This window comes from Ipomoea triloba, chromosome 1 (assembly GCF_003576645.1).
Source record: "Ipomoea triloba cultivar NCNSP0323 chromosome 1, ASM357664v1".
Lineage (NCBI taxonomy): Eukaryota > Viridiplantae > Streptophyta > Magnoliopsida > Solanales > Convolvulaceae > Ipomoea > Ipomoea triloba.
In genome coordinates, this window is record NC_044916.1 from 12,000,117 (window position 1) to 12,121,875 (window position 121,759).

Sequence of the window (121,759 nt, forward strand, 5' to 3'; positions counted from 1 at the left end):
TTTAACCATGTTTGGTTCATGGGTTTATGCGTTAGGAGTTGGAATCAAAATCATAGTTAGTGACAACTTTTAAAAACATAACAAAGGATAAGGATTTTGACTACCCCTTTAATTAAAAACTTCATTCCTTAATTAAAAACGGTATCATTTCAATTTATTGGTAATCTAATTTTTAAGTTTGGATTAATACTTTTAGATTTTTGTTTTATTTATTTTTTGGTTCATATTGGTGCTTTGGATGTCATTATATTATGATCAATTGCCTTGATTTTTTATTTTGGTATTTTTAAAGACTTTATTCCCGCCAAGGACCTTGTGGTCCAGTGGCATCAAACACTTCCCTTTATGGGAGGTGGTGGGTTCGAGCAATACTGATTCTTGTGTTTCAATAGGTTGAGAAAGTAGTTATGAACAGATACTGCATTGTAATAGAGTTAGTAGTATTCAAAAAAAACCATATTGGTAATCATTCTAATTCTATCTTACTACCAAACACATACAGAATACTTTCCCAAAAACTCATTACCATTACTAAGTATTTGATTTTCACTCCGATTTTAATTCCCATGTATGAATCAAACACACCCTAAATCAGGCTCATTCCTAAGGTGTAAGAATGTGTTAAGCATTTAGTCAAAGAGTTTTGATCTCATGACTTAATTAAATAATTATGTATTGTCATTTGTACCAATTAAGTTACTTCATCTTTAATTAAAATATAGACATATTACTTGTTGGAAAATAGCATAAAAATGGCAATTTAAGTGATTATTTTGTGGTACAAATATATGTGGGATCTACTTTCGATTTGGGTCGGGTCAAAGTGGATTCGGGTTCTTCGTTGTTAGATGAAGAGATTGATATATTATACGCACAAAACGGATAATGGGTGAATGAGAAATTGGTTCTCAAAGTTGACCCATTTGAGTTAAAAAAATGGTGGGAAAAGCTTTAGAATGAGGCTTTGTCCCACATTGGTTTGGGAAGTGAGTTTGCATCACTATTTATACAAGAGCCTTTTTTAGGCTTAGTGAATTGTATAGCATGAAGACTCTCTTTCGCGCGCATGGGGATGCAAATCAAATCTCAAAATGAGCCTGAAAAGGCTTGACTCGTGTGCGCGGGCACGAATGTTGTTCGGAAAATTGGCTGGCCTTGCGGGCTCAGTTATGCCAAATTTCCAAGTCTTTTTTCCAACACGAAGCCACTACTCGGTCTCCTAGTCTTCGGCCAAGTTCTGGTCCGGACGACTCGCGTAATGGTTCGGTCTTCCGTAGCCCGAATCCTAGTCCATTCGTGTAATTTGATCACCTCGGTGTAACTCCTCGTCTCGGGTAGTGACCTTTCAAGTCTTGATTCATCCGTTACGGAATTAATTCCGGGTTAATTCCAATTTTTATTATTTGAATCAATTCTCAGGTAGTGGTCTACGTTACATGAGTTACAAGCATGGTTTTATGATCAGATTAAGTGCCTTGGTTAAATGCTATTTAATCCATCAATTCCTATATAAGTTGATGGTAGAAGCAGTAATTTACACACAACGAAATTTACATTTCTCTCTCGAAAATCTGCTTCTACTCCCTTCTTTGCACACTGTGTTCAGTCTTTTGTTCTTGTTCGCTGGGTTTCAAAGTTTGAGTGCTCAAACTAGAAATCGAAGTTTGTTTTATCCTAGGAAACCTAGGCTACAAAGCTCCTAGCATCTTGGGAGGTAGCAAATAAGGTTTTAAGGACAGTGTAGTGAGTACACGACTCAAGCTTACCCTTGTCCAGAAATTCCTTTCGTTTCTTTTGTGCTTGTTATTTTCTAGAAATATTATTTTCGTAATATTATTTCCTAACATTACTTTATCATACAAATATTTTATATATATATATATATATATATATATATATATATATATATATATATATATATATGACATATTACTTAATCATACCAATATATTAGAGTTAATACTCAATATAGTCCTCGACTATAGTGGTTTTACTCAATTTAGTCCTAAGTGACTTTTTGTACTCTATTTAGTCCTCGACTTTAATGGTTTTACCCACTTTAGTCCCCTGTTAAGAATTCTGTTTGTTGAGTGTTAATAACAAGGTTAACATGGTAATTTCATTTCTATTTTATTTTTTATCAAATTAATTATTAATTATATGTCATAATTTCTCTCCCTCTTCCCCCTCTTCTGTCTCCGATACAATTCCTCCCTCCCTCTCACTCTTCTCAGTCTTCTGCCAATACAATTCTCTCTCCCTTGAGTTCCTTGAGTAAAATCACTATAGTCGATGACTATATTGGGTATTAACTCTAATATATTATATATGTATATATGTAAAAAGGAAGGGTTTACCGCTTCTAAAAAGGGCTTATAGTACGATAACTACATGTCATGCCAACTAAACTATTTCATCTTTGCTAAAGACCTTGTGGTCTAGTGGCACCCGGTGTCTCGGAAAACACTCTCACATGGATGATGGGAGTGGATTTGAGCCTCAGTGAAGGCAACTGACTCTTTGTGCTTCAGTAGGTTGAGAAGGTAGTTATGAACAGATACTACAGTGTAACAGAGTCAGTAGTACTCCACAAAAAAAAAAAATCATCTTTCATTAAAATTTATATATATTGATGAACACTTATACTTAAATATATAATCTATATATAAAAGAGGGTGGGTTGGGCCCCCTCCAAGTGTATTGCAAACTCGGATTAAAAACAGCTAAACAAGCAGGCCGGTATTTTATAGGTTGTCATCCTTATTTTTAAATCAAGATGCACAACCAGTTTATGCGTATGCTATTACACTGAAATGGAATTTATCAAGTGCATACCCTCAAATAGTGACTATGAGTTTTCCATGTCACCTAACAATTAAAAAAAAAGATATTAATTTTTTATGATTCATATTGATCATTTTTGTTATTTATTGCCATGATTTCATCTTTTTTTTTTCTTTGTTATGAGAAAAATCTATAGCCACTAAACAAAAGATCACAAGGAGGTAAATCAGTATAAATTGTCCATAATTGATCGGTTCAAACTAATAATGTCAATAGGCTACTCCCATTGGGAGTCAAACTCAGAACTTGTAACCTTCTGTTATCAATTCAAATCTGACCAACTTGGTTGGGGTTGCGCTGTCGTGATTTCATCTTCATTATCATTGAAGATGTATTTTAATTAGTATCTATTGTAATTACACAAATACAAATAAATTACACAAAATTAAGGCTGTATAATTGAAAACAACTTCATAGAGAATAAAAATACGAATAAAGCAATTATTGTAATTTGTGGAGGAAAAAGAACCTCATGAAAGAGAAAGTTAAATTAAAGGTGCTAGGAAAAATGAAAAATACCTTTTGTGAAGCATAAAATAATGGAGAATAAACTAAATATATTATAGCAAAAGACATACCTAAAACCATAATGACGATGAGAGCTATTGTATTATATTCAAAGTACTCAAATCGTAACTGTACAGACTACATAGGTATATATACTAAATGAAACATAGATATATTGGGACAGAGACTTGTATTATGACTCAACTACATAGAGTCCTAATACTCCTCCCCAAGCAAAGGGTATATTAATAACCTATAGCTTGTCTCTCAAAAAAGAAAACATGGGCCCTGCAAGAGGTTTTGTAAAGATATCAACAAGATGGTCCTTTGTAGAAATAAAATGCACCTGGATGTCACCCTTAGCAACTCTGTCCCTCACAAAATGGTAGTCTTTCTCAACATGCTTTGTGCGAGCATGAAACACCGGATTGGCACACATGTAGGTAACACCAAGGTTGTCACGCTAAAGCTTGGGAACTAGAATATTGGGAGCACCTATTTCACGCAGCAATAAGAGAATCCAAACCACCTCGGCACACACATCAGCTAGAGCCTTGTACTCGCCCTCAGTAGAAGACTTAGCAACCGTTTTCTACTTCTTGCACACTCATGACACGAGATTTGTTCCAAGGAACACAACATAACCACTAATGGATTTTCTGTCTTCAGGACAACCAGCCCAGTCAGAATCAGAAAACGCATGCAGCTTAGTAGAAGCAGACTTCCGCAGCCGTAAGCCCATAGACAAAGTGCCCTTGACGTACCGTAACACATGTTTCAATTGTTCCAGTGCGTGATAGTGCGAGCATTCATGTGCTAACAAAGAAGATTAACTGCAAAAGACAAGTCAGGCCTCGTGACAGTCAAGTACTGTAACGCACTAGCCAGGCTCCTGTATCGAATAACATCATCATACAAGTCTGAGCTGACAGAGGAAGGGCTCAAAATAGACAGAGGAGTAGCAAGAGGTTTACAATCAGCTATACCAGCACGTTTAAGAATATCATTCATATATCTACGTTGTGAAAGCATAAGACCATCAGCACACTTGATAGTCTCAATCCCAAGAAAAAAACCAAGCTCACCAAGGTCACGGATTTTGAAAGCAATGGACAACTTGGAGAGCAGATCATCTAACACAGTCTGATTGTTACCCATAACAAGGATATCATCCATATAAACCAGTAAGTAAACAATAGTAGAGTGGTGAGCAGAGGAAAGTAGACCCCGTAGGGTAGATGAAATCGTAGACCCCGTAGCTGCATCTGAAATGGTATGTTCTAAAGAATTAATAGAGTCATTGGGATCAGCCATGGGATCAGAAGAAAACCCTAGCGATGATACCAGATGAGAGCTATTGTATTATATTCAAAGTATTCAAACCGTAACTGTACAGACTACATAGGTATATATACTAAAGGAATCACAGATATACTGGACAGAGACTTGTACTATGACTTAATTACATAGAGTCCTAATAATGACCAAACATTTTTAAATTTCATATACATGTACTTGGTCTGGGAGATCATGATCACAACTTATATTTTAATGATATTACAAATCTTACCGATCATAGAATTAGGAATTAAACTACCATACCAGAGTACCCAATTGCTATACAGTACGTGGACCATGGTCGACATAGTACTGTGTGGATCATGGTTGTCGAATGAAACTGTAGCACAATTAAAACGATACTTTAGTGTTGCTATAACGAAACTAGTGTGTTTAAAAAATGGAAAAAAAAAAAAAAAACAGAGCTCATTCAACAATGTATATTGTTAAATAAAATTGTATTATAATTAAAATGATATTGTAGTGTTGTTATAATGAAACTAGTGTGTGTAGAAAATGAAACTAAAATGCGGACTCATACAATAAAATATATTCTCAAATGAATCCGAAGTGTAATTAAAATAATACTTTAGCATTACTATAATTAAACTAGTATGCGTGAAAAACGAAACTACAAAATAGAGCTCATACAATAATGTATATTGTCAAATGAAACTGTAATAAAATTAAAATGATTTTGGTATTGCTATAATAAAGCTAGTGTGTGTGAAAAAATTAAACTGAAAATAGAACAATATTGTCAAATGAAACTAAAGTGTAATTAAAATTATACTTACTTTATGGACCACACTGCTAGATGGACCATGGTCTATAGTAAATTTGCCCTTTCCAGGTTAGATCACACCCTAGCCTGCTACATAGTGGGCTGTGAGCTAAAAAGGCCAATCGGCAAATCCATTTATTGCTCGGAGCCCTAGGCTGAAAAAATACGTACAAAGTTTGAGATATTGACCCAAATAATAAATAAATAATACAAGGTATAGCCCCAAATAGTTGACTAAGAATAACATAGCAGCTACGAGAGACGAACCAAGGTGAATGGGTTACTAAACCAGGAGGCTTGTCCTGCTCAGACCATGATATCCCTAGGAGGCAAAACACCCCCCCTCCCCCTCACCCTCTTATATTGTTCATCAACCTCAGGATTCCATTCACGTGTATAGTAACTAGACAGTCTCCCCTCCACCAACCACGTGTACTCGTGTCTGCCTGACTGCCACGATCCCACACTTTCTACACCAACCCATCCAAACTACCACCCCTAGCCAGTAGGGGGCGAGGCGCCGTCGCTGCGCCAAGGGGCGTCCCACCCTCGCAAGCCACGCCATGGCAGGAGGAAGTTTCGGCGAGCGGTCCCACCATGACTAGAGTAGGAAGGCGGGCGACCATGTCATGACCAGAGGAGGAAGACGGGTGGCCACACCATGGCCGGAAGAGGTTGCGGAGTGACCATGCCATGGACAGAGGAGGTCGGCGGGTAGCCACGCCATGGCCAGAGGAAATCGACGGGCGGCCATGCCATGCTTGGAGGAGGTGGGTGGGTGGCCACACCATTCGTGAAGGATGTGACTTGGCCACCCTTCATCTAGGCCACCCTGGTACCCTACCTTCCACCTTGCTAGCCCATCATGAATTTTTTATATTTAACACTAATATAATTCATTATTTCAAAAAAAAAAACACCAATATAATTTATGTGCAATATTTTTATTTTGTAATTATAATATTATTAAAATATAAATTTTATAAAATATATAATTTATAAGTTTATATATCTTATGTAATTAAATTTATTATATTAAATTATTAATTATATAATCATATTAATATTAATATTATAGAGTAATATTTATATAAAGTTACAATTAGTTGTATTAATTAATACTTGTAATACACACTAATATATATATATATATATATATATATATATATATATATATATATATATATATATATATAATAAACTTAATAAGTCTCAATCAAGGTTATATCCTTGATTTATGTCCCTCTTTCTATGTGCTAATAGATTTGTACATTTTACTTTAAATGTTGTACACTTCAATGTTATTAGACAAAATTATCCCTACTACATTGTTGTTATACAAAACTACCCTTACACCGTTATAACACCGTTAGTTTTTAACTCCATCATTATTATCATACACCTATATCTATCATATATTTTCCTATTCCTTAATTATCATTTTAGTAAAATCATTATATAATTAAATAATTTAATGGTTGATTATGTTTTAATTAAATTTCTATACATGGTAAATCATATATGTGTGTGTATAAAATACATATACTATATTTGTATATATAATTAGAATTAAAATATTTATTAATGTTTTAATATTGGGCATAAACTTTCGCGCATCGCGCGTAGAAATACTAGTACACACACACAGACACACATTCATGTGTTATATAAATATATAATATTTATAAATGCTTTAAATAAATATATATAATTATACAAAAAGTTTAAAAAAGTGCTTTTAATATAATTGATCTCATTAAAATTAGATTAATTAAAATGTCAAGAGTTTAATTCTTCTTATAAATGATTTTTTTAAATACTAATACAAACTCCGTTTAAAAGTGTGTTTGGAAAGCAGGAAAATGACTTCTAGAAAATGTTTTCTGAAAAATGAGTCATTTTCTAGAAAACATTTTCTTTTTCGGTGTTTGGCTGCACAACAGAAAAGCTCATTTGTGTGTTTGTTTCATTTTCCAGAAAATGAATAGGAAAATGAGCAAAACTATATACTTTATCATTTTAATTATTATAGTGCTAAAAGAGAACTTGTCTAAGACAATATAATCTTCAAATCTTTAACATAAATATAATTTCAGATATAAACCTAAACAATAAATTTATTTATATATAAAAAAAAAAAGGTTTCCCAAGTCGGAAACCAGACCAGAGCACTGGTTTGGTTTCCGGCAAGGAAACCAATCGCCGGAAACTAGATTGGTTTCCTTGCCGAAAGCCAATCTGGTTTCCGGCTTTGGAACCAGAATCTGGTTTTCCAAGTCGGAGATTTCCGACTTGGAAACCCACAGATCTATGGGTTTCCAAGTCGGAAACCAATAGGTTTCCGATTGGTTTCCGGCGGTGGGTTTTGTACCCACGGCCGGAAACAAATTTCGGTGGTGGTGAATTGGTGTTGGACCATGTTGCGAAGAAGGGAAGAAGAAGCTATGCGAAGAAGCGGCGGAAAATGACTTCCCCTCAAAAACAAGGGAAGTCATTTTCCATAAAAATGACACTATTTTCTATTGACCGGATTCCATTTTCCATTGACTTTGGTATTTTCTTCCTTCCAAAACACTGGAAACTCGAAAAATGGTTTCCAGAAATCGTTTTCCGAGTTTCCAAACACACCCTAAATTGAAAATATATTCAGATAAATTTGAGGGTGGGGTGATGGGTTAACGGGTCAACTCGTAGGTACTTCACATGCTAATTAAACGGATCGGGCTATTTTGTAAAAAACAAATTTCCAATCCGACATGTCTAAAAATGGGGATAAAAGGGCCCAAGTTGATAAATTGGGTCCGTTTTGAGTTTTGACAACTCTAACATTAAATCCCTAAGTATTATAGATAAAAATTCTGTTTGGTAAAATAGTTAGTCTATCAGTCAATTTTGATTTATTTGACCATTATTAACTATTTGACTTGGTTAAAAATATAATATAAGTGTTTGGTTAGTCAATTTTTTGTAACTTTAAAATGCTAAATTCAAAAAGTTGCTCTGAGCAATTTTTTCAATTAGTTTTTTGAAAAAAAAAAAAAAGAAAAGAAATTATACCGCTAACAGCTAATTTACCAAATATTTTTCTACAACCAATTAATTTATCAACTATTTATACCCTTTAACCCAATCAACTAACATCCATTTACCAAACATGGCCAAAATCATTTTAAGTGAGTTTAACATTATTTGGCAACTCACTACATGTCTACATATACTTATTTCACATACAAAACCAACGTTAGATTAAGATCCAATAAAAGGCTGGTAAATCATAAGAAATAAATTAAACCTAACCTGTCTAAGAAAGAACTTATCTGCAAGTGAGAATTTGCACAAAAAAGCAAAGAAACAAAAACAAAAAGCCGAAAAGCCCACCCAAAAAAAAAAAAAAAAAAAAAAAAAAAGAGAAAAGGGAAGAAGAAGCTTGCCAACCTTTACAATTGTCGGACAAAACAGCAAGTTAACTACTTTAGCTTCCCCGACTAACGGTTAACAATGTACTTTGACAATTTTCCAGAAAAGATAAAAAAGAATACGCTAATGAACTTTCGCTCCGCAGGCTTTGATGTAACAGTAATATTCTCAATGTAACAGTTCAAATCTAAATTTAATTATGAAAATTTTAGATAAAAGAATAAAAAGAATTATCAAATACTCTTTGTAGTTGCCAAGAATATACTGACGGATCCAGATCTGATAGAAATATAATCTAATATTCGTTAGGTGGATCACTCTTATTAAATTACTAGTTTTATACGCGCATTATGTGAATGGGTTAATGCTAATGTTTATATTTAAATAAATATTTGAAAGTATATCAATGCAATTTTATATAGGAGAAGTTTATATATGGTAATTGAATGTCGAATTTTTTTATTTAAATATCTAAGTCAAAGTATATGAATCCAAGATAATATAGAAAATTCATTATAATTATTACTAAAATAAATGTTTGCAACCTTGTAAAATCGATAGTCTAAATATTTGGTCTAAAAATGATAGCCTAAATAAATGCTACTTTTAATTTGAATTTTTCTAAGTGTTCTTAATTCTCTTTTGAGTAACAATGTCATTGTCTTCATCATCTTTACTATTTGTTCTCTTCCTTTTTGTTGGTAGTGTGTTATTTGCAATTCGGTTATTGTTGGTAGCATAGATGACAACGTCATGCAATGAGATTATGATATAGGAGCTATGGACTTGCTTGGGGTTCATTTGGTTCAACCATTATTGTTGGATGAGTTATTGTGGATAAAGAAATCCCTAGTTTAAGAAAAAAGATTAAATAAATTAATAAAAATTTGAAAATTTAAAATATTATATATTCCAAAGATATTAAAAGGTAGTTTCTTGCTTCAATTTGCTGGGTAATAGTTTATTTGAGTACTTTCATTGTCAACAAATCCCCCAAGTAGTTAATATATATGATTGGTTTCAAACTATTCTTTTTTAATGGTATTAAAGAAATACATATGTATCATTTTTTTTGTGTAACTACTAATTTATTTAATTCAATAAGAGTAAAATAGAGTGATTCCACTTCAATTTGTTGGGTTAGTATTTGAGTACTCTCTTTGTCAACCAATCCCAAAGTAGTTAATATAATTAGCTTCAAATTATTTTAAATTTTTTTTTCATAGTATTAATAAAATACTTGGTAAATAAATATATAACATTATTTTGTACTATAACTTTGATATTTAATTACAAGATATTGTAAAAATAAGATAATGGACAATGTAATGAATATCAATTGATAAATTCGAATGTAAAGAATCTTTGCATGAGAGAAAATAAAGACAATATAATTAATAAAATTATTTTCTCTTATTTAATTTAATTTTTTGATAATGAATAATTTTTTCAAATAAAGGTATTGTAGACACATAATTCTAAATTAAAGAAATACATATGTATCATTTTTTGTTGTAGCTACTAATTTATTTAATTTAAAATAGAATGAGAAACTTAATTATGTCAAATTTGATTGAGATGAGGTTCGAACCTAAGACCTTTCTTATAGAAATTAATGGGTAAGTTAAAAGTTAACGGAATATTAACGGAAAAGAGAATATTTAACGGAAAACTTAACGAATAATCATAAAAGTAAGGTTAAATTAGGTAGTCTCTATTAATAATATTAATCTAAATTATCTTAACCATCTATTTGATTAAATAATTCATCTGAACCATCCATTTGATTAAATAATTTGACCGCCATTTTTTATACCCATTTTAGGTCTAACTCTCTTTGGCTCTTATTAGTATAGTAATAATATAAGTATTAATTGGTTAAACGATAAGAGATTCACGCCATCTTATCCACACTTTATGGATCCCAATTTCCATTATATACATATATATGTATGTTATGATTTCTATATACCAAATATAGCACTAGTTGTTTTTGTAATTTTTGTTTCCACATAAAATTTTAATAAGAAAAGATAAAATACTCTTTATCATTCAATATCGTAACAATACAACAATTTGAAAAAAAAAAAAAAAGTTATCATAAAATTTACAAATTGTTGGTTAAAAAAAACATTTTTTCAACATAACACCATATCATATCTTATAACAAGGCGTGTTTCATTCAAAATACACATTTGAATAATCGCTGCAGACATTCTGGTAAATCAAAGTATATACTGCATATCCAATTGGTTGGTGTTGCAACTAAATTGAAGTTGGTGTCTAGTTGAGTAAGCTATTTATTGGGCTATCAAAATGTGGCTTGAGTTGCAAACTGTTCAACAATGTTTCACAATTTAGGCTCATTTCATCCGTAAAATGTATGAAATCCGTCCGTCTAACGGTCTAGGTACACCCACGTTCGCTCGGGTTCACCCGAAATTCTTTCCCACAAAGAGAGCTCATTTGCCACTTGAGCTACCCATTGAGTTGTAAAATGCAGTGTATTGTAATTTGAATTTGTGTGATTATTCACGCCATATTTTCTTCTTATTGTTATTGGTCAATAGTAATTGCAAGATTTCAATTGTTGCAATGCTTTCAAATATTATTCATTGCAGTTATACACACGATATAGAATCCTAATCATATGAGAACCATTCCTCAGGTAAGAACGTGGGGGCAAATCCAAACCATTGATCTGCAAGATCTGATGCATAGGAATTCAACTAAAAAATGAGCAGGGTCATTTTCATAAATATTATAAATTTTTAAAATGAGCGAGGTATTTTTTATAAATATTATTTATTTTGAACGGTTAGATCTACTAGATCAATGGTTTGAATTTGTCTACACGTTCTCACTTGATTATGGACCTAATATATATATATATATATATATATATATATATATATATATATGTATGTATGTATGTATGTATGTATGTATGTATGTATATATATCAAGGTTGCAAAAATAATTACGCGTTAGGTGCCCCTTTTTTAAAAAAAAATTTAAAAAAAAATTATTTAAGACTTGATAATTATAAACTATTTAATACTTTAATAGTTAGTACTAAAATATTAAATATCAACCTAAAAAACATCTATAATTGTAATTGTATAAATATTTAAAGAATAAAAAAACAACATAAAGTCACAACACACAAAGTATCAATATTAGAGTACTTGGTTTTGAACTTTTTATTACATTTTTGGGTTTGCTACCCATTTGAACAATTTATGATTATTTCACTAAACACGACGTCGGTTTGAGCGAAATAATCCATTAAAAACATTGAAAAAATAACTAATTGGCAGCCTAGGTTGCTTAGTCCGCCGTGACCTAGTCTGTTGGTTGCCTAGAACGGCGATTCCGCCGAAATTCTAGGCGACCGACCACCGCCTAGCACATAGGCATAAGTTTTGCAACATTGGTGTGTGTGTGTGTGTGTATATATATATATATATATATATATATATATATATTTATTTATTTATTTATTTATTTATATTTATATAAAACTTTTGGCCTTTTGTGCCTCTTTTTTTTTAAAGGAAGGGGGGACACCCAAATAAGAGCGTTCTAATTATTTTGCAAGATACACCGTTGCCTATAGGCACCTGAAAGGTCATTACTGACTCTATTTCTACATCCAGGAGGAGGCTGATCAAATTCCATCCATTCAGAATCACCCGTAAGTGCGAGCTTTGCAAGACCATCTGCCACAGAATTCTGCTCGCGATAGATATACGATATCCTGCTTCTTTCAACTTCTGTGATCATCCTCATAAGGCTCTCAAAAGAGTTGTGTTGATTTCTTCTCGTGTAGTTTCCTTGCATGACTTTGGCGATCTCCTCACAATTGGTCTGGATTTCATAGTCTGAATACCCTGTGCTTCCTGGTCCATTGAACCCCATAACCAGTTTCATCTCAGCTTCAATGGGGTTTGCAGCACGATACCTTCGGGCACATCCCGCGATCCAATTTCCATATTTATCCTTGAGGACTCCACCATCTCCTGCAAGATTGTCACTCTCCCTGTAGCATCCATCCACGTTAAGGATGATTGGCACATTGGTTTTGGGTTGCCATTTTAGTAATTTAGAAACAAACACTCCTTGGATTCCCCCTGGGTCAACTGCTCTAGCAAAAGCTCTTCTGGTGTCCTCTTGCTGCCTTTGAATCCACTCCATCTTATCCTGGATGCTCCAAGTTCTGCCACTAAAGATGACTTCGTTCCTCCACTTCCATAACCACCATATTTATTTGTGCCTTTCTTTTAAGAGTTCTACTTTATGTATTTGGTTGGTATAACAAGACTTTAGTCAAGTCATTTTAATCATTTGAAATATTTAGTTTAGTATTATTATATAAAAGTTATATATTTAAAATTACATTAAAATTACTATTAGTTACAACAACAACAAAAAAAAATTATAGAAAAATATCAAAGAAAATAAGCGAAAAATAAAGAGTTAGTTTAACTAATGATATATTACTGTATTAAAGTTTGATTAAAGTTTGATGATATATTATTGTGTTTATGAATTTTAAAGCGTTAACAGGTAAATTAAAAAAATCTGAATTTTAATTAAAATAATAATTTTTTTTATATAAAATATATAATTAGCGACGGAAATATCCGTCGCTATTCCCTTTCAAATTCGTCACCGGATCTTTAAATTAAAAAATTAGCGACGGATATTTTCTTGATTTAGCGACGGACTTTCCGTCGTTAGATTTAGCGACAAAAGTTATCGTGTTAATCCCTCGCAAATTTCACCATAATTTTGTCGCCGGAAAAAATTTAGCGACGGAAAAAATTTTGTCGCTAAATTCTAGCGAGAAGGGTTTTTGTGACGGACAGATTCCGTCGCTTAGCGACGGATTTTATCCTTTTAGTGAACGGATTTTGTCCGTCGCTAAAAACGCATTTTTTTTTTTGTAGTGATATGGAGTAATAAATTTAATTATTATTATTATTAGTATTATTATTTTATATTTTGAGAGTGAGATAACGTTATAGGGATGTAGAGAAAATAGTAGTGGATTACAAATATGGTAATATGATAGTATGAATGTATGATCTGCTTTGGAAAGTAAGAGAGAATTACAAAAACAAAATAGTCTATTGTATTTTTTTTGATTAGATCACATATTTTTCTTCATTGGGGATAGTCGGGGCACACTAGGATCTCACACACGAAAACTAATTATGGTTATATGCCCGCGCGCAAATTATACTGTGGACCATGGTCATGGCTGATACTGCAGTTATGTTGAAAGGGAACTGCAGTTGTGCAGAACAAAGGCCGTTCATCCGTTCAACATAATTGCAGTATCAATTCAACAAAACTGCAATTCCAGACGGATGAAACAGCCTCTATTTTGCGCAACTGCAGTTCCCTTTCAACACAACCGCAATATCAGTTCAACACAACTGCAGTATCAGCCATGACCCATGATTCATAATGCATTGTGCACCATGGTCCATGATATAATCACTGTTATATGCCAGATACGATCTCAAATGATAGATAGTCGCCTAATGTTTTTGTTCCAACATCATTATTGTACATGACCGAATGCTAGCTGAGTTTAGGCTCAAAATCATAATGAGAATAAGATAAGGAAGGGCCATTTGATATTTTGATAGTAGTGGGTACCTTTTTTATGGGAAAGAATATGAAAGTAATCGTTGAGATGAGAATCTTGTAAAGTGCATGATAGTGGAAGAATATACTCTAAAAAAATATTCAGGATGATAGAACTCACAATATAATTAGTTCAGAAAATTAAAACTAGATCACTTAAATATTTGTACTAAAAAAAAAAAGATCACTTAAATATTTTTTTAAAAAAAATTGTGTGGTATGTGATAAGGAGTGGCGGTCCAAGTTTGAATGCTACCGATGAACTTTGCAAAGGCCAAATTGAGGGGAATTGGTAATCAACATTATTAAGAATGACAAATATTTTTTTTTGAAAAAATATTTTAATATTATCAAAGATTATTTATGCTTTTTTTTTAACAAGATTATTTTATGGCTTATTAACTCTTTTCAAATGAAACAAGTACGTAAAAATCAACGAGTTTAACCTAAAACATATCTTTAAATAGTAATTGTGAATTTTTCTGTAAATCAAAGCGTTTAAAAGTCATTTTAAAATTTATAGGTTAAGTCAAGATCAACTACGTACTCGAAATCTATGTATTTAGTCGGGCCTCAACTTGTGGCCAAGATGACACGAAAATCAGCAAGATAGGGGATTATTATAAGGAAAATATCAAGATCAACAATTTTTATCGTTCTTCTTGTATTTCAATCATTGGTTATTTCGATTTGAAAATTTAAATATATATATTGGTAATATAAATCCAAATTATTGGCAATGTGAAATTATGATGATGTAATATTAACGTTTTATTTATAGTTTTAAGGTTTGTTTTTAAAAAAAAATAATAATTTTGATTAATAATATTCTGATTAATTGACCAATTAAAAAATCAATTAATTAACGATTAATACATTTTGAAAAATCAATTAATTCAATTCAATTATTATGTTTGCAGTTAATTCAGTTAAATTATTAATCAAAATAACTGAATAGACACCCCTATTGATTATAGTATGGGAATTGTATTAAGGATTCCAGATGCATTAATGCCAATAAATATATTATACAATATTATTTTGACATTAATATGTAATACTTAATACAACTCCCTTTTAACTAGCTTAATATAAATATTAAATAATATTTCTGAATTATGTTCGTATTTTTGAGCACGTGATATTTTACTTTAATCTTTTGATGTAAAAAAATTGTTACACCGTTAAATATTATATTAGTTCAGTGTTAAATACTAAATGAGTTTACCTATTTGCGCTTCAGTCGTTATACTGGGGACCATGGGTCATGATTGATATTGCAGTTGTGTTGAATTGATATTGTAGTTGTGTTGAAAGGATACTGCAGTTGTGTTGAAAGGTAACTGCAGTTGTGCGGAACAGAGGCCGTGTCATCCATCTGAAACTGTAGTTGTGTTAAACGAATACTGCAGTTGTGTTGAACGGATGAATGTCCTCTGTTCTGTGCAACTGCAGTTTTCTTTCAATACAAATGCAGTATCTGTTCAACACAACTGCAATATCAGCTATGATCATGGTCCACAATATAATTTGCGTCTGCGCTTAGCTTAATACATTACTTATCAAAATAATATACTTAATTAAATACTATATATATATATATATATATACACACACACACATACATATTTATCTAGACAAATTATCTTTATTATAAATACATATAGATAAAATATATATGTAATAAAATATAATAATTAAATCATCTTAATATAAATTTAAAATTAAGTTAATAATTAAATTTTAATATAATAAAGATTATGTGATTTGTGTTATTTATTTATTATTTTAATATAATCATAAGTTTAATATTAAGTATTAATGTTGAGCACTGCGAAAGACCAATGGTCTAGTGACACCCGTTGTCCCGATTTACACTCCCACATATTGTGCTTCAGTAGGTTCAGAAAGTAGCTATGAACATATACTACATTGTAACAGAGTCAGTAGTACTCAAAAAAAATGTTAAGCACTTATTTTTATGCATATAAATACTAGTAATTATATACGTACAAAAAAGTAAGTATAAATTAAAAGTTTTTTTTTTTTTTTTGGAAAACATAAATTACAAATAATTAGTTTGTACTTTATTGGAATATTTTAGAATATTTTGTATATTAGCTATTTTTGAACTTACAATATTTGTATTTTATGTGTATTTTATGTTTCCTTACTCCGAATCCGAACGTGGACGCCACCACGCCAAAACTATTTCCGTTTTATTCTCATTAAAATTCCCATTCTACCCCTCATCTAGACCCGCTAATACTCGCTCCTAACTACCTAGAGTCCACGACGGCCATAAAGACATATTAGTTTTACAAATTTGACACTGTTAAGGATTAAACTCAACCTTTATTCATTACATTTAAAACAAATGTACATTACACCTGAACGGACTGCTCATCAAATCCGGTCCGCGATATATATATATACACGGAGTATTATTTTTATTAGAGAGAAATTGGTATATATATATATATTTTCAAAAAAAAAAATATACCAATTTCTCTCTCTAAAAATATGAAAAATAGAATGAAACACGGAACACGAAGCATCGCAAACTCTGTCTCTTTCTCTCTCTAGGGTTTGACAAAAATCCGTCCGGCTTCTGTGGTGCCTGTTGACAGAAATTCTTCAACCTTTGTCCTCTCTCACTCTTTCCTCAAATTTCCAGTTTCCGGAGAGATAGTTTCTCTCCCGGGAACTTTTCTCCTGCAGTTTCTCAGTTTCCAGGTACGCTTCTCTCGGTATATGTAATGTATTCTACGAAAATCTGTGTACATGTGTATGGTATATATATGTTCGCATTATCTTTTCGGGGTTGATTGGACGGGAATTTATGGTTTTGTATTGATGTTTTGCAGGGGTTTTATTGCGTATGTTATGATTGAGGATTGAGGATTGAGGATAGAGGATAATACGTAGATTTGTTTGAGTATTATTTAAGTACAGGATTTTAATGGGTTAAATAATTACCTTATATGTTTTATTTTTTTATTTTTAATTTATTTTTAATTTTTTAAAAAATCTTTCTGGGGCATTGATTGTGGATTTGGGGTTTGAGGGTTTGATTGGCTGCGTATCAGTGTATGGATTCTGAGAATATGTCCCCGTCGACTAGCCTGGCAAAATGCTGCGACTGTGAGTGCAGCTGTTCCTTGATGAACGGGCAGTTTTCAGGGGAATGGCTTCGTTCTGTGAAGCGAAAGTATGATGAGGTCGATGACGCCACACTTAAGGTTATCTTACCTCAGAATGCCCGGATTGAGGTACAAGATGAATGTTCTGCACTTCGCGAAATGGTCAGCAGTCAGCAGCAGGCCATTCAGGATTTAAGTGTTGAGTTGGATGAGGAGAGGAATGCAGCCTCTTCGGCGGCCAATGAGGCTATGTCAATGATCTTGAGGCTGCAAAGAGAGAAGGCGGAGGCTCAGATGGAATTTAGACAATTCAAGAGATTTACGGAGGAGAAAGTGGCGCATGACCAGCAGGAGCTAGCTTCTTTGGAGAACTTATTGTATACGAGGGACCAAGTAATTCAGTCATTGGAATGTGAGGTGAGAATGTATAAACACAGAATAATGAGTTATGGGTTCACCGAGGCTGAGGCTGAGGCTGAAGCAAGGGGTGGTCATTTGAGTTGGAATGATGGTGCAGCTGAGGGTTCCGATGATTACCCCCTAATAAAATGCTTCGATCAGAATCTAGTGAACTATGGCCTCAATAATGGGGGTAATGAGGCTATGGATGTTGAGGAACGTGTGTTTGGGGAGACCCCTCGGTCACAACATCAATTTCAAGATCTGGAGTGTAGGATCGTCCAGTTGGAGAAGAGTCCCCGGATCAGTCATCCTGATGCGGAGTTTAACGATAACAATGTGCTTGATAAGGTCGCAATTGGTCAATCTCCAAGGAGGCCTAGGCATTTGAGGGAAATCTCAACTGATAGTTCTGCTACTTTCATTGCAACAAATAAAGATATGGATGATGAATTTGTGGCTCAATCTCCAATGTTCGGTGGAAATTCAAGGAAGATAGGTGTTTCAGAGGCACACGAGTGTTCAAACTTGAGGAAGGTGAATACTTCAACTAAAGTTGAAGATGACGATGACACGGGTGACAGAGTTTACACAATTGATTCCATTCATCAAGGGGCAGGATATAATGGTGTAACTAATCCCAAAACCCCTGTCAAAATAGCTGATGATTATACCACAACTCCAAGGTATTCATTGAACTATACAGATATGGAAGATTCTGATATGAAGAAGCTGTATGCGAGGATTCAAGCACTTGAGGCTGATAAGGAGTCAATGAGGCAGACAATTATGTCAATGCGGACTGAGAAAGCACAGCTGGAATTGCTGAAGGAGATCGCCCAACAGTTGTACAAAGACATGTCACCTGCAGCAAGGAGGGCACCTGTGAGGAAGACCTCTATCAATGGGAGCTTTTCATTCTTCTCATTATTCAAGGTATTATAATAACAAAGTTAATGATACAGAACAAATATACCACCCAGTATTTGCATTAAATTTGTGTCACATAAATTACATAATTACCTTCCAATATAAATATGTGCCTTATCTTCTTGCTTTCTAATTCAGTAATTCTAACTAGCCCCAGTTCCTTTTTGTAACAGCCAGAAATGATAGAGAATAGAGGAAAAGCATAACCATTTCCAATTTCAAGATCTTTCTACATTGTTATGCAAAATAGTGAAATACTTGGTTTTGAAATTCACTTATTCCGATCCATTTCAAGTTTTCAACATTACCTTTTAACAATTGAGAGTTGAAACTGCCAAAAAAATTGTCTTTATCCCCCAAAGTAACTGCCTAAATTAGTGTGCTATTTAATTATCTGTTACTATAGAGCATTACCTATTTAACTACTCTTTAATAGAATTTATCTTTCGAGTTTATGGAAATTTTAATCATAAAGCAGTCCCCAGTTGAATTCCTCTACTTTATCCAGCTGGCCTTTAATTGTATGATTTAATGTCCAAAATGGATCTCAAGCCCATCCTAGAATGTACAGAGCAAGTGGTATGATTTCTCAGAGACATGGAATTTACACTTGTGTGCATACTATTGCATGAAATGTGATTTTTGTCAAGCATAAAATTTCTCTTACTAATGGGAAATAACGGAGTTTTTGGGCTTAAGTTTAGGAGGACGATTGCATATATTGCTTTATTATTTCATAGGGTTTTATGACAAGAACATACAGTACAAGGCTTTTGCAGGCTTATGTGTGAATTTGGGCTTCATTTATCTTTTATTATTATTATCATATGTATTAGTTAATGGCTCATGGTATGATCTAATCTTCCATTTTAGCTCATATTTTAATTTGTTTTGTCCAGTGGATCATACCCTTTGCCTTCTGGAGGAAGAGAACGCGTCGATGCAAGTGAGTAGATCCTTCTCAACTTCATTTCATAATTTTTGAGTTTGTTTCTTTACTCTGCACTTACCAAACTCCATTATTCTTGTTATTTATAGTACCTCTGTCAACATATGAACCATTACCCCTGTATCTGTTTTAATTCATACCTTGCAATATGCTCATAGGGATCCTTGTTTGGGTTTAGATGGGTCATAAACTTGATACCTTGGGTGAAGTTACTATTGGTTTTGGCGTTTCATTCTAATATTGATTTAGTCTCTCCTAAAAATTATTCTCTCCATCTGACATGTCCCAAATCTGTGGCCCGAACTTACATACTTGGCATTGTCTTTAGGTATCCGTTTGGAATATCAGGCAACAATCCAGGCTTGCTATTGCTTTTAGACAAGGGACCTCGTGTAGGGCAATGGAGATGCCTTACGAGCACACAGGTCTGACGCCAGATTGTATATCAATGTCTGAGACTTGTTATCATGAGTGTGTGTGTATGTAGAGTGGATTTTAGTGAAGGCATGGTGGTTGTAGGTATTACATTCTTTTATCCGGGATTCCACGCTCTGGAAATTAGGGTCGGTTTTTGGCTTGCTTTTAGCCTGCAGGTTTGAGTTCTGATAGTTTCATATACTGTACATGGCAAGATTTGTTAGTGATTCAAGTGTGATATAAGTGGCATTGTTAGCAGTATTCTACAATGTACATAACAATGTGTTTTAATTGGTGATGTGATGAGCTTATGATATGATTATGTCGTGAATTAAGTTGAACTTTAAATATAATGCAGTTTAAACCAAAGATAATGCGTATTCAAAAAAAAAACCAAAGATAATGCTGCTCATTGTAGGGCAGCATGTCTCATAGAGGTTGATTATCAACTTGTAAAGTTCATTATACGCGGTGCCCCTTCATTTTAATAAACAGGTTGATTAGTTCATTTTTGTTTGAAAAGTGTTTGGTAACACCGTTGATTGGTCCTAATATGTTAAAAATGAAAAGGTAAAATTTTGGGGTTTTGCAAGAGGAGTGGAATTTTTCTCGTTTATGTTTACAAATGCAAAACTATTGTGGTTTTTATTAAAACAGATTAAAAGTCTAGCAACTGTTGTAGGTACACGTCAAACTATCAAATATATTTTTAGTTTGGTTCGTGATTTGAATTCGAATATTTTAATTCGAATTTGAATTATTTGAATCCGAATCCGAATTCAAATACATATTCGATTTGAATTTTATTCGAATCGAATACGAATCATAATGTATTTGTTTCAATTATATTCAAATATGTTCGAAATATATATATATATATATATATATATGTATATATATGTATATATATAATTTTTTTTTAAAAATAATATATTAAAAGAATATTAGTATAATAGTATATTAATAGAAAATTTTATCTTAATTTATTGGAGAACTTGTAAAAAAAAAGTTAGGCATTTTAAATTCGAATATTTGAGTCGAATCAAATATATTCGAATAATGTAGTCAAATCGAATACGAAATTTTTTTTAGATTCGAATATTTATCGAATACGAATTCAAATAGTTCTCAAAATAGTCGAATTCGAATCGAATAGTAAGATATTTGACTCGATTCGATTCGTAAATAAACTTTATTTTATTTTAATTTTTACTTTTTTTTGTCTGAATGTTTTTCTATTATTCCTCTTCTCTTCCTTCTCTTTCCTATTTGTTATTGTAAAAAGAGTTAATTCTAGGATAGTCCTTCAACTATTAACTTTTACCAATTTTTGTCCTCGACTTTTAATTTGACCAAAATTGGTCCCTTAACTATTGATTTTGTTCCAATTTTAGTCCTTCCATTCTGTTAAATCTTTGTTAAATAGGTGTTAAAATTTAGGGAAAAAATGTAAAACTAAATATTTTGCGGTAAAATTAGTGCATTCTTCTTGCAGATTGAAGTTGATGTTTCTGCTGCTTTATATTTCGTTTGTAGGTTCGAAGAAATTAGTTGTACTGCATATGTTCTGTTAGTCTGTGTTGCATATGTTCGAACAAATTAGCGTATTGTATGTTGGCTTGTGGGCAATTTATAATTTGATGATAGCAATACTACAAAATATATGGGTATGGGAAAGTGGTTTGGGCAGCAATAATTTGATGATAGCAATCATCAAATGGAGAAGAAAAGTTAAAATATTTTATTTTACATTTTTGTCATCAATTTTAACACATATTACGTATTTAACAAATAATTAACAGAAGGACTAAAATTGGAACAAAATCAATAGTTAAAGGACGAACTTTGGTCAAATTAAAAGTTAATGACAAAAATTGATAAAAGCGAATAGTGAAAGGACCATTTCTGAAATTAACTCTCGTAAAAACTATAAAAAAAAAAACTTGCATTGTTGAGGTAATGAAGTTGCTCTTAGAGTAAATTTTTTTTTTTTATATCAATTGATTGTATTTTATTTTTTTTAAAGTTTAATTTACACTTCATTTTTTTTAATTATAACATTACTAATAAAAGCAATAAATAATAATAATAATCATTCTTACTGTCTAGAATTTAAAAAATTAAGAATGAACAAGAGAGAGAAATAATTTATTTTATTTTATTTAAGTTTATGTGTATTGACAAGGGAGAGAGAATTGACTAAATTAGCAATAGGAGAGAGAATGTGCTAATATGACATGATGCACCTTCTGTATACTTTTTTATTTTGATTATTTCTTTTAATATCATTTTATTATTATGTTTATAATATAATAGGAATGTGAGACCCATTGTAGGGATGTAAAATAAAAAAGGATAATTTATACATTTGATGATGTGGAAGTGAGACCCATTTTAGAAAATGAGAGAGATTTGCAGGGATAAGGATAACCTAATAGATTTGTTATAAATAATAGAATTAAGTGGATATTATTGTTGTATTTTATAACTGTTGGAACGGTCGCATTATTACCATTAAGTATAGTAGTTACACTTGTACATTATATATATATGATGTAACCCTTTGTATTGGTTGATGTTGATGAAATGGAATCTTGACTATCCTTCCTTACTTATCTCTTGCCTATTATTCTACATTTGTTTTTACAATTATATTGTTAATTCAAATTAGGAGCTAAAAGCCAACGAGCATAACCTATTATAATAAGATTCAGCTAATGACCATTTACACTCCCACATGGACGGGAGTGAGTTCGAGCCTTAGTGGAGCCAACTGTTGACTCTTTGTGCTTCATTAGGTTGAAAAAGTTCCTACATTGTAATAGAGTCAGTAGTACTAAAAAAACAAGAATCATGTTTTATATGATTTTACATGTTACTAGTTAATAAATAGTAAACAATTAAATTACTAGACATTTTCTTTATAAATTGTTATTAATATTATCTACTAAATAAAATAGCTAACACAACTTGTTATTAGTAGCTTAAAACGTGATTTTTGTTTGGGCAAGAATGACAGCAAATTATACCATGGACCAATGTTTACCTTGCATTATAAATCTTGCTTCAAAAATAACCTTAAGATTCTGTATTGTAATTGACACATTATGTACTTGTAGTTGATAATTTCTATACATGTAGTTATTATATTATGTATCAACAATTATCAAGTTATTTATTTACATGTAAACAAAAAGTTAATTTTAAGTACAAAATATGTTAATTGACAGTACAAAATTTTATATCGTGGTTTACAATGCAATATAAACTCTGATTTATGGTATAACAATCGAAGAATGACGTACGTTTGGGGGGATATTTCTCTTTGATATGAAGGGACTGAAAGTAAAGTTCAATGTCAATCTAAAGACAAAAATTGAATGCGTCAACAACTAAATGATTGAATTTACTATTCATAAATGGATGATTAAAAGTGTTATTATTTGCAGTGAAAATGAAAATCTAAGTGGATGTGACTGTTTGGTGACATATGTCACGTACATAATTGAGGATTTGTGTGACGTACACGTGGCAAAACAAAGAACCGCGTAGCAAAACTATGTATTTTTGTGTGGTGCGTTTCTACGTTGTCTTCCAACCTCAATTGTTCACTTCATAAGCATCAGCATCAGCATGGATCAACCGCTGCTTCCTACTCTGATTATTACGCCTAACCACATCAATTAGTGTTATTGCTCATTCCCACCGTCCATTCCTTTTAACGATGCGTTTGGTTGGAAGAGAAATTTAGAAAGAAAGAAATTGTAATTCGATGAAAAAAGAATAAAGTACAAATAATGTAGAAATTCAAATTACATAATGAGGAGTAAAATTATTAAGAATTGAGAAGGAAAAAGTGATATAAAAACTAAAATACCTTAATAATAATAGTCATCATCGTCAAGAGCAAAATGATCATTTCTTTTAGTTTGTTTTTACTTTCCCATTGCTCTGAATTACCATTCCTAGGGAGGAGAGGGGAGGGGGGTCCAAGAATTCCAATTCCACAAATGGAGAAAACTGCGATTCTCTGCAACCAAACACTGCAATTCGGGTGGTCAAAAAATTGTGTTATAACAGGGCGTTTGGTTGGGAGGAGGGAATTAGGGTGGAAACGAATTGTAATTCGGTGGAATTGCAATTCAATGAATAAAGTAGGAATTGAAATTACAGTGTTTGGTTGTAGAAATAAGAGTACATGGAATTGAAAGGTAAGAAGCGACAAAATGACTAATATGCTCATATGTTATGGTAGATGTAGTAGTAGTAGTAGTAATAATAATAATAATAATTCTTTCAAAATAATAATAATAATAATAATAATAATAATAATTCTTTCAAATTAAAAAAAAAAAAAGACAAAGGGTATGGGAGGAGGGCCAAAATTGTCTTTACACCAACAAATTGCCCATCCTCTCCACCGAATTGCAATTCATGGGGTACCCCATGAATTGCAATTCAACATTTGGAGGGAATTGCAATTTTGCGAAATTGCAATTTTCTCCAACCAAACACTGTAGTTTGGGAGTTCACTGGAATTGCAATTCAATCCCTCCCAAACTACATCCAACCAAACAGGCCATAATTGAATTGCAACTACATCTAACCAAACAACCCATTATATCCCACTCCTCTAAGATTGAGAGTTGTGTTTGTACTTAATATGATTTCGTAAACTTAACAAATTATTTGAGTTATTATTGACATCATAGTACTTGATTAGTTTGATATATAATATTACCGACACTTGTGACTTGTCATTTGGTAATAGAACATTAGCTCGAGCTCAGATTGACTATGACGAAAAGTCTTAAGAACCCTAGAATAGTACTCTTCATAAGGTTAGAGTGGCCGATTCATCCTCATTTGGACCGCCTATTTAATTCATCTGTCAACTTTGAAGATGCATGGAGTTTGTTACAAGTATCCTAGGTTTATGCATGCTGATAGCCCCATTTACAAGGAGAATCACCTTTGGATACGCATCTCCATCCTATTAAGTTTCTTGTAACAACTAGATGTCATGTCATGTTATGTTATAAATATAATTTAAATGTACTAAGAATGAGCTCAATACTTTGCTCAATTGAATATATACAGTTCTTAGGCTTACATTGAGTGACCTAAAACTCTTTGTTTATTCCATTATTATGCCATTAATACTCTCCAATTAAAATCTTGTGCTTAGCTTACAATTTATGTTGAGATCATAAGTTAACAAACACTAACATGTAGCAAACTGTGAACTACACTTTTGTCACTCTATATTTAATATAATTATGGAATAAGGGTCAAATAGGCCACTGAACTACACACCAAAATGTAATTAGGCCATCGAACTCAAAAACAATGCAATTAGGTCCCTGAACTACACAAAATCATGCAATTTGGTCCAAAATGACTTGTTTTACCTGCTTTGCCGGTTACCAATTTTAAAAATAATATTTTAAAATAATTTTAAATAAAATAATTAATTAAAATTAAAATTAAAAAAAAAAAAAAAAACACACACAGACTTTAATCGTCTCTGGCCAGAAGTGTTCTTTTTTTTTTTTTTTAATTTTAATTAATTATTTTATTTAAAATTATTTTAAAATATTTTTAAAAAAATTGGTAACCAGCGGGTAAAACAAGTCATTTTGGATCAAATTGCATGATTTTGTGTAATTTAGGGACCCAATTGCATTGTTTTTGAGTTCGATGGCCTAATTACATTTTTGTGTGTAGTTTAGTGGCCTATTTGTTATTTAATTGTAGCATATTATATTAAATATTAGTGACATAAATACTAACCGTACTTGATATATCTCACTACATTTGCATATTTGTACCATATACAATACAATATCAATGCCGACCAATACTTTAATTTATAATTTTTTCTAAAATCATATTTTTAATTGTAATTTAAGCAAGAGGGATTAAACTAAGTATTTCTTTTTCTAAAAAATAGAAAATAAAATTACCAAAAAGCCCTGCACATACATTTGGCATGATTGATTATTCATTATCTAATCCTAGTTATAAAATTCCCCACAATTTTGAATCCACAAAAGTGGAAAGACAACCACATGGTTCATCGTTGGGCACTTGGGACAAGGCTCATTAACCATTTGTGGAATTGTGCTGCCATCCTAGAAAGGGAACCCCAAACAAAAGAAGAGTCCTAACTTGATTTGTCAAAGAGGAGATGATGAGTATGAAATTGTTTGTCTTTTCTTCTCCATTATTGGACCAATTTGTCTTAATTACTTAAATTTAGCATATACCACAATATACCATTTGATTCCACCTTTTAAATTTATACCTTAACTTTTAATTTTGAAAAATTTATTCTTGTATTTTAAAATTTGTTTAGCATTCAATTTAAGTATTTGAAATGTCATAGTTTTGTAGGCATTTTGTCAAATTAGATACTTCTTTGCCTATGAGAAAAGTTTAGATTGGTTGTGAGATTATTATAGAATAAAATAACAAAATATGTTAAAATAAAAAATTATTAACTACAAGAAAAATTGTAAATTTTGCCCCTCCATAATATGTCAATAATTATCAATGTCACCCCTGAATTATTAGTGGTGTAAATGTTGCCCCTCAATTTCCAAAAATGGTACATATATTGCCCCTCTCGTACCAAAGAAGGGGCAATATATATAGGAAGAGGTTCAGGTGAGAAGAAAATCACAGGTGAGAAATGAGAATGAATATATATGTGTCTGTGTGTGTGTGTCTGTGTGTGTGTGTGTCTAATATATCACTTCAATGTGAGAGTGTGCGATTAGACTTTTAGTAGCATGTTTTAGTCCTCTTTCTCATTACTTAGAAAATTTGAGCCACCAATTCAGGTACACGATATTATCATTATTATCTGGACAACATCGCAACCCATATGTATGTATGTATGTATATATGTATGTATGTATGTATATACATACACACATACATATACATATATATATATATATATATAATTGTGTTCGATCAAATGAGAACACATGCCTAACAGAGAAATAAGAACTCATCGTAGCTATCCATCTGAATAGATATAACAGATTAAAAGCACTACTTTAAGTCAAACAAGAAAAAAAAATTAAAACCTTTGACTAAACTCTAAAAAATGATAATGTTTTCCAGGAATCATTTTCTAAGTATTTTCCCATCAAATAATGAAGAGGCAAGAAGCAATATCTAGTGGGCCGGGGTGTTTTTTGTAATTTAAAGTTCCCCTCCTTGGATTGCCACTCTAAAGTCTGAAAAATGAAAATGAGAGGTGCAGCATTTTAGAAACTATATTACGAAGAGGAAGCTCTGATCTCTCGCAGATTTCATTTCACAAAAACACTGTACACTGCCTTCATGTAAAGTTAGTTCAAAAAATCTCATGGCGTAACCGTTTCCTTCCATGCACTTCACGACCTTCCTAGATTCTCGTGCACCGTAAACCGCCAATTCAAAAATGGAGCAAACGAGCTCCACGAGTCTGTTGAGAACCAAGTCCGATCAGCTGGTGGAGGCGATCGCCGCCGCGAAGGGATCGGCGAGGGCGAGGCTTCCTCGGCTGTCGGCGGAGTTCGCCGTAGGAGCTCCGGAGAGCGTGAGAATGCTGTCCAGGAAGCCCAGCCGACGCCTGACGCCGCCTTCACCGGGCGGCGGCGGCGCGAATAACACTCACATCCGGAAGTCGAGAAGTGCTCAGATGAAACTGGATTTGGATGAGCTGAGCAGCGGCTCCGTTCTGAGCCGCGCCTCCAGCGCTAGCTTAGGCTTCTCCTTCACCGGATTTTCCGTACGCCCCGATGAGAGCGCCGATTCCAAGGCATTTAGCGATGATGAGAACTGTAAGTCCATTTCTTCTTCTTTTTTTTTCTTCATTTATTTATTTATCAATACCAATTAATTTTGCATATCTGCGTATTTATTTCTACCTTAAAATTTTACTTTTCTTCATTAACATCGCATCATGGTTTGCTAGCGTGAGTATGGCAAATTATATATGTTTGATCATAAGTTTATTATATTAAAAGTTTATTTTAAATAGTACATATTCAAGTAATATTTAATATGCCAAAAAAATTCTTCTGTATACTAATATATCAAGGCAAAAACTAGTGTAGGACCGTCTCACAAGTCTTAATCCGTGAGACGGGTTGAGTTAACATAATTTAGGTCATGACCAAAATTATGTCGACTTGACCCGTCTCACGGATTGACAGTTTCACACAAGTATTACTCATATATCAATGATTTAAGTATAATGGTTAAAAATACTTAAATACATGACTATTAACATAATAAAAAAATAAAAATAAAAAAATTAATTTATACCTACATTTGTAACTACAAAGTAGCATATTATATTGAACCTTAGGCATTGCTTTGTAAGAGCATCCCCAACAATGTATCTTGGTGTGATTTTTGAGGAATGAAGATTGATGTGGTGGAGAGAGGGAGATGAGAGGGAAGAGGTGAGATCTGAACCTACGAACCTAATTTTTCACATAATCCACCCACCCAAAAATAAAAGAAATTTGCCACCTTTCGCGTATAAGGTAGCTGCATAAACAGTCGCACCCTGACTGGGTGAATTAAACAACTATTTTACTTTTTTTTTATTAAAATTTTTTTTCCTCCCTCCCACTCTCCTAGTAACACCTAAAAATTTGTACTAAAAAATATCTAACGAGGATGCTCTAAGCATACTAAATTTTGAGTTTTTGACTAACTTAAAATTTAATTGCACTTATATTTCATTTGAAAAAAGAACAATTATCATTTTTTTTTCACGAATTTAAATCATTGTCGACTTCAATTTTGACTATATCAATTTTTTTTCAGTTTAAGTACATCCCTTTCTATGATAGTAGGGCCAAAATAATTGATAGGAACTTGAAAATTGTTCACTTAAATTGACAAAATTAATAAAATTGAAATTTAGCTAAAATTTGTGGAATCAAAATGCGTTTAATTTTCTTTTAAAAAAATAGTTTATTCACCAAAGTTGGATTAAAAAAAAAAAAAGAAGAAAATTAATACATCTTTCGCTTTTAAATCATTAATTGTTGATTTTTACACATCATGCTTTATCGCGATGCGCTGGACGGTAGCAACTAATTAATTAGCTAGTTATCATCCACGACTCCACGAGACTTGTCCCATGCAACTTCCTTTATCTTTTTCCTTCCCATCCCCACCGTGGAAATACTGCATGCGTTTCAGAAAATCACAATCACCCAACTGTCCTCTCAATTGTGAGGTCCTTATTACAAATTTGTGATTATTATTATTATTATTATTATTATTATTATTATTATTGTTGTTGTTGTTGTTGTTGTTCAGATATAGGTGAACTGTTACCGCCTCAAACCAACAAGGTCAATAGGTGTCGAACTTGTAATCTTATGACTACTAAGTCAATGACCTGACCTACTTGACTAATGACTAGGTTGCTCCTATTAATTTTCTTTTTTCGAAGGGGAGCTTATAAAATTTAAGAGTTTGTTTGCTGCAGATAAATTATTTAGTGCTTGCATCGGCGCGCTTAGCTTTCAGTAGAGAACATTTAAGAGAAGAGACCGAGGATGCTATTATTTTATATGTTGATACGTACATTTATTTACTCGTGTCCATAAAAACAAAATTTTGGTTTCAGTTTTAATTTGCTGGTTAGTGGTTATCACAATTTTATTGTGAACATATATATACCATTTTCAGCGGAAGATCTTGAAGCTGGTACGAAGAAGAAGAGGAGTATTCAAGCTGAACCTACCTTACCAATCTACCTCAAGGTCAAATCTCCTCAGCATTTAATTAAGCATTCATAGTAAAAATGTTTCTTCTTGGTTCCACAGTTGAGAATCATAGTACGTACATATATACCTTCACCTTATAAAATTCTAAAATATATATGCAGTTTACCGAGGTGAGCTACAAGATAGTAATTAAAGGAGTGACATTCACAGAGGAGAAAGATATTCTGAATGGAATCACTGGTGCAGTTGATCCTGGAGAAGTTTTGGCCCTCATGGGACCTTCTGGGTGTGGAAAAACTACTCTTTTGAGCCTCCTTGGAGGCAGGATAAGAGACCCCACTGCTGGTTCAATTACTTATAATCAACACCCCTACTCAAAGTTACTCAAAAGCAGGTAATGTTTGTGCAGGGGATTCATGATCTAAGTAATTTTATAAAAACAGATGGTTAAATTAAACTTACCTTGGCTTTGACAGGATTGGATTTGTGACTCAAGATGACATTCTGTTTCCTCACCTAACCGTGAAAGAGACGATGATATATGCGGCTCGACTGAGACTGCCTAGGACACTGGCAAAGGAGGAGAAGGATAAAAGAGCCATGGATGTCATATATGAGCTGGGACTAGATAGGTAAATGTATATGTTGTTGGGAAGCCATGAAATTAAAGCATGATTTGTGTTATTAGGAATAACTCAGAAGAAGTTTGATGATGTTATATATATATATATATATTATTGTGTATGTTACAGGTGCCAAGACACAATGATTGGAGGGTCCTTTGTTAGGGGAGTTTCAGGGGGAGAAAGAAAGCGTGTGTGCATTGGAAATGAGATAATAATCAACCCATCTCTCTTGTTCCTGGATGAACCCACCTCTGGGCTAGATTCCACAACAGCTTTAAGGATTGTTGACATATTACATGAAATAGCTGAGGTATTCTGTTGAGCATATATAATATATAAACATAAATGTGCAATTCAAGTATCAGCTTAGGCTTTTAGTTGAGATGGAGCACATGCTTCAATTATTCAATTCAATTCAATTCTCCGATCTGATCAGATCAGATCCCTTTTTATATTGCTTAATTATATATATATATATGTTTACCATTCTTATCCAATCATCAGGCAGGGAAAACAGTGATAACTACCATTCACCAGCCATCAAGCAGACTCTTCCACAAGTTTGATAAGTTGATTCTTCTTGGTAAAGGAAGCTTGCTTTATTATGGAAAGGCTTCTGAAGCAATGGCTTATTTCTCATCTATAGGATGTTCCCCTCTTATTGCAATGAATCCTGCAGAGTTCCTGCTAGATCTCGCGAATGGGAACATAAACGACGTTTCTGTTCCATCAGAATTAGATGATAAATTGCAAACCTGGAACTCTATGGAAGAACCAACAAGAAATAATAATGGAAAGCCATCACCAGCCATTGTGCATGAGGTAATTAATTTAACAAAACTCAATTTTTTCAACCCAGAAATCAGAAAATGATAGAGAAAAGAAGTTGTAATTAATCTTTGCTTTGACAGTATTTAGTAGGATGTTATGAGACAAGAGTGGCTGAAACCGAAAAGAAGAAGCTTCTGGCTCCTGTACCTGCTGAAGAAGAACTCAAGTCCAAAGTACGTTCCATGAAAAGGGAGTGGGGAGCAAGCTGGTCAGAACAATATGTCCTATTATTCCATAGGGGAATTAAGGAACGGTGGCATGATTATTTCAGCTGGTTGAGAATCACCCAAGTGATTGCCACTGCACTAATCTTGGGTATGCTCTGGTGGCAATCCGGGGGAGATAGCCCTTCCCAGCTGCAAGATCAGGTACAAACCTCTTGCCTTGCCCTTAGCTTGTGTGTTAAACATAATCTTTTGTTGGGCGGACCCAAGTCTAGCACCCGAGATGGTGTCTGGGGATTGTTGGGCGGAGACCAGTAAAGGTCAAGTCAGCACCTGCCCAACATCTCGAAAATGTGTGGCAGTATAAGCGCGTGCACAGACACATATCTCATTGAAGTGCGAAACAGGCTCCTGCGGACTAAAGGAATGCACGATAAGTACTACATTAATGCACAACTACTCCAGCTCTACGACTACTACACGAATGCACCTGCTACATGAATGAATTGAAACTACTACATGAATGTACTAAAATTACTATACGAATACAGGAATGCACCACACACACCAGCTCGCCTCTAGCATATCTCCAGTAGTTAATGTGCATTCATGTAGAATATACTGTGCATTCCTTCAAAAGTTTAGAGCTTGGCATTTGAAAGCAACTCTATATAGTACATATTTTGAGGCATAAGAGTGCATATATATGTGCAGGCAGGGTTGCTGTTCTTCATCGCAGTTTTCTGGGGATTCTTTCCTGTCTTCACAGCAATATTCACATTCCCTCAAGAAAAGGCTATGCTGAGCAAGGAGCGAGCAGCAGATATGTACAGATTAAGTGCATATTTTGCAGCCAGGACCACAAGTGACCTCCCACTTGATCTGCTCCTCCCACTCATCTTTCTTCTAGTCGTGTATTTCATGGCAGGGCTCAAACAGGATGCCTCTTCTTTCTTGTTAACTGCAGTCACTGTTTTCCTCTGTATTGTAGTAGCTCAAGTATGCCTCTTCTTCAAATACTATACCTCCTCCCATGAGAACCTGCAAACCAACATAAATGCACACAAGTGTCTACACAAATGCACAGAAACTAATCCAAGGGTAGAATGTATGCATTGTGCACTGGAATATGAGATTCTGTGCATTTATATAGACTCTTGTGTGCATTTATGTACAAGTTCGTAGGTTCTGGTTCTTAATGGAACATCATCCTCTATGTATATATTATTAAATATTCCCAGCAGTATGGCCTGACTAAATTAAGTGTTTGTGTAATTGCAGGGATTAGGATTAGCTATTGGAGCCACACTAATGGATTTGAAGAAGGCAACAACTCTGGCGTCTGTTACTGTCATGACCTTTATGTTGGCTGGAGGATACTTTATAAAGGTCAGTTGTCTTGTGATACCAAAAAAAAAAAAGAGGATTATATATCACCAAAATATGTAGTAGTCCATTCTCATTATATTATATATATATAGGAGTGGTAGGGTGTATATATGGTGTGTATAATAATGCAATTCCAATGTGCAGAAAGTACCAGGGTTCATAGTATGGCTGAGGGATCTTTCCTTCAACTATCACACATTCAAACTCCTTTTAAAGGTGCAATATGAACACAAAACAAGCTCAGTGAATGGTGTCCAAATAGACAGTGGCGTCAAAGAAGTGGGTGCCCTTGCAGCCATGGCGGTTGCCTATCGACTGTTGGCCTACATATCTTTGAGAAGAATGAAGCTTCAATGATATATATATATCTCGTAACCTAGCTAGCTAGTTTCTAATAAATGTATAGTAAATAACAATATTTCTAATCTCATCTCTTTCATTTTCGTACGGAACATATCACATGCTAATTTACTAATTAACGCTATCTTTCATTCAAATTTGTTGAAAGTAGACAAATCCTCTTCCTCACTACCTACATATTTTTGTATTTCTAATACTATTTTCATATTAATTCTTTTGTTTGTTGGTTTGGTACCCTAGCTAGATTGATGTTAGACGGCCTTCAGGTGCGAACTGCTCTTCTCTTGAAAATATCTGAGTATAGTAGTTGTGATGCAATTCTTCAGTAGTTTACAGATTCGCACTGGAAGACTGATGCAATTCATTGATTATTCTTGAGGCCGGTGATCTTGTTAAGGCAATCGTCGGTGACGCCGTCGATCCAGGCCTCGAACTTCTTGAACTCGGGATCGTCGTCGCCGTAAACCTGACGCATGCACTCCTTGCAGGTGTCGGCGTGGGAGGCCATGGCGCTGACGTCCACGTTGGCCTTGTAGAGGTTCCCGTCGTTCACGTCCTCCATCGTCTTCTTCATGGCGTTCATCGACAGCGCGTACGACTCCTTGCACGTGTTCAGGCAGTCCTTGGTTTCCGCGTCGGTGCCCGGGTCGGCCAGCCGCTTCTCGATCACGTCGTCGATGAAATTCTCCGTCTTCGTCATCGACTTCTGCATCGTCGATTGCACGAACATGTTCACCGCCGGCGTGTCCTTTACCGTCGGGACGCTCTTAAATGACCCCACGTCCAGACCCGTCGTGTCTCCGCCGGCGCCGGCGCCGGCGACGGTGACGGCGTTAGGGGCTTCGGAGGTGGGGCCAGGGGAGACATTTAAGGAGGTGGAAGAGGAGGATGCGGCGGCGTTTTGGTCGGAGTAGACAACATTGGGCGTGTCGGAGTTCGCTTGTGCGGCGTCGCCGGCGCGTGAAGAAGTAACGAGGAAGATGAAAATGGTGCAAATGAGGAGAAGGAATTGGGACGGAGGGGCCGCCATTATTGAGTATATTCCTACTCCTCTTCCTATATCATGTATAGGAAACTACAGTGGTGATATGATAAGTAGCAGCCTGATGAAGAAATTTGGAGATACAAAATTATAATTATTATACACTGTGAAGGGAAGAATAATAATAATTATTATTATATATATTATTGGAGATAGAAATTAAATGGCCCCTTGGGTACATATATATTGCTATGGCAGTAGAGGATGGTTGGTCATGCTTCTTATTTGCCAAATTACTCCTTGTTTAATGGGTCAAATGTTATTGTCGTTTAACCACAAGAATATGGATGATGGATGATGGATGATGGATTATTGGAAAGACTAAGAGTCCTGCCATACTTGAATAGAGAGAAATTTTACAGAACTTACATAACAAAAATTTTTATTTTAACCACCCACCATCTAGGACGTTGTGTGTACTGAAAAGAAGGATCCATAGCACATGGGCGCTCTCATGTAAGACAGACAAAATGTAATACTTATGGTGAAAAATACAATACTAATTAAGGATGTAAAAAATTTAGGGGAAATTTGATTAATTGATTGACAAAATTTTATTAATTATTTTTTTAATTGAAAATATTTCGGTTTTGTTTTTTTTTTTTTTTTGTTTTTAGTACTACTGACTCTGTTACAATGTAGTATCTGTTCATAACTACTTTCTCAATCTACTGAAGCGCAACGAGCCAAGAGTTGCCTCTCCCATCATACATGTGAGAGTGTTAATTGGGACACCGGATGCCAATTGACCACAAGGTCTTAATTACATGTGTGTATATATGTGTAATAGATACTTTGAGTAGGGTACTCAGTCAGGAGCATATCCCATCACTCAGAGCTTGTAGCCTTACCACACTACCCAAAAGACAGGAGGGGGCAGATTAGGAAATTAAACTTTATTAAGATCAAAATTTGTTAAATCTTTCATTTCTATTCCAAGGCAGATAAATCTTGTATAAATAGTTAAATACCTCTGGGGACACATTGAGAAGGGTTCAGAATCTAAAACTCATGCAGTAATTCTGTCAGTTTATTCTTTCATTCTCTCTTTAAAAATTGTTTAACGGTTATGTTGATCTACCGTTGGGATACCTCGTGGCCGTGAAACCAACAATATGTTTTAATTTCTTTTTATAATTCATAAATAATACTATTATATTAGTTTTTTCAAAATTTATCACTTATGCATTGATGTAATGATTATTTTGTGGTGTGAAATTATAAATTTACAAATTTTATTTATAAATATTAAGATTTTTAAAATTGGATTAAAATATTTCGATTAGTTAGTTAACTAACCGATTAACCATTTTTTTTTGTTAATTCAAAAATAAGAATTTTAGTTCGGTTAATGGTTAAAGCATTTAGAAATTTTAATAATTCAGTTTGGTTATTAACTGAATGAACTAATCATATATAAATGGCAAAAACTTGTGTGAGCCGTCTCACAGATTTTTATTCGTGAGACAGATCGGATAAGGATGAAATGTAATACTAATACTAGTAAATAGAATACTAAATCATGAATAAAGAATTACATTTCATCTTGACCCAATCCGTCTCACGGATAAAGATCCGTGAGTCGGTCTCACACAAGTGTGACCCTAAATAAATTGTTTGTTACTTATAAGAAAAATTATAATACTAACTAGAGATAAATTGATTGATTGTTACAGAGAAAGTGTAATATTTAAGAGAAAAATATAATATTTTTAAATTAAAATGTAATATTAGACCAAGCACAAAGAGCCAACGACTTATCACTTGAGAGGGCCACAACTATGCCGCTTGACCACAGGTCTTTGGGAACTTCAAGAGTCAGTTGTTAGAAAAAGTTTTAATACTTACATGGGAAAATATAATACTTATAAAAAAACTCGATCTATCTCACAGATGAAGATTTTGCCATAACACATAGCATATATAAACACGTTTAATGTACATCTTATTGTGTTTCATTAAAAAGGATGTGGAAATTATTGAATTTTGAGTATTAACTAGTGTTGCCATCCAATAGTGCAATTTTTGGAAATGAAGAATCTTACATTGTATAAATAATTTATTATTAACTTGTCAAGGTCTGATTGAGGATGGGACTCAAACCTAAAATTTTCCTTATAGAAAGCGAGGTGATGCATGTCATCAAAGGACAAGGTACTTAGCTATTAGGACTTATTACTTTATTAGTTATTATTGTGATTAACAAATTACAAATACATTAATGTATGTTTAAACTATCCAAATTAATTTTTATACACTTATTAAATTGTTTATATTAGTTTTTATTTAAATTTTAAAATTTGGCGGGCCGGCCTTTGTTAGGCACACCAAATTGGTGATATCTTTTTAGCTTGGTTTGCTCAGCTCTAACTATTGCTTAATTCAATTGTTAGTTTGATTGGATTATTACAATTTTGGAATGTGTTAGATTGATATATTCTCACATAAATTAAAATACAATATTTAATAGTAAAATAAACTGCGAGATAGTATGCATTTATGATCTCTCATATTTTGAAGCATTTTAATACGACTAAACCCAAATGAGAAAATTAATTTGTAATAATTTATTTCAAAATTAAAAGTAAGGAGTAGAACTTAACAGTGCAATAGTAATATTTTCCTTGTGAGAGGGTCAATCTGCGGCAATTTGTCTTAAAATTAAAGTACACCCAACTTATACATGTAGAACCATGTTACTTTTTTTTTTTTTAATTAGTTTTTTGATGAGTGTGAGGAATGAATGCATGCTCCAAGTACAATCATTTGGAATCTTATTTCTTTGATGGTAGAGTGCTAGGGCCTTGGAACGATATGTTTGCAAATATAGGCACTTTATCATTATTTGGGTATTCCTAGTCTAGATAATTAAATAGTGGCGTACAAGTAGCCCAATTAATGTTCGAATGATAGATTAACAGCACATTTGGTTCACCGAATAAATTTTGATGTAATAAGAATGCTATTCCATAAGGAATGGAATAGGCAAGAAATAGAATATGAATTGTATTCTATTGTTTGGTTCGTGGGATGAATAGACTTTAAGAATTATATTACAGTTTGGTTGGTTTAAAAAATAGAAATGAAATATGTTTTAAAAGACATAAATACCCTTATAAAACGTGTCATAAGGGTAAGAACTTAGGATCGACCCTTGATTATCATAATGTGGAATTTCATTAAATGTGGTGGACTCCTTGTGGGTATCAAACATCCGTCCTCTCGCCTAAGAGATCGTTGAATTACCATAATTTGCTCCTTCACAATTCTATTGGGCTGCCTTTTATGGGTGGGATAATTAACAGTTATTACAGTTGATTATGGCCTTGTTTGGCAATCAGTGGTTAGCGGATTGTGTTAGCGGTTAGCAAATAGCAGATTGTGTTAGCGATTTTTAAAAAGATGTTTGGTAAAATTAACTATTTAGATTAACAGTTAACATTAAAATGACCTAAAGGGTATACATATATTTCATATTAATAATAATAATAACAATAACAATAATGTTAAAAAATAAAAATAAAGATGAGCCGTTGCGACTCCCATTTGTTTCTCCACTTATCCCACATCTGTGGGAGAAGTGGGGAATAGAGCATTGAGGAAGGAGCCTCAAGCCTCCATGTTTTAATTGATTTGCCCATCCGCTGGGAAAGCGGATGGACATGCTTCTTAATTAAGGAGCTTATAGATAGTTTTTCTTTTATTTTTTTTAATTTTTTATAACAAATATGTTGATGGCGTTTTGGGCAAAGATCAACAATACAGCGTTTGCAATATTGGCGTTTTGGAGCAAACCGCTGGTATAAACTGCTATTTTACCAAATATTAATTTCGGCATTTTGACCTCGGTCAAAACATCGAAATGGCGGATCTATCAAAAATTTTGGTGGATCCGTCATTTACCAAAGACGCCCATATTTAACAATACTTTGAACTAAGTTGAAACCTTGAATTGGATCCTATAAGAAATCTCTAGGCCGGGAGAACACTAAGGGTGTGTTTGATTTGCACATGAGAATTGGAATCGAAATAGAATTCTTGGTAATGGTATGAGTTTTGGTGAAAGTATTTTGCATGTTTGGTAGTATGGTGGAATTGGAATTATTATCAATATTGATATTTGGTTATGTATGACCATATAATCGGAATAAAAGTTTTAAAAATACAAAAACAAAAAAGCAAGGCAATTGATCATGATCCTAATATACTTACATCCAAAGCATCAATATGAACAAAAAAAAAAAATCAAAAAATATAATCTAAAAGCACTAATCCAAATTTAAAAAGCATATTACCAATAAGATGGAATGAAACATTTTTTTAATTCGGGAATGTGTTGTTAATTGAATGGGTAATCAAATCTCATAATTGTGTTTTAAAAAGTTGTCAACTAAACACTAACTATAATTTTTATTGTCATGTAAACCCATGAACCAAACACACCCTAAACATTCAAATTAATTCTTAAATTGTATTATTGTACACAGTATATTATTAAATTCATCAATTCAAAATTGTATTATTGTATTATTGCACACGGTAATTTTTATTAAACAATCATATTCAAGAAGGTGATGAAAGATACGAAAGAAAAAGAAAATGCAGTACAAAACTACAAATGGTACGTCATCTTTTATCCTCAAATGGCCGCTAGCTTTGCCTTTCGGCGCCCAAAGAAATGTCATCAACTACACTATCATTTTTCTAACGTATTAATTAAATGTTATTTTAAAAAAATTGATTAATTGAAAAAAACATATTGAGAATTAAATAAAGATGAATGTGCAATCATATTAGTATTATTTTGAGTAATACTATCATCTTATTTTATACTTTTTAAATGCATTAATTGATCATTGATTTAATTATTTAGAATGCACAGAATGGTTATGAACATATATTATATTATAAAAGAGTCAGTAGTACTATATATAGAGGGTAGAGTTCCGAGATCATTTGTTTAGGTAAAATCGTGAGATCAGATCTTGTGCATCCATGTAATATCTTTTAATGGTCTAGATTGATTGACACACACACTCTATTCGCACACATTTAATCACCGTTCGCACACACTTCAACATGAAATCTTAATCAATCTAGACTATTAAAATAATTTGAGATCAAATCTTGACGTACATCAATCTAAAAAATTTTAATGGTCTAGATTGTTTGACACTTACTCCGTTCGCACACATTTAATCACCGTTCGCACACACTTAATCACCGTTCGCACACATTTTATCACCGTTCCGTAAGCTCCAGGCTTGTCGTATATCATTTTGCGACGAAAATAATCCGTCGCAAGCGGTAGCGATAGAAAACGGCAATTGAATTTTTCATTGCAAAGTAGGCAACGGAAATCATTTCGTAGTGAGTCCATCGCAATTTAGGTGACGGAAATATTTTCTTCTGTCGCCATCGCTTGAGAAAATATATTGTCACGAAACTTATGAAGATGTTCATTATGGGTAGTATATTTTTTTTTTGTTTAGAAAATTGATAAATATTTAACTTTCAAACTATGTTATGTTATTGACTTTTGCTATCAAACTTGTGAAAATGTGTTATCAATTTGTTTTGCGGTCAAATTTATGAAATGTTTTTGTTATGTTTATAAGTTTTGTAAAGTAAGTTTTATTTGTTTTTATGCAGGTATGGATTATAATGATATGCAACTTAAACAACTTCTTCTATATAATGAACAATATTTCCAATATCAAGAGTATTTCAAAAAATGATGACAAATTTTGGGATTTGGTGATATGTGCAACTAGTTATATGTGTTTATATTTTTTGAATCATATATATAAAGAATTGTATATGACTTTGTATTTAACAGAAGAAAGATGGATAGATGAATTATTAAATGGTTATGAAAAATGGTGTTTTAACACCTTTAGAATGATGAAAAATATATTTTGTCAACTATGTGTTTTTTTTTTAAAAGTATGGTTTAAGGTCCTCAAGTAGGATGTTGATATCGGAGAAAATGGATTTATTTGTATATGTACTTAGTAGGGGTACTCCTAATTGAGATACTCGAGTGTTTTCAACATTTAGGTGAAACTATGAGTATAATTTTTAAAGAAGTTTTGAATGTTATGGATAGCTTTTCAACATATATGTCACTTTTTAAGGTATTTGAGTATGTTGCTCACCACATTTTGGAATTACTACTACTATTATTATTATTATTATTATTATTATTATTATGATTGACTATAATATCATATGTTTTATATTATATTAGGATTGCATTGGAGCTACAGATAGTACACATATTGCAATAATTGTACTTGAGAAGGATAAAATGCGTTATAGAGGAAGGAAAGAGATACCAACTACAAATGTCTCAGCAGCATATAACTTTGATTTGCTATTCATTTATGCTTTAATAAGATAGGAGGGATCGGCTCATGATTCTCGCATTTTTCTTAACATGATCAATGATTCAACTCTTAATTTTTCAATGACCCCACTAGGTAGTTTTATATGTGCACAGGAGAGAAATAAGAACGATCCACAGCCATCCACGTGTCTAGATCAACGAATCAGATGTAATTTTAAAAAACGACGCAGTGGCATTTTCGTAAATAACTCAAACTTTGGTGCAAGTAAATGTGTTATAAGTGCAAGTAGTTGGTGCACATTTGCAAGTAAAATCACTTACAAGTGCACCTATTTTCACTTACAAGTGCAAGTAATTTACCTTCTTAACATTCGTGCCCCTAGGTGCAACTAATTATATCATTAGGTGCAACTAGTTATAACGTTAGGTGTACTTAGTATTGATACTCAATGTACATTTTACTTGCACATGTAATACATTTTACATGCACTTGTGCACCTATTTTCACTTACAATGCAAGTAATTTACCTTGTTAACATTCATGCATCTAAATGCACATAGATATAACCTTAGGTGCAACTACATCTGGACACGTGGCGTGCTGCGAACCGTTCTCAGTTCTCTCCTAGGCAATGCATTGCCCCAGACAAAGGTTACCCAAAAAGAGAAGGGCATTTGACACATTATTACCTCAAGAAAAGGTATCATCAATCGGAGTTCTGTGGGGCAAATTCAAGGGGGATCTAGAGAAGTAGTATTTAATCGAGCTCGTTCATCATTAAAAAGGTTGTATAGAGAGGGCTTTTGGTGTTCTTAAAGCTCGATGGGATATTTTGCAAAAAAACACACCAAGATAATCATTAATGGATAAAAAAAGGATAATTTATTCATGTTTTAAACTACACAACTATATTTAAAAAAAGTAAGATTGGAGACCTAGCTTCTAAAGTCATTGACGAAGATCTTAAATTCATACCTCCTGATATTTTTAAAGATGTTGAAGTTAATTTTGCTCAAGGTAAAGAAGAAATGAGAACTCAAGAGATGACAACTATTCGCGATGACATTGCTTCAAGTTTGATACTAGCTAGACGTTGTTGTTAGACTTATTTTAATATCATAATTATTTATTATGATATAGACTTATTTTATTCAATTTGAAATGTATTGTTCATTTGAATTAATATTTTTTGTTATATTGTTATTTAGCCACTTTTTAAAATATTAAATATATGGATAATTTATATTTTCTAAATGGTTATAAAAACATTATTACCAATAACAAAAAAGAACATTAATATCCTTATATGTCCTTTTAGATGTTAACCGCTGTTGGGAAAATCTTACTACCTATGACAAATGAAAATCACAAAACTAGCAGGTGCACAAATACGGGATAATACAGAATAGCCCAAACCCACGGCAAAATAATCTTCATTACTGCCTACATACGCCGAAGAAAAAAGGGTAGACAAAGGTCTTTTTTGGCAATCATCGGTTAGCGAATTGTGTTAGCGGATAACAGATAGTGGATTGTGTCAGAAGGTTTGACCGGCAGATTGTATTAGTGATTTGTAAAGAAATGTTTGGTAAAATTAACTGTTTACTATTAACGGTTGATGTGTAACAAAACTTATTTGGACATTGCTATAATAACAATAATAATATTATCATTATTAATAAAAATAATAATAACAATAATAATATATTACTATTATTATTATTGTTATTGTTAATGTTGAAAAACTATTTTAAAAAAACGATACAAAGGAGAGCCAATTACTATGTTGTCCCACATCGGTGGGAGAAAAATAAGGGGCCTTGATGCTCCTTTATAAAAGGAGCCTCAAGGCCCCTTATTTTTTTCTCCCCATGCAATGTTGTCTCCCATCAAATGGGAAGGAGAAACAAGCCTCAAGTTTCCTCAATAAATAAGTAGATTTGAGGCATAAATAACAGTTTAGGGTTGTTTACTTTATTTCTCTATTTTTTCTTTTATATAGTTTTCTTTCTCCATTCCTCCAATTTTCATTTCTGCATTCCTCCATTTTTTTTATTTCTCTAATTTTTTGATTTTATTAAATACAATAATAATAATAATAATAATAATAATAATAATAAAATTTGATAGTTGAAGGATCATGGGTAATTAACATGGACTATATGGACCACTTGATGATATTAACTAATGATAATAAAAACAACAACAACAACAACAATAATAATAATAATAGTAATATTTTAATAATAACAATAACAATAACAACAATAATAATAGTAATAATAATAGGAATTTAATAATAATAATAATAATAATAATAATAATAATAAAAATAACAACAACATTAATAGTAGTAATAATTTAATAATAATAACAACAACAACAAATCTGAAGAAGAAGTGTCAGAGTCAAAATGGAGCTAGTAGGATTTGAACCTGGGACATCAAGGTCAGCAAGCACTATTCACCTGTGTGTTCTATTTCTCCATTTGGAGAAGTTGATTTATGAATTTTCCAAACAACAACAACAAATCTGAAGAAGAAGTGTCAGAGTCAAAATGGAGCTAGTAGGATTTGAACATGGGACATCAAGGTCAGCAAGCACTATTCACCTGTGTGTTCTCTCCAATTTTCTATTTTTTTTTGAAAAATCCTCCATTTCTCCACTTTGGTAAACAACCCCTTAATTTTTTTTAAATTGTAATTATAACGGCATTTTGGAGAAGACATCTCTTACCCCAAAATGCCAAAGCCCAAATACTGCTATTTGTAGCGTTTGGGTTTCAGCGGTTCGGAGCAAAAACGCTACTGAGATCCGCCATTTACCAAACAAGCCCAAAGAAGCAAAGGAATTGTTTCGCCCGCGCCTACTGCCTCTCTACCGTGTGTAATCCATCCATAACCCCTAATATATAGGATATATTAAATCCCCCCCCCCCCAACTATGTGGAAGATATCACCATCCCGGCGATAGAGCAACAAACCTCAATTGACCTAACTTTCATTGGTCCACACATATCAAAATGTATCAACTCAAGTTGCTCTGACCTCTTTGAAGAAGGATGACTCATGAAACAAACCCTTCTCTGTTTTCAAGCCAAGTAGTGAACACATATGTCCAATCTAGCCTTCTTTACCCAGAAAGCTTAATCTTCTTGGCAAGGTAATCAATCACCTTCACATTCATGTGGCCAAGTTGTTTATGCAAGAATTATGAAGCACATTCTTTTGTTGCAACATTCATTGAACCACCTGAAATAGAGCTTTATAAATAGTACAAGTTATAAGACTTGATACCTCGTGCAACAACTCGTGAGCCTTTAGTGATTTTCCAAAGTGCATCACAAAAAAAAATAGCAGAAACCATCCTCATCAAGTTTTCGTGTAGAAATAAAATTCAATTTGATATCATATGCATGCTTGACATTTTTAAGTACCAACTTTGCACCATTTCTTGTCTCAAGACAAATTGTACTAGTAACAATCACCTTCACCTGACCATCATCACTCATTTTTAGCTCTCCAAAGTCACCTGGAGTATATGAAGTAAAGAATTCCTTACTTGGTGTAACATGGTAGGCTGCACTTGAATCCACAATCCAAGTTGTCTCATGGCATGCAACGTTGATGGCGTTCTTATCACAAGCAACAAGTAAATTTGCTCCAGCTATAGCAACTGGGTTCTCAGTGTCATCATCTTCATTGTCTTGCTTCTTGTCCCTTTTCAACTTGAAGCAATATTTTTTATGTTTCCTTTCTTGCCACAATAATGACATTCAATATCTCTACCCTTCTAACCCTTTTGCTTGTTTTTCCCCCTTATCATCTGTAACCAAAATATCTGACTGAGAAGTGGAGGTGTATTGAGATCTTCTTCTTGCTTCTTCATTCAAGATGTCACTCTTGACATACTCTATGGTCACAACACCGTTGGGAGCATAATTAGTCAAAGAAACTCGAAATATTTCTCAAGAATCAAGTCGAGTGTTAAGCAACCAGAGACCACCTCATCCTCAAATTTGATGTCTATGTTAAACAACTGATCAATAACACTCTAAAAATAATTAACATGATCATTGATCAATATACCTTCCATGTATCTTATATTCATTAATTGCTTCAACAAAAACAACTTGTTATTGCTTGTCTTGGAAGCATACAAGGTCTCAAGTTTATCCCATAGGATTCTGGCATGTGTCTCATTAATAATGTGGTTCAAAACATTATCTTCAACCCATTCTCGAATATAACCACAAACTTCTTGCTGCTCAAAGTCTCACTCGTCTGACATCTTTTTTGGCTTTGCACTTACCAACACTGGTAGATGTAATCGCTTCACAAACAAGAGATCTTCATCTTGGTCTTCCAAATGTGATAATTCCTACCGTCCAAATGTACCATATTACTCGTATTTGCCTCCATGCCAAATTTTCTCAATCAACAGCTAGGGCTTTGATATCACTTTGTTGGGAAAAATCTCATTGCCTGTGATAAATGAAAATTGCAAAACTGACAGGTACAAATACGAGATAATACACAATAGTCCAAAAATAAATATCAACACAAGAGACACATGATTTACGTGAAAAACCCCAAATCGAGAAAAACTACGGGACCACCACCAACAAAATTTCCACTATAACAAATCTCAGGTGCAAAGTTTAGGCTATCACACGAGTCATACTTCCAAAAATCATCAAATACACCAACTCTAAGCCAAAGACATCTATTCCGATTCACATGCTAAAAAGAAATACTGATTCATACTTAAAATATTTAACCATCACGAGTAAGATGAAAATAATACAAATAGTACGAGAATGCCCAAAAGATGCCTGGAACAAACAAGCTCACCCTTACAAATATTTTATGAAGAAAAAACCCAAGAAGTTGGCAACCCACGACAAAACTGAGACAATTGCTTACACATAATATAATAGCTACAGGTACAAAAACGGTCAACTACATGATCAAAATATGTAACTACAGATACAAAATTTAAATATTATTTTTGGACCACGGTCTACCATACAAGGTAGATCCTATAATTTGCCATGCTTCAATTAAGCGGTCTCGAAAAAATAACAACTTAAAAAAAGATAAATTACAGGTCTCTTGGTGATCAGGTAGCGGGGGTACGTACAGAGTACAGACCATCTTTAAATTCCCCTGAAAAGCCTCTCCCCTCTCTCTCTCCTTCTCCCAATATTCCACACCAGTCATCTTCTTCCTTCACTGCTGGTCTATAGCTTTTTCTCTTGGACCATTAAAAATATATTAGCGGATAAGCACAAAAAACTGGTACCCACCCAGGTCGGGTTCGTTCCCTCATATTTCCCTGCTTTTTTTCAATTTGGGACTTCCTATTTTATCCATACCTTAGCTTCCATCTTTCGCCGTCGCACTCTACCTCCGATCCGCGGCCGTAGAGACCGTTTCTTTGTTTATCCCTAACCACAACTTCCCCAACGGTCTCCCCGTTAGTTAGGCCATCTCCAACCCTATACACCAAATTCTGCACCAAATTTCACACCAAAAGAATATTCCATCATATTCTTACACCAAATTTTTTTCATCTCCAACCCATTACACCAAATTTTACACCAAATGTTTATTTATTCAATAAAATAATTTGTTTTCTCATAAATTAAGACTTTTTATTATCAATAAATATTTTAATATAAAATATAATTATAATGCAAATATTATTTTATTCCAAAATAATAAATCATAAAACATCCATTACATTTAATTTTCATAATTACCATATTGTTCCCACATATGCTCAATTAATGCATCACGAAGCGCATAATGCGCTTCTTTATCTTTGATTTGCCTATGTCGAGCAAGAAACTCTTGAAAGATAATACTCTCATCCCTACTTATATCAACTTCAGGAGCCGGTGCTTCTCTCCAACTTTGTATATCTGCTTGCTCATCACGTTCATCTTCAATGATCATATTGTGCATTATGATGCATGATGACATTATATCGTGCAATACATGTTTATCCCAAAAACGTACAGGTCCCTTGACTATTGCAAATCGTGATTGGAGGACTCCAAATGCACGTTCTACGTCTTTTCTACATGCTTCTTGCATCATTGCAAATAACTTTTTCTTTGGTCCCCGAGGTTGATGAATAGTTTGTACCAGGGTTGAACATTTCGGATATATACCATCAGCTAGATAATATCTTGTATTGTACTCTTTCCCTTGAATAACATAATGAGCAGGAGGTGACGTACCATTTGCAATGTTTGCAAACAAATGAGATGCCTCCAACACATTAATATCATTATTCGACCCTGGTAAACCAAAATGTGCATGCCAAATCCACAAATCATAATCAGCTACGGCCTCGAGAATAATAGTTGGTTCTCGACTACGCCCAGCATATTGTCCGGCCCAAGCTGTTGGACAATTTTTCCAAGTCCAATGCATGCAATCTAAACTCCCAAGCATCCCTGGAAATCCACGCCTCTCCCCAATTTCAAGCAACCTTGCAACGTCATTATCATCAGGCGCTCTTAAATAGCGTTGTCCAAAGACCTCCACTACCGCTCGACAAAATCTCTTCAAACTTTCAATTGCTGTTGATTCCCCAATTTGAATATATTCATCTGTTGCATCTGCTGCTACTCCATAAGCCAAAATTCGAAATGCTGCTGTTAGTTTTTGTAAAGTAGACAAGACTAGTTTACCGATTTTATCTCTCCATTGCACAAAGTAGTTGTCGTGCTCTGCAACAGCGTTAGCAATTTGTAAGAACAAATTTCGACTCATTCGAAATCGTCTACGAAATATTGCCTCATTATATTTTTGATTTTCTGAAAAATAATCCGCATGTAATCTTCGATCACCATCTACACACTCACGGTGAGTCACTCTATGGCCAGGAATCGAACCTCCAATGCTTGGGTTGATAGCTTGAGTAGCCATAATCTCCAAACAGTAAGCCATGGCAGCGTTGTTTTGAGCATACGTACGTAGTAGTGCTTGTTGTTGTGATTGTATTGTAGCAATGATATCAACTTCATCCCTTTGTGAGGATTAAGATGGGTGTTCGGGAGAAGATGAAAAGAGGTGCGAGTGATTCATATCTCAGGATTGCTTTGGTGAAAGGATGAAAGATAGTTTGCATGTCATGCATTTATATATATGATATGATATATTCTCCAAATCTCAAAGACAGTTGTTTTCAACCGTTAGATTAGATCACATGCATCTTAGCCCTTAATTGGTATGCATATCCTTCCAACACACAATCCAATACCTGACATGTTATCTTTCCCAAATCCCAAAAGAAATCCAATACCTGACATGTTATCTTTCCCAAATCCCAAAAGAAATTGCTTTCAAGACATGTTATCTTTCCCAAATCCCAAAAGAAATTGCTTTCAATCGTTGGATTAGATCACATGCATCTTAGCCCTTAATTGGTATGCATATCCTTCCAACACACAATCCAATACCTGACATGTTATCTTTCCCAAATCCCAAAAGAAATTGCTTTCAACCGTTGGATTAGATCACATGCATCTTAGCCCTTAATTGGTATGCATATCTTTCCAACACACAATCCAATACCTGACATGTTATCTTTCCCAAATCCCAAAAGAAATTGCTTTCAACTGTTGGATTAGATCACATGCATCTTAGCCCTTTGAAGGATGTAATTTAGTGGGAGTGAAGGTGAAGTGTAAAACGAAGAGTCAAGACTCCCTGAATGTCGTGTCTCTCAAGGATGGCAAATGGGAACCGAATATGTGTGGCATTTAGGAAGTTGAAAGGTAAGAGTTACAAGAATCAAAGGTGGAGGTTTTGTACATGGTTGGTTGTGTAAGGTAAAAAGGATAGAAAATACAAAAGGTAAAAGGAAAGGGGTGCATGCCAAAGTTAAGCTAAAGGATTGATTATCATAGGTAGCTTGGAGTTGGGTTTCGGGACTGATCTAGGGAGTCACGGTCTTTGTATTGTGTGGCGTCACACTCAAACTCTCAATCCTCATTCTATTGAGGCATTTTATCGAACACCTTGCCTACCACTACTCTCGGATCTCATCCTTTCGGATTAAGAGCGGAGATATAGATGAGTTGGATTCGTGAGAGGCCGCTATCGCGCATACTTTCACTTCCACTCGGTTTACTAACTACCCCGGTCGGAAATAGAAGCAAAGATTGAACAACATCATCCATACATTCATCAATCATACTCCCACAATACCAAGATCATAAGATAATATATAAGCATCAATCCATAGATCAACAAGGGCACACACACCCAACTACTCTAATCTAACATAATAAACATAAATAGAAGCAATATAAACAAAGCAAGAAAGTAAAGATTCAAACTTTATATTAAAAGGAGAATGTTACCTAAAGGAAGCTTTAAATCTACATCATCATTTTCATCCTAATCTACTCTAATCTAAGGAGGAGTATTGGAATTCCTCCCCAAAGGGGAAGAATTTGGAAAAGAAAACTAAGATCTAAAGATTGGGGTGCCTCCTCCACCCCCAAAGGTCTGAAATAAGGAGCCTTATATAGGGGGAACAAAATAGGGGCAAGATAGACAAATTCCGCGCAGCAGAATTTTAGGGCTGATACAGGGGGCTCGACGCGAAGGCTCTTTTCCGCGATCTTTCCACATGCGTGGTGGAGGTCGTGGGGAGTTACTGGAATGTTTCCACGCCCCTCCACACGTGTGTGAGGCTTCGTGGGAGGCTCCTGCTTCATGGTTTCTCCATTTTCTGCTCCGTTTTGGCTGTAAAATAGCTAAAAAACATCTTCCAAGCTCTTCTTAGCGGTTTTGGTCACATTCGAGTCTTAACGCATGATATTCTTATGAAAGGGGTACTAAACCATACAATTATAGCCCTTAAATGACCCCTAAAATGAGCTATTCTTGGTGCTTATCACCCTTAATTGGTATGCATATCCTTCCAACACACAATCCAATACCTGACATGTTATCTTTCCCAAATCCCAAATGAAATTGCTTTCAATCGTTGGATTAGATCACATGCATCTTAGCCTTTAATTGGTATGCATATCTTTCTAACACACAATCCAATACCTGACATGTTATCTTTCCCAAATCCCAAAAGAAATTGCTTTCAACCGTTGGATTAGATCACATTCATCTTAGCCCTTAATTGGTATTTGCTTCGACTCTATATAATAGTGCTTTACCTCTTAATCAGAAACAACAACTCTTTGAATTCTCTTTGAAATCTCTATTCTATATTCCTCTCCATTCTCTTTGAAAAAATGTCCAAGGCACGCACAGTTCGAACTGCTTCATACTCTATTGAAGAAGATCAACTCCTTTGTCATGTGTATGTTGATATTTGCCAAGATAAAGTTACGGGTCATTATCAAGCCGGGGACGTATTTTGGACTCGCGTTATGAATGCTTATCATGAAGCACTACCAGCACATGTTGGAAACACTCGACCATTGAGGTCAATTCAGACCAGGATGCAAACTATAATGACAGCTGTCGCAAAATTAAGAGGATGTATTGTTCAGGTTGAGAACTTGAACCCAAGTGGTGCTTCAGAACAAGACATTGTGAGTATTTTGTCTTTATATATAAATTGTGAATATTTTGAACGTTTGTGTTATTTACTTACTTTAATTGTGGTTTATAACAGCTTGATAGGGCAAAAGAACTAATGGCACAAGATGCCAAATTTAAAAAAGGTTTTAAATTTGATCATGTATGGCCTATTGTTAAAGACTTGGAGAAATTCAAAGTTCCCTCAAGCAGAGAAGCAAGTATTGCAAGTCGAAAGCGAAGTTCTGACATTGAAGGATCAGAGTCACAAGGTGATAAGTCAATAGGTTCATCCTCTTTTTGCCTTAATTTAGACGATGATTTTGAAACCCAAGGCTTGAACAATGAACGTCCTACTGGGCGTAACAAGGAAAAAAAGAAGAAGAAAACATTTGCAGAATGTGATGAATATTTTGCAAAAGTCACAGAACATAATGAAAAGATCGAACAAATGTTCGAACATAGTCAAACTCAACTCCAAAAGAATTATGAGCTTGAAATGTTAAAAGCTCAAAATGAAGTAAGGCAATTAGAGTTGACGGAACTCCAAGAAGAGAACAAAATCATAAGTATAGATGCGAATTCCATCACAGATCCAATAAGGCGTGAGTGGGTCAGAAATACAGAACTACGAATTCACGCAAAGAGAACTCGTCAACCATTTGGAGGAGTAGAATCAAGTAGTCAGTTGAACCAATATTTTGATAATTTGGGAGGAAATGGTGCTGACCTTGGAGATTATTAAATTTAAGTATGTTTAAAGTAATTTTAGATGTAATTTGCTTTAATTTTGTTAAAATTATGCTTTATGTACTTTCATTTTTATTTAATCTATATTCAATATTAGTCTTGTTTTAATCGTCTTGTTGAGATCTTTCAAATAATATAATTTATTTTTAATAATATAAAATTTATATTTAACAATTTAACAAAATAAAGAAACACATTAAAATTAATGAAGGGCATAAAAGGAATACTAAATAAATGTAAAGGACATTTTTGGAAAAAAAAAAAGGTCACCACAATGGCGGATGGTGAACAGTAGATCACCAAAATTTTGGTGATCTACTGTTCACCATCCACCAAAATTTTGGTGTGTTGCCGCGCCCGTTGGAGATGAATCACACCAAATATTTTGCCGATTTGCTGCTTTACCGTCCCCCTTGGAGATGGTCTTAGTTTTATGTCCTTCATTTCCAATCTTTTAGATCCTCCTCCTCCTCATTGTCTACAGGAATAGGAATAGGAATACGTTCTAGTTCCGATTTCTATATCCCAGCCCGCCTTTAAATAATGACGAAGCGGGTCTCTCTCCGGTCGGCGCTCTCGGCTAGGGAGCCCTTGCTGAACCCCGGCCGGGACTCCTCCTCCGGCCCCGAGGGCGTCCGGAGGGCTCGCTTCGCGGAGGTGGCCGGAGGAACCACGGCGGATATCGCCGCCGTGTGCTGCTGCTGCCCCTGCGGCCTCGTGAATCTGGTGGTGCTCGCCGTCTATAAGCTCCCCGCCGGCATCTGCAGGAAGGCTATCCGCAGCAAGCGGCGCCGCAGGCTGATGAAGAGCGGCGATTGGCCCGTCAGGCACTGCAGCTGCGCCGACTCCGAGCTCCAAATCCACACCATTACCTCGCCGTCCGCCGTGGCCGCCGCCCTCGAGTCCGACAAAGAGGTCGTCGAGCTCGAGAAGGAAATGTGGGACCGCTTCTATGGCGCCGGGTTCTGGCGAAGCCCCTCTCAGAGGAGCGAGGTCTCTCAGATCAGTGGCATTTAACGGTAAAAGCTCCAAAAAAAAATGTCTAATACACAAAGTAAATTTTAATAATTCCTAAAAAAAAAAAAAACACAAAAAATACCGCAGTAAAAAAAAAAAAAAAAAAAATCTATCTGCTATGTAATTCTCGTGATTGTGTGTTGTAAAAAAGGGAGGATATTTATGAATATTCTTCTTTCTTTTTTTTTTTTCAAAAAAAACAAAAAACAAAATTTGTGATGTTGGTCGTCTAAATTTTTACTGCGTAGGTTATTTTCTTGCTATTTTTGCTATGATTTTATAAGGTTTGTAATTTACACAGTGATTTGGTTGTTGAAATGTTGTGATTTTTGTTGTATTGAATGTAACTTTATTATATATTATTATTATTATTATTAGTCAAATGTCGCATTTTATTGTATTATTATATGCTTTTTGGTGAACATTATATTATATAATAATGCAATTAAGAGGGGAAAAATCTTTTTATGGACGGCAAATCATGACTTTAGTGTAGGGTAACGTGTAGAAAAGTCCAGATAATTTTTTTTGAGAATGAAAAGTCCAGATAATTAAGATTTCATTAAGCTATAGTTTCTAGATGTGGATGTTTTGTTCATGAAATTCCTCACCTATTTATCAGATATTCAAGAAATTACATTTACTAAAACTTATTTCAATTAATAAGTATTTGATTCAGATTATAATTTTAGTTTGAAAAAATTGTAATTTATGCCCCTTCATAATATGTCAATTATCAATGTCACCTTTGAATTATTGTGGTGTAAATATTGCCCTTCAATTTTAAAAAACGGTACATATATTGCCCCTCCCATGGTGTAAATATTGCCCCTCCTTCGTTACGGGAGGGGCAATATATGTACCATTTTTTAAAATTGAGGGGCAACATTTACACCATTAATAATTCAGTGGTGATATTGATAATTGGTATATTATGGAGGGACAAAAATTACAATTTTCCCTTTTAATTTTTGATGCGACGTTGAATAACTACTTGGTTGCAATAATAAATATGATTCTTGACTCATGAGCTAGGTGGAAAGAGAAATAGATCGTGTTAAATATATTATTATGTTTTTATGATAATATTAATGGGTAAATGTTTATTTCTCGTGTGATTTCACTCCCTTTAGGTGAAAATATTTGATTGGTTTATTTTGGTTAGACGTCAGTCGAGTTGTCTGAGTTCATTCACTGTTTGATTCGAGATGTAACACTATGACTTATCATGAAAAGGTGTGATTAAATGATTAATTAGGCAAAGAACTGTATGATTAAGCATGATTAACTTATAGCAGTCACAAGATAGGTGGAGGTCGAACAATTTATGACAGACACGGTATGTTGGTATCCTCCTTAAGAGGGACGTAATGATCTCCCTAAAGCTAATATCTTTCAAAGTATCATCTCCCCTTGATGTAATAAAAAATGAAATTTTTTTTTATTGCTACATTAAGGATTAGTGAACATTAGGAAATAAAATCAGGATGAGAATATAGCACTATTTTCTATTAATATTATTATCGTTTTAAAGAAAGAATTATTATTAATATTGGATAATAATTATTAGCCTTTTTTATACCTCAAAAGAGAATATGTACTAAATTTAAGACCTACCATTTTTAGAATACAAAAATGGTTGGTCTTTGGCTATTGATTATTAATGTTAAGGTAGCTCGAATTTCTACCTTATAAGGCTAAATAAGTATTAAATGGTGCATATTTAATACATATAAGACAAATGAAGATTGAATATCATTGATAAGTGATAAAATATATAATAACACATTTTACAAAATTATATATTGTGCTTTGTCTGGAGTACATATAAGAATACAATTTATAAACTAACACAACATTATAAATTTTTTCAATATATAATGCTATTTGTTTGACTAATTATATTGAATAGTTTTGTCAATATGACTAATGTTATCCAATAATTTAGTCAATATATAATCCCTAGCATTGTGTCACCATAATTACTTTATCAACCAAATAAAGTAAAAAGAGTCAATATCACCTCTACTGATGCTCAAAACTACTCACTCCAATGTGGGCGGGGTGTCACTAGACCACAAGGTTTTTGACTTAGAATGTATAAAATTAATTGTTAAAGGATGAATTTTCTAAATGTTAACTTTTTGAGAAAGTAATAAATGTGGAGATTATTTGACCAATGTAAGGCGATGGAGCATGTGAAAAACAACGGTTTTGATATAGTGTACTAAAAACTTTGGAAATCTCCTTTTAGATGTTTGGGCAAAAAACCCAAAGGACAAAACTTTTAATTTTTTTTTTCACAGAACTTTTAATTTGTTTAGTTGTCTTTCTTTAAAGCATACTAAAAAAGAAACATAAATATCTTTATAGGATTGAGTTTGTACCATTGTACTTTGCATAATGGGATGATTAATTATTCTTCTCATTTATCTATTAATCACATGTTAAATTATTTTTTTTCTTCAATTCGTTTATTTTTTTAAAAAAAATATTTTCTTATACTTGTTGGTTTTATAACCTTCAATTAATCAATGGTTGACCAACACAATCTCTCAATTAATGGAGAATTATTGAAAGACAGAGGATAATGCAATAAGAATGTCATTTATAGAAAATTGGAGATTCGTTTTGCACCTTGATGAGGGGTATTTATACCAGAGGACTTAGTGTTTAAAATGGAAATTGATTCATAATGTTTCCTGCCATAAGGGGACCTTTTTACACTATTAAGACTGTATTCTAGGCACACTAGAATTCCTTCTCCATCTCATTGAGAATATATCATTTACCATTCCTATTTTGACTGGGGGGCTCTTTGTATCCTTAAAAATATATATCTACTTGTACTTTAAATACAATGGATTGATCAATAATAAGATCATTCCCAGAACTACTGTTCTCATCTAATATCACTAGATCAAACAATCCATGGCTACAAACTTTACCAAAAAAAAAAAAAAACCCACCACTACTGACAGTCGTCGTCGGTCGGCGACACCACCTCCTCCTCTTCTCGGAGTTCTTGCACATCTCTGATATTGCTTATCTAACCACAACCCCGATAAATACCCTACAAACAGTCCATCACTTTATCTCCATTAAACTTACTTCCTCAAACTATCTGGAAGACTCAACTTGTTCCCTTTCTCCCCGGTCAAAATATCAGTGGATACATTGATGGCATGTTACCTTGACCTACTTTGTTTATTAATGCTCCGAGTGAGTGTTCAATTGTAGCCGATCTTGGGGGGTGAAAATTTGGCCCGTTAGGATTCTTTTATTTTTTCCATGCTCATCTCGTCTCTGTTTGATGAAGTTTTGTATGTTGCCGTGGGACATGCCATGTCTCGAACCCTATAGCATACTATTGAAGTAGCCTTTGGGTCTTCTTCTCGGGCACAATATCAGAGTCTTCATAGTTAGTTGTCGTCCTACACCAGGAGGATTCCACTACGAGTGAGATTGAGTATCATGTCATCTTGGCAAAACCAAAGGTTTTAATTGGATTTCTTGCAGAGGTTGGTCGACTAATTAATTTGGATGCAAAATGTCTATTTATTCAAAGGCCTCCACCCTAAATATCACGCGATGATTTCACCATTGACCACTAAAGAACATGTGACAACTTATCAACTCAATGGCTACCATTTTGTTCATGACAAAGTAAAATCGAAGGAACTACAAGTAAACTACTTATCTACAAAAAGATCAATTGATAGACATCTTCACCAAGTCAGTAACCACAACAAGATTATGTTCTCTAACCTTAAGCTGGGGGGGGGGGGTATATTAAGACTCTGTATTCTAGTACACTAGAATTCTGTCTCACTGTCTCTGTATTATTGAAAATATATTATTTACCATTCCTACTCTGATTGAGACTTTTTATAAATACATATTTTTCGGTATTTTAAATAAAATAAATTGATCAATAATAAGATTATTCTCAAAACTATTATTCTCATCTACACTAGGAATAGGTAAGCGTAATCACATTAGGTAACGAATTCCTATTAAATAATAGACTCTTGTGCGCACTAAGCCTATTGGTTACAGACTAACTTATTTATATTGTCTCCTGACCTGCCAATACCTTGTAATCTAGTGGAATCCGGTTATACTCCCGGCTGCATTGTAATAGAGTCGGTAGTACTCAAAAATATTGTCTCCTACCCTATGAAAAGCCATCCACTTTGCGCCATAGTTGAGGGCTAGCAATTCAACCGTTCTAAGAATGAAGACCAATTGACCACTGTAAGTGAACTGGTTAGACCTTAGTATACCATCCATGACTTTTTAAATTTAATTTATTATTTTAATTTTTAAATATATAAATTTTATATATTAATATTAATTAAATATTATTAAAAAATTAATTATAAATAATTTAATTCAAGTTTCGTTAACGTAACTAAATGCATAAAATTGGATTAATATAATTAGCAATGATTTAGATGAGTATTACAGTTGTAGTTTTGGGGCGAATGATGAGTCGCTGTCTAGAAGTACAAATATTGTTAGACCAGGTGGTTTCAGAAATATTTTTGGTTCGCTCCAATAGTTGCTGAGATTTGCAAAATGGTCCCCTATTTGTTTCCATGTGTTGGAACAAGCACCCATAGAACGAAACCACGCCTGGATGTTGGAAATTATTGTTATGGTCGTGGGATATTGGTTGAGTAGATGAGAAATTTTATTGGAGGGTTAGGTTTGGGTTTATGTTAAACTATTTACCTGTTGAAGTTTGTAATTTACTGTTGAGTCTTAAAATTAAATTGATTCAATTTGCTTCAATAATTTATACAATTATATTATAGATCGTATCATAATTTATATATTATAATGTGGAGCATTGATAAATGTTCATTTTTAGTATATTGAAGGTTGATTTTTAATATATCAAAAATTTATTTTTATATAAACTAGTATTTTTGCCCGTGCGTTGCACGGAATGGATTTGTTATAATATTTTAAGAATATTTGGATCGATATACAATTATATAAATTATAACATCAAATATTATATAGCGCAATTGATGAAATTTGTTGGACCGATTATGTTTTCTAATGTTTTCCATACTTGAATTAGAGCAAATAATTGTCCAATTACCCGTGCGATGTACAGATAAATTTTTTATTATATATTTAGATAATAAAAATAAAGATAAAATTATAAAAAAAATAATTATATTGAACATGTACATTTATTTGATTATAAGATTAGTGCAAAAGTATTACTCAATTAATTGATAATATATGACTTGTTTGTCTATAATTATCTTAAAAAGATCAATATGTAATATGACTTATGTAATTATATTATTACTAAAATAAATATGGGAAAAATTAGAAATAATTTAATTATAATCTATACTATTAACTTCCCGCCCAAAACACTCATATACTGGTAATACAATTCCTATTCGTAATACAATTGTACATTCAAATATAATAATATAATTACTAATAATATATATTATTTCCTACGTTCCTATTCGTAATACAATTTTAAATTAAAATTACTAAACGTAATAATACAGTACATATATTTCCCTGCAGTGCAATCTATACTTCTATACTATTAATAAAAACAATATCCCAACCTTAACTTCCCGCCCAAAACACTCCTATACTGTTAAGGTTTGCGTAATATTTTAAAATGTAATACAATTCCTATTCGTAATACAATTGTACATTAAAATATGGTAATACTTTTTTGAATACAAAAATATGGTAATACAATTCTAATAAAATATATTCTTCCCTACGTTCTTATTCGTATTACAATTCTAGCTTAAAATTAATAAATGTTACAATACAATACATATATTTCCCCTGCAGTGCAATCTATACTATTAATAAAAACAATATCCTCAACTTTAACTTTACGCCCAAAACACTCCTATACTGTTAAGGTTTGCGTAATATTTTAAAATATGGTAATACAAATCCAATTCGTAATACAATTGTACATTAAAATATGGTAATATAATTCCTAATAATATATATTCTTCCCTATGTTCCCATTCGTAATACAATTCTAAATTGAAATTACTAAACGTAATAATACAGCACATATATTTTCCTGCAGTGTAATCTATACTATTAATTAAGCAATTATTTGTTAGAATTCAAACAAGGATAGCATCAGAAAACATAATAGATTGAAAACATATCTTCAATTGCATTATATAATATTTAATGTTATAATTTATATAATTATATATCGATCTAAATATTCTTAATATATTATAACAAATCCGTTCCGTGTATCGTACGGGTGAAAATACTAGTTATTATAAAAATAAATTCAACGACCAATGTTTAGTTTAATTATCATAATAATTATTATGCAATTATTAATAGTCAATTACACTAATATATGTGTAATTATACTTTTATAACTTAAGTATATTCATGTTCACTGTATCGCATTTAGTTTTTTCTTCCTCCTCGATATTTGAATGAATTAATTGTAATTATTATAAATAATATAACAACCCATGTTTAATTATTTTTTTTTAAGTTTAAATAATTTAAAGTTTTCAAAAGGAAAGTGTAATTAACTTTCTTAAAAGTTTTTTAAAAATAATTTTCAGTCAATTAGTAATGTCCTTTTCCTTTCTAATTTGCCTAATTTCCATTTCTTTTTTCGTTAGAATCTTTTTATATTTTCAATCAATTAGTAAAATCAGTTTTCTTTTCCATTTTATCTTTACTATTGTTTGGGCGGAAATTTCACAAATGATTATTTTATATTTATTAATAGTAGTATAGATATAGAAGTATAGATAAGTATTTGAATTATTATTATTGGTGTAAATAATAATTAATAAATTATTTTTTCTTATAAAATTAGGCCGAATTTGTTTTCATTATTCTCACAATTATAATGGTTTAATTATTGTCATAATTTGGTTAATAAAATTTTGTTACCAATTAAACTTTATTAATTTTTTACCAATTAATTAATAATAATAGTTTGTGTAGTATAGAACACATCCAGTATAGAACAAAATTTTAAGAAGAAATTACCAATTAGTTTATTGCTATCCACTCATCTGGGAGCTTTTAACGATCCAAAATCTTTGAATTTGAACATGTGTTTGTAAATGGATGCAAGTTCCCTAAGAAAGATCATGAAATTTAAAAAACCAAGCAAAAAGCTGAAAAAACTCAAAAAAAAAAAAAAGCAGCATACTAACAACATAAAAAATGCATAACAATAAATACAAAATAAAGCAATATGACCAAACATGACCATGATTTTGTTCCTATTAAATAAAACAATATAAAATTGAGCAATATTAAATAAAACAATGTCTTGACCGCAGCAACAAAATTTGTAGATTTGAAAGTGGTGAGGTCTGGAATAATTGCACTGCGTATGGAGAGGTTTGGAATAATTGCACTGCGTTCTGCGTGAATTGTAGTATGATAGGAATTGTAATGTAGAATTGTACAACGAATAGGAAAATAGTAAACAATCGCATCCTAAATATTGTAGGACTGTTTTGGGCGGTAAGCTTAAAGTGAGAATTTTGTTTTTATATATAGTATAGATAGATTATAATATACTAAAAAATAACATTTAGTACACTAAAAATTACTAACTTTCAAAAAAATGAACATTTAATGTCTTGAAAAATGAGCATTTAATATACTAAAAATGAATCTAATAGGCAATTTATATCGTGAATCAGGGTGTACAATATTGTGCACCCCGATCCAAAACGACGTCATTTTGGATATTTTTAATTAACGGTTTTTTTTTTTTTTGGAAATCTTGTTTCCCGTTCGGCGTAAACTTATAAGATGATTTTTGTGTATGTTGTGATAATATTCTGTGCATTTTGGCCACAGATTTTGTGTATTTATCTCAATTATGTATGTTAATCACTTGAGTGTGTAAGATGAGTTATGCGTAGGTTTTGATGTGTTTGTGTATTGGTGTTATCATATTTATGTACATTATGGCTATGAATATGTGTATTATGGTTATGAATTATGTGTGTTAACCATTAGAGTAGTATAAACAGTAGGATGAGTTCTGTGTATGTTGTGATGATATTATGTGCATTCTGTTTTGACATTCTGTGTATTCTGGCCACGAATTCTGTACATTTATCTCAATTATGTATGTTAATCACTTGAGTAGTGTTAGATGAGTTATGCATGGGCCACTTGAGTAGTGTTAGATGAGTTATGCATAGGTTCATGAGGCACGACATTCAAATCATTAATGTACAAAATTATATATTAAAATACACATAATCTCTGAATAGATACACAGAATCATAAGCCTAAGTATTATCATTTATATTTGATAAGGCATGCCATTCAAATCATTAATAATGTACAGAATTATATATTAGATCAGAATACACATAATCTCTTAATAGAATACACAGAATTACACATAACGAGGATTGGACGGACGGAACGGTGTCCGTCGCGTTAACTCCCTACTAACTTAGTTAAAAGACGTCGTTTCAGACCAGGGTGCACAATGCACTGTGGACCTTGGTCCACGATATAAGGATTGAATCTAATATAAGTAGTCCATCTTGTACTGTGGGTCATGGTACATGGTATAATGATTGATTTACTTCTTCATGGGTCTGGAGACAAATTTATAAGATTCAAAATATGATTTAGTGAAGTCAGCAAAGCATGGGTTATGATGGGACCCAAGAGTATGACCCAAAATATAATAAAATTGAGATGTGTGATGGACTAATATGGGGTCTAATTAGGAAAATGGAGGTGAGCCTTTTTTTCCTGGAAAGAGAGCTAATGACGTGTTTGGCAGCACAGTCTAGAACACAATCTGAGAAAACAAGCGGTGGGGAGGAGTAGTAGGCCTGGGCTGAGGGAGCTTTAGCCAGGGACCCCGACGTCGAATTTCAATCCACTGGCGAGTAGCGGACCCCATGGGGGCCGACCGCTAGAGGGTGGCCGGCGAACCGCTCTTGAGTCTACAACCTTGGTTGTTTGTTGGCAGTCAAAGGGCATCAGCTTAGTTCGACCAGCTATGATGGATCACCTAGGGGAGTGGCAGGCTATTTGGTAGAAGGGCAGACCGCTCGGATAGTTAGCGATGAGGTTGGCGATAACCAGAACGTGGTCTATGATGGTTGCACTACAAAACGACAAAGAAATACCCGAAGTATTTCAGAGTTATCGATGCATAGGGAATGGGGTGCTAAACACCAACTCGGATTGGTTCTTGTGAAGCTAGTTTAATCGTAACGAGGTTAAAGTAACAAAACTAAATAACCCTAAACTAAATGCAACAAATGAAGAGAGATATAGAAGATGCAACAAAGGTAAAAGATATTGATCGGGTCTAATGTCTATCTTGAGCCAAACTAAAGTAGAAAAGTAGTTCTATTCCTTGTGAATGGAGGAATTGCACTAAAGTACTCGGTGCCACTCCCGTGATTGACCCGAGTGTACTAACCCACAAGTTCTCTACTCTCGTAGTTTGAAAAGCATGCAAAGCAAGCCCATAAAGAACCTAAGCAATTCATCTTACCCACACTCCAAGTTAATCCAACAAGTTGTGAGAGATTACACAAAGGCAATCTAAAGACTAATCCCTAATTAAATTCCTACCTACTCCCACGGTGTAAAAACCTAACGTTAGCCAAGAAGTCCCCCTAAGATTTCTACAAATTCATGTAATGCAAAAATCTATAGGTGTGTGGCAAATGTGTTCTAGCTATGCTCGATTTCCATCGAAACACTACATAACAAATAAACATGTAATTTAGGCCTTTAATCAAACACATCAACAATATATCTTGCACAGTATAACTTTTAGGAGCTAAATTAACCATTCATAATATATTGAAGAACAAACATCAAAATAGACAAATAAACATAATCCATGATCTAAATATAACTATATTAAGAACAAGAATCTTCATTACACAAAAATAGATACAAGATTAAATCAAGATAACATTAGGGAAAGAAATGCTCATTGCTTTCTTCTTGATTATACGGTTGAAACTCGAAATCTTGCATCATCTCTTTTCTTATTACAAAACAAATTATAATCTACTCCTAAACTACCAAACAACCCTCTCTTGCAGGTTACATCTTGGAAGGAGGAATAGGGATTGTAGAGAGAACGGAATGGGGGCTGCTAGCTAGGGTTAGAGGAATGGAGAAAGATGTGTATTTATAGTTGGGCAAAAAGGGGGGGGAGGGGGGGTGCAAAAATGAGAATTCCGCGCAACAGAAATTGTAGATCTGGAGCTTCTCTACGCGTCGAGGCCTTGGCTCGTCGTGTCGAACCATTATAGAACGAAATCTTGAGCATTCTGCCAACTCTTAACGCGTCTAGAATTATTTTCAATGCGTCCAGAATGCTTTGCAATGCAACTTCGAATTCCAAACTGATTTTGGCCCTTAAATCTTCTGATTTAGACTTTATAGTCTACACAAGAGTTGTAGCCCTTCGAGTTGGCTTTCCAATTCCGTTAGAATCATCCAAATTGAGCCTTCGAATTCCTACATCAAAATATGAACAAAATATTGAACATAGATCATTTTGGACAAAATTGTAAATTTGGAATATTTGGTTTTGCATTTGCATTGGTTTGACAACATCAAAAGAACCATTTAAAACATATAAAAAAACCATTCAAATCATGTATTCGACTATCCTTCAGTTTAACATATAAGAAATTCAATCATTAAAGCACAAAAATCATGAAGGCAAGCGAAGACTTAATAAACAAATATGAGAAAAAGTGTGTTTATTATATGCATTATCCTGCGACGTGGCGTGCTCAGAGATATTTTGCGAGAGAGTGCAACACCTGGTCAGACACGCGTATGGTGGAAGAGAGCAGAGTGTTGTGGTTGGCGCACATGTTCGCGATGTGAGGCCCTACGAGTAGTGTAAAGGGAGGGGGGGGTGTCTCTATTTCAAGGCATCATGATCAGCTCTCCTTCTCTCTTGACTTCTCATTCAATCAACATCACAATACTCAGTTGGTCGTTGCGGTTCGCTAGGTAACAGTGGTAGTCCATCCATGTATGTGGTTGGGTTCTTTGGGCCAAATTCATTCTCTTTGTTTATTTAGTACAATTCATATTATTTTAAGAATTTTGGGCCCTATCAATCAAATATACTTTCTATACCTATTACTCAATCGATATCAACCTAATTTTAATTATAGTTGGACCGGTCCATTAAAAATCATGAGGTCATAAAAATAAAAATAAAAATAAAGAAATTATTGTTATTATTATTGAGATGAAAACTATTCAAAAGGACAGGTTGAGGTGACAGCATAAGCGACAAGACAAAATTTGTTGTGGACACAGTTCAATTCAACTCGCTGTCCGTGACCAGCTAAATTTGCTCACACTGCACTTCCTTTATAGCTTCAGATTCTTTTCTGATCTCAAATTTTTGTTTCAGTCTCCACTTGCTATCACTCATTCACCTCAATTTTGGGTTTTCACCCTAAGTGTCAGCTCTGATTTTAGTTGCATTAATCAAAATATATCGTCACGTTTAATATATAGAAGTTGTTGAGGTGTTTATTAATGTGTTAAAAATGCGAGGTTGTTTTTATAATTATTAAAACACTTGAAGGTTTTTAATAAGAGTTAATTCCATCTTTTGTCTTAGATTTATAGGTGACAATCCACTTTTAGTCTTTTTTAATAAGAACATTCACATTTGGTCTTAGTATTATTGTGGCATGACTATTTTTTGTCATCCGTCAACAAAATTGTTGAAATGTCGCTAAATACAATGACATTTCAATCACTTTTATTCAATGTGAGTTGACCTCGTTGTATTTTTATGTTTATTTTTTTTTTTATAAAAATATGTAATTGAAGACCAAAATGCCTTTGTATTTAACGGCATTACAACTATTTTGTTGATAGAGGACAAAAATGGTCATGTCACAATAATACTAGGACCAAATGTAGATATTCTGATAAAAAAAGGACTAAAACTGGACTACCACATACAAATCTAGGACAAAAAATGGAATTAACTCTTTTTAATAATTATGAATTGACTTTTTTTTTTTAACTAAAACTTCTAGCATTGAGATCAATCCTCATTTTTTATAAAAGAACCATGTTCTCATTTGATCTTGCCCAATATATTATTAATTTTGTTGTATTACTTTTATGGATTTCTTAAGAAAATTTCATGTTGTATTAAATGGGTTTCAGGACTGGTTGAGCTACCCATGAGTGCTAAATATGCATGGGAAATTTGTCGGTATCATTTGGGAAATATGTTCAAGAATGACTTAATAAGTAGATATTGTTACACGTTGTCATCCCTATTTACAATAAACTAAATAGTGTAGGAAGCAGTCAACCGAAAGAAGTATTATTATTGATCACAAAATTATAGAATGAAGGGTAAAACAGAAAAATTACTCCCTTTAAAAAAAAATTTACATTAGTTGAAATGGAACAACTTGGAGTTTCTTGCAGAAGAGATTGTCCTCTTGTATATATATCATATATTATAGAATCTTTATTACTATGGTCAGATTTTTACTTGTACTGTTGTGCTAAGTACATATATTTCTATTACTTTAAAAAAAAAAAAAACTTTTTTCAAATAAATAAACTCAAAATAAATTTAATTAAAAGAATGATAGGTTACATGCATGTGATTATGCATTTATGCACATAATATATAGTTTTATTTCATATATTAACCACAAATTTGTATGAGCTCATGTGCTTATAATAAAAATATATAACGGATTTAAAGCCATAGAAAGGCAATCTTATTCAAACACACCAAAACTTGTTAATTTGTAGTCACATTTTACACTCGTAAAATATTAACCCAACACTTTGCTTATCATCATGAGATAATCCTTTCATTTGAATAGGGGTATATTCATAAAGAAAATTCAAAACATAAATTCAACTAAACTTCTCACTTATAAGTGTTAATTTACCACCTTGAACTTCCTCAAGGCGTCAAGCTCGGAGTTCGGCCTTGGACTTCCTAATGGCACCGAGCTCGGGCTACCAATATGAACAAAAAATTATCAATATGAACCTAATATAATGACATCCAAAGCACCAATATGAACAAAAAAAAAATTTTAAAAAAAATTCTAAAAACACTAATCCAAACTTAAAAAATCAGATTATCAATATGATTGAATGATACCCGTTTTTAATTAGGCCGGGAATGAGATTTTTAATTGAATGGGTAATCAAATCCATACTTTTGTTCTAAAAAGTTGTCACCCAAACACTAACTACTATTTTAATTCCCATTCCTAATGTGTAAATCCATGAACCAAACACACCCTTAATAATCTTTTTATAATAATAGATATGAGGAAAAAGGTTCAAATTGGCCACTGAACGTAACTTGAAAGTGCAATTAGGCCACTGAACATTCCTAATGTATTCAATTTCACCAAGTTACAATGCATTTCATCACGTTACTTGCTTATATGGACTATGAGTTGACATTTTAAAATAATTTTTAATAATAAACTATTAAAATAAAAATTAAAATAATTTAAAAAATTGAAAAAATAATATAAAAAAAACACACCCATACCCCTTTTAATAATATCATTGCCAACTTGATAGGAAACTTGTGGATGAATCAAATTTTATTTATTTATTATTATTATTATTATTATTGTTGTTGTTGTTGTTGTTGTTATTATTATTATTATTATTTACGGAAACTCAAGTTTTTTCACAAAACAATTTTTGCTTTATTATGGTGTGTGTTTTTTTTTAAAAAAAAATTTAATTATTTTAAACTTTTTATTTTAATAGTTTATTAGTAAAAATTATTTTTAAATGTCAATTCACCGTCCACGAAGCAAGTAACCTCTGATGAAATGGATGGTAACCTGCTATCAGGTGAAATTGCATACATTTAAAGTGTTCAATGGCCTAACTGCACTTTTTTTTTTTGGTTCAGTGGTCTAATTGCACTTCGAGATAACGTTCAGTTTTGAACCTTATTCCTATATATGATATATTTTTTGACACCTTAAAATTTCCTAGTGAATAAATGATTTGGGAAAACCAAAATGGGGCATGAAAGAGGAGTAGAGAACATAACAAGAGGTGTATGCGTCGGGGATAGGGGGTCATTAATTCATTATGTGTGACCAACTTCTTGTCTCACTTTTTTTTTTTTTTTTTTTTCTTCTTCTTCTTCTTCTTTTTCCAACTCGTGGGAATCATGTACCTACTCCCTGCCCCATGCAAGTACCCAATTACCATTTTCATACAACAAAGTTCAAACTAAAGTTTTTTGTACTACCATGCTATTTCCCGTCATATTTAAAAAAAAAAAAAAACAAATGTATTTAGTCTCAACTAAAAAGAATAAATTGATAGTTAAATTGCACATTTATTACATCTCTCATGTGCAGGTCAAGTTTTTTTGACAAGCTACGCACAACATGTTGAACATAGTCTAGGTGATACGGTGATTGATATGTTCTATCTCAACTAAAAGCAACACCATTTTGATTTTTTTGAAGTTTTTTGCGGCTCAATGTTGAGGTGGAGGAAATAGAGGATATGAGAAAGAAGGTTGAAGAACTCTATAAGTATAAGTTTTTTTGTGGGTACACTATAAAAATAAATAAATAAAAACAAGAACATGTAATTATAGCGTGCATTTTGCGCACCAAATGCGGGCATGTAAATTGACGTACATCTTTTTTTTGATAGAATTGTTTTTTTTTTTAATCTTTCTCTCTCTCTCCTCTCTCCCAGTTCGCCTAACAAAAATCAAGAAAAAACCTATCTGCTAAGGTTGCTCTAAGAGCAACCAAATGGTTGCTTGCAATTTTAGATTTTTGTCAAGAATGAAACATGTGACAAGCAAGATAAATAAAAGCTAAAAAAACATTAATAAAAAAAGAAAAAAAAAAAACAGAAAAGAAAAGTTAAGGCGGGCAGGCGGTCTTCAGTTGGAAACTACCCTGACTCTTCCATGGGGTGGTGCTAGTGCACGCAATGCATACCAGTTTTTTTTTTTTTTTTTTTTTTAAAGAACTTTGCAAAAAAGGAGAAAAAAAAAATTATTGTTAGTAAGAGAACCTAATTCTTTCTCTTGTATTACCTCTCTCCTTCAGATCACACATGCACAGGCACTCTCTCACCAACATAAGCAACAAAACTAAAAAACAAAACAAAACAAAAAGAACCAATGAAAATGCCCTAAATGATTAAGTTGCTAGTTAATTAATTGCACATTTATTATTTAGATATATAATGATCACTATTTGATATTTTATTTTGTTACCGTACTAAAAGAATAGAACAAGTTTTTCTCAAAAAAAAAAAAAGAATAGAACAAGTGGTATAACTTTAAATAAAATAATCATTCATTTAAATTATATTTTTGTTTGGGTGATAACAGTGATTAAAGCATTGATTGATTAAAATAGAATTGATTTTGTAATTTATTTCTTCCCAAAAAATTGAATCTCTAACTCTAAAAACTCTCACCTATTATATTATTATTGTTTTTATTGATTAATGTATTTGATAACATCAATCTGTGTCACTCAATAAGATAAGTGAGATTTGCTTTCTGCTAAGACATCATAATTAGAGGAAATTATGTGAGTTAGGGCCAGCGTTGGGTAGTTATAATTGCAGAGTCAAGTCAAGATATTGTCAGATTGTTTAGTCTTAACAAAATATAATAGTGACAGATTACTATAACCAATAATTACAACTCAATTGCTTTTGTGACATGACTTAAAATAAGTTAACTATCAAACTATCGTTTAGGGAAGAAAATTCTAGTTTATTCTTGAAGTGTGGTACACACTATATGTGGATATATACTCTTTTTTTTTTCTTACATGTAATTATTATATCATGCATTTAAAACTTGATGGGTCTAAATATGTTAATTAGATATTTGACTTGATGAATGTAAGAGCCTAATAGGTTTAAAGATGACCAAGAAAAAAAGGATTAGATTGGTGAACAATGAATTTCATATAGTTGGGTTGGATGTAGAGGTCTAGTGGGCTAAGAAGACCCCTACAAGGTTGGTATGTGTTGGTCCCGATAGGGTTAGAGAACAAGTCTAGAGAGGGGTGAATAGACTTGTTAGGTTTTGAAAATTCTTGTAAATCGTTAGAGTACTCAAGAAGTAACTTTAACGTTTTGAGAGTAGTTATGCACATCGAAAATTTTAGGTAACCCTTTCTAAGCTTTGTTTGCACGCAAATTTGTTCTTGAAAGAGTTAGGTTTGGTTCCCTTTCTAAGCTTTGTTTGCACGCAAATTTGTTCTTGAAAGAGTTAGGTTTGGTTCTTGATAAAATGCAATGAAAAACAGTAATTAAGTATATATATATATAGATTTTGGTTCAGGTGTGACCGTGCTCTCCCGTGCGGCCGTGCGGTCACACACCACTCAATGTTACGAAATACACCACTCAATGTTAAGAAACACACCACAATGAAACACACCACAGTGCATATTTGTGTGGTGTGTTTCTTAACATTGAGTGGTGTATTTCGTAACATTGAGTGGTGTGAACCGCACGGCCGCACGGGAGAGCACGACCGCACCTGAACCTGACCCTATATATATATATATATATATATAGTAGACTACGATTCTATGTATTCATGTTATGGGTACTTAAACATAGGTTGTAACGTGTTTTGTATATTCGAATGTTAGGAGGATGATTTCTGTGTAGTTGTGTCAATATTATGTGTATTCCCTCAAGTCATTCTGTGTATTCTAGACAAGGATTATGTGTATCCCCTAAAGTCATTCGCGTCCACTGTCCACTAACATTCAAAACGACGTCGTTTTGGACCAGTGTCCACAGTGCATTGTGAATAAAGTTTATGAGAAACCTAATCATGTAGTACTAGAAATGAAAGCAATGTTGTAGTTGATGTGCTTTCAGTTGTATTGCCTCTTGAACGATAGACCCACAGAATAATGTTAGTTGTTTTGTCACATACTTGATTCAGAATCTTAGATGGTGTATTGGTATTACTTTTAATCCCATGTAGACATGTAGTAATTTCAAACTGAATATAGACTTTGCAAGTTTAATGCTTGTTTTTTTTTGTGGGACAAGTTTAATGCTTGTGTGGACATAGTCAAATACCCGAAAAGTTATACATAGTCCACCTAGTGCTATGTGGACCATGGTTGTCGAATGAAACAATAGTACAATTAAAATGATACTTTAGTGTTACTATAATGAAACTAGTGTGTGGAAAAATGAAACTAAAAACAGAGCTCATTCAATAATGTATATTGTCAAATAAAACTGTAGTATAATTAAAATGATGTTATAGGCTCTGTTTGGCAGAGCTTATTTAGGAGCTTATAGCTTATTATAAGCTACTAATAAGTTATAAGCTCTGTTTGGTAATGTTCCTAAAATAAGCTAGTAGCTTCCTAACTTTTTTTCCATTTTTAACCTTATTATTTTAAAGAAATGACATCATTTACCCCTTCCCAATTAAAACTTTTTTGACTTTTTCTCTTCAATATGTTTGGTTGTAATTTCAATTTGATATTTATGTTTGAACATTGATTTTTATATGAACTAATCTTATGAATTATAAACATTTTGTTTTACTCTATATGTTTTCAATTATATGTTCTTACTTTATATTTTATTAAAATATATTGATTTCACTATTTTATATTTTAATATATAAACAAACATATTTAAATTTAAAACTATTTAAATTGTATGAACCCTTTTTAGTCTTTTTACCTCTATCAGCTTATCAAGAATCTAATTTTACCAAACACTTTTAAGCATAACAGCTAGCTTAACAACTATTCAGATTTCAGCTTCGAGCTTATAGCTTTTCAGTTTTCAGCTACTTTCCAACTTTCAGCTAACTTTTCAGCTAGGTTTGCCAAACATAGCCATAGTTTTGTTATAATGAAACTAATGTGTGTGTGTGAAAAATGAAACTAAAATCCAAAGTCATATAATAACATATATTGTCAAATGAACCTAGTGTGTAATTAAAATAATACTTTAGCATACTGCAATTAAACTAGTGTGTATAGAAAATGAAACTACAAAATAGAGCTCATGCAATAATGTATATTGTCAAATGAAATTGCAATAGAATTAAAATGATATTTTGGTGTTGCTATTATGAAAGTAGTGTGTACGGAAAATAAAACTGAAAACAGAACAACATTGTCAAATTAAACTAAAGTGTAATTAAAATGATACTTACTTCATAGACCACACTACTACATAGACCATCTGTAAAATTTGCGGCAATTTATATCGTGGACTAGGGTGCACAATGCATTGTGCACCCCATACCAAAACAATGTCGTTTTGGTCATTTTAATTAATGGTTTGTTTTTTTGGAAATCACGTTTCCTATTTCGGCCGGTCTGTGTATTTGTGTTAATATTCTGTGTATTTTTGAAGACATTCTGTGTATTATAGACTATGATTCTGTGTAATCATGTTATGTGTACTTAAACATAGGTTGTGAATGTTAGGATGATGATTTCTGTGTAGTTGTATCAATATTCTGTGTATTCACTCAAGTCATTCTGTGTATTCTAGACAATGATTCTGTGTATTCATGTTAGTGGTATTTAAATACAGGGGTGATGTGTTTATGTGTTTGGTGTTTTCATTTTCTGTGTATTCTTTGAAGGCATTCTGTGTATTGTAAACTACGATTCTGTGTATTCATGTTAGGGGTACTTAAACATAGGTTGTGACGTGTTTTGTATATTCGAATGTAAGGGGGATGCTTTCTGTGTAGTTGTGTCAATATTATGTGTATTCGCTCAAGTCAATTTGTGTATTATAGACAAGGATTTTGTGTATTCTAAACAATGATTCCATGAAGTCATTCGCGTTCGCGTTCACTAACATCGAAATGATGTCGTTTTGGACCAAGGTCCACAGTGCACTCAGGGCCGGTCCTAAGCACGGGCGGGATGGGCGATCGCCCAGGGCCCCATGCTAGAAGGGGCCCATCCATATGTATATGTATACATATATATTATAGTGTTATAACTAGTGTTATATTAGAAAATAAAAAATTAGTGTTATAATTATATTAGAAAACAAAAAGTTAAGAATAGATGGGATTGCAGGAAGCTGGAATCGATGCTTAATTAAATAAATTTAGAAATAGAATCAACACCTAATTATCTATTAGAATCGACACCCTAACCGGCTAACCCATTCGTCTTCTTCAATAAATTTTTTTCCCAATTCGATTCATACTCGCATCTTCGTGGACGATAAACTATTGTTCTTTTGTTTGTCAGTTTGGCCCCATTGTCCGTTGTAACTTTGTAAGTTTTATTTTATTTGTAATTTGTTCTGTCTTTATTTCCTCTGCAACACTGCACACAGGCAACACAACACACATTAGGGATTTAGGGCTATAAATCTATCATCTTCTAATGAGTAATGCAAATATGTAAAAGAAAAGAACAAAAAATCATAGTTGTGTATCTGTTTGTGATACAACTGAAAACTGAGGAGAACTTTTTAAAAATATTCAGGTACTTTTGTTCTTTTCTTATATACAAATTTTAAAATTGTTTTATATAATATTACCTAAAAAAACATTTATCTGGAAGTGGAAAAAAAAAAAAACAAAAGAGCAGCTAATAGAATTACAAAGACAATCATTATTGCATGGACCAAAAATAAAAATTACATTATTTTTGTACTGAAGATACATTATTTTTGTACTGTAGGCACATTATTTTAAGGTAAATTATTTTTATACTGAAGGTACATTATTTGATATATACTATCAAATAATTTATTTGATATATACTATCAAATAATGTACCTACAGTACAAAAATAATGTACCTTCAGTACAAAAATAATGTAATTTTTATTTTTGGTCCACACAGCTGTGGACCATGGTCCATGCAATAATTTGCCTTACAAAGAAGAGCTATAAATAAATTTTTCAAAAAATCAGAATCATCTAACAAAACTTTGAAACAATCTAAAGAAAATGAATGTATTTCATGTTATTTGATATTATTATTTTTTAGTATTATTAAATTTAAATTTTAGTTTTTCATATAAGGGCCCATTTTTTTTAATTTCGCCCGAGCCTCCAAAATGTTTGGACCGGCCCTGAGTGCACTGTTTACCCTGGTCTACGATATAACGATTGAAAATTTGCACTCCAACACTGATCGTGAATTCTTAATCTTTCAATTTGGATCTGGTTTAAATGTAAGTTCTTGTTAACAATTATTGGCTCCAAGAACATCCAGGCCCAATCGAACTGCCTTCCTTGATTCAAATAAATTGTACAGTAGTATGTTTAGCCCAATTAAAAATGGGCTCCATGTTATGGTGCATAGGCCTAGCCCACTCTAACCAGGCTTGAAATCAGTAAAAGCCCACTGTCTAGCTTACTAAACAAGCACAATATTTATGCTACTTGACAAAAACGTTGGCTTGTAACCTGTAAGTGTAAGGCACCAGTTTAGTTTGCGTGAGTGGTCATGCACTCTCATCTTTTAAGAGAGATCGGGTGTATAAAAACCCCTCGGGCTTAAGCTCATTTCTCATCTCAGACTATGAGTTTTGTTGTACTTTCAAAAATTAAAATGAAATAAATTAATGAAGCTATTAAAAAAAAAGTTGATAATTAATTATTGATTTATTGAAGTTGATAATTGTATCATTAAATAAAAAATAAAAAAGAAGAAGAAAAAAAAAGCATTCTAAACCTTGCACTATGCTTTTTCTTTTGTTTATTTATTTTTTTTTTTAAACAAAAGAAATCATCTACATTTAGCAATAATTGGGTGTTGATCTGACCTAAAGTTGAAATATATAGAGATAATATTCCTTAAGATTTTATTCCTTCAATCATCTCCAATTTAATAAAAAAGAAATTAACAAAGAGTTTGAGTACATTTTCAATTACCTTAAACCCATCTCTCTTTCTATTATTTTTCCCCCAAAATTTATTTTCCATAACTTACTACATACTTCTTAACATGATAATAAAACTCTTTATATTTATTAATTATTTAGAAGTTGATTGATTTCGCCACAAGTTCAAACAAAATATTATAATAATCAATTATCAAAAAGACTAAGGTGTTTGGTAAATAATCAGCCTATCAGCCAATTTTGGCTTATTTGACTACTATTAGTTGTTTGACTTGGTTGAAAAATCAATATAAGTGTTTGGTTAATAAGCTTTTTGTAACTCCAAAATACTAAAATTCAAAAGGCTACTCAAAACAGCCTTTTCAATTAGCTTTTTGAGAAAAGAAATTATATCAAACAGCTATCAGCTAACAGCTAATTTACCAAAGGCCCTGTTTGGTAAATGGTTGTTGGCTGATTGGGTTGGCTGTTTGGGTTAGAATGAATGATTTGTTGATAATATTGGCTGATTGTAGAAAGTTGTTCGATAAATTAGCTGTTAGCTGATAGCTGTTTGGTATAATTTTTTTCTCAAAAAGCCAATTGAAAAGGCTGCTTTGAGTAGCCTTTTGAATTTTAGCATTTTGGAGTTACAAAAAGCTTATTAACCAAACAACTAATAGTGGTCAAATAAGCCAAAATTGGCTGATAGGCTGATTATATACCAAACATGGCCAAACACTTTTATACAATCAGCTAATGTTATCAACTAATTATATACCTCCTAACCCAATATGCTAAAGTTATCAGCTAATGTTATAAACTAATTATACTTCTAACCCAATCTGCTAACAGTTATCAGCTAGCCATTTACCAAATAGGGCCTAAATCAAATAGTGTCACATTATGAATGTGAATATTAATAAGGATTGTAGTATTGCTTTTCTCAATATTTATTTATAATCAATTATCATAAAGAGTAAATCAAACTTTTACTGATTTTGATATAACGAAGTATCTGTTCATAACTACTTTTTCAACTTACGAGTCAATTCTGTCCCTACTGAGGCTCAAACTTATGATTTCCTATTTGGGAGAGCCATTTTGTGTCACTAGACCACAAGGTCATTAACAGTTAAAATGAAACTAGTGTGTATGAAAAATGAAGCTAAAAACAGAACTTATGCAATAGCACATTTGTCAAATGAAATTGTAATATAATTAAAATGATACTTCAATATTTTTATAATGAAACTAGCGTATGTAAAAAATGAAACAAAAAAAAGTACGCATACAATAACATATATTGTCAAATGAACATTGAAGTAATTAAAACTATACTTTAACGCTACTATAATTAAACTACTGTGTTGATTTTTTAAAATGTAGTATCTATTCTTTAAAGAATCATGAGTATTTCAAAAAAAAAAAAAAAAAAAAAATAGTCTGCGAAAAATGAAACTAAAAAAAATAAAATAGAGTGTGCATATTGTTAAATAAAATTATACTAGAATTAAAATGATATTTTTTGTGTTTTTATAATAAAATTAGTGTGCGTGAAAATGAAACTAAAAAATATAAAAATATTGTCAAATGAATCTGAAATATATTTCTTTATAGTACATGCTGCTATGTGAACCATGGTCCACGTTAAAATTTGCCGACAAAATAGAATGCCAAATTATTTTACTGAAGCTATCCGCACATAATCAATGTGCGCATTACCCAAATTAGAAGATGATGTGTCAATTTTCACATAATTCTTTATTATTCTTATTATTATTTTTTAATCTAGATTTTTGCAATTATTGCAAATTTGATACCATCACTCGCATGAGATTCATTATTTTTTTCAGAGTTAAATGTTAGTCTAAGTTCGGAGTATTATATTATTATTAAATTATTTCATTTAATACATTTAAGAAGTTGTTAAGTTATCGTGATTTAATTTTTTATTATCTTGATTGTCTGCTAAGGTGTGAAGCACTTGGAATGAGATTTCGTTTTTAAAAAAAAAAATTATTTTTGTGTGCAAATAATAATAATAATAAGCTTATATATCTCAATAACAAAATATGAAAGCGTTTTGTTAGATCTTGTTCGATCAAAGTTTTAAGTTTAAAAAAATATTATAATGTATAGAATAGGTTTTTCATTTTTATTTAAAAATATTTTAATAATTCAATTAATTGTCAGTATCACCTTAAAATAATAATAATAATAATAATAATAATAATAATAATAATAATAATAATAATGGTGAATCACGTCACGGCGACATAAAATTAAAGGAATAAGGAAAAGTGTATTTATCATTGTGGGCCTCCTGAAACAAAATTCAAAGCAAATAAAGGGCCTTAAATAAGATGGGCCACATGTCCATTTGCTCCTTCCAAAACATTCAGCACCGACAGAACTCCAGGGGTAAAATCGTCAATTCAATCGCATCATTTTTCTTCGGTGTACGGACTAACATTACCTATGACACGCTGTACACAGACAAAACAATCTTCCAGTTGGCAAGCTGTCACCCTGTCGTAATCCGAAAACAACCCACTCCAAAGTCGTAATGAAGGAAAATTGATGCCAAATTTTTATTTTTTGTTTTCTGAATCAGATTATTAAAGTTTTTAATTATGTTGAATGATTATGTAATTTGTATCATATTTGGTATTGTTGTCTAATTTTTAACCAATTAGTTTCAAATTTTGAAAGGAACATTGCATTTGTTTCTTCCGAAAGGAACACTTCCAACAATAGTTGGCCGAAAAATTAGACAATAGAACTAAATGTGATAAAATTACATAATCATGCATCTTATTAAAAAATTTTAATAGTCAATGACTAAATGTAATTTATGTATATAATTCAAAGGAACAAAAATGAAATTTATTCAAAATTGATCGAATTATTGATTTAGTAATTACAAATTTTATGTTTAATTTTTCTTAAAAGTAATTTATTGACCTTTTTTATTGATCAACTATTGACAACCAAAATTAATTTACTTTCTTATGGTGTTTTGTTGGTTAAGGTCGCAATTTGAACTTTACAGATTGGCCACACTCAATATCAACCGTGGGTTTTATCGTTAATATCAAATGTTAAGGGGACATTGCAAAAAAAAAAATGTTAAGGGGCCAGGAGCAATTTATTTATTTATTTATATTATTCCTGCACTACTACTGCACTAGCACTTCTTATGTTGTTTTAGGTTTTTGTCGTAGTAACAAATAACAATTTCCCCTTTTAGGTTTACTACACGTACCTGCTTTCTGGTTGAAGTCACATGTATTCTTTTTAATTTCTTTTTTCGTTCAAATAAAATAATTATTTTTATTTCCTTTTTTTAAGTCATTGGAAAAGGAGTTTATCTTTTTCTTTTTTTCATTCAGTGTTGACTATTTACCAACTCTTTTGTTTGAGTTGTGCTTTCCGGTTAGGTTTTTTCACACCATCATACAATACCAATGATAGTTAAGTTGTTACTTAATGATTGAAAATATGTTTTTCTTCTTAGAATTTTTTTAAAGCATTGATTAACATTAATATCTTTTATATCTAATAAACATATAGGAGTGTTTGGGTAAAATAGTGATTAGTTAATTGCGTTAGTGTGTTTTACTAGTTGATATATAACATTAGTTGATATTTGTAGAAAGATGATTAATAAATTAGTTGTTAGCTGATAGCTGATTGCATGCAAAATGATTTCTCAAAAAGCTAATCGAAAAAGCTACTTTGAGTAGCTTTTTGAATTTTAGCATTTTAAAAAAATTAGCTATTACAAAAAGCTGATTAACCAAACACCCTATTGAGTGTTTAACTAAGTCAAACAAGCCAAAATTGTCTGATAAGCTAACTATGTTACCAAACAGGGATATAATAGTAGGTACTATTAGAACAAACGTTGATAGTATCTGCTACAATCTAAATGACATATATTGTTGTATACTCGGTATAAAAAGTACTAGTGTTTCTCTACGTTTTAGAAATTCTCTATTTTCTTAATACTATATATTTCTAAACTTATAATTTTAGTAAGGTGAAAATCTAACAAATTCACGGACTTCAACAAATTTTTTTTTTTTGAAATGTATGGTTAATTTGTTATTGTCATGCTTGAAAATATAGTGCAAGCTAAGAGTAACAAATACAATACTGAAGTTGTTTTCAAAAAAAAAATAAAAAAAATACAATACTGAAGTTGACTTTACCTAAAAGAAATATGAAGTTGACAATAATTTAAAAAGATATTAGATATAGTGGATGCTAGCTAGGAAGTTTCATTAGGCTATCTACAACCTAGCAACAGGTAAATTGCAATCTTGTTTGACATTGCCACTCCAATTTAATTTAAAAAAATCTTGTTTGTAATTGAAATACTTACAAAATTTGTAAGCTTTTCAAATACACTTGGACTACGATTCACATTATAAGATGAGTTACTTTTTTTGGGTTTGTCCAAAGGTACCCCACCGACCGATAGTCAAATGACTAACCCTCGTCCCAACGGTCAGTGGTCAGCACACTAAGTGATAAGGGACTGGCCAAATAGTTTGCCACATTCACATGGGTGAGGATCGAACCCCAACCTCATGCTTAATAAGGGACAAGGTGCTGAACCACCACGACAACCATGTTGGTTATTATAAGATGAGTTATTAATATATATTTATTTTAGTATATTGTAAATTCACTTTTAGTGTATTACAGCTTCATTTTAGTTAGTACACTAAAGTGAACATGTAACAAAATATAATGAACTTAGTAAAAAAGAATCTATAATACACTAAAAATGAACACGTATATCAATGATATATTTTATAATATGGACCATGGTTCATGGTATAACAATTGATGTATTTGTTGTCCAGCCTCACCTTACAAATAAGCAATGTAGGGCCTAATTTTTTTCTTTTTTTTTTTAAGTAAGTGAACTTATAATGATACAAAGAAAATAGTGGTAAATTAAAATTATGATAATAATAACTGTGTGTCTATTTTTTTTAAGTGAAAAGGTATATCACAAGGATGCAGATAAACTTATTAACTCGTTTGATGGCCAACTACAATTTATTGATACATATTAATTAAGTATGATGATGAGATGAGAATTTGAATCCGAATAACAATTGGGTTGTTGTAGCGTAAATGCGTAATTCTTTAAATTTTATTAGAATGTATATCAAAATTTTGATGAGTTCAAAAAGTTCCAATTTTGGAAAAAGTAGTTGTACGACCTTCCAACATGATTTTTTTGAAAACCAACATCAAATATCATTAAATCATACATTCAATACATAAAGGAATGGAAGAAAACCAACTAGAAGCACCAGACTGAGAACAAGCAGCCCTAGTTAATGCATGAGCAGGCTTATTCGCTGATCTAGGAACAAAAACCACATACACTACTTCAAAGTGTCTTAGAAACCTTTTACACTCTTGAATGACACAACCAGCATATGATAAATCTTCTGTAGCTCCATTAATAAAATTGCATACCAGTTGACAATCAGAAAGGATCATAATTTTCATATCACCTCTATCTTTAGCCCACGATAAAGCTTCCTTCACCGCCATATCTTCTGCAAGATGGACATTACTCATACCACGAAAAGAGCCATTTTTAGCAGCAACATATCCGCCATCATGATTCAGTATGACAATTCCATAATATGCTTGCTCATCATTCGGGAACACTGCAGCATCCACGTAATACAACAAAACACCTTCTGAACCAGTAAAAGCACCTCTGAAGCCCGAAGAGGTTGTAGCAAACTCATGTTTATTTAGCAGATCCTGCCAATCATTCACCATTCTATTAGCTTCAAATTGGACAGAGTTTGCATGCCATGGTTTACTATTAAAGATAAGCTCATTACGTATCTTCCAAATGCACCAGCAGATCGCCACACTCTTAAACACATAAGCCATTGGACCACCAGTAACCATCCCTTCCAGCCACGTCACAAGATCCTAACCTTCATTAATTGGATGAACAAGATCAGTCCAGAGCGAGACAGTATGAGGGCAATCAAAAAATAAATGATGTATCGTTTCTGGCTCGTCATAACATAAAGGGCGGTGAACATCAACACTCACCCCACGCCGATGCAGGTTAATCATAGTTGGGAGAACACCATGAATGCATCTCCACAAAAAATTAAGCACAGTTGTGATAAAGTGATCAAAACATCATATATAAAATGGCTTTAAGGGATCTAAAGTTTACCTTTCAAGATTTCTTCTTGGTAGTTATAACTGCTTTCTGTTGCTTTCTGTTTCTTTCTGTTGCTTTTTCTGTTTCTCTTCTCAGCAGCTTATATAAGCCCTTGTACTCTTTCTTTCAGCTGTAACAACACACAAAATAAACAGCAATGAATCACATTTCAATTTTCATCTCAGCTCACCATTATCACTTCAGTTTACTGCATTCCTAGTTAATTCATTATGGTATCAGAGCGTCGCTACCGGAGTTACGCTGCGGCAGTCGTAACAGATGCAAATGACAATGGAGATCGAGCAGAACAGTTCGGAACTTCGTCGCAGCAGGCATCGATGAATCAGAATCAACGAAACGACGAGTTCGATGATCCTCTATACTTACACGTTACAGAAAACCCTAATTTGAGCCTGGTATCACCTCCGCTGACTGAAATCAACTATTCTTCCTGGAGCAGATCTATTAGGATCGCACTGGAAGTCAAGAACCAGTTTAGCTTTGTTAATGGAAGCTTTCCAAGTCCTGAAGAAGCTGATCCGAGATATGCATCGTGGAGGAGATGTGACCGGATTGTCTGTTCGTGGATTCTGAGGTCAATCACCCCTAGCATCGCGGACATTGTTATGTACTTTGATAAGGCATCAAAAATCTGGAATGCTCTCCATAAGAGGTACTCTCAAACCGATCCGCATAGGATATCTGAAATTCAAAATGAAATCTATAAGAATGTTCAAGGCAGTTTATTGTGAATGAGTATTTCACCAAGAGTAATGCTCTATGGCAGCAATTAAATGTCCTTAGACCATTACTCTTATGTGAGTGCACACCTAGATGTTCATGTACTCTAATGTCAAGAATGCAAAAAGAAAGGGAAGAGGATCAAATAATTCATTTCTTGGAAGGTCTGAATGAGGAATATGAGGCTGTTAAATCAGGAGTCCTTGTCATGGATCCCATTCCTGACATGGAAAGAGTTCTGAACATGACATTAAAGGTTGAGAGGAAAATCAGAAGTTCAATTACTCAGAAATACAATGAATTTACTCAAGCAAATGCTGTCCAAGTAATCAGATGCAGTCAGAAGAAGATCAGTCTGTTGTGGTAGCAGCAACCTTTAACAATAGAAGGAAGTTTGTCAACAATAATGGGAAGAATGTACCTAAATGCACTTATTGTGGTATGAATGGTCATACCATTGAGAAATGCTATAAGAAGCATGGATACCCCCCAGGATAGGTTGCAGGCTACAAGTCCAAGAACAAGCAGACTCAAGATGTGCAGCAAACATCTAGTGCCTCTGTGAGTCAAGTAGGTGACACAGGGCTATCTGCTGACCAATTTCAAAAACTTGTGTCCATCTTGCAGAACCAAAACAAAGGGAACTAAGCTCCAAACAACATGTCATGACAGTTGCTAGTTGTGGAATCACATCAGATTTTAAGGATTCTATGGAGGAACATAATGAAGGTACCTTCTACCCTAAGATCTGTGTTAATTCTGTTCTAAATACACATAATGTTTGGATCTTAGACTCAGGAGCCACAGACCATATTACATGCTCCCTAGAGTACTTTGAAACCTATCACAGTGTGCAAGGTCTCTCTGTCAGACTACCTAATGAGGAATCAGTTAGTGTTACTTGCATAGGGGAGATCAAACTTGATAAGAATATATCTCTTCAAAATGTGCTGTACATTCCAAATTTTGCCTTCAATATTATATCTGTCCGTAGGTTGACTAAACAATCAAGATGCAAACTGGTTTTGGGGGCTGATCATTGTGATATTCAGGGACCTCTTGGGAAGGTGGTTGGTTTTGCTAAAGAAAGGAATGGACTATACTTCATAAGTGATCCTCCTGGGAGAATTAGTGGGCATGCTGTCAAGTTGATGACTCAAGATACAGATAAAACTATTAGTACTCAATGTAATAGTTTGACAATAGAAATGTGGCATAACAGATTGGGACATTATCCCATTGCAAGAATACCTTCTTTGAATGGAATAAAACTTGGATATGCAAATAAACATTCTGATTTTGTATGTGATGCCTGTCATTTTGCTAGACATAAGAGATCTACATTCCCACGCCAAACTCCACTAGCCGCTAGACCATTTACAGATGTGGTGGATAACATACGGTAACCATGTCTGACAGTGTAGCACCCTCTCAAATGTCCCCTCCAGCACCACTGATCTTCAAAGTTTATAGATACTGGGATTCGAAGAATGAGATCCACATCGCGCTGAACAAACAAGGCATTCAACCTATTAACATCCCAGTCATTTGCTTGAGGATTCAATATATGTTGAATCATAAAAAATCATGTTCCATCAACATATATGGAGTAATAAATAAGATTTTAGATCGATTATTTAGTATATAATAACTCAAACAAATCATGTTCTATGAACATGTATTGGGTAAATTTGCTCGAGGAACATAAATATGTTGGTCAAATGTTATTGTTCGCATGATAATTACGAAGTTACAAGTTCGACTACTAGTAGAAGCGACCTATTGATTTTCTTAGTTTAAGTCAGTTAAGTATAGAAACTTAGACTGATTTTCTCTTTGTAGCCTTTTATCGACTATATTAAGTAAATTTATCTAATTTACACTCTCAACACCTAAAATAATACTCCATCTATCTCATTTTATCTGTCTTACTTACTATTCATTAGTCAAATCAACTCTTTTTTCTTTGTTAATTTTCTTTAGTATTTTTTACTTATTTTTAAATTTGATTTTTGTGTTTAATAGTACTTTTAATGTAGTTTCTAAAATTATAAATTTTGTAAACTAATACTAAACTTAATATTATGAAAAACTTGAATTAAAAATAACTTTAGTCAAGTCTCGTTAACCGAACCAGACACATAAAATGAGACGGAGGGAGTAGTTGCAAATTTTGTTGTCACTTAACAAAATATTAGATGGAATGTCACATAATGGTACACAAAGTCATGGGTAGAAAACCCTAGAAGAATGAATTAGATGGATTAGGAAAAAAAAACAAACAAACAAAAACGTGGGAAAATTACAAAAACAAAAAAATGCAATGAACATAACACCAAAGCCGTGACCGACACGAATATTATAATACCATTTTCTTAATAATAATCCAATTTATTACGTCAAAGCAAAATTAAGAGAATATTCCAAAAATCACTAACGAACCAACCAAAGATAGTGAAAATCCAACTACTGATTTTTAATATATAAAAAAAAAATTATGAAAAATAACGACAACCAAAACAGCAAACGGCGCGGCGGCTCAAAAAGAAATGGCCAGCTTAACCTAACCAGCCGAGCCACCGCCACCCATTTTTCTTCGTTCCTGAAACCTTCGCAACACTGCAAGTAGGCGTGTGGTCCCCACTTACAGCCTGTGTTCAATCCCAACTGTCAATTGATCCCCAAAAAATATATAAATAAAAAAAAGAAGTTCTTTGTAAGAAAGAAATGAACAAAAGTAAAGAAATTAGTAAAAATGGTATGTGTAACTTTAAACAAAATATAATATAATACTAGACTCGTGTACGCACACATACGCGCGCGCGCGTATATATATATAAGAGTTTAGATAAAAATATGCTATCAAATAAAAAGTGAAGATTGATCTAATCTGTCTATTTTGGTAGATCAACAATAGATGATTGCTGAAAAATAAGGAGAAAATGAACGGATCAATTTGAAAAATATTACAAACTTTCAATTTTGTTTTATTTATTAAATCACAATTGTTTTTTATTAAAACACCAAACCATTGATTAATATTGATAGGAAGCTGAGATCAACCAAGATTTTTTGTGAATGAATCATTCACATTTAAATATAGAGGTTCATGTGAAAATATACTCCCATATAAAAAGTAAGAACTATTCTTATCCATATTTTTAAATAGATCAATGGTTCAGGTGACCACTATTATTCTTGCATTTTTCAGTGTATATGCCCATATATACTCTTATAGTCTATTTTAATTGTAAAATTAGTAGCAATTAATTTTTTATTTATCAAACCTTAAAACATTTAGTAAAAATAATAATGTTAAGTATTTACCTCTCGCGTGATTAGAAACGGAGTTTACCTGCCCTAAGTGAGGGGTGAACCTATGACCTCCAATTTAGATGAATTACAATTATGCCGCTTGATCACAAGGTGTTGACCACAATTTTATAAATCTAAAAACATTTTTAGGATTGATATTGTAATTTTTTTAATATTTAAATATCTTACATAAATCTTCAAAAAAAAAAAAAAACTTACATAACCAATAACGGTAAAAAAATTCTCTTTGCTTTCAAAATTAAAATTGTAATAAATTCCTTTCTTATTGAACGAACCTGAGATTCTGAGAACCTCTAGGCTCTACTGCCTCTTTCATTAAATGAGCATTTATGTAGTCTGTGATGAATCTGATGAGTTTATGTTATGTAGGTTCGAGTATTTTATTTGCGACTTATTTTTGTTTTAGACTTTTAGCTAAGATTTACTAGTTGGGTTATTAGAATAGTTAGCTCGGGTTAATCATATTATTGATTGCATTTTATTTGGCCACTCAGTTGAGACTTATATAGTCACACTGCAAGTTAAAATAAAAAATTATAAAAATATTAATGGCGTTGAACAATACCAATTCATATCATAGAAAATACAATAGTTGATATTATTTGTATTGCATCAAATAGTCCGTTGGGGTCACACTTGTGTGATTCTGTGTTACGGATATTTATTTGTGAAACGAGTCGGGCCGGGTTAAATCAACATGCAAATGCCATACTCATATGCACAAATGTCATAACTATATGCTCAAATGTAATATTAGTCAGGAATAAAATTTTTGTCATTTTTAAGGAAAAATATAATACTTTTGAAGAAAAATATATAGTAACTTTTGCATTTTGATGTAAAAGTATTATATTTTCCATCAAAAGTATTACATTTTCCATAATAAGTAATGTTTCATTTACTTATAAGAAAAAATATAATACTTTTGAGGAAAAATGTAATAATTTTAAATCGAAATGTAAAAGTATTGCACTTTCTCTTAAAAGTATTACATTTACAAAAATTTCATTCTTGATTAGTATTACATTTGAGCATATAAGTATCACATTTGTGCGTATAAGTATCACACGTTCACCTCGACGTGACCCGTTTCACAGTGAGACAGTCTCATACAAGTTTTTATCATAGTATTGATATTTGTCTTTATAATATTCAATACAAATCATGTATATATGTAATTGTACTTAGTACAAAATGTATTAATAATGATCAAATACCTTAAACAAACATAAGAGTATATCTTAAGTAAAATCATATTTATCATTTTAAAAAAAATAGATGTTAGTAAACAAAAAAAACAAAGAATTAAACTAAAAAAATTAGAAAATAGAAAACAATTTAATTAAACCCTAAATATATTTTTCCTACATTTTATTTATTAGATTTAAATTGGGGACTTTATTTAACATGAATAACATGATTCTAGGGATTTCTAGATATATCAAACTTTATACTACTCAAAAATTACTTGTATATATATATATTTATTGTGTGGCAGTGAAGTTTAGCTTGGAAGATATGAAAGCTAGAAGTGTTAGAAAAGCATGAACATGACCATCCTTTTTAATCTTCAAGTAAACCACCCATCTCTTCTTCTCATCACTTTTCACACAAAAACAATAAAATAGAAAAAGACTTGTTCCCCTTTTCCATTAATGTTCCACCAAACACTCTACTCTACAATCCTCATACAACCACCATATTAGAGAGAGAGGAGAGTGAAAGTAGTCTGGTGTTCTGCAAATCCACAGCGGCCATGGATGTTCAGATCTTTGGCCTGAGAAAGCTGTTGTGTTTTAGTGTGTTTTTGGTGTTTGGGTTAGTGGGCGGTGCTTCAGCATTGCGCGAAAGGGAAAACCCATCGAGAAATCAGTCCGGCGCTCAGATCAACTCCAACTCGGTGTTGGTGGCGCTTTTGGATTCGCACTACACGGAGCTGTCGGAGCTGGTGGAGAAGGCGCTTCTTCTCCAGACTCTCGAGGAAGCTGTTTCCCGGCATAATATCACCATTTTTGCGCCCAGGAATGAGGCCTTGGAGCGGGATTTGGATCCCGAGTTCAAGCGGTTTTTGCTTGAGCCGGGAAATCTCAGGTCCCTGCAGAATCTGCTTCTCTTCCACATGATTCCCACTCGCATTGAGTCCAAAAACTGGCCGGTGGAGTCACGGCGGGACGGCCGGAATCATCTCACTCTGTGCCGCGACGCCGGCGGGGAGAATCTCATTGTATCGGAGAAGGAAGTGAGCGGCGCGAAGTTTGTTTCCCTAAACGACGTCGTTCGCCCCGACGGCATCATCCACGGCATCGAGCGCGTGCTGATCCCCAACTCGGTCCAGCAAGCTTTCAACGCGCGGCGGAGCTTGCGGTCAATCTCCGCCGTCCTCCCCACGGGCGCACCCGAAGTGGACCCCAGGACTCACCGTCTCAAGAAACCCGCGGGCCCTACCCCCGCCGGCTCCCCTCCCGCTCTCCCCATCTACGACGCCCTGGCCCCCGGCCCTTCCCTAGCTCCCGCCCCCGCCCCGGGCCCCGGTGGCCCCCACCACCACTTCGACGGCGAGAGCCAAGTCAAGGACTTCATCCAAACCCTCCTACATTACGGCGGTTACAACGAACTCGCCGATATTCTCGTCAACTTAACCTCCTTAGCCTCCGAAATGGGCCGACTCGTCTCCGAAGGCTATGTCCTAACCGTCTTAGCTCCCAACGATGAAGCCATGGCTAAACTCACCACCGATCAGCTCAGCGAGCCCGGCGCCCCCGAGCAAATCATCTACTACCACCTCATCCCGGAGTACCAAACCGAGGAAAGCATGTACAATGCCGCCCGACGTTTCGGAAAAATCAGATACGATACGCTAAGATTGCCCCACAAGGTCGTCGCCGAGGAGGCCGACGGGTCGGTCAAATTCGGGCACGGCGAAGGATCCGCGTATTTATTCGACCCGGATATCTACACCGACGGGAGAATATCCGTACAGGGAATCGACGGCGTTCTTTTCCCGCCGGAGCCCACTAAACCTGCGGCTCCTAAAGCTTCCCCTCTCGCTAAGGTTGCCTCAAAGCCAAGAAGAGGTATAATCTTAAATCTTTTAACTAATTATCCTAGTTTTCTGCAAATTTTATCTCAGCTTGTTTTACTGTCATATATATCATCAAAATCTTGTTTTTCTTTAAATTATTATAATCATTGTTTCCAATTGATTGTGGGAACCTTAAACATAAACTTTGAGCATATAATCTTGCTTTGTGATTATTGGATGATCAAATTATGTGGTTATGGCATTAGGCCATGTAGATGCCACTTGCAGCCTTTAGTTCTCATGGTGAATTCTGGCAATTAGCATCCAAGTTAAGTGTCAAGTTTTCGCACATGGATGAATAATTAGTCCTATTCGGTCACATCATGAATATAGTTACACCTTGTTTGTACATTTGCTAAGTCGTCCTAAAGCAAATTAGGTAGCTTAGCGTGTTATTCTCACAAATTTTTCTGATCCAATAGAAGTTTTAGGATTTTATTAAGATAAGAAAATGATGGGTTGACTAGGTTTTAGGCAGGCTCTGTGAAAAGTCACGGTAGAAGGTAATTTTATGACGGTATAAAGAAACTGGATTACCATATCCTGAAATTGTTGTCTCGGTGGGAGGTTAATAAATGGATTATACGAGGGGGATTGATATGTGGACCTTCGGTTTGGTGGTGAGGTAAGCTAAGAGCATTGAATAGGTTAAGTTTCCAGCACAGCCCAGCTGTTAGTCATAGTCGTGTCTTCTTCTAATTATTATTGGGTTCACACCCCAGCTGTTAGCCATAATCGTGTATTCTAATCATTATTGGTTACAAATTTCCATGTTCAATTGTTCAAGCCAGCCTGTATATTGATAAAGGCCTTTCATGTTCCACCTTTCTGATGCAAATAAGCTGTCATGATATGTTAGCTAGCCTGGCCTGCCATAGTTTATTGTAGAACTTCGGTCTTCAGTAATTTTCAGTTACAATTAAGTAAATCCCGCCAAAAATTATCTTTGAAGAGAAACTAGCTGACACTAGCTGTTAATCTCCCAATTAATCATTTTATCTCGGTTTTGACATTTTCTTACTTGGGGTTACACCTCATCCATAACCTAACATGTTCTGTTCAATCCTCTGTTTTCAGGCAAGTTGATGGAAACGGCGTGTAGCATGATGGGGTCGTTCTGCCATTGAAAACCTCGAACTGAAGAAACGATACAAGCAAAAGACATGAAAACACAATGGGCGAGAGCAAACTGTGAGTACTGAATAGTGCTGCTCAAAGACGCGCTGAAGCATAGTTTGGTGAGTTTACGAAAGCAATAGGTTTACAGCAATCTCCCTGAATAAAACCGTAGTCTTTAGGCCGAGGGTTGGGTCGGGTTGTGGATGAAAAGATGGAGGGAGGGAGGAATTGAAGCAATTTCCATGGAAGAAGCACAGATTAGAGCCCTTTCTCCTCCTCCCAAGAGTTTGTAGATGGCAGAGATGAATGCAATTCCTTATATCTTCTTGTTACATACCTGGTAATAAAAACACTTGTAATTAAACACATCAATTTTTTCATTTGTATTTAAAAGTTAAAAGTCTGTCTTGGCCGACACTTCATTGTATACACTCAAAAAAAAAAAAAAAAAAAAAACCCTTTCTCCTCAATCCTCATCACGGGTGGTGTATTTTTTAGACTTTTTGTGAGTCCATTTAAGCTTTCTCATAATATTCTTTTTATTTGTATCATTTTTGCTTGTTCTGTAGTGCCTCGGATGGAATTGTATACATATTATTTAGTGTTTGGCAGTATTACAATCACGACAATGACGTCTTTGAATTTTTTTTTTAATTTTTATTTTTAGTAATGAGGGAAATAGTTTTGCTTTTTATTTTTTTTAAGTGACGAATCGAGTATTGGTCATGCTCATTTTTTGTTCATAAATTATTACTGGCGTATTTTTTATCCCTAAATTATATTGACGTTGTACTTTTAGTCCTTTCGTGTTCACTTTTCGTTCTTGAATTACATTAAAATTGTAAATTTTGTCTTTAATATTTTATTAGTAATGGAAAGAAAAATACAACGTCAATAATAAATTAAAGATAAAAAATGAAAATCACTAACATTTAAGATGAATTTTATAATTATTATATAATTTAGGAAAGAAAAATGTAATTTCTTTTATTTTCTTAATAATAGAAAGATGGGTAATAGGAGTGAGGTAATATGTAATTATTGGGGGTGGGGTCCAAGCCATGGTGTCAAATAAAGAAGAGGTGGAAGGAGTAAAGTCAATGAACCCTACGTGGCCCACCACAACACTCGCATGTGTATTTTCCAACTAATAATAATAATAATTCATGTGAAGACAGCTCATTCCTCTTTCTCTCTGATGTGATGTGATGATCATTAAACAACAAAACAGTGTGCGGACACATTATTCTTCAATCTATGCATCACTGCATAATAAACTAACTTGGCATGTGTGAATAGTTTAAGGGAAAATGATACAGAATTTATTTATTTATTTATTTTTTATTTTTTATCAAGTATCCTAGTTTCATAGACGGAAGAAAAAGATGAATAAAAGTTGTTGGAATTCAGTAAAGGGTCAATCCAACATTTTACATCTCTAAAATGTAGCGGTGATATTTAAGGAAATAAAGTTGTGTCTTCGCTGTGAGTTATAAATTTTGGCGTAGTGATTATCAAATGATTTTAATAAGTGGTAACTTAGCAATGCCATGAGTCCGTGAGGACAATTTTTTTTTTCTTGTTCGATATTTGTCTAGTGGATGAGAAGTTTCACTTAAAATTTGTTTTCAATGGCAGAGTTAAACTTTATCTCCTTAAGAGTTAGGGGACCAAGAAATAGTTCGGCAAAGTTGAGAAATATTGTTACACTCAAACAATACCCTACCTCCTACCTCACCATCTTCATCCATGCTTATTGACTACAACCGACATGCATCCCAAATAATAAGAAAAATCTTTGGTGTCTTGGACTCTTAGGAGTATATTTTTAGAATATGGAATAAATAAATCTCTTTATTTGTGCCAAGCACCTTGTGCTCAGATGGTATGTAGTGACTCATGATAAAATGAAAAATAATAATAATATGTCTACATCAGGGACTAACATTGCCGGTGGTGAAACTCAATCCTTAGCCTTTCTTTCCAAACTCACAATTTTTGCAACCTTAATAAGGCAATTGCACAATTTTTATTTATTGTTTTTATACGTCTAACTAGTATTTTCACCCGTGTGATGCACAAAATAGATTTATTATAATATTTTAAGAATATTTGGATTGATATAAAATTATATAAATTATATCGAATCTTATACAATGCAATTGAAGAAATGAGTTGGATCGATTATGTTTTCTGATGTTATCCTTGATTGAATTCGAGCAAATAATTGCCCAATTAATAGCCAATGTGTAGATGTATGCATCATGTGTTGAAACGTTAGAGATTTTATACATTAGTGTTTAGGATTTGTATAAATTGGACAAATTTGCTCGTTCGAGCAACTTAGTTATAGAACTAAATTGCTATCATGATTCATTATATGGAAGATATATTTTCAATGTAGATATATACCAATTTTGCCATATTTGCATATATAAGGAATAAGTGATAAAACACAGAGACGGTGAATATGAACATTATATAAAGAATAAGCTACTCCAGTTACACTCTAATGGTCTTTGCATTACATTTTCTCATAGCTAGCTCGCTTGTTTAAATGAACACCCTCTTATCTAATTAAATGACAATTGACCATGCTGATGATCTTTGAAAATATATGTGGAATATTTTGAATTTTATTTTTTGAAAAGAGTATGTTGAATTTTTTTATTTAATAGTTTAGTTATATTCTTTGCAAAGTAGTATATATATTTAAAAAGAAAAAGATAGATAAACATGCTTATATAATCTAATTATTTATAGCATTGGTATTATTTGGAGTGGGAACAAAAATAAGTATGGAGTAGTATTTTTCCTAAAAATTACTATGTATCAATGTTGCTAAATTTGATAATTATAGTAACTTTATTCTAAATTTCATCTATATTGATAGATTATAGATTATTTTTTTTTACAGCTTTATTCTATCGTGAGTTCAAATAATAATTATTTAATAGTAATTGTAATAGAATATAGTTTACTTTAGAAGTTATGAGATTTAAACAGGTTTTAAGGAATGCGATTTTCAACAAATAATAAAAAAGAAGAAAATTCTATCAAATTTTAAATTGGAGTTGTTATTATATTGACTAATAAAATAATAATTAATAAATAATAAGTTATGAAAATGGATAAGATAATGTGTGCCTAGAGCCGATTAATTCCCTGCAAGTTGAGGTCCATACAGTTGAATATATACAAATGTCTAAAGGACATTACATATGCCCATTCAAATCTAATACGCATACTATTCTAATAATCAAACTAATTGTAATGCAACTAATTCGACAATGTGATCTGCCAATCTTGTGACAATGAGGCACGTACCATTGCAAAGACCAAGGGAGTGATTTGTGTTCATTAGGTATTAGTTAATTTTCATATAAAATTTTTTGTTACCAATTAAACTTTATTAATTTTTTTACCAATTAATTAATATTCATATTAGTTTTGGTGGGAAAGTTGAAGAGCAGGTGCGAAATAGGATTCTTTATTGGGGAAATCATTTTCTGTCTAGAGAAGGCGTGAGGTGTTGCTTAAAACTGTTCTTCAGAGTCTTCCAAATTATGCAATGAATGTCTTCTTGTTGCCTAAGGGTTTGAGTGATTAGATTGAGAAATTAATGAGTTCTTTCTGGTGGGGTGATGTAGGCCTAGGTAGGGGGATAAGGTGGAGTACTTGGGCTCATTTGTGTCAACCAAAGAATATTGGGGGTATGGGGTTTCGAAGGGTGAGAGAGATGAATCTTGCAATGCTTGGGAAGTAGGGGTGGAAGTTTATGACTTAACCTGGTTCGTTGGTTACTAGAGTGTTCAAAGCCCGATATTTCTCTAAGTGTTCTTTTCTGGAGGCACGAGAGGGAGGGGGGGGGGGGGGGGGGGATCAAATCCATCTTATGTGTGGTCTAGTATTCGAGAAGCTCAGGGTTTATTGCGAGAAGATACTAGATGGAGAGTTGAGGATGGGAAGGAGGTGAGAATTTGGGGAGATCCTTGGTTGCCTGATTTGAATGATCCTTATATCTTTACTCCAAATCTTGGTTATTTTGACAATCATTGTGTTTGGTCTCTATTTCATGCTAATACTACTCGTTAGGATGTAGATTTGATTAGGGATCTGTTTTGTCATTGGGATGTGTCTCTTTTTTGGGATTTTTCGCAAAGGTATCCCTCCAGCCGATAGCTAGAAGACTAATCCCTCGTCCCAACGGTAAGCACACTAAGTGGTAGGGGACTGGTCAAATGGTTTGCTCCATTCACATGATTGGGATGTGTCTCTAATTCTTAGTCTTCCTACACCTGTCTCTAATATAGTTGATGCTTTATTTTGGGGGGGAGGGGAATGCTGGAAATTATACTATTCTTAGTGCTTATAGGTTGGCCACCAAAATCTATGTTGATGAGAGGGGATTTGGATGGACAAAAGTGGAACACTACATAAAAATCGTGAATCGCGATGGAAACATCGCGACAAAACGTAATCCGTTGTCAATTCGCGACGATTTTTGTGACGGAACACAAAAATTGCAACGGAAAAGTTAGCGACGAAATCACGACGACAATTATTTTTGTCGTTATATTTCATGGCAGAGATATGCAACGGAATATGAGTTACGCGATGAAATATTTGTTTACGCAATGACGACCGAAAGAAATATATCCGTTGCCAAAATTGTGACGAACTCGTGATGGAATGATTTCCGTCGCCTACTTTGCGACGGAAAATTTTGTTATCATTTTTCGTCGCCATCGCTCGTGACGGATTATTCTTGTCGTGAAATGAAGTATGACAAGTCTTGACACTACAGAATGAATTTCGTCATAAAAATGTAAAATTCCGTCGCAAAATGCGATTTGGGCCGGAATTTGGCATTTTCGTGACGAAACTTTTTCGTCGCAAATCATGAATTTTCTTGTAGTGGAATCTAAATATTTCCTCGAAAATTAAGTATTTTTTCTGGACATTGTGTACTAACAGACTGCCCACTAAAGATGTTTTGCTTATAAAGTAGGTTAGGTGTGATCCTATTTGCCATTTGTGTGGAAATGAGGTTGAATCGGCTGCTCATATCTTTGCAAATTGTGTCTTTGCTCATGCTTGTTGGCGGATTCTGAGTACTGATTGGGGGCTGGGTTTGGTGGAGTCTATACCTATTTGGGTGCTTGAAATGTAGTCTTCCTTGTCTTTACAAATGATTCAGAAGGTGGTGGTGGTATGTTGGGCTATTTGGGAGATTAAGAATGATATGGTATGGAATAGAGAGGGTAAGGATTCAGGGTTTTTAGTGCATCATGCTTTGTTATTTGTTCATGCATGGCAGACTGCTCAGGGAGTGATTTCTGTTCATAATTCTACTTCAGTTAGCCTACTCATACGGTGGCTTGGTCTCCTCCCCCAAGAAATTATCTCAAAATTAATATTGATACTTCTATGGATTTCGAAAACCAATGTATGGGTTTGGGGTGGGTAATTCGAAATGAGGAAGGGTTTATGTAAGGGGTAGTCATGCCAAAGGTTCAAGGTCTATACACGATTCGAGAAACTGAAGCAATGGGGGCTCGGGAGGTCTTGAGTTGGATTAAAAGACAAGGGTGGCAAAGAGTAATAGTGGAAACTGATGCTCAAGTAGTGACTAAAGCTCTGGAGCGAGGTGTGAACTACACTCCTTTTGGTGCCCTCGTGTCTGATATTCGTACTATCCTGATGCAGCTTGATTCAGTTACTCTTACTTTTGTGTCTTGTAGGTGTAATCGTCCAGCTTATATTTTAGCTAGAAAGTCTCTTTATAATTCGGACTATGTGTCCTATGTGTTTTTTGATTCTATACCTAGTTGTATTTATGGCTGTTTGAACCTTCTGATTTAATATATTTGGGTTTGTACTCTCAAAAAAAATATATTTGGGTTTGTTGGTTTTCAAAAAATTAAAAAAAAAAATCCCCTCAAGTCAAGGATGAAAATAGCCACTAAGGTAACAATTGAAGGAGAAAATTAAACATTGCTATGGAAGGAATTCAAGGACTAAAAATGTCATTTTTCCATAAGTTTTATAAAACTTAACAATTTCATCCACTTATGGGTGAAAAAAAGCCACCAAGATAACATTTGAATGGTGAAAAGTGAGTATGTGAAGAATTCAATGATTGAGTCAACCATTATGAAACAATTTAAGGACCAAAAATATCATTTTTCTAATAATAATAATAATAATAATAATAATAATAATAATAATAATAATAATAATAATAATAATAATAATAATAATAATAATAATAATAATAATAATAATAATAATAATGGATATGGTTCAAATAAACACTTGAACTATTAAGAAAAGTGAAATTAGGCCATTGATTTTAAAAAATCTCCAATTAGATACCTTAATTTAGAAAAAAAAATGTACAATTAATTCATTTTGACTTGTAATTGCATGTAAACTCTAGGATAAAAGTGACTGAAATGTTACATCAATATATTTTGCTTACTTAGATGTCTAATAATAATAATAATAATAATAATAATAATAATAACAATAACAATAACAATAACAATAACAATAACAATAACAATAACAATAACAATAATAATATTATTATTATTATATAAAATTAAAATATTTTCTTAAAAAAATTGAAATAGCTCGGTTGGTCACAATGGCAACTCGCTGCCATGGCGGCCAATCTATTTTTAATTTTAAAAAATATTTTAATTTTTTTATTAATAATAATAAATACTTTAATAATAATACTATTAAATATAAATATGTGTGAAAAAGGGTTACACTTATGTGAGACCGTCTCACGGGTTTCAATCTGTGAAATGAGTTGGATCTTTGATTAATGAGTCAAATTTGACTCATTAATAAAAAAATTTGACCCGTCTCACGGATTGAAACCCGTGAGACAGTCTCACACAAGTTTTTGCATGTGAAAAAAGTCTATTTCTTAAGATTTAGGAATAAATAATATCATTTACCACTTAAATGGTTATTCTCCCTGCAGAAGAACTATCTTGTTCTCAAAAATGTTACTCCGTATTTCTAAGAATGAAAAACTAAAACAAACCAAGAAATAAGTTTAGTTCCGAAAATACTGTCCCTGCTAACTTTTTTCATAACCTAATTTTGTTGTTACTTCATTGGCTAAATTGTATTTTTGCAACAAGTAGAGGGATGACCCTTCTCTCTATATTTTGTCTGTGATGAAATTGTATTTCTTCCCTTTATATTGTTGACAAAACAAGTGGTCCAGCCTCATCAACTATATAAGGGTATAATATTGTAAAATTTACTAAAAAACTGATTAGTCTATTATCTAAACAAGTGTTGTATTCATGATCTATCCCAAGGTAAAAACTAAAATTGTTTTATTTGGGATATAGTTCAATTAATCGACTAAAAAATAAGTTGATAGCTTTGGTTTGCTAGCAGTCGTAGAGTGTAAAGATCCTTTCTCAAAAAAGAAGAAGAAGAAGAAGAAAAGAGATATGGAATGACTTTGTTAGAGTAACCTCAATAGTTCTAATTTTTGCTAAGCCAAGCATGGTTGCAGTAGACGCTAAGCGCTAGTCGAGTGGTAGACTAGCACTTAGCGCCTAAGTGGCCTAGGCGGCACCATTGCTGGGTGCAACAATGTGCACACGCACCTAGCTGAAGACCAACTTCCTTTCTTTTTTTCATGCAGTGGACCCCACAAAACATGGTATTTGCAGGAATAAAAATTGCTCAAAAACCCCATCCCCATTTGTTAAAAAGCCCAACCCAAGTTCTTTCTTTTGCAAAAACCTCCCAAAATCCACAAACGTGTATGATGTTGCCTGTTAGGGGCGTATAAGCATTTGGAGGCATGTGGACCAGTTGAGGACATATTACAATTTACCTCATCCACCAAGCCTCTAAATTGACTAAATGTTATCGTCTAGATAAATTATTACTAATTAAAAATTGAATAAGTATTGGGCGAGAGCATTTCACATTTTCACAGTTTTATAAGTAGATAGATATATATTACGTTTTAATTAAAAGGTATTAGAGTTGCATATAAGACGATCTCACACCAGACTTATTTAATTAATGCATTAACAAAATATTTAATAATTTAACCAAAAAAAATTTAAAAAAAAATGTTGATGAATGACAACACCTAAATTATACAGCTCATAAGTGGTGGAGAAACAGGCGCAACAACATTTTCCCCTGCCCTAATTGAAGGCAGGCAGGCAACATGTGATGTCCCTTCATCATACTTTGATCCAATACACAGCATCTGGAAACAAACAAAGACAACATAAATTAACTACTTCTGCAAACATATATGCCCACTGTTCCTTTGCATTGATCACATCTTTCACCGCAAATGGAGCGGAATGAGATTACAATATTCTTATTTCATTAGTTATCTAAAATCTATTCAATATAGGAGATTCGAACCCATGACCCTGATATTAAATTAAATCATGTGCTACATCCAACTAAAAATCTAAACTGATAATTGGACTGCATATATTATATTTATGCTCACAGGTATATATACTTGAGGGAGATTTTAAAATGTCATGCACGGCGTTTTAACGTTCATTAACATGTTGTACTTTATGTTTTGTTTAATTGTACATTATGCTTGAATGAAGTACAACTTTCAAAACACAAAGTACAATCTGCTAAGGAGCGTGAAAGTGTTGTACACAACATTTTAAAAGTTTTCATATAGTTGGGGATAAAGTTGTTTCCAAAGGGTGACTAGTTATACAACAATGGTAGAGTTATGGAATGAGATAGTAATACTCTTATTTGATGAGTGAATTGTCTAGAAATATAGGATAGTGTTTACAAACCGCGTAAAAGATATTTGATACTAGAATAAAAGTTTGTCTTTCTTTAAGGAGCTCTCCTCCCGTTTGCCTTATTTCTCTCAATGAACAAATTAAAGGAGTTTTTTTTTTTTTTTTTTTTTTTTTTTTTTTTGTGTAACTCAGGGGTTTTCCATCGTTAGACATAGTGACTAATCTCTATACAGAATTGTAGGCATCTTTAATGGGTATGATAGCTGTCTTGGAGATGGCTACTCTATATCCAAAGTTTTGTCTCCACGGGCTTAACTCACTGGTTTAGTAGGTAATATTGGAGATTATGCTCAAAGTAAGCAGATCCCTTGTGCGCACCGACATTTGACCTTGTTTACTGTGCCGGTTAGTCACCTAATTTACATCCTCCCAAATGCTCTATCGAGTCAGGGTATGGGAACCTTTGGGGTTGAGGATTCAACCTTATGGGAGCAAATTATTATGTGAACCATAACAAAAAGTACATTTTTAATGTATTAAAAGTACAATATCCATATACTGAATGTACAATATACAAAATATTGTACTTATAATATTCAAATAATGTACTTTTCCTTAATACAATGTACATTTTTAATATATTAAAAGTACATTATTTGTGTACTTAATGTACATTATTCGATAGTATGGTCCACAGCTCTTTCGACCTAATGATTGCCTTATGGAGAAGAAGAAAAATTGAACCCTTGACAAATTAGAGGAGTTTGCAGTTACTTGAAAAGTGTCATCTCAAGGCTTTGGGTAACCGAGATGTATTAATTAAATAAACTATCATAAGCTTAAGTAGTTGTTGGCAAATGTCCAAACAACTTAAACAGCTATTAGCAAATCTTGAAACTCACTCTCAAGCACAAGCTCACAAAAGCAAACCAATCTGTACTAGATAGGAAGCTAAATTGAATCAATCATATATAAAATCATACAGCTTATGCAAGTCCTAAGTTTTTGGTGAAGAGCACAACAAAAATCAAAATACAGGACAGAGTAACCACTTCACTTGTGATGATGCTTTTTAGATGTAAATACAAAATAATACCCTATTCACAACTCAAATAGTTTCCAAATCATTCAAAAGCCTGTAATGTTTGTGTTCTTTAACCTTCAACCGCAACTTGAGCTGGCACCACCACCGGATTCGTCAGATGTGAATGTGCAGCAGCAATATTGTCATCCGCGGGACTGTTTTCAGACTTTTCACCCGTCTGCTGTTCGAGTTCATCAGTGTGACTGGCAGGCTCAGTTTCAGTCTCTCCCGTTTTCTGATCAGGGCTCTTAATTTTGGCCGGTTTAGGTTTTGTTGCAGCAGACTTCTCTTTAGTTTTCGGGACTGCAGGCTGAGATACAGTCTCGGTTTGGAGATTTCTTACTGGTTTCGTAGAAGTGGCAGTGCTCTTCTTATCCCCGTTCGATGGCAAAGATTTGGGTGACTTGTCAGGCTCCTTAGCAACTCTAGGACTAAGGCCCGATCCTCCACTTTCAGAGCTGTTGGTTGTGGATGCAGAGTTTTTGTTCCGACCAAGCTTAGGAGATCTTGGGCGTGTCGTTGGTATCTGTAAAATTGACAAATTCCTTGGAACATCAAGTTCATGTATAATATATGTATCTGTTCATACATACTTTCGAGCCAACACCCCCACTGGGGATCGAACCGGTGACCTCTCACTTGGGAGGGCCACATGCCACTTGACCACAAGGTCTTTGGCAGAAGCCAGGCTTATTAATCAATAGTTCTCTACCAAAGATTGGTCGAGAACGAAGCATTCCCATTAAGTCAGAATGCTAGAAACCAATGCCCCTATTACATGTTAAAGATGGCCCGTCTGGAATTCATGACAACACAATATCTTACAATGAATTTTGATGTCTCTAAGTCCTCCAATCCATCTGCGCCATTCAAGACAGACTTATTTTTCATATTACAATGTCATAATGGAAGGAAGCATTGGAAACACGAATATTTAGGTTCAGCTCCAAATAAAGTATATATATGTAGTGGAGCAACCATATTTATGAGCTTCAATGTAATTATTTAACTTCCATTTCATGATTTGTATAAAAAAAATTGAGTCTAAATATCATTTGAAATGCTCTATGCAATAATTCATTGTTACGAAGTGCACTTAGTTAACAGTTCTGTCGTATTATCCAATAAATTCTGCGTAAAGAAAAACCAAGTCAAATAAAGCTAATTGGTCATATTAGCTATTAGCTATGTTCAAAGACATTACACATATGTGAGGTGTAAGGATCATAATTTGCCCAAAATTTTGAAAATTCAACGAGGAATTACGTATATATGCATTACCTTCTTCAGTTCAGCTTTTGGAGCAGGTTCCTTATAAAAGCTTGGCATAGGTGTAGCTTTAAACGCTAAGCTCTTCCTAAATTGCTTTATCTCGGCTTCTTGGTTTTCCTGCATCGAATCCCAATTCAAGAAGAGTGCTTAGGTCCAACCAAACTAGACTAAAAATGTCAAGCAAAGAAACGAAAATTAAAAACTATGTCGTGTGAGACCTTGGATTTTGCCTGCAAATTATTCCTTTCCATTTCCTTTGCCTGAATCTTCTCTTCAAGCTTTGAGAAGAACTGAAAGAATGAGACGGCACATTAACCATTACACGAAAAGCATAATCCTATGGTCGAAATGGCATTTAGGAATTATAGGTTAGATATCCAACCTCTCTTCGTTTTTCAGCACGCTCTTCCAACCTGAACGAAAATCCAGCGACACTGGTCCTAAGTTGTCCATGAGGAGTAGCGTTACTGATTACAATTGAAGATATCATAAGCGAAATAATGCAGTATGAACAGGGGAGGGTTAATCAGAACAGGACGATAATAAATTGTTAATTCTAAGAGAAGAACGGTACGATGAAGTAGTTGACTGCACATCCTCATTCTCCTTAATAGGTTTTATATTTTCGTCAGTTGATCTGCAAAATAAATTGTATAGTCAACAAGAATTTTTCATCAAAGACTAACAGCAAACTTTACTAGAGAAGAAAAACGTCTAATATTATCACTTACCCTTCACATGTGTTCTTACTCTCAGTTTCATTAGCAGAAATAGTGTTCCCGGACTGATCACAAAAATAAGCCTTATAAGAGATGTTTTAGAAATAAGAAGGGAATTGCAAAAGGATATGAGCTCGAGGCCTACATTAACCGTTGATTCGTGAACACTTGATGCAGCTGGTAAAGTTTTTCTTCTGTTGGTTGTTCCTCCAACATTGATGTTAGCACTCTTCAAAACACCACCCGAGGCACGCCTTCCAGCCGGGCTCGAATGGGGAACCGGTTTTTCTGTGGCATTCGAAAATGACCCCTTGGCACTCAATTTCTTTGGATACACATCGATGCTTTTCCTCATCACATCCGAACTAACGCCTTTTGCAGGGAACGAGAGACTCTGAGTCAGGCTTGTCGTCCTTTTCGCACGAGCCATTGCAGCCGATCCTCTCGAGCTCGCCTGATCCTTCTTCTGTCTACTACCCTTCGAAGCAGCAACAGCAGCAGTAGTAGTAGAGGACACTTTACTTTGAGTTGATGCTTTACTTTTCGAAACATTCCCAGACGATTCGGTTTTCACTAGAGATACTTTAGGTGCTTCATTAACCACAATCTCATCCCCAACAACTTCACTTTCACTAGCTTTCTCACCCAAAATTCCCTCTTTCTCCACACCCACATTTTCATTCTCAATAACAGGATCCATTTCCTCTTTCACCACAACCACCATTTCTGAGGCCATCTAGGACAGTTATCTATACCAAAGCCCAAATAATTAGTAACTGAACAAAAAACACCACTTTTTAATTATCATGCTCAAACTGAATTTTTACCATCACAGGCTTCCATATCATGAAAAGTTCAGAAATTGAACCCCAAATCAAGAACCCATTGGCACAAAACACACATCTGAAGGAACAGAAACAAAACCCAGACACCCATTTCCCAAAATTCCCGATCCCACAAAGAGAATTTCAAGATTTCATGGACTCCACCTGCTGCAGTTCTTGTTCATTGCACAATTCAAGATTCAAGAACAGCCAAACAGAGCACACAACCAACACACATTCAAGAACACAAGATCAGTAGAAACCACGCACTAGAACACAAAGATCCAGCAAAATTCAAGCAAAAAAATATGCTAAGATCACGCAAAATTGTGCGGCGGGAAGAATTCGGAAAGGAAAATGATGAGACTAAAGTGGGAAAAGAAGAGTACCTGTACTTGTGCGTAAGCAAGAGTGAGAATTACTATGGCTTCGGAATTTCAAATTCTACTTTGCAATGAAAAAGTCGGTTAGATATAGTGAAACCGGGGGGAAGAGAAGAGAGTAAGAGAGACGGTTCGACCAACAATGTTAGACAACAAAAGTGGGCGAGTTTTTCAAGGTGTCGGATTTTATGATTTGTAAAAATTAAAAAAATAAATAAATAAATAAAAGGAAATGACCAATCTTCATTCTTCACCTCATTTTCTTCTTCCCCACCCTGAAAAGGAAACATTTCTCCACATTACTCCCTATTTTATTTTATTATTATTATTACTGTAATAAAAGTCAAACACACTACATTTTTTACAAGTTTTCTTAATCGGTCAATGAAAATCACACATCTGAATTAATCTTATTCGTATCTTAGTGAATTAAAAAGAAATTCTAGTCATCTCATCCACATATTTGTTAGTCAAACACAACGTTCACATTTTAACATCAATTACTGATTGTTCAATCGTGAATAATTTTTGGGAGAATTTGGTGAGTAATAATTCGATTTATGGATGTACCAAAAAATTAAGAAAGTATTGAAGGATGGTAATGGCTATTTCTTTCTTTTTAAAAAAATAAAAAGAAAAATTATACGGTTAAGATCCATGTAAGCATAAAAATGACTCATGTTAATTTAGTCATTGTCACATCAATGATAACATATTAATAGGTAATACTTAAACTTAATTGCATTATTTTATCAATTTAAAATACATTATTGGAACTAATTAGATACCCAATTAGACTATCAACCGTTATATTGTGAACTGGTCCACAATGAATATTGATTATATGTAGCCCATTAAATTCAATATATACCATTTCAACATCATGAATTAAGAGATCGAAAAAGAATATAATACAACTACCTTGCACTAAGTTTTCCATTACTCCCGTCGATTTGCTTACACGAATGGATAACTATGTAACTATGTTTGTGTAATGATATCATGTGGAGAATTTGTCGGTGACAATTAACAAGAAAATATCACAACAAATAATGTCACATAAATTAACTTTTGTGTCCTATAATCTCACATGATTAAATGAAAACCATTTCTAAATTCTAATCCTTAAAATATTGACGATTTGTAGATCCAATTCATGATGCTACAATTTCAATTACTGAGTATCTTTTAAAATATATTTTTTAATATTGAGGCGTGTGTAACGAAACAATCCTACAAAAAGATTATTTCTGAAAATAGATAAAAATAATAATAGTACACACAAGAAATCCCACAGGTGTGGACGTATACGGGTTAAGTCTTTTTCAAGGCATCTTTGCCCAAGTGAGAGAACATCTATGTTATACAATTCAACATCCTTCTAAAAGGGTCTTGTATATACAATGGTGCAAATTCTCTTCTTTTTTCAATGTGGACAAATACTACTGATGGGGGATAGACTAAGGCTCGGTGTTAGAGGCTCGACGTGGGCGAAAGAGACGATCAATGAAGAAGAAGAGAGGGTTCGAAGGAAGATAGGATGGCATTGTGAGGGTCGGTCGGTGGTAAGTTGGTCGGACGGAGTTCATTCAACAGATTGCTTTGTGGGGCACATTCAAGGAAGAGTTTGATAATGAAAAGAATATGCTTGATGGTTCATTAGGTGACAAGGCAGCTGAAGATCTTAGACTGAGAGTAATTGAATATAACTATTAAAACGATCAACTACCATGGAAGAAAGGTCGGGCTAGGGAAACAAGAAGAGGACGAGTCGCACCGGACCGACCTAGAAGGGGTCGAGGTAAGAAAGGCGGTGTAAGAAGGGCGGTGCAAGAAAGGTGGGGCAAAACAGGCCGATATGGAAGTTTCCTAAAGAGTTTGGCGGTGGAAGACAAGGGATACGGAGGGAAGGTCGAGATAGATTAGGAAAGTACCTAAAATGTAATAAGGAAAGAGTTCCTAAAGTAGTTTAGAAGTTTCCTAAGAGAGAAATCCCTCATAACTTGTATAAACAAGGGCTCTAGGTCTCAAGAGAGACACAGGTAATCTAGCACACTTATAAGCAACTCATTGTACTCAAAGGCAATTCGTAATCCAAAGAGGGCAGAAAGGTTACTCTAATTTTCTGATAGCATTAGTCAATTTTCTGGTAGTGTTGGCCTGCCGTTCGACCATTCCGTGGGAGATAAAACCAACAACTACTTTTAAGCCTTTCTACCTTCATTTTCCAGCTCATATGGTCTACTTTGATAATCAATTTATCATTCACCTATTACCCATTTTGAGCGTACAATATATCAATCTCTTCGTCTCACTACGAAAACCCGAATCCATTTTGATCCGACCAAAATTAGGAGTGGACCCACATATATATATATATATATATATATATATATATATATATATATATATATACACCCCAAAATAGCCACTTTCAATATCATTTTATGCTACTTTTTCCAACAATGTGCACTTTGTAACTATTTTGATCCTTAATATAATGTTATGATAGTAATTAGTTAATGTATTAAAATTTCCATATTATACTCTCTAATTTTCATGTCACCATCATTTTCATTTTTGACACCAAAAATTAGAAAACATGCAAAATTTTAAGATGTAATTAAAGATTGTCATGACATGCGAGATTAAAACAATCACTTTATAGAATAATAAAAGATAAAACTTGTAATAATATATAATCTAAAAGGTCAGAATTACAAATCATTACTATCTGAATGGCTAAATATGCTTTTTAATTTATGCTATAATCAATTTATATTGAGTTTTCTAATTAATGAATAATCAATAGGTAGATATAAAAATCTTACAAATCATATGCTGCATCTTTTACAATGTTCAAATCTCTAACCTTATAATTGTATTAGTAATATGTTATCAATTGTTGCATGCTACTAGATTGTTTGATTAAATATTTAATAAAATTTACGGTTTTTTCACTATAAAACCTAAACTAGAAAAGAAAAAAAAAACTGGATTTAATCATGTGTAACAAACGAAATTTAACATGGATATTGTTTGTTTGGATGCCGAGGTGGAGGCTGGCTGACCAGTCACCTCAACATGTGGTCATGGTCTAGGAATGCATCCAAATTACTATGCATTATTATTTATTATAGGCTATAGCATTTGTTTTTTGTGCAAAAAGGGATGTGCATGGACATCCAAACAAGGCATCCTATGGATTGTTGGATACATCTATACACAATCTAATCTAAATTTTATCTTTTTTATTCAATTGGTAAAACCCTAATTAATCTTACAAAGAAAAAGATACACTTATTTCAAATCAAAAGTATGGTCTCATGTTACGTGTTATAATTGTCGAACTCTTTAATTAAAGGGTCTCTTAAAGTCAATCGTACCGCTGAAAAGCCGGGACTTGTTGTGAGCATAAATATAATATGTGCAGTCCAACTATCAGCTTAGGCTTTTAGTTGAGATGGAGCACATGTTCGAATCTCCGCGTCACCCACAAAAAAAGACTTTCACGTGTTGCGCTTGAAATCCACCGCACACGTTGAGGGGGCGTGTGAGCATTAGTTGAGAATTCTTGCAATCTAACGTGGAATCTTTTTTCTGTTTTTTTTTTTTTTTTTTGGTTTAAATTAAAGTCATGGCATCATGTGAATGGTGATTAATTGTAAATTTAGTGCTATGACAATTTAAAAGTGGGTGAAGATTGCAAATGTGCTGATAGCCTAATAAGTAAAATACTATAGATATTTTGACAATAAACAACTTATTTAACATGGTGTATTGTAAATTTGTGATTTGACAAACTAGTTAATCAAGAACCATGTTAGTTAGTTTGATAATTAATCAATTATAATACATCAAGTTGATTTATCCCTCAAAGAAATGGGCACAAATCAACAATAAAACTAACTAATAACAAGATTTTCGTTTGCCTTTGATTAACCCCAAAAGAAGGATTATAAAAATTTATCGGAAAAGGTAACCACATTTTCCCTCCAAATCATCATACAAATGATCAAAAGTTAAGTTACATTAATCTCTTGATCCCCATATAAAAGTAATGTGAAAGTAGTATCAAAATGTGACTATCAATACAATGCCTATGCTCTGACCAATCATCTCGAATTTTAGTCACTGGTTAAATAAATTTTTTTAGGGAAAGCCAAGGACCTTGTGGTCCAGTGGCATCTACTGCATTGTAATAGAGTTAGTAGTATTCAAATTTTTTTTTTTAGGGAAAATGAGCAAATAAACCCTTTAACTTTACACTAAAGTGCAATTACGCTCATGAACATTAAAAAACTACGATTAAACACTCAAACTTCTCAAAATGAGTTATATAAGTATGATTTATCTTTAAAATTATCGTCGTTGACCGCCTTTGCCATCATTCGTTGCCGCCATTTAAAAAAATATAACCAGTCGATCGTTGGCGACTGAACAGTCACATTCTCCACTAAAAAAGATGAATAGAGGTCGCCTTCTCTAATAGAGAAGGCGACCTGTGGTCGTCTTTTTCTCCAATGGCGACCAACGACCAAAGATGACTAGAGGTCGCCTTCACCCGATGTTGGATTTTCGTAGGAAATGCCACTTGAACCCTAATGACCGATTGTTCTAAGTGGATAACAGACTATAAGGTTTAGTTTGAGTATTTAATTACATTTTTTAAAAGCTTATGAAATTAATTGCACTTTTGTGTAAAGTTCAAGAGCTTATTTAACAATTTTTTTTTTTTATGTTTTACTATTATCTAGAACAAATCAATTAGCGTCACGGAAATAAAGTTTTGAGTGTGGAGAATAATTTATGAGTTTATTTAACAATTTTCTTTTATGTTTTACTATTGTCTAGAACATATCAATTAGGGTCACGGAAACAAAGTTTTGAGTGTGGAGAATAATTATGATTATCTATCCAAATTAACCAAATCCAGGGCGAGCAATATGTATGGGTGATAATGGGGGAAGGCACGGCAATGATTGATGGAATGCATATATAAATGAAATGAGGGACTGGGAGGCGATTGAAACCGGCAAATTATTGCATGGACCATGTTCCACACAGCTGTGTGGACCAAAAATAAAAAGTATATTACTTTTATACTGAAGGTACATTATTTTTGTACTGTAGGTACATTATTTGACAGTATATATCAAATAATGTACCTTCAGTACAAAAATAATGTACCCTAAAATAATGTACCTACAGTATAAAAATAACGTACCTTCAGTAAAAAATAATGTACTTTTTATTTTTGATCCACACAAATGTGTGGACCATGGTCCATGCAATAATGAGTCCTGAGCGGGATAATGTGGGGCCCAAATGACAGGGAAATCCAGAAAGAATCGGGTTTCGGCGGGCTGTCGTAGGCTGGGACGACGTTGTCACGACCCAGCAATGTGATTGGTCCCTCTTATCTCTCAACAACTCCAATCCAACGCCTCAAACCGCCCCTTCATCGCCGCTCAAATCCTTTTTACACTACAACAAACCTCTTTATATACGTATTATTTGGATATCAGAGTCAAAACTCTAAAGTGTTGGTATACAAGTAGAAGATTTTTTTGGAGATATGTTGCATTCCATCAGAGCTGGCTCACCTCTTAAATTATTGGCTGTTAAATATATATAATGATAATTGATCAGCCCACGCACGGTGCAAACTTGCAAATTATATAATAAACCCTCCATTTACTATATATTATATTCTTCCACTCTTATTTATTATATTTTGATACATAATAAACTCTAAAATTTAATACTAAATGTACAACATGTTACGATTAGATGTGTAAACTTAAAAAATTTTGAGTAGTGCAGATTTTAGTGTTCAAGTTTGCAAGTAAGGGCGAAAATTTGTTCTTATATATATAGGTTCAAATGCAGTGCCCTGTTTTCATGCGGTCGTGCAGATTGCACCAACAAATATGCATATATGCACCACCACGTGTTCAGAATTCATAAATGCACAAGGGTGAAATGTACAAATACACCTGATCAATCTCCTATATATAGGGGGCGCTCAAGTGAGAACGAATGCCAAGGAAAGAATTGAGAATCAATTGCAGTCGTCCACATGTCTAGATTTAATGGATCAAATATAATTTTTTTTAAAAGAAAGAAGACGTTGTGACATTTTTGTAAATAACTTAAACTTTAGTGCAAGTAACTGGTGCAAATGTGCAAGTAAAAAGTGCAAGTAAAATCACTTAAAATGCAATCATTTTCACTTAATAGTGCAAATAATTTACTTTTTTTTTAACATTAGTGCACCTAATGTCTAATGATAACGTCTTTCACATTAGTGAACTTAATGATAACATTAGGTGCAACTAATGATAATGTTAAATGCACTTAATATTGATGCTAAATGTACATTATTTGTTGCATGTACTTTTAATACATTTTACTTGCACTTAGATGCACTATATAAAACTGTTACATGCACTTTTAACACAATTATGAGGCGTGCGGTCATGCATCACTAGGTATGCGTAAATGTATCACCACGTATTCAAAAATGCACCAGGGTGAAATGCACAAATGTACTACACATTGGTACATTTCTAATGATATCCATTAAATCTAGACACGTGGACGACTGCGATTGGCTTTCTTTTTTGGACATCCGTTCTCACGTAAACGCGTCCCTATATACATATGTGTGTGTGTGTGTGTGTGTGTGTGTGTGTATATAATTCAGTTCCCGTGCGGTTTTGTGGTGGCTTTAGGTACGTAATTTTCTTCTTAAGGTGCGCGATTTGTAAGCTTAAGGTGCGTGAGTGTTAAAGTTTAAGGTGCATGACCTAAAGCTTAAGATGCGTGATTTTCCTTCTTTAAGGTGCGTGATTTTCCTTCTTAAGGTGCGCTATTTTCCTTTTTAAGGTGCGTGATATGTATGCTTAAGGTGCGCAAGTTGTTAAAACTTAAGGTGCGTCAGTTTAAAGCCTTAGGTGCATGGATTGTGTTCTTAAGGTGCGTGACTTGTGTACTTAAAGGTGCGTGACTTGTGTACTTAAAGGTGCGTGTTTTATGTACTTAAGGTGCGCAGTGTATTTTCAACTGAAGGTGCGCCATTTAAAAACTTTAGGTGCGTGGTTTATGTTTTTAGCTTAAGGTGCGTGATTTGTGTACATAAGTGCGTCGTTTTAATGCTTAAGATGAGTACAGCACAACCGCACGGGAAGATGTATCCGCACTTGAACCCTTCCCTATATATATATATATATATATAACAAAATAAAAATTAAGACTAAATACAAAGCTTTATTATTAGTTCCTTCTATCTTTTTTTTCTTTTTTCCCCTAAAGAAGGCTATTACCACAACTCCACCAAAGTACAAAAATCCAACGACAATGAATAGGTTTAGTAGTGGGACTAGGGAGGAGATAAGTTTGATGATAGAAGTGAAGGAGTAATGGTAGAAGTTTCTAAGAAATGAAGAAATAATTTTTTTTTTTAAATCATGAATTGGTATCTTTTATGTATGTGTTGATGTGACAAATGATAATGTGAGGTTAAAGTTTTGTAATTATGGATTAATGTGATGCAGGCATAAATGGATAATTATGAGCTTAAGCAAATAAATGATTGTGAATATAAAACTAAGCATAAAACTAAAGGTGCAAATACATGATTATTCTAATTAAAAGAAATCATCAAGTTTTGATCTATTTTTTGTTGGGTTAAAGTTTATATAGTGTCGAGTCTATTATCTTTCCATCAAAACATAACACTGACGACTATGTAAGTATAAGAGAATAAAATTACGCATTCACTACAAATTATACGGAGTAACTTTTAATGTAGTTATAAGCGTTTGATTTCGACATTCTCAAAATTAAAAACTAAAAACAAAAAAGTATGGGGGGCATGTAGCATTGGAGACAAGAAGCAGCACTACAATAGCACGTGTAAAATTGGGTTGTTGAAAGTGACAAACAAGGCCTTGTGGGGGATGTGATGTTTATGTATGTACAATTCTCAAACTATCACTTCTTTAGTCACTACACAAGCATAGGATTCTTCTTCATTCTCTCTCCATTCAATTATTAATCTCATAATTCTCTTACATCAATGCCAAATACTAATTGGATCCAAATATATTAATATGGTACTAAGTATCCTTAGACATCATTGCACATTTTTATCAAGCAGCATTTGAGAGGCCAGTTATAGTTTCATTTATTGTTTTAAACACTTTTTGAAAGATTGTTTAAATGAATTGTAGTTAATCTAGTAAAAGTGTTTTAACCACTATAATTTTGCCATCACTATTGTAACAACTTTTTCACTTTTAATAATAAGACACCATTGATAAGATAGTATGTGGCTAAAATAAAGGGTTCATCCCTATATTGGATTCGAATAAATTAATATAGTATTATGCCTTCTTAAGGGTGTCCCCAATAGTTGTTTTTGAGTTGATTTTGGAACAGTAATACATGGGTGGTTGGTGTTTTTAGTAATGGGAAGGGGGAGATTTAAGGGAGATATTTCTCCTGCAAAACCAATAGATTTTGCAGGTTTGGTGGCCCCCTCATCTTGGCAGCATCACTGCGCCTCAGGCTGGCACGTGCACTGCAGGCGCCCGCCTAGGCACGTAATTCTTTTTATTATTTTTATTTATTTTGTCAGCTTTGTTTTGTATTTTTTTTTCTTTTCTTTTTTTTTTTTTATTTCATCTCATTTTTTCTTTCCTAATCACACTTACAAAATCTCCAAAAAAACCCACACCAAAACTCTAACTATTGGAGAAGGCCTAAGTGAGGGCAAAATTTTTTTATGAGGAGACCACTTGATTGATTGATCTCCTTATTTCTCTTATCGATGAATCAAGTTGTACTTACAAAAACTTTTTCTAATCTACTAAATTGAAAATGATTTTTTAAAATAATAAATGTATCACATTTTTTTTCAATGCTTAGCTCGTATCTTCATTCACCAATGACTTTGCTTCAATAATAATATCAATTTTCACATCTTATTTTCATTCACCAAATGACTTTCTTCAATAATATAATGTCAATTTCACATCTTATTTATTTTTAAAGGGCGTTACAATATAACCAATTGTGGTTACGATTACTTTTTATAGTTAAGTGGCATACATGTAACACCTTATAAGGAATTTTGAATTTCTTATATTAACTTTATTTGTACATTAATAGCACGCACTGTTGCAAAAATTCCTGCCTAAGCGCTAGGAGCCCCTATACTGAGGTGAATTACTCCTTAGGCGTCCGCCTAAGTGGCCGACCGCCTAGCGCCTAACTCGGCCGATGGGACCAAGTTGGCAGCTGACTCGGCCAAATTCGGCCGAGTTAACTTGCCTAATAGAGTTAGCCGAGTTAACTCGATCGAGTCGACCTTGTTAATTTTTTATTATATTTAAATTTATTTATTTATATAAATAAAAGAAGTAAGATATATATATATATATATATATATATATATATATATATATATATATATATATATATATATATATAATATGAGATACACTCACACACATGTATTATTTTTTTGTTTTTATAGGTCGCCGCCTAGACCGCTTAGGCGCTAGTCTACCGCTCGACTAGCGCCTACTGCAACCATGATAATAAGTCTGGAGTGCAATAATGTTCTCGGGAATAAGCATATTCTGTTATTTGTTAATGCATTTTATTTCCTTAAAATTCATTATGTGAACCAAACATACTGGAAAAAAAATACTAGTTAAGTTTATATACCATAAACTTAGAACTGATTGGACTACTTGCAATTTATTTTCTTCAACGCTCCTGGATAGGGGTTCTAGAGACTTAGAATTAGCTTGACATAAGTTGAGTAACTTAATGTATAAAAAAAGAATTACTTATAGTTAATTAGTTTATTTAATACCATCTAGGGTCTTCTAAGTATAATGTTTTTGCCATGTTTTGTTACTATTTGTAATCCAAGTTAACCATTCACGGTCTTTCAACTATCAAATTTTAACCACTTATATATGGTCCTTCCGAGAGGATCGCGAATGGTTAAATTTTGAAAGTTGAAGGACCATGTGTGATTAACTTGGATTAAGACTGGTAACAATTTGAAAGTCGAAGGATTAAAGATGGTCAATTTAAAAGTTTATAACTAAACGTGACAAAACTATTATATCCAGAGAATCCCGAGTGATATTAACTCTTAATTAGTTATATTAATATTTTGCTTATTAATGGTGTAAAACTGCTTTATTACCCTACCATTTTTAACTTGAAAAGTATTTGATATTTCATTCCCCACATGCAACAAACTCTTCATCCGCCGCCGACAACCTCTGATCGATCTACCCGTTCGTTTCCTTCTGTTTTGTTTTGGAAATCAAGGGCTCTCCTGGATCCTTCCATAATAGTAATGGTTTTATTCAAAGTTTATCTATTACTATTTCTAAAAAAAAATAAGTAAAAATGTGACTCTCTTGTAAGATTATTTCATAAATTTTTATTGATGGGATGAATTATATCTATATGAAAATTTAATAGTAATTATGAATAAATTGATTGTTACTTACTCCTTCCGTCCCATTTTATGTGTCTAGTTCGGTTAACGAGACTTAACTGAAGTTATTTTTAATTTAATTTTTTATAATATTAAATTTAGTATTAGTATACAAAATTTATATTTTTAGAAACTACACTGAAATTACTATTAAACACAAAAAATCAAATCTAAAAATAAGTAAAAAATACTAAAGAAAATAAACAAAGAAAAAATAATTGGTTTGACCAATGAATAGTAAGTAAGACCAATAAAATGGGGCAGAGGGAATATTAGAGAAAATGTAATTCTTTTAAGAAAAAATGTAATATTTAAAAATCAAAATATAATATTTAAGAGTTGAAAGTTACTTAGGACAAATATGCAATATTAACCAGAGTTAAATTAATTGATTGTTATTTATGAAAAAATATCATATTTTGATAAAAATGTAATATTTTTAGATCAAAATTTAATATTAAAAATGATGAGTTATTTATGATAAAAAAAATACTGTAATACTTATAATCAAAATTGTAATACTTATGAGTAATTGGATTCATCTCCCGGGACCTCTGATCAGAAATTGTCAAAAATAAAAGTACTTTATACGGAGTATTTTAGAGGTATAACAACTAAGAATTAAGTACTAAATACTTCGTAACAATCTAGTGCAGACTAGTAAGCGAAATATGTTTCTACCAGGCTGCTGGTATTAGCTAATGTCTATACCTACAATACTTTGTTTTTCCCTTACACACAGCAGCATCCGATATCACTACTACTATAAAATTATTTCGGATTCGACTCAAATCTAGCAGAGTTTAACTTTTACTTAAAAAAGACCTAATCTAACATTTTCTTTTTAACGTGACAGACACATTACTAAATCTATGTATATACATTCCTCCAAGAACATCGGAAGATTTGCAGAGAGCTGAGAATATGTATTTAGAAGAAAAGAGGATGTCAGCAAACCTCCATTGCCTCCCGATAGCCGGCGGCGATGTTGAAATTATCCGGCAATTGCTTCTTTCCCAAATCTGCATTTCCTCTACGCATCATCGCCACAAACTCGTTGTAATCAATCCGCCCATCCTGAACCATTTCACCATAATCAAAGTTCAACTCATAAATGAAATGAGAACAAAAATGCAGAATGAAACACTGGTCCTATATATGAACAAGTGACAAACATGCCCGTTTAGTGTTCGTTTAAAACGGTTCACGAACAGGTACATTTTAGTGCAATTTATTTTATTTCAAATTTTTTTTTTTTTAAATTTCAAGATACTACTTTAGTTTAGTATAATTTTTTTATAGTCGTTATATTGTTTGTTTGGTTATTGTTCGTGAACATAGATTATTTTTTGTCATGAACATGTACACGTGTTTATTTGTTTCGCATTTGTGAACGTGTAACGAACACATTCATGATTGTGTTCGCTAGCCTTAACAAACACATTTGCGAATGTGTTACGAATGTTAACGATTATTAACAAACACTTAACAAATAAACACGAACAACCTTTGTTCGTTCATATTCGATTCATTAACAGCGATTCATTAACAGCCCTATCTGCATCAATTAAATGAGTGAAAGTGGAGAGTGAGACTATATATTTAGTTTACTTACATTGTTTTGATCAGCCTCCAGAATCATTTCTTCCAAGTGGACATCCTGTAAGCCGAACTCATCGCATGCCCTTTGAATCTCATCTGCTGTAATGTACCCACTCCCATCTTTGTCAAAGTATGAAAAAGCTGTGTACAAATGATCTTCCTCGTCTATCTTGTTTGAGTTCAACATTGCTGCTACAAACTCCACGTAGTCGATACTGCCACTATTGCTGACGTCCGCCTACACAATTTAAGATAAAGATAATTTCATGCTATTGAGACTACACGTTTATGTTTTAGGAGTATATATTTGTTGGGTGGAGGCCGATAAAGGGTCAACTCCATCAATTGATGACTATAGAGATTGTTGGGCGGATGCCTGATGAAGGGTCAAGTCCAGTTCTGTGCCTCTCGAAAGTGTGATGGCGGTGTACAAGGAAATAAAGTTGCGTCTTCACTATTAGCTATAGCTTTTGAAATAATGGTAAGCGTTTGAATGCTTGATTCTAACAAGTAGTATCAGAGTCAGGTCACGGGCAAAAACTGTGCAGTTAAGACTGGCAGGTGTTGGGAGGGAAAATTGTTGGGTGGAAGCCAGTGAAGGGCCAAGTCCAGCACGAAAATGTGATGGCGGTCTATAAAGATAAAGTTGTGCCTTCACTACTAGCTATAGCTTTTGGCATAGTGGTAAGCGATTGATCCTAATAATATTATATGCTAAACAGTCCTGATTATCTGATATATGTAATATGTTGTGTTCACGAATAATATACTTACAGCCTTCATCAAGTCCTGTATCTCAGACTCATTAAGATCAGCACCAGATCTCTTCAGGCCAGCCTTCAGTTCTTCAAATGTTATATGGCCACTGTCATCTGTATCTATTGTTCTAAACATTTCTTTTAAACCTCCAATTTCCTCTTCCGGAAGATTTTCTGCAATAACCTGCACACAAAATAGTCAATGAGAGCCTACTCGTAATCGTTGTTGGTGAGCATATAATATATGGAGTATAAAATATATACAAAACACATCATTCAATTTGGTATCATCAAGCAAACGGTCCAGTGTTGGATCATAGATGTGAAGCATTATAAAATTTCTATGCCTCCAGGGCAACAGGCCTTAGAAGTCAAGAAAGCAAGCATTACTTTCTAAAGAACAAAGACTTACTCTGAGAGCCATTTTCTTAAGCTTGTTCATTGCAGAAAACTGTGTTAAGCGAGTTAAAACCGCCGAACCAAGAGGCTCATCAGGAGCCACACCATTAATTTGCACCCAAGGATGACCTGTGAAAGAGATGGGGCTTGTACTCAGCAATATCTCTGCAAGTGTTATCTACAAAAGAATCTGGAGCCAAACTTTTCTATATCTTACTGATTGTTAAGAGTCTCACATTGAAAATATAAGAGAGAACATATGAGTTTATAAAGTCATTGGTTAGATTAGCTATTAGCTAATTCATTGGATTCAGTTTTTCAGTGTGGTTTGGCCAATGTGCATTATTGCCCAATTTAGTGACCTTGATCCAACCATATAAACGTTTGTGTGAGTTTATGCAATGCACTTTGGAAATGAATACAAAAGATGTATGAAGAAAATATTCAGTTCTAGTGATACTAATTAAGATTTCTTTTGCACTGAATATTTTCATGCTGATAAAGTAAACTGATGAAATTGCAGTAACTTACAGAGAACTTCATGAGCAGTTAACCGCTTTTTTGGGTCTCTTACAAGCATTCTCCTTACTAAATCTTTAGCACTATCAGAGATCTGTGGCCAAGGGTCATATTTGAACTCGACCTTAGCTTGCAAGACCTCATCAAATATTTCATCCTCTGATTCTGTGTCATCAAATGTTGATAAGAAAATCTCAAGAAACTAGAGTTTGTAGATAACTGAATTAGCAAGCTAAGGCAAAAATAAACTAAAAACTTTGGTGTCGCTCTAATCTCAAAGGAGCAGAAGGATCCACTCACCTCCACAAAATGGAGGTGCACCGCTAAGAAGAATGTAAACTATTACACCTGCACTCCAGATATCAGCCTTATGACTATAACGTTTTTGCAGCACTTCAGGGGCAACATAATAAGGACTTCCAACAACTTCATTGAAAATTTCCCCTGTTTTTGATAAAGTAGATGTGTTATGATATTAAGGAGATTTTCCCCAGCAAAATAAAAATAAAAATATTCAGGGGCCATTTGGTTCGGGTCATCTGAGATTACCTAGGTAATCTGAGTCTGGTAATGTTATATTACTTGTTTGGTTCAAGTTATGAGATTAGCTAATAATGTTATATTACCTCAAAGCTGATGTGGCGGTAATGTTTCAAGGTAATGTGATTACCCCGTTTTTTTTAGGTAATCTTAGATTACCTTTAATTATTCCAACTTTGCCCTTGTTAACTAATTCTTATATAATAACAATAATAATAATAATAATAATAATAATAATAATAACAACAATAATAACAAAAACAACAACTCAATAACATATATAAAATAAATATATGTTTATAGAATCAAATATACATATGTGTATATTTATATATTTATTTTTTTAATATTAAGCATCGATACATTCATACATATAAATAAATAAATAAATAAATAAATATATATATATATATATATATATATATATATATATATATATATATATATATATATATATATATATTAAAGACATTATAGTAAATTGATCCATATACCCTAAAATATAACCCTTAACCAAACAAAGTAATATTATATTCCACAATCCAAACCAAACACATAAGGTAATCTTACATTTCCAAAATCTCACATTACCTTCCAGGAGGTAACCTATTACCTGGGGTAATAGGAGATTCCGTGAACCAAACGCCCCCTCAGAGTATTTCAAACTCAAATTAAAAAGCCCGTCACTTCTTTAGTGTAGAGTTCTCTTCCCTCATTGATTAACTGAATTTCATTTTCATGGATGCCTCATATCACACTATCACACCCTAAAATGTTCTAAGAGCAATGCTCTTCATCTTTATGGGCAGTTCAACAACCTAAGGGCACAACTCGGAAACATATAATTACTTCAATTAAGGCTAATTAAACAAAATATCACTTTCCTACTAGTGTCCCTGCATTGCTTGTCCCAGAGGCAAACGCAGAAAGAAAACTGTGTTCCTAGTGAATCAAATGTGATCAAATATATTGGTTAGTAGTGTAACTCAACTGCTATCTACAGCATACATCTATCTCTAATTCAGGTGTAATCACATCTTTGCTAAGCGTAAATAAAGTTAGCACCTAAAAATCTAAAATTGGGAACTAAATAAAGAATCTAAAAGGTGAGAGCTTATAACTTTCTTACCTGGCTTAAAGAATGTCGATAGTCCAAAATCAATAGTCTTAATTGGTGAATCTTCCTCGTCATCGACGAAGAGGAAATTCTCTGGCTTAAGGTCCCGATGCATGACCCCCAAGGAATGACAAGCTTCGATTACACCAACTATTGTCCTAGTGAGCTCAGCTGCCTTTCGTTCTGAGTAATGTCCCCTCTTGACAATCCTATCAAAGAGCTCACCCCCTTTGCATAGTTCCATCACAACATGAACCGCCACAGCATCCTCATAAGAGCCTTTAATGGAAATAATATTAGGTTGCCCAGACAAGTGATGCATGATTTCGATTTCTCTCCTCACATCATCCACATCTTCCTGAGTTAACAATTTCCTTTTCGCAATAGATTTACAAGCATATTTCTTCCCTGTTGTTTTCTCGGTGCAGAGAAAAGTGGTCCCAAATTGGCCATTTCCAAGTTTCTCTCCCAAATTATAAAATTCTTTCAAATGCCCAGTTTTTGTCCTCAACACAGATTCAACCTTAAGCCCAGCACTGAGCACTCTCTTGGCATTATGTGGTTTCCGCGATTGTGCAGCCCCTGCCGGCTTCACCCTCTCATTTCCTGTCTTCAAAATAACTTCTTCAGGCCTTACCATCTGCTGTGCCGGCAAGAATACATCTGCATTTCCTTTCTCAACCATATTATCCCGTTTTGTGGTCTCAACACCTTTCCTCTCCTCCTCCTTCACAACCACATCTGGCTTTTGAAGATCTTTCTCCTCCATCCTCACCACCTCTGGGGGCTTTTCCTGAGCTGGAAGGACAGCATCTTCCCTCTCTTTAGCAGCTGAAAGGGTATTATCACCACTTGATATTTTTTTCTTAGTAACCGCGACCTCTCCTTCCGGTCTATACCACCAAAACAGCGAATGAAATGCCCCATTCTTTGTAGTAGGACAAATGTTTCCCATCTAAATTTATCCAATCTTCTCCTCTCTCTCCCCCAAATCTCTCTGCCCCTCTTATCACTCTCAAATCAAATCTCTCTGCCCCTCTAATCACTCTCAAATCACAACTGAGCTTAACCATCAACTATTCTTTTTTTCTCCTCAAGAAAGGGTTATTGGAGTTTTGAAACAGCAATTAAAATATAAGTAATTATGCTGAGAAGTTACAAGTTCGACCCACTCAACTCCAAATGTAAGCTATAAAACGTGAAGAAATTAGCAATCAACACACACTCCAGCAAATTTCAAACATTTGACCTAGTAAAACGAACGCTTCAAATACTTGTCATCATCAGACCAAAGCCTCAAATTGGAAACATTAAACAATAAATTAAAAACCTGAGAAGGGGTGAAGTAGTTGAATAATGGCGTGGCAACCCTTAGTGCGAAACGGGTTGCATAATCTGCAAGAAGTAGTGGAGAAGAAAATGTCAGCAATTAAAAATAGAGAGCAGGAAAGAAAGAAGAAAGTTAAAGAGGGAGATCGCCGGCCGGCCTGTGGATTGTTAGCTTTCGTGCATTGAAAACTTCAAAATGCGGGTTTGGATCAGGGTTTTGGTTTGTCGTTTTTTGTTTAATTTTGTTTTCTTCAAATTTTGGGGATTGCGTTATGCCGGGAGAGAGAACGCAGAGAGAGGTGACAGGTTTTTCAGTTAGAAAGTACGATTCCTAATGCAGTAATGCGTGTGTGGTACTGTGGAGGTGTAGTTTGTCATTTAACATCCAAAAGAAGAAAAAAAAAATTGAAAATTTCTCTTAAAAAAAAAAAAAGAAGAGAAATCATTGATTTCGTCACTCAATTGTTTTGCAATTGTCAATTTAGTTTCTAATTTTTAATTTGAACTAATGTGATCCTGGAATTATTTATATTTTCATCAATTAAGTCCTTTTTAAATTATTCTGTCAATCAGTCATTAATTGCCATTATTTGAAAAGACATTTTAAATTTTTCTCATTACCCCTTTTATATTACCTTCATCATTCATTATGGAAATGAAGTTGTAGCATACAACTCTGTTGAGCAAATAATTCTTTGGTGGAACTCTACGACATCAAAAGATGCTAGAGAGAAGATGATCTTTGGTGAAGACCGACAGAAGATCGACTTGTACTAGAGCGTCGTCGATGAAATCCAACGCTCCATGGAGTTGGCCTCACTATCGAATGACCAGAGCAAGGCTAACAATCCAATCCAAATTGTCATGGCTCGACTTGAGGACGGGTTTCGTAGCATTCTCATAGCTCACACCAGCCCAATCAAAGTTGAGTTGCTACTTGAGTCGAGCTCTTCCTCTTCTAGAGTCACTTACAGCCCCAAGACTAGCAGCAACGTGATGAGCTTGGAGAGCAAGAGTTCAAGAGCTTTGACTTTGAGGAAGAAAGCTCGTTGACCAAGGAGCTAGAGCTTGAGGAGAACCGAAGGAGCAACATCAGTTATCTATGAGTAGCTTTCAAGAAATCGACCTCATGCCGTTGGATGCAATCCATGACCTTCGGAGCATCATCGTGCAAATGATTTTCGCTAGATATTTGCGCGAGTGTATTCAGGTGTACGGCGACGACCGAAAGTCAACGGTTAACACGAGCTTTAGGAAGCTTGGAATAGAGAAGCTGAGCATCGGAGATATCCAAAGGCTGGGTCTCCTTGTTGTTGAAGGAGATAAAAGGGGGTAATTAGAAAAGTCTAAAATTCCCTCTCAAATAATGGCAACTAACGGCTGATTGACAGAATAGTGCCAAGTGAACTTAATTGATGAAAATTAAAACAATTTGATAATCACATTAGTTCAAACTGAAAATTAGGGACTAAATTGAAAGTTGCGGAACAATTGAGTGACCAAAATAATGATTTTCAAAAAAGAAAAAAAAAACATAGAGTTCATTTTTTAGAAATTTGTGATTTTTATCCTTAAGTGTTTAGATAATTATTATTTTCGTTCATAGTTCTTGCTTGTAGATTACTCTTTTTAGTCCATAATTCTTTGATAATTGTTATTTCTTAAACGTAACTATACATTTTACTAGGATTCTTTTTAGTTCAAGACATTTTATTTTGTTGTAGATCTCCACGTTTGTATTGTGAATCTTTAATATAAAAAATTAAAGACAAAGCAATTGAATTCTCCACCATTTTACACTATTTAATAAGTTGTAACTCTCAACATTTGCATGACTACATTGCGATTTTTTAATTTAAAAATTTGAGGATGAAATAGTTAAGTTCCATAATATTTTGTAATCTTTAATTATTTGTAACTCTCAACATCTTTAATTTTTAATTTAAAAATTTGAGGACGAAGCAGTTGAATTCTTTGACATTTAACACTCCTTAATTAGTGCCAAAGACTTTGTGGTCAAGCGGCATCCGGTGTACGGAAAGTAGTTATGAACAGATACTACATTGTAACCGAGTCAGTAGAACTCAAAAAAAACACTCCTTAATTAGTTGTAAACCTCAACATTGCGAATCTTTAATCTAAAAATTTAAAGACAAAACAGTCAAGTTCCATGACATTTTACACTATAGGGAATTCGACTATTATATTATTGCACCTTCAAATTTTTAGATTAAAGATTTGTGATGCAACTTACAACAAATTAAAATGTCTTAAAGTGAAAAGAATCAAGTGAAAAGAATCCTACAAGAATGTATTGAACAAAGAACTTGGGACAAAAATAACAATTATTCAAAAATTTAAGATGAAAATTACAAGGTTCCTTACATTTTTAATTTAAAATATCATATGAATTCAAAAATATTTTCTATTTTCAACTTTTTAAGTACTGGATAAGCTTTTCTTTTAAATAAGAAAATCCGAAGATAGAAAATTTATTTTCATAATAAAATAATAATGTTTAAGTTAAGAAAATATTCTTTTAATTGTTTGAGGTATTCAACAAATTGACAACAACGTTGAATAAGCATATTGGAAGGATGCACGATATTTAGGGTGTGTTTGGTTCGCATGGGAATCGGAATCGGAATGGGTATCAAATACTTGGTAAGGGTAATGGGTTTTGGTGAAAGTATTTAGCATGTTTGGTAGTTGGGTGGAATGGGAATGATTATTAATAGTTGGGGAAGAAATGATGAAGGGAGATGAAACCCTTATTTAATAAGGGTATGGGTTTTTGCCATTAATGGGGTATTCCAAACCCATAGTAGCATTCACAAAACCTATCAACCAAACACTAACAATCACTTTGATACCCATACCTTATACCTAAACCCCCCAACCAAACACACCCTTACTGTATTACTTTCGATATCTAAATACGCGGTGTATAATATTATGGTCAAATTTGTTGATGTCATATAAAATCTTATATGAGTAATTGTGACCCACACAAATTAAAATATATTGAAAGAACAATTAACTCGCCCTAGGCCGAAGTGAATTGATCCCTAAGCGGCCGCATGCAGCCTAGGTGGCTGACTACTTAGCGCCTAACTCAGTCGACTAGACCGAGTTAACTCGCCCAACTCGACAGAGTTAACCGAGTTAACTAAGGCGAGTCGGCTTTTTGAATTTTATTTGAATGTAATTCTATATATATATATATATATATATATATATATATATATAAGTCCTTAATCGGGTGAGAACCATGTCCCAGGTGAGAACGTAAGGACAAATCCAAATCATTGATCTAGTAGATCTAACGGTTGAAATAAACAAAATTTTGTAATATTTATGAAAATGGCCCCGCTCATTTTAAAAATTTATAATATTTATGAAAATGACCCCGCTCATTTCTTACTTGATTTCTCATCTGTCAGATCTTTCAGATCAATGGTTTGGATTTGTCCTCACGTTCTCACTTGGGGGCATAGTTCTCATATGATTAGGATTATATATATATATATATATATATATATATATATATATATATATATATATATATATATATAAGTAAATACCAGCCAAGGTTTTCCGAGTTTGGTGGTTTCGCCACCTTTAGTCCTAAACTTTCAAATTGACCATCTGTTGTCCTTCGAGTTTGAAAATGTTACCACTGTAGTCCTAAACTTTAAAATTGACCATCTGCGGTCCTCCGAGTTTCAAAATGTTATCAGCCGTAGTCTAGCCATTAATTTGTTCAGTTTGCATCGTGTAAATGAAGGGCAAAAATGTCCTTTCATGTTATTTTTTCATTTTAAGTGAAAATATAGCCTTTGGACCCTGCAATGCACCTGCTTTCTTTCCAATTCTTCTGCTCCAAAGAACTATTAATTCCTTCACATTAGTTATGGTATCATTTATTTGAAAAAAACAAATGCATTTGCTATTTCCAAATGCTATATTTTCACTTAAAAATGTAAGAATAACATGAAAAAACATTTTTGCCCCTTCATTTACACGATGCTGACTGAGCAAAATAATGGTTCGATCACGGTTGATAACATTTTAAAACTTGGAGGACCATGATTGGTAACATTTTGAAACTTGAAGGACCACAGACGGTCAATTTTAAAGTTTAGGACTAAAGGTAGCGAAACCACCAAACTCGGAGGACCTTGGCTAGTATTTACTCATATATATATATATATATATATATATATATATATATATATATATATATATATATATATATATATATATATATATATATA

The 121,759-nt window shown here is 33.4% G+C and overlaps 10 protein-coding genes across 13 annotated transcripts; 5 read left to right on the top strand and 5 right to left on the bottom strand.

The window, feature by feature from the left end:
- Positions 1-3,958: 3,958 nt before the first annotated feature.
- Positions 3,959-4,665, bottom strand: LOC116030518 (uncharacterized mitochondrial protein AtMg00810-like). Its single transcript, XM_031272828.1, has 2 exons — positions 4,186-4,665; positions 3,959-4,105 (listed from the first exon to the last, which is right to left on the bottom strand). Exons 1-2 carry the CDS (start codon positions 4,663-4,665, stop codon positions 3,959-3,961), a joined length of 627 nt encoding a protein of 208 aa, XP_031128688.1.
- A 12,395-nt stretch (positions 4,666-17,060) lies between these two features.
- On the top strand, positions 17,061-20,717 carry LOC116029779 (myosin-binding protein 7-like). The gene is made up of 4 exons (XM_031271823.1): positions 17,061-17,284; positions 17,416-19,026; positions 19,920-19,966; positions 20,298-20,717. Exons 2-4 carry the CDS (start codon positions 17,641-17,643, stop codon positions 20,398-20,400), a joined length of 1,536 nt encoding a protein of 511 aa, XP_031127683.1. The 5' UTR covers positions 17,061-17,284; positions 17,416-17,640; the 3' UTR covers positions 20,401-20,717.
- Positions 20,718-27,649: 6,932 nt separating this feature from the next.
- Positions 27,650-33,655, top strand: LOC116024977 (ABC transporter G family member 22-like). 2 transcript variants are annotated; one of them, XM_031266037.1, is made up of 11 exons: positions 27,650-28,224; positions 30,098-30,171; positions 30,297-30,529; positions 30,612-30,767; positions 30,888-31,071; positions 31,266-31,344; positions 31,441-31,583; positions 31,673-31,960; positions 32,471-32,755; positions 33,038-33,145; positions 33,290-33,655. In XM_031266037.1, the coding sequence occupies exons 1-11, from the start codon at positions 27,843-27,845 to the stop codon at positions 33,500-33,502; spliced, it is 2,145 nt and encodes a 714-aa protein (XP_031121897.1). In that variant the 5' UTR covers positions 27,650-27,842; the 3' UTR covers positions 33,503-33,655. The 2 variants fall into 2 exon arrangements, with proteins under 2 accessions (XP_031121897.1, XP_031121890.1); XM_031266030.1 differs by having other exon boundaries at positions 31,266-31,583.
- Positions 33,656-33,866: 211 nt separating this feature from the next.
- Positions 33,867-34,535, bottom strand: LOC116030698. Its single transcript, XM_031273049.1, has one exon. The coding sequence runs from the start codon at positions 34,533-34,535 to the stop codon at positions 33,867-33,869; it is 669 nt and encodes a 222-aa protein (XP_031128909.1).
- Positions 34,536-50,171: 15,636 nt separating this feature from the next.
- LOC116030790 lies at positions 50,172-51,205 on the top strand. Its single transcript, XM_031273160.1, has 2 exons — positions 50,172-50,474; positions 50,558-51,205. Exons 1-2 carry the CDS (start codon positions 50,172-50,174, stop codon positions 51,203-51,205), a joined length of 951 nt encoding a protein of 316 aa, XP_031129020.1.
- A 391-nt stretch (positions 51,206-51,596) lies between these two features.
- Positions 51,597-52,595, top strand: LOC115997321. Its single transcript, XM_031236866.1, has one exon. The coding sequence runs from the start codon at positions 51,754-51,756 to the stop codon at positions 52,225-52,227; it is 474 nt and encodes a 157-aa protein (XP_031092726.1). The 5' UTR covers positions 51,597-51,753; the 3' UTR covers positions 52,228-52,595.
- Positions 52,596-62,677: 10,082 nt separating this feature from the next.
- LOC116030878 lies at positions 62,678-79,079 on the bottom strand. The gene is made up of 2 exons (XM_031273274.1): positions 78,452-79,079; positions 62,678-62,751 (listed from the first exon to the last, which is right to left on the bottom strand). Exons 1-2 carry the CDS (start codon positions 79,077-79,079, stop codon positions 62,678-62,680), a joined length of 702 nt encoding a protein of 233 aa, XP_031129134.1.
- A 5,865-nt stretch (positions 79,080-84,944) lies between these two features.
- LOC116029655 (fasciclin-like arabinogalactan protein 15) lies at positions 84,945-88,248 on the top strand. The gene is made up of 2 exons (XM_031271703.1): positions 84,945-86,498; positions 87,584-88,248. Exons 1-2 carry the CDS (start codon positions 85,181-85,183, stop codon positions 87,631-87,633), a joined length of 1,368 nt encoding a protein of 455 aa, XP_031127563.1. The 5' UTR covers positions 84,945-85,180; the 3' UTR covers positions 87,634-88,248.
- A 9,092-nt stretch (positions 88,249-97,340) lies between these two features.
- On the bottom strand, positions 97,341-100,848 carry LOC116031864 (protein WVD2-like 4). Of its 3 annotated transcripts, XM_031274205.1 has the most exons (9): positions 100,694-100,840; positions 100,308-100,480; positions 99,626-100,229; positions 99,493-99,545; positions 99,336-99,398; positions 99,144-99,228; positions 98,980-99,051; positions 98,771-98,878; positions 97,341-98,015 (listed from the first exon to the last, which is right to left on the bottom strand). In XM_031274205.1, the coding sequence occupies exons 3-9, from the start codon at positions 100,214-100,216 to the stop codon at positions 97,560-97,562; spliced, it is 1,428 nt and encodes a 475-aa protein (XP_031130065.1). In that variant the 5' UTR covers positions 100,217-100,229; positions 100,308-100,480; positions 100,694-100,840; the 3' UTR covers positions 97,341-97,559. The 3 variants fall into 3 exon arrangements, with proteins under 3 accessions (XP_031130065.1, XP_031130068.1, XP_031130060.1); XM_031274208.1 differs by lacking the exon at positions 100,308-100,480 and having other exon boundaries at positions 99,144-99,201; positions 100,694-100,848; XM_031274200.1 differs by lacking the exon at positions 100,308-100,480 and having other exon boundaries at positions 100,694-100,848.
- A 10,989-nt stretch (positions 100,849-111,837) lies between these two features.
- LOC116032669 (calcium-dependent protein kinase 26-like) lies at positions 111,838-117,313 on the bottom strand. Its single transcript, XM_031275346.1, has 7 exons — positions 116,166-117,313; positions 114,797-114,940; positions 114,509-114,661; positions 113,991-114,106; positions 113,595-113,762; positions 112,834-113,058; positions 111,838-112,295 (listed from the first exon to the last, which is right to left on the bottom strand). The coding sequence occupies exons 1-7, from the start codon at positions 117,106-117,108 to the stop codon at positions 112,167-112,169; spliced, it is 1,878 nt and encodes a 625-aa protein (XP_031131206.1). The 5' UTR covers positions 117,109-117,313; the 3' UTR covers positions 111,838-112,166.
- Positions 117,314-121,759: the final 4,446 nt, after the last annotated feature.

Bases quoted from the DNA above. Each gene is read 5' to 3' on its own strand.
- LOC116029779 (XM_031271823.1), top strand. From the start codon at position 17,641: ATGGATTCTGAGAATATGTCCCCGTCGACTAGCCTGGCAAAATGCTGC. The intron at 19,027-19,919 runs GTATTATAATAA...TGTTTTGTCCAG, and splicing joins CATTCTTCTCATTATTCAAG to TGGATCATACCCTTTGCCTT. The intron at 19,967-20,297 runs GTGAGTAGATCC...CATTGTCTTTAG, and splicing joins AAGAGAACGCGTCGATGCAA to GTATCCGTTTGGAATATCAG.
- LOC116024977 (XM_031266030.1), top strand. From the start codon at position 27,843: ATGGAGCAAACGAGCTCCACGAGTCTGTTGAGAACCAAGTCCGATCAG. The intron at 30,768-30,887 runs GTAAATGTATAT...TGTATGTTACAG, and splicing joins TATGAGCTGGGACTAGATAG to GTGCCAAGACACAATGATTG. The intron at 31,584-31,672 runs GTAATTAATTTA...TTGCTTTGACAG, and splicing joins CACCAGCCATTGTGCATGAG to TATTTAGTAGGATGTTATGA.
- LOC116032669 (XM_031275346.1), bottom strand. From the start codon at position 117,108: ATGGGAAACATTTGTCCTACTACAAAGAATGGGGCATTTCATTCGCTG. The intron at 113,763-113,990 runs GTAAGTCTTTGT...TTTTGTGTGCAG, and splicing joins TTAAGAAAATGGCTCTCAGA to GTTATTGCAGAAAATCTTCC. The intron at 112,296-112,833 runs GTAAGTAAACTA...GAAATGGTTCAG, and splicing joins TGGAGGCTGATCAAAACAAT to GATGGGCGGATTGATTACAA.
- LOC116031864 (XM_031274200.1), bottom strand. From the start codon at position 100,216: ATGGCCTCAGAAATGGTGGTTGTGGTGAAAGAGGAAATGGATCCTGTT. The intron at 98,879-98,979 runs GTCTCACACGAC...GATTCGATGCAG, and splicing joins ATTTGCAGGCAAAATCCAAG to GAAAACCAAGAAGCCGAGAT. The intron at 98,016-98,770 runs GTAATGCATATA...TCAATTTTACAG, and splicing joins CAAAAGCTGAACTGAAGAAG to ATACCAACGACACGCCCAAG.
- LOC116030878 (XM_031273274.1), bottom strand. From the start codon at position 79,079: ATGGTTACTGGTGGTCCAATGGCTTATGTGTTTAAGAGTGTGGCGATC. The intron at 62,752-78,451 runs GTTGGTTTTCTT...ATTTTGATGTAG, and splicing joins TTCTCAGTCTGGTGCTTCTA to GAATTCGAAGGCTCAATTTG.
- LOC115997321 (XM_031236866.1), top strand. From the start codon at position 51,754: ATGACGAAGCGGGTCTCTCTCCGGTCGGCGCTCTCGGCTAGGGAGCCC.
- LOC116030698 (XM_031273049.1), bottom strand. From the start codon at position 34,535: ATGGCGGCCCCTCCGTCCCAATTCCTTCTCCTCATTTGCACCATTTTC.
- LOC116029655 (XM_031271703.1), top strand. From the start codon at position 85,181: ATGGATGTTCAGATCTTTGGCCTGAGAAAGCTGTTGTGTTTTAGTGTG. The intron at 86,499-87,583 runs GTATAATCTTAA...CTCTGTTTTCAG, and splicing joins TGCCTCAAAGCCAAGAAGAG to GCAAGTTGATGGAAACGGCG.
- LOC116030790 (XM_031273160.1), top strand. From the start codon at position 50,172: ATGTCCAAGGCACGCACAGTTCGAACTGCTTCATACTCTATTGAAGAA. The intron at 50,475-50,557 runs GTGAGTATTTTG...GGTTTATAACAG, and splicing joins GTGCTTCAGAACAAGACATT to CTTGATAGGGCAAAAGAACT.
- LOC116030518 (XM_031272828.1), bottom strand. From the start codon at position 4,665: ATGGCTGATCCCAATGACTCTATTAATTCTTTAGAACATACCATTTCA. The intron at 4,106-4,185 runs GTTAATCTTCTT...CGGTACGTCAAG, and splicing joins GGCCTGACTTGTCTTTTGCA to GGCACTTTGTCTATGGGCTT.